The sequence below is a fragment of the Triticum urartu genome, chromosome 2 (assembly GCF_003073215.2).
Source record: "Triticum urartu cultivar G1812 chromosome 2, Tu2.1, whole genome shotgun sequence".
Taxonomy (NCBI): Eukaryota; Viridiplantae; Streptophyta; class Magnoliopsida; order Poales; family Poaceae; genus Triticum; species Triticum urartu.
Window position 1 is genome coordinate 191,250,905 of NC_053023.1, and position 144,179 is coordinate 191,395,083.

General features: G+C 43.9%; 1 protein-coding gene across 1 annotated transcript; it reads left to right on the forward strand.

The window, feature by feature from the left end:
* The first annotated feature begins 121,204 nt into the window (after positions 1–121,204).
* LOC125536694 lies at positions 121,205–122,505 on the forward strand. Its single transcript, XM_048699938.1, has 2 exons — positions 121,205–121,891; positions 121,972–122,505. Exons 1-2 carry the CDS (start codon positions 121,460–121,462, stop codon positions 122,329–122,331), a joined length of 792 nt encoding a protein of 263 aa, XP_048555895.1. The 5' UTR covers positions 121,205–121,459; the 3' UTR covers positions 122,332–122,505.
* Positions 122,506–144,179: the final 21,674 nt, after the last annotated feature.

A 144,179-nucleotide genomic window follows, 5' to 3' on the forward strand; every position in this document is an offset into this window, starting at 1 on the left:
GCGAGAATGAATCCGATCCGAGTTCATCTTTTTTATGAACGGGATTTCAGACATCCTTTTGAAGGAAGTTTTGTATGGAGCATTGTGTTTTGTTCTCAAACACATCCTACTAAATTTAAAGTACTTTCCGATATGATCTTCATCATCGCGCCTGTGTCAAACCAGCCCGACAACATTGCTCTACGGTTGCCGACCTACGCTAGACACGTCGTCGCTTTGTTGAGCCGAGCTCAACTTCTTCAGATCATCAACTCTACGAGCCAAACAAGAGTTCGGCATCGCGAAGGATAAATCATCACCAACATCGTCGCCCCACAGACTACATGAAGCAGGCACACTGGCATCGCCGCACAGTCACTTCATCAAGACGGCATTGACCATGTCATGAGCTATGACATGCATCGGCATGGTCGCATTGTTGCTTCTTCAAGCCGATGTCCATCACGTCGACCTACTTCGACACCTCGGCTGGACCAGGCGCTCTGCTATTTCTTCATCAACCTACTCCGGAGACTTCGGCATCACCAGCCGACCAGTTTCGTTACGTTAGCTGGACCGGGGGCTTTGCCTCGGCGAGACAATCTTTGCCAGCATTGTGCTACCTCTTGAGCACTGCGTTGGTTTTCCCTTGAAGAGGAAAGGGTGATGTAGCAGAGCAGCGTAAGTATTTCCCTCAGTTTTTTAGAACCAAGGTATCAATCCAGTAGGAGGCCACGTACGAGTCCCTCGCACCTACACAAACAAATAACCTCCTCGCAACCAACGCGATAAAGGGGTTGTCAATCCCTTCACGGTCACCTACGAGAGTGAGATCTGATAGATATGATAAGATAATATTTTTGGTATTTTTATGATAAAGAGTAATAAAGATTCAAGTAAAATAAATGGCAAAACAAATAACTAAGTATTGGAAGATTAATATGATGGAAAATAGACCCCAGGGCCATAGATTTCACTAGTGGATTCTCTCGAGAGCATAAGTATTATGGTGGGTGAACAAATTACAGTTGAGCAATTGACAGAATTGAGCATAGTTATGAGAATATCTAGGTATGATCATGTATATAGGCATCACGTCTGAGACAAGTAGACCGACTCCTTCCTGCATCTACTACTATTACTCCACACATCGACCGCTATCTAGCATGCATCTACAGTATTAAGTTCAAGAGAACAGAGTAACACTTTAAGCAAGATGACATGATGTAGATGGATAAACTCATGCAATATGATATAAACCCCATCTTGTTATACTCGATGGCAACAATACAATACGTGCCTTGCTGCCCCTAATGTCACTGGGAAAGGACATCGCAAGATTGAACCCAAAGCTAAGCACTTCTCCCATTGCAAGAAAGATCAATCTAGTAGGCCAAACCAAACTGATAATTCGAAGAGACTTGCAAAGATAACCAATCATACATAAAAGAATTCAGAAAAGATTCAAATATTGTTCATAGATAAACTTGATCATAAACCCACAATTCTTCGATCTCAACAAACACACCGCAAAAGAAGATTACATCGAATAGATCTCCACAAGAGAGGGGGAGAACTTTGTATTGAGATTGAGGGAGTCCTGGATTAGGGGGTCTCCGGATAGCCGGACTATATACATTGGCCGGACTGTTAGACTATGAAGATACAAGATTGAAGACTTTGTCTCGTGTCCGGATGGGACTCTACTTGGCGTGGAAGGCAAGCTAGGCAATACGGATATGGATATCTCCTCCTTTGTAACTGACCTTGTGTAACCCTAACCCTCTCCGGTGTCTATATAAACCGAAGGGTTTTAGTCCGTAGGACAACAACCATAACATACAATCATACCATAGGCTAGCTTCTAGGGTTTAGCCTCTCTGATCTCGTGGTAGATCTACTCTTGTACTACCCATATCATCAATATCAATCAAGCAGGACGTAGGGTTTTACCTCCATCAAGAGGGCCCGAACCTGGGTAAAACATCATGTCCCCTGCCTCCTGTTACCATCCGGCCTAGACGCACAGTTCGGGACCCCCTACCCGAGATCCGCCGGTTTTGACACCGACATTGGTGCTTTCATTGAGAGTTCCGCTGTGCCGTCGCCATCAGGAAGGATGTTTAGTCCCGTCTTTAAAGACGTCACTGTTGCGGGGGGAGCTTTGGCTATCGTCCAAACTCTCCGGCTAGGTGATTTTCTTATGACCGCCTATTCGGCTGCTGCGCCGACGATGACTTCTCGGGTCATCGAAAGCAATCTTCACGTCAACTCGGAACTCGCCGAGCAGTTAGATCCAATGGAGCTCTCTTCCCTGAACGAGCTCTTGGATCGCATCGCCGCCCTGGGAGTCGCTACAGACTACAATCAGATTGGGCCTAAACCCGATCTGAGAGAGATCAACTCTCCCCAGGTCACCCATCACGTTGTAGTGGTGGAGGAACAATGCGGCAACCCTTCATCTATCTTAAGGACTAGCTATGTCCGGATTCCTGATCCCTCCAAGACGGATATCTGCGGAGGGGAGGACGTCACTCAAGGCCTGAACATAGAATCAGGCAGCAGGCTAGATTCATCGGAAAACATCCAAGAATCCAAAAGTCCGAGTTCGGAAACTCCTTGGCCCCTGAGTCTCAGATTGGGTGTGGATTCGGATTCAATTCCACCCACCCACCCAAACATACGCGATCTATCCCAAATTAGGCAAGAGCCCGAAGAAATAGTACACCATTACTAGGCCAGATTCCTCCTGGTCATGAACATGATAAAGGACTGCCGCGAGGAATACGCAATTTCATTCTTCTACAATAATTGCACGGACAAGGGAATCCTCAACGCCATAAGTCGCCGCGAAATCACACACTTTGCCGACTTGGCGTCCATAGTACGAAAGTACTATGCGATGGAAAGCGCCTGGAAAACCGAAATAAAATTTTGGGATAATCCGGCCCTGAATACAAACCCAGTCCGAAATAAAAGGGTGCATTATCACAATACACCTGGGTTAACTACCAAAAAGCAAAATCCCTCTACGGGGCAAGGAACCGTACTGGAGGGTTGGCTCAACGGACCCTGCAAAATTCATAGTACAGCGGATGTAATACCAACACACAGCCTTAGAGCATGTTGGATACTCCGGCAGGTGGCCAAAAGTGGTGAGGATCTACTCCTCCCAAATACCACAGAGCACCATCCCGTGGAAAACAATACAGTGTTAACGGTCGTTGAGACCTTCGCGTCAAATAATAGACGCAAGCGAGCACTCTACAGCATGGCCGAAATCTGCCACGTAGCAGAAATAAATCCTTGGAGTGACACGGCTATTACCTTCAATGCCAGTGACGAACCCAAATTCTGAACAGCCCGATCACCAGCCGCACTGGTCCTCAGTCCAATCGTGGATGGCTTTCGACTCACCAAGGTACTCATGGACGGCAGCGGATTAAACCTCATCTATGAGGAAACTCTTCAAAAGATGGAAATAGACTGGAGCCGCATCGAGAAAAGTAGCACAACCTTTAGAGGAATCATCCCAGTCGGGAAGCACGCTATGCTGGGAAAATCACATTGGATGTGGTATTCGGCACGCCGGATAATTACAGGTCCGAAGAAATTACATTCCAAGTGGCCCCATTCAGCAGCGGATACCATGCTCTACTAGGGCGGGAGGCGTTTACAATCTTCCAAGCCATACCCCATTATGGGTACATGCAGCTCAAAATGCCCGGGCCCAACGGAATCATCACTCTTGCTAGTGATCCGGACATAGCACTCCGCGCCAAAAATAAGACAGTCGCACTGGCCCTTGAGGCACTATCTGAAGCCCTAGCGACCGAGGAACTAACTGCGTTGCGCTTCACGGTGAATAGGGACGACGTGATACTCAATAAAAGATCCAATTCCACCTCCTTTAAACCAGCGGACGAAATAGTCAAATTCCAAGTCCATCCAATGGACCCTACAAAAACAGCTTCCATCGGGACACAATTAAACCCTGATGTCGACGCCGCACTGCGAGAGTTCCTACGCGAGAACTGGGATATTTTTGCCTGGCACCCTTCAGACATGCCAGGAATCCCACGCAGGCTGGCTGAGCACAGCCTAAATATCCTAAAAGGATTCAAGCCAGTCAAGCAAGCTCTTCGACGTTTCTCCGAACCTAAGAGACAAGCCATGGGAGAGGAACTAGCCAAGCTATTGGAGGCCGGATTCATAAAAGACATAAAACATCCGGACTGGCTAGCAAACCTGGTGATGGTACCAAAGAAGGAAAAATCCTGGCGCTTGTGCGTCGATTTTAAGGACCTTAACAAGGCCTGCCCAAAGGATCCCTTCCGCCTCCCCTGCATCGATCAAATCATCGATGCTACCGCAGGACACGATTCATTGTGTTTCCTCGACGCATACTCCGGCTACCATCAAATTAAAATGGCAAAGCCAGACCAAGCCGCAACGGCATTCATCACACCATACGGCCCATTCTGCTTCAACACAATGCCCTTCGGGCTCAAAAACGCCGGCGCAACATATCAGCGCGTGATTCAGACATGTCTGGCAAACCAGATCGGCAAAACAATGGAGGCATACGTAGATGACGTGGTCGTTAAAACCAAGCATGTCGAAACTCTAGTAGACGACTTGAGGCTCACATTCGACAACCTCCAAACATATGACATCAAGCTCAATCCGAAAAAAATGCGTTTTCGGCGTACCAGCCGGAAAGCTCCTGGGATTCATTGTCTCCATTAGAGGTATTGAAGCTAATCCGGCCAAAATCCGAGCGTTGTCACAGTTGGCTACCCCAACAGACCTCAAACAAATACAAAAATTGACTGGATGCATGGCGGCTCTAAGTCGCTTTATCTCCCGCTTGGGAGAAAAGGCATTACCCCTTTATCGCCTCCTCCGGCGCACCGAACACTTCGAGTGGACGGATGCCGCCACGGCCGGACTCAACGAAATAAAAGCCATATTGGCAACAAACCCAGTCCTGGCCGCGCCAAACATTGGCGAACCAATGCTACTGTACACTGCGGCAACTCATCAAGTAGTAAGCACGGTGCTCATCGTCGAGCGAGAAGTGGACGGACACAAATTACCCCTTCAAAAGCCGGTTTACTATGTGTCCACTGTCCTTACTCCATGTAAATCACGGTACCCGAATTATCAAAAGATAGCGTACAAGGTATTTATGGCATCCCGGAAGCTGTGACACTACTTTCAAGAGTGTTCGATAACGGTAGCCTCGGAAGTACCACTTAACGATGTTATAAACAACCGCGATGCGACGGGCCGGATTGCCAAATGGGCCATTGCGCTCCTCCCGTTCGACATAACTTACAAGCCACGGCGAGCTATTAAGTCGCAAGTTTTGGCTGACTTCGTCGCTGAGTGGACGGAAGCCGAACTCCCTAAAGAGTACGGCACATATTCAAACTGGATCATGCACTTCGACGGCTCCAAAATGTTGGCTGGTCTAGGGGCTGGCATCGTTTTAACATCCCCAACAGGAGATACCGTTCAATACGTACAACAGATAATGTATACGGGCTCCAACAACGCAGCCGAATATGAGGCCCTTCTACATGGTCTCCGGATGGAAGTATCCATGGGCATTCAACGCCTAGAGGTGCGCGGGGATTCGAACCTCGCGATATCCCAAATAAATGGGGACTTTGATGCCAAGGATCCGAAAATGGCAGCTTATCGCAATGCCGTCTTAAAAATGTCAGCTCGGTTCGAGGGGCTCGAATTTCACCATGTGGCTCGGGAAAACAATCAGGCGGCGGATATCCTCACCCGCATCGGCGCAAAACACGACGCGGTCCCTCCCAACATATTTCCGGAACGGCTCTTCAAGCCATCCGTAGCATGGGAAGGGGACACCGGTAACAACAGTCTGGACCCGGCCAAAATACCCAATACCGAACTCTCTGACACAATCGGAGGCTCCGCTACCGAAATAACACATTCACCCCATGAAATAATGGCCATTATTGCCCCATGGACAGAACCATTCCTGGCTTACCTAACTAGACAGGAACTTCCGGAGGACAAAAATGAGGCACGCTGCATAGTGCGGCGATCCAAGGCCTACAGGGTCCATGAGGGAGAATTGTACAAAAAAAAGCGCTACCGGAGTCCTTCAAAGGTGCATCTCCGAAGAGGAAGGGCGGAACCTTTTGGCATAAATTCACGCCAGACTCGGTGGTCATCACGCCGCTGCCCGAGCTCTTATAAGCAAGGCCTTCCGTACATGATTCTATTGGCCAACGACCCGGGCAGATGCACAGGACTTGGTCCAACGTTGTGCCGGTTGCCAGCTCTTTGCAAATCAAAGCCACATGCCACTCGCCACCCTCCAAACAATCCCCATTACATGGCCCTTCGCGGTCTGGTGGCTTGACATGGTTGGACCCCTTAAAGGGGGAACCCATAAGAAAAAATACTTATTGGTCATGGTGGATAAATTCACCAAATTGATAGAGGCTAAACCGGTTAAAACAGCCGAATCCGGACCGGTGATAGATTTCATATCTAGGGTTGTACACCATTACGACGTCCCCCATAGCATCATCGCTGATAACGGCACAAACTTCACGGCCGACGAGGTAAAACTCTGGTGCAGCAAAATGGGCATCAAGCTCAATTATGCTTCAGTATATCACCCACAAACCAACGGGCAAGTCGAACGAGCAAATCGTCTTATATTGAGCGGCATTAAACCCAGATTAGTGCGCTCCTTAACGGAATCTGACACGCACTGGGTAGAGGAGGTCGACTCCGTACTCTGGGGGCTGCGGACCACGCCGAACCGTAGTACCGGATATACACCGTTTTTATGGTGTACGGCGCAGAGGCAGTCCTGCCCTGTGACATAATTCATGACTCACCTCGAGTGCGCATGTAGGAAGAAAGAGAAGTCGAGCTCGATTGGCAGGACAGTCCGGACACCTTGGAGGAAGAGCGCGACGTAGCCAAAGCCCGTTCCGCATTTTACCAGCAACAGGCTCGCAGATACCAATGCAGAGAAGTACGGGCCAAAACTTATAACGTTGGCGAACTAGTTCTATGACTGCCGGATAAGAAAAAGAATAAGCTCGAGCCCAAATGGGAAGGTCCCTTCATTATCGACCAAGTTCTGACCGGTGGAGCGTACCGACTGCGGGATGCATGGACTAGTCGACTCGAGCCGAACCCATGGAACGCAGCTAGGCTTCGAAGATTCTACGCCTAGCACCGTACTCTATGTTAGTCCCCTACCTTTGTCCATTTTCTACATATGCATCATCTGTCTTGTTTCCCTTTCTTTCTTTTATTTCTCTAGGCTTTCAAGGGTCACCTTGTGCCTGACTCATACATTACAGATGCGTTAGCCGCACTCTTCATACCTGGGGGCTTCTTTCACAGAAGCTTAAATTATTTACCTGGGCCTCACGCCCAACACATGTGTTATACTTCTGCATGTACCTTTTTTCACCATTATATGCATCGATATGACTTAAGTTTTGGCCAAGCTGGGTTGTCTTGCTCTTGTATTTATGCCCTACGTTCCCGTTAATTCGGCTAGGGCATAAGGGGAGCACCTCTGCGATTGTTACCGCCGGGTCAGCCGGATGTGTACCTCAGACTGGGTGAAGCCAAAAGCTAGCGTTCTTAAGGGAATATTTGGTCGGTGAACAAAAGATGACTTTTATTTATTATCCATATCTGCCCCCAGATGCTTTTTCTGCGCTTCTTGTCGCAGTCCGGACATGCACTTTAGGGCATGCTTACCCAGGGAAAGGAACCCTTAACGGAACTATTCTCCCTGGAAGATGTTTCTTACTACCCATGTAATATAACATAACTAGTTGGGCACTTGTCTGATAAAGCACTAATGACCCCTACGCCTGGTCTCCATGCATGCCCCGGTTCTTACATAACCGAGAGGGTATTCGGACACACTCCGGACTGTCGAGTCCCGAGGTCGAAGCGAAAAGGTCCACCACGACAAACGATCTACAATCCGGCTAGAAGGCATTATACATGTAACTTACAAATTACATAGTCAATTTGACTGGTTGAATTCCTCTTCAATACCATCCAAAAGGCTGTCTAGTCTACAGCCCTGTTGGGAATACTTTGCGGCCAATTCTACTTGACCGTACACTAAGCTCACAGGGATCTCCTTCCCATCGGGCCCCATAGGTCCGACTTCGGCCATGTGGTTCGGGTCAGCCTTCATGTACTGTGTCTTCACCATTGCCCAGGCTTCCCTGGCGCCCTGACGGCAGGCCGATATCTTCCATAATTGGAAGCGCCGCCGCGCTCCCTTTAGATTTTTTGCAAGCTCTCCAAGGCCTTCGAGTATGGAGACGGATGGCCACAAGGCCTGGGCGACGCCTTGCATCACCTGCCGAACTCGTTCATGCAGCTGTGAGACCTCCGGAAGAAGGTCACCCGTTGAACCGGGCATTTCCTCGGCAGGACGACCTGTTAGCATACCTACAGACATAACTTTGTCAGCCAGCTTCCTCGCCGAACTCTCTTTCAAAGTTCGTTCAAGCACTTACTAAATATGCCGCGTCGAAGCCGCCGATTTTCCTTAACAGAGTCCAACAGTTGGGCGCGAACATCTTGTAGTTCCACGCCCAGTTTGGTGTTGGCATCTTGGAGATCATTTTTCTCCTGCCTCACCCTCGTAAGCACGTTCTCACCATCCTTCAGCTGGCGTTGGAGCTGTTGCTTATCCGGATTTACTCCAGTGTCATCTGCAATTTTATCGTCAGATCTGCATACACGTCGCATTCTATATGATACTTATCATTTGAAGGATATGTTACCAGAGGGGGTCTCTTTGGGCTCCCCTGCTGCGGCCAGTGCGGCCTGAAGTTGGGCTTTGCACTCTTCTAGCTCCTGGGACAGTTGAGTATTCTTTTCTGTAAGGACCTGCATAACAAATGATCCTTAAATCAGTTATCCTAACTGTTTCAAGTCTCAGGGGCTACTGATATATATATAATCACCAAATTTTCTCACCCATATGTCTTTTACATACTGCTCCGTGGCTCTAGCTAGACCATTTTGAGCGGCACGGAGGTGCGCGTCTCCCGAGTTGAAGGCATCCAATGCCTCTTGGGAGAAACAAGCGTCATGAAGAACAGTCCGGCGACGCCTGTGGTTCATGGCACTTTCCACCTCGGAATGGGTGGCTGACAGTTTATCCGCATCCTCTATCGGAGGAGCACCCAGCGCACTCCTCGTATTCGTTCCCGCCTCCGAATCCGGCCTTGGAGCCTGGCTTGTAGAGGCACGATTGGTAGCTCTCCAGGTATAGTCCGGCGAGCGCTCTTTTTCCTGAAAAGAAGGCATGGGCGTTAATATGTCTTTGAGAATAATGTCTTGCAATAAAGACAGCGCGCCGTACCGCTGCGCCGGTGTCTCAATCCGGACTGCGGGTCTTTTTAGCCTGCCTGGCCTCGCGGCCCCTTGTTGGCCAGTCGCCGCAGGCTCGGCCTTCTGCCTCGAGGACCTCCCCTGCAAAACACGGCTGTTATACGGCGATCAAAAACACGCAAGGATGGATCCCTTTTTGAAGTGCTGGGACTTCGGTCTCAGTCACCTGTGAGGATGGAACTAGCCCAGGGTAATCGGCCGTAATGGCCACCAAGGCATTATCATTGCTCGATTGGTAAAACACCCCATAGATCAGCTCCACAGATATGTCCGGATCCTCTTGGGAGGCCGGGTCGAGGGACCGTTCAGGGTCCTCGGGTTGTGGAGGGGGGTTGTTTATCTCCCTTACAGCCTGGCGCAGTTCCTGCGTAGAAATCGCTAGACTGAGTACTTAACTGCGGAAATATGAAACGGATGGGCGAGAAAAAGTCTCCGCTTACCCAGCTCAGAGGATTGTACATAGAAAATCCGCCCTGTGGGTTGACACGAAGGAATTCCTCCTCTTCTCCCTTGTACAAAGTGGATAAGATCTTTATTAGATCAGCAACCGATCCCGGCCCTTTACGGCCGTAGCGGGTGGCGTCATCCTCCCCGTTGAAGTCCCACATGGGGTGGCCTCTATACTGAAGCGGCTGCACCCCCCGCATGATACATATGTCCATGACCTCGATCATGGTCAATCCGGATCGAGCTAAAAAACTTATCCGGCTCATCAGGTAAAGAACGTCCCTGTCGTCTTCCTCCAGGGAGCTCCATGGACGCCAGCTCCGGCGCTTCTTCAAAGGGGCGTTGTCAAACTTAGGAAGGCCGATCCGAATAGGATCTGGGAGGGGGACGTCTTCTATATAAAACCATTCTGAAGGCCAGTCTTCGGACATCTTCTTTGGGGTTCCGGACAGGTATCCGGTCCCGGCAACACGCCACACTTCGGCTCCGCCCACTTGATATATTGACCCCTTCTGAGAACGGGGCACAAGGCAGAACAGCTTCTTCCACAGAACGAAATGAGCCTCACAGCCCAAAAACAACTCGCAAAGGGCTACGAATCCCGTGATATGCAACATGGAGGCAGGCGTAAGGTTGTGCAACTGGAGGCCGTAGAACTCCAGGAACCCCGGAGAAACAGATGAATTGGGAATCCGAGCCCTCTTACCAAATAAGGGACAAGGCATACCCGCTCTCCCTTGGAGGGATTGGGAAGGCTCTCCGCCATTATAGGTGGCGAGCCCGGCTCGGACCGGGACCAAGTACGCTGGGGGAAGAAATCCCTTGGTCTGAAGCATCACTAATTTGCTGTGCGGGACAGAACATCTCTCCCAATCTCCAGGCTTGGAGCTAGGGGAGCGAGAGGAGGAGCTGCGTCGACCGGCCATGATGGAATGGATCTCTGTCGAGCGCGCTCCGATGAAGGCTCGCCAAGGGAGGATGGTGTGACTTGGATCTGAATCCTCGTCTTTTTAATAGGAAGCTCATTCACACAGCTAGGGGGGTAAATGTAAAAACACCCTGGCTTTTCACATTCGCTTGACACGTGGAAAGTGCCCATTATTGGGCGTAGAAGCCAAGGAGTGCAACATTCACAAGAAGCCGGGCACTATTTCAAATAGGTACACGGATTTTTGGAGAGGAACCCGCCTTGCAATGCCGAAGACAATCTACGCGCCGGACTCATCGTCATTGAAGCCTGGTTCGGGGGCTACTGAGGGAGCCCTGGATTAGGGAGTGTCTGGATAGCCGGACTATAACCTTTGGCCGGACTGTTGGATTATGAAGATACAAGATTGAAGACTTCGTCCCATGTCCGGATGGGACTCTACTTGGCGTGGAAGGCAAGCTAGGAAATACGGATATGGATATCTCCTCCTTTGTAACCGACCTTGTGTAACCCTAACCCTCTCCGGTGCCTATATAAACCGAAGGGTTTTAGTCCGTAGCACAACAACCATAACATACAATCATACCATAGGCTAGCTTCTAGGGTTTAGCCTCTCTGATCTCGTGGTAGATCTACTCTTGTACTACCCATATCATCAATATTAATCAAGCAGGACGTAGGTTTTTACCTCCATCAAGAGGGCCCGAACCTGGGTAAAACATTGTGTCCCCTGCCTCCTATTACCATCCGGCCTAGACGCACAGTTCGGGACACCCTACCCGAGATCCGCCGGTATTGACACCGACAGAGATCCAAAAGAGAGAAGAAGCCATCTAGCTAATAACTATGGACCGGAAGGTCTGAAGTAAACTACTCACACTTCATCGGAGAGGCCATGGTGTTGATGTAGAAGCCCTCCGTGATCGATACCCCCTCCAGTGGAGCTCCAAAAAAGGCCCCAAGATGGGATCTCGTGGATACAGAAAGTTACGGCTGTGGAATTAGGGTTTTGGCTCCGTATCTGGTAGTTTGGGGGTACGTAGGTATATATAGGAGGAAGAAGTACGTCGGTGGAGCAACGTGGGCCCCATGAGGGTGGAGGGCGCGCCTGGGGGGTAGGCGCGCCCCCCTACCTCGTGCCTTCCTGGTTGATGTCTTGACGTAGGGTCCAAGTCCTCTGGATCACGTTTGTTCCAAAAATCACGTTCCCAAAGGTTTCATTCCGTTTGGACTCCGTTTGATATTATTTTTCTGCAAAACTCTGAAATAGGCAAAAAACAGCAATTCCGGGCTGGGCCTCCGGTTAATAGGTCAGTCCCAAAAATAATATAAAAGTGTATAATAAAGCCCAATAATGTCCAAAACAGGATATAATATAGCATGGAACAATCAAAAATTATAGATACGTTGGAGACGTATCACATCGTTGTGCCATCGCTTCATCACCCATCAGGCAATGGGTGTGCGGATCGAGTCAGTAACTTTTCTTCAGACTGCTACAACAAATAAACCAGGTGCTATTAATCGTAGCAATTTTTGTTTGTTTGGGTTTATCTTCTCCAAGGAATTATTACTCTGGTTTGTTCCATCATCTGTGCACAGGTCTATCAAATGGTGGCCGCATTAACGAGGTCGCGTGGTGGTTCGGTCAGTTTCCGAATATAGTTTGGCGAACTCCGCATCCGGAGCTCAGACCGACCTGTGAATTCGGCTTTGCCACGCCTTTACCGCATCATGTCGACGCCCTGCATCGACATTGACTTTGGCGCTAGGCCACATATCTTGAAATAAATTATTTTTGCAAAAAGCAATTACGCAAGGATTTTATATATATTTATATTATTCTTTTTGGACCACACTATTTTATGTGTGTAGGTGATGGACTTCGACTGCGTCACGCGGTCACTTCGGCAAGCCCACGTCATCGTCCCAATTGGCATAAATCGGCTCGCGTGATCATCTTGTTGGTTGAATTGCCATATCGACATATTCGGTTACCCCGAGGACTTCGGCATCATCAAGAGGGTCCTACCTCATCGGGTGTTTGGCGCATGGGTCATATTTCTTTTATTACTCACTTTGCATGAATTATTAATCATGCAGAATTTTTTTATTACTGTTATCTCCGGCTTGCACTATCTTCTGTGCACAGGTAAATGATCTGGATTGGGCAGCGCTGTCACCTCGGCTGGACCGGGGGCTTCATCGTCACTTCAGTAACCCACACCGGGGACTTCTATGTCACTCTACCGGCCTGCATTGGCCGAGCCGTGTCACTACCTTGGAGTGCCGAACTCCTTGCTCGGACACCTCGGGCTTGGAGACTGGGACCTCGGTCATGCCAAGCACTGCGAACCTTATCGGATCAGTCACAGATCAATGGGCGTCTTCGTCCCGCCACAAGCCCGAATGGTGTCATCAACACCGAGCACATTAACCAGCTAAGTCGCTTTCATGCTCAAAAACTTTCAGTCTTAAATTTTGTTCGGTTCGACCAAGCATCATACTTTTTGGCAAAAAGTTGTTTGTGAAAAATTCCTTGTCAAAACTTTGTTTGTGACACACAAATTCAAATACCCCATTTATTTAGGGGCTTCCTTTACAAAGCCTTTCCTCTTGCATATGATTATACTTGTATGGCTTCGTTCATTGTTCGTGTATTACGCCACAATATGCAACATGTTGACTTAAGTGTTTCGCTAGCTGGGTTGCCTGGCTCCTGTGCTTACCCCTATGTTCCCGATTGTTCGTCTAGGCGGTAAAGGGAACACCTCTGTGATTGTTACTACCGGGTCATCCGAGTTAGTACCTCAGACTGGGTGAAGCCGAAAGCTAGCGCTCTTATTGTTTTCAATCATGGTCGGCACACAACGGAACTCATGAGTACAAAAAATCTGTTGCACAAGTCTCATAGTAACAATGAGCAACTGAAGAAAGGTATCGGTGGGGGTACTATTTTCTTCGAAGATGCTTCTTACAGTTCGTCGGTAATATAGCATAAGTTCCCTGAGCGCGCTTTATCTGTTACAGCCTTATGGCCCGATTGCCTGGTTATCAGAACCATCGTCGATATTCTCGACAGGTGGAGTACATAACACTTTTCGGCCCTTGACTGAAGAGGGAGAAGCCGATAGTCGGTTAAGACGCGTTTAAAGTTTGGGTGAACACAGATATGATATAAGTACTTCGGTACATACAATCATTATACATAAAATTCTCTTACCCAAGTCACTTGGGGGCTCTTAAATTTTATATGAGTTGTTTTATAGTAAATGTGTTTTCTTTTTGGTCGTTGCAAAGTCTTTTTCTAAACTGACCTCGGATAAGTACTCCGCCTTTGGGATAAGGAGCTTGAAGCCGTAGGCGGACCCGCGTGAAGTATCGAGATAGGATGTGGCATGTTAAAGCACGACAGAAGCACAATTTTTTTTTCCAATTTTCGGATTGGCACCGAACACTTGATATTGTTCGAACGTCAAGTTTTTACGACATTTTTTGGTTTTCCAAGCTTATGGCACTTTTAAACTACTTGTGTGTTTCCAACATAAGTCTCGCAGTGCAACGCCGGACACCTTTAGAGATTCGGCAAAAACATTCTTGGATATTGCTATATATGCATCGGTTTCAAATTGTGTCTTCGGTCAAATAGTTGGGTTGCCCGGCTCCTGTGCTTGCCTCCTACGGCCCGCTTTGTTCGGCTAGGTGTGCAAAGGGAGAACCACTGTGATTGTGCTTCCAGCTCGCATGGTTAAGCACCTCAGTGGAGAAAGCCGAAAACTGACTGTCACAATAAGTGTAAACTGGTCAGCGATCCAATGACTATGTTAAATGATGGGTCGTTCATAACATTGGCCGAAGTGTTTACGGCTTGACCTCGGCTGTCGTCGGACACTAACCGGGGGCTCGTAGCTAGCTTCCCAAGTTTAAAGCTCCTATGACTAAGTGAAAGGTATAAAGCCCGCATATCTGATTGCCTTGTTTCCGCTAACACAACCGCCTTTGGGCACCGAGACGCCGGCTAAGGGTTGTCTTGTTATTGCGGAGACACCCTGCGTAGTATCTACAAAGGGGTAGAAGCTGACGATGGGCCACTTTCAACTGATAAACGGTCACAACGGAGTCAAAATAAACATATCATCGTCATTTGTATTTAATATACAAGGGCAGCCTTCCGTAATCATCGTTATAAAGCTATAAATATCCATCAATTTGACTTAAGATTTTTGCCAAGCTGGGTTGCTGGCTCCTGTGCTTACCCCTATGTTCACGATTGTTTGGCTAGGCGGTAAAGGGATCACCTCTGTGATTGTTACTACTGGGTCATATGAGTTAGTACCTCAGACTGGGTGAAGCCGAAAGCTAGCGATCTTAAAGGATCACATTGGTCGGCAACGACGGAAGTGAAAATTTTGGTTCATTAATAGCATAGAGTTCGGGGACTTTCCCCGAACTAAATCCTCAATATTTTGCTCCCACATTGATCGGAGGTGACGTTTCATGATCATGATAAGCATGACGACCCAAAGAAAGGAACCGATAGCGGGACTATTTTCCTTGGAAGATGTTTCTTGATATCACATCTCTCCGCGTACCTTTGTTTATCAAACCGTATGACCGGATTGCCTTGTTTGTCATAAATCTTTGCTCTCATGAAGGCTTTATAAAGAAGGACAAACACTCCCCGGCTGCTGGCCGAGGAGGTGGAAGTCGATGGTCGGTCAACAAAGTTTTGTACAATGCGGATCCGAGCATTAATGACGTAAAATACTTGGATACATAAGATCATAAATTGCGAAGTTGATTTATTGCAGCTCATCTTTTTAATACCAAGCGAGCAACTTACATAAAGCTCTCCTAAATAGCAAGTGGCATCGATTTCCTATCTATTAAGCCCCTTGGGGCCAACCTTGGCGAGCCCAGCTTTCGCTAGCTCTAGCTCCTTTAAGAGATCTTTATTCTCTTTTCGAGAAGTTTGTGTTAAACACAACAAAAAAATTCACACGGATATCGATCCTTAATTCGGCCACCCGTGCCCACATTAAGGCTCGGGGGCTACTGGGATTCGTGCTCATTATTTATAAATATTAAAGGGGCACATTGATCCCCTGATCTGGTGTTGCCACCCAACCAGTGTCTCAGGGGCTACTGCGTTGCCTGTTCAGTGCAGAAAATTCAAAGTGCTTAGTGTTTGGCTTGACCGAACTATGGGCAAACGCATCTTCAGAAAAAAATAGGTACCATCTGGACCTATCTAGAGTCAAGATGATATATTGCGGCAATTCCTCAAAACCCTCTCTCAAGGGCCCGTTCGACGATCACTATTATCTCTAATATATTACACTGCGTTTCTATTCCTACATATGCTGCCGAGCTAGGAGTTGATCCTCAGGCCAATGTCGCAAATCGACCTAAGTCTCAGGGGCTACCAGGATCAGCAGTTTAGGTTTTCCTTCAGGTGCACCTCGGGTTTAGACCGACACACACCTTGAGGGCTACTGGATATACATATATTGGCTATATATCTCGGCAGAGAGTAAATTGCACCAATCAAAAATATTCACAAAAATCAGCCCACTGTCGGGGTGGTGCACCACCTCGGAAGCAGTCCGGCATAAAGCTCGGGCGCCAGTGGCTAGCTCCATAGAGGGCATTTCCGGCATTAAGCTCGGCTGAATCCGTTCAATCTTTTAAAAGACCGAGGTAGTTTACGACACCTCGGATGCTGACCATCGTTGGAGCTCGGAAGTGGTCCGGCATAAAGCCTGGATTCAAATGGCTCGTTCAATAGAGAACTTTTTAGCGTTAAACTCGGATAACCTCCTTCAAACTTTTTCAAGCCAAGGTGATCTATGACACCTCAGATATAGTCTGGCGTTGGAGCTTGGATATAGTCTGGCATTGGTGCTTGGCTGCAAAAGATATCTCGAATGCAGTCCGGCGTTGGAGCTCGGATGCAAGAGGACAGCGTCGCATGGGAACAACCTCAAACCCGAGGTGTGGCATAAAAAATAATTCTAAGGCATTGATAAAGGCCAAGAACATAAAGGGGCTCCTTGGATACCCGATGTGTAAACCCTTAGGATTCATTTTGGCGATCCTCAAGATCGAAGATGCGAAGATTTGTTGAACCACTTTTCAAGACCGACGACCGAAGATGAAGAACAATTCGGAAGGATCGAGGAGCGTCCCCAACTTGAAGACCGGTTCAGGGGGCTACTGATGGTGTCCTAGACTAGGGGGTACTCACCACATCGTCTCCCGACCAGGTGGATCGGGCCGAGGACCCCCATGGCGGTTCACTCATGGGCCACTTCGGGAAGCCCATGCCACATACAAGGAGTATTCCACAAGACTTGGTGATCAAGACAAGGACTCCTCTCCACCAACGTATTCGGCTAGGACTCTTGTTATCTTGGGCCTCTAGTGCATTATATAAGCCAAGGCCAGGCTAGTCGATAGATTCATTATCATAACCATACAGGCTAGGCCTCTAGGGTTTTAGCCATTACGATCTCGTGGTAGATCAACTCTTGTAATACTCATATTCATCAAGATCAATCAAGCAGGACGTAGGGTATTACCTCCATAGAGAGGGCCCGCACCTAGGTAAAACATTGTGTCCCCTGGCCCCTGTTACCATCGACCTTAGACGCACAGTTCGGGACCCCCTACCCGAGATCCGCAAGTTTTTACACCGACACTCCCCTTTCCTACTCCTACTAGGAGGGGGAAAGGAAGGAGGAGAGGGAGAAGGAAAGGTCGGAGCCCCCCTTCCCTAGTCCAATTAGGACCAGAGGGGAGGGGGCGCGCGGCTTGCCCTGGCCGGCCCTCTCTCTCTCCACTAAGGCCCATGTGGCCCATTACTTCTCCCGGGGGGTTCTGGTAACCCTCCGGCACTCCGGTTTTCTCCAAAATCACCCGGAACACTTCCGGTATCCGAATATAGTCGTCCAATATATCAATCTTTATGTCTCGACCATTTAGAGACTCCTCGTAATGTCTGTGATCACATCCGGGACTCTGAACTACCTTCAGTACATCAAATCACATAAACTCATAATACCGATCGTCACCGAACGTTAAGCGTGCGGACCCTATGGGTTCGAGAACTATGTAGACATGACCGAGACACGTCTCTGGTCAATAACCAATAGCGGAACCTAGATGCTCATATTGGCTCCTACATATTCTACGAAGATCTTTATCGGTCAAACCGCATAACAACATGCGTTGTTTCCTTTGTCATCGGTATGTTACTTGCCCGAGATTCGATCGTCGGTATCTCAATACCTAGCTCAATCTCATTACCGGCAAGTCTCTTTACTCGTTCCTTAATGCATCATCCCGCAACTAACTCATTAGTCAAAATGCTTGCAAGGCTTATAGTGATGTGCATTACCGAGAGGGCCCAGAGATACCTCTCCGATACACGGAGTGACAAATCCTAATCTCGATCTATGCCAACTCAACAAACACCATCACAGACACCTGTAGAGCATCTTTATAATCACCCAGTTACGTTGTGACGTTTGATAGCACACAAGGTGTTCCTCCGGTATTCGGGAGTTGCATAATCTCATAGTCAGAGGAACATGTATAAGTCATGAAGAAGGCAGTAGCAACGAACTAAATGATCATTGTGCTAAGCTAACGGAATGGGTCAAGTCAATCACATCATTCTCCAATGATGTGACCCCGTTAATCAAATGACAACTCATGTCTATGGCTAGGAAACTTAACCATCTTTGATTCAATGAGCTAGTCAAGTACAGGCATACTAGTGACACTTAGTTTGTCTATGTATTCACACATGTACTAAGTTTCTGGTTAATACAATTCTAGCATGAATAATAAACATTTATCATGATATAAGGAAATAAATAATAACTTTATTATTGCCTCTAGGGCATATTTCCTTCAATATACGGACTGTGGTAACCTTGACCCTGCTATAGGTCGTAGGATCCATGGGCCTCCTACGGGCCGTCGCTAACTGGGCCTCCAACAGGACCGTAGATTTGGTGGGCCTCGGGCCATCAGATAAATGGGTCTACATGGGTCGTAAAGGGGCGTAATTGGTATCTACCCAGCACGGTAACGGGCCGTTAACAGGCCAGAGGACAGCAAAGAATTAATTCTCTCACAGGCATAACGGGTCGTTAATGGGCCGGAATATAGGACGGGCTGGAAACGACGCAATGGTTAACAGGCCACAAACGGGCCAACTCTGGCCACGGGCTGAATTTGGCCCATTAGGGGAACAGGCCAGTAACTGGCCAGAAGTAATTGAGGGCCGAAAAGGAGCTCAAGAACGTATGGGCCATTAGTAGGCCGAAACCTAACACGGGCTGGAAATGGCCCATGTGAATCATGGGCTGTTAACGGGTACAAAGAAATTTACTGTTCATTATGGGCAAGAGTCACCGTGGGCCTCTAAAGGGCCTAAAGATACGGAGGGCTGAAAGACGTTGTGGGCCATACATGGGCCGAAAGTGAAACGGTTTGGTGTTATATTCGACGGCCCACATGACGTTGTTGGGCCGATTTCGAGTAGGCCCTAACGGGCTGTGAGTTACCGGGCCGTAAAATGGGCTATTTGCGAAGAGACCGTTAACAGGCTTTACATGGCCAGCCCGCAAACTTTTCACCAAGTCAAACGGGCCAGCCTTTGTAATCTGAATGGGCCCGTGGTGGGCCGTCGCACGTGTCGACATATCATAGGTGCCTATCTGACCCACTAACGAGTTGACACGTGTTTCCTCCGGCCAATCAGAATTTTACATGTGGAAAATTCCCATTGGCCCAGGCTGTTAACGGGTTATCGGATCCAAAACTGGACCCGATAGCTTAATGGCGACCCGTTATAGTGGATTCCACGTGTCGGTCACCCTTGATGAAACCACTTCTGTGACGCGTGATTTATCGTCATGGAAGTGGACACTACCGTGATGATAATTTTGGTAATGTCATCGAACACTTCTACGACAACACAGGTATGACTATCTTGATTCTGTCATAAAATAGTCATGGATGTACATGCATGATCGAAAACGTGACCTACTGTGACAAACACGTATCATCACGGAAGTGTATTTTTTGTAGTGTAGGGTTTGAGATGAGATGGTGTTGTTGAAGATGTTCATGGAGATTGCCCTCCCAAAGATGGGAGAGCTGTTGGTGATGATGATGACGGTGATTTCCTCCTCCGGGAGGGAAGTTCCCCTGGCAGAATCTCTTCGCTGAAGGGAAAAAGTGCTCCTGCCCAAGTTCCTCCTCGAGAGGGCGGCGCTCCATCCCGAAATTCCTCTCCTTATTTTTTTTGAAGGTCAAAATGACTTATATACCAGAAGATGGGCAACGGAGTTGGGCCGAAGGGAGCACAACCCCCCAGTGCGCACCTAGGTGGGTTGTACACACCTGGTGGGCCCCCTCTGGTACTTATTGGCTCCAATATTCCTCATATGTTCCATAAAAAATCTCCATAAAGTTTTAGCTTGTTTGAAGTTGTGCAGAATAGGTGGCCTGACGTAGCTTTTCCAGGTCCAGATTTCCAGCTGCCGGAATTCTCCCTCTTTGTGTGTACCTTGCATATTATGAGAGAAAAGGCATTAGAATTACTCCAAAAAGCATTATTATGCATAAAAACATCATAAATAATAGTAGGAAAACATGATGCAGAATGGACATATCAGTAGGTATAGTGGTTGTTTTGAGGAAGGTATATGGTGGGTGTACGGTACCGGCGAAAGTTGCGCGGTACTAGAGAGGCTAGCAATGGTGGAAGGGTGAGAGTGAATATAATCCATGGACTCAACATTAGTCATAAAGAACTCACATACTTATTGCAAAAATCTATTAGTCATCGAAACAAAGTACTACACGCATGCTCCTAGGGGTATAGATTGGTAGGAAAAGACCATCGCTCGTCCCCGACCGCCATTCATAAGGAAGACAATCATGCTCCGACTTCATCACATAACAAAATTCACTAGCATGACTCTAATATCACCATCCTCATATGTCAAAACAATCATAAGGAATCAAACTTCTCATAGTATTCAATGCACTATATATGAAAGTTTTTATTATATCCCTCTTGGATGCCTATCATATTATGACTAAATTCATACCCAAAGCAAATTACCACGCTGTTTAGAGAGACTCTCAAAATAATATAAGTGAAGCATTAGAGTTCAACCATTTCTATAAAATAAAACCGCCGCCGTGCTCTAAAAATATATAAGTGAAGCACTAGAGAAAAATTGCCTAACTCAAAAGATATAAGTGAAGCACACAGAGTATTCTAATAAATCACGATTCATTTGTGTCCCTCATAAAAGGTGTGTACATCAAGGATGATTGTGGCAAACTAAAAAGTAAAGACTCATATCATACAAGACGCTCCAAGCAAAACACATATCATGTGGTGAATAAAAATATAGCCTCAGGTAAAGTTACCGATAGACGAAGACGAAAGAGGGGATGCTTTCCAGGGAAACCCCAAGCTTAGGCTCTTGGTTGTCCTTAAATATTACCTTGGGGTGCCTTGGGCATCCCCAAGCTTAGGCTCTTTCAACTCCTTATTCCATAGTCCATCAAATCTTTACACAAAACTTGAAAACTTCACAACACAAAACTCAATAGAAAGTCTCATGAGACCCATTGGTATAAGAGAATAAATCACCACTTAGTTATTGTTGTGAACTCATTCTTTATTTACATTGGTGTAATATCTATTCTATTCCAACTTATCCATGGTTTCTACCCCCCTATAGAACCCATAGATTCATCAAAATAAGCAAACAACACAAACAAAACAAAATTTGTCAAAAACAGAACAGTGTTTAGCAATCTGTAACTCTCGAATACTTCTGTAACTCCAAAAATTCTGAAAATTTAGGAAAACCTGGGAAATTTGTATATTAATCTTTTGCAAAAATAATCAGTATTTTATCACGCTTCTGTTAAAAAATGAGAATTATTTTCTTGGGCGCAAAAGTTTTTTGTTTTCCAGCAAGTTCAAATCAACTATCACCGTAAGCCATCCCAAAGGTCTTACTTGGCACACACACTAATTAAAACACAAAAACACATATAACCAGAGGCTAGATGAATTATTTATTGAAAACAGGACCAAAAAGTAAGAACAAAAATAAAATCGGGTTGCCTCCCGACAAGCGCTATCGTTTAACGCCTTTAGCTAGGCACAAAAACATAGATCTAGGTATTGTCACCTTCCCCCTTTTGGTAGTAAAGAGAAAAATTCTAGTCCAGAGTATTTATCTTTTTATTTTGTGAAAGCACATGGCCATTAATAGCAGAGCAAAGATTATGCACACTTCAAAAATTTGCATCTAAACTAGCCTTCATCTCTTTGATTATTTCATTTTGATAAAAGCACATAAGAGTAGTTGATTCAATACTTTCACCTTTGGAGTGCCCAAATATGGTTTTCATCTTTCCATAAGTATCAAAGGCATATCCTCCAAGAAAACCATTTTCAAATATAGAATCCAAAACTTGTTTAAGAGAAAGAGGCAAACCAACATAAAAGCTTCTCAAGTATATCTCAATATGATATTGAGGCACATGGCTAGCTTGAATCCTAAATAGTCTATCCCAAGCATCTTTCAAAGATTCATCGAGCAAATAACGAAAGATTTTGGGATCATCTTCATCAAAATTGTTTAAATTTTCCTTAACAACCTCGGAAGGTCTTTTTGTAGCATCATTATTTATGAGCTTAGAAAGGATGGAGGGGCTATCCAAGAGTCGACCACAGTGATAGAAAGATGGACTCGGGAAAACAAGAGAATGGCGAGAGAAAAGGAAATCTTTGCGAAAATCGTTTTAGGAGTGGCGGAGAGGAAAACGAGAGGGAAATGGCAAATAATGTAATGCAAGAGATGATAGTTTATGATGGGTACTTGGTACGCTTGATGTAGATCTCCTCGGCAACGTTACCAAAAATTGGCAAGTAGACAGGATACTAATCTTGACTTGGCATAGATCTCCCCGGTAATGGCGCCAGAAATTCTTCCTGCTACTTCTTGAGCTTGCGTTGGTTTTACCCTTGAAGAGGAAAGGGTGATGCAGCACAGTAGAGATAAGTATTTCCCTCAGTTAAGAACCAAGGTATCAATCTGGTAGGACAATAACGCGCAAATCACCAATACTTGCACACACAATAAAACACTTGCACCCAACGCGATAAATGGGTTGTCAATCCCTTCACGGTCACTTTGAAAGGTGAGATCTGATAGAGATAAATAAACTAAACAAAAGATAAAATATTTTTGGGTTTTTTTGTATTATAGATCTGAAAATAAAATATTGCAAGAATTGTAAACGGAAACTAATATGATGGAAAATAGACCTGGGGGCCAAAGGTTTCACTAGAGGCTTCTCTCATGAAGACAAATAATACGGTGGGTGAACAAATTACTGTCGAGCAATTGATAAAAAGTGCAAAGTTATGACGATATCCAAGGCAATGATTATGTAATATAGGCATCATGACTGTGTCAAGTAGACCGACTCCTGCCTGCATCTACTACTAGTACTCCACACATCGACCGACTCATGCCTACATCTAGAGTATTAAGTTCATAAAGGACAGAGTAACGCTTTAAGTAAGATGACATGATGTAAAGGAATAAACTAAAGCAATATGATGTAAACCCCATCTTTTTATCCTCGATGGCAACAATACAATATGTGCCTCGCTACCCCTACTTTGTCACTAGGTGAGGACACCGCAAGATTGAACCCAAAGCTAAGCACTTCTCCTGTTGCAAGAAAAACCAATCTAGTTGGCCAAGCCAAACCGATAGTTCGAAGAGAAATACAAAGATATCATATCATGCATATAAGAATTTAGAGAAGATTCAAAAAATATTCATAGATAATATGATCATAAATCCACAATTCATGGGATCTCAACAAACACACCGCAAAATAAGATTACATCCGGTAGATCCCCAAGAACATCGAGGAGAACATGGTATTGAGAATCAAAGAGAGAGAGAAGAAGCCATCTTGCTACTAGATATGGACCCGTAGGTCTGTGGTAAACTACTCACGCTTCTTTGGAAGTGCAATGGACTTGATGTAGAAGCCCTCCGTGATCGAATCCCCCTCGGACAGGATGCCAGAAAAGGCCCCACGATGGAATATCATGGGAACAGGAGGTTGCGGCGATGGGAAAGTGTTTTTGTGGATGCTTCTGGACGTTCGGGAATAAATGTGAATATATAGGAGGAAGAACTAGGTCAGGAGGGTCACGAGGGGCCACAAGGTAAGGGGCGCCCCTCCCCCCTCCCTAGGGTGCGCCCTCCACCCTTGCCGCCACCTCATGCCTCTTTTGACTTGCACTCCAAGTCTCGTGGGTGTCTTTTGGTCCAAGAAAAATCATCACGAAAGTTTTATTCCGTTTGGACTCTGTTTGATATTTCTTTTCCGCGAAGCTAAAAATAAGAAAAAAATGAACTGGCACTGGGCTCTAGGTTAATAGGTTGGTCCCAAAAATAATATAAAATAGCATATGAATGCATATAAAACATCCAAAACAGATAGTATAATAGCATGGAACAATCAAAAATTATAGACATGTTGGAGATGTATCACTTCTTTTTGTGAATCTTTTGCTACTCATGTTGATCTCCCTAAGGAGAAGTGGTTTAAATATCATCCTCCCATTGGAGTAAAAATAGTGAAACCTATTAAAGCTGAAGAAGAAGCTATTACTTATAATGTTGTTCCAGTTCTTCCTACTGCTTACATTGAGAAACCACCTTTTCCTGTTAGGATAAAAGAACATGCTAAAGCTTCAGCTGTGGTTCGAAAGAGTTATATAAGAACACCTACACCCACTGAAAAAAGTAAAGTTGAACCTAATGTTGCTATGGTTAAACATCTCTTGGTTGATAATATCGATGGGCATGTTATTTATTTCTATGATGAAGCTACTAGAATTGCTAAACCGGATGAAAAAGATAAACATAGAGCTGTTGTTGGCATGCATGTTGTCTCTATTAAAATAGGATATCATTGTTATCATGGCTTATGTGATGTGGGTGCTAGTATGAGTGCTATCCCGTTTACTATATATCAAGAAATTATGAATGATATTGCACCTGCTGAGATAGAAGATATTGATGTTACTATTAATCTTGCTAATAGAGACACTATTACACCACTTGGGATTGTTAGAGATGTTGAAGTCTTGTGGGGGGAAATAAAATACCATACCGATTTTCTAGTTCTTGGTTCCCCACAAGATGATTTTTTTCCCATTATATTTGGTAGACCTTTCTTGAATACGGTGAATGCTAAAATTGATTGCAGTAAAGAAACAGTCAGTGTTAATTTTGGTGATGTATCTCATGAGTTTAATTTCTCCAAATTCCGTAGACAACCATGTGATAAAGAATCACCTAGTAAGGATGAAATTATTGTTCTTGCTTCTATTGTCGTTCCTCCTACTGATCCATTAGAACAATATTTGATAGACCATGAAAATAACATGTTTATGAATGAACGAAATGAAATAGATGAAATATTCTTTAAATAAATGCCTATTTTGAAACACAATTTACCTATTGAAACTCTTTGAGATCCTCTACCACCCAAGACTGATCCTGTGTTCGATCTTAAACAATTACCTCATACTCTAAAATATAATTATCTTGGTGAAAAGAAGATATATCCTGTTATTATTAGTGCTAACCTTTCGAAACATGAAGAAAAGAGATTATTGAAAACTCTGAGGATGCACCATGCCGCTATTGGATACACTCTTGATGATCTTAAGGGCATTAGTCCCACTCTATGTCAGCATAAAATTAATATGGAGCCTGATGCTAAACACGTTGTTGATCAACAACGATGATTAAATCCTAAGATGAAGGAAGTGGTAAAAATGAAATATTAAAGCTCCTGGAAGCAGGTATAATCTATCCCACAGCTGGTAGTAGATGGGTAAGACATGTTCCTTGTGTCCCTAAAAAGGGAGGTATTACTATTGTTCCAAATGATAAAAATGAATTGATTCCAGAAAGAATTATTACAGGTTATAGAATGGTAATTGATTTTAGAAAATTAAACAAAGCTTCTAGGAAAGATCATTATCCTCTACCTTTCATTGATCAAATGCTAGAAATACTATCAAAACATACACATTTTTTGTTTTCTAGATGGATACTCTGGTTTTTCCCAAATACCTGTGTCATAAGAGGATCAAGAAAAAACCACTTTTACATGCCCTTTTGGTACTTTTGCTTATAGATGTATGCCTTTTGGTTTATGTAATGCACCTCTACCTTTCAAAAATGTATGACTGCTATATTCTCTGACTTTTGTGAAAAGATTGTTGAGGTTTCCATGCATGATTTTTCTGTTTACGGAACTTCTTTTGATGATTGCTTAAGCAACCTTGATTGAGTTTTGCAGAGATGTGAAGAAACTAATCTTGTCTTGAATTGGGAGAAGTGCCACTTTATGGTTAACAAAGGTATTGTCTTGGGGCATAAAATCTCCGAAAGAGGTGTTGAAGTGGATAAAGCTAAAGTAGATGCTATTGAAAAAATGTCGTGTCCTAAAGATATCAAAGGTATAAGAAGCTTCCTTGGTCATGTTGGTTTCTATAGGAGATTTATTAAAGACTTGTCTAAAATTTCTAGGCCTCTCACTAATCTTTTGCAAAAATATGTTCCATTTGTTTTTTATGATGATTGTTTAGAAGCCTTCGAAATACTTAAGAAGGCCTTAATTTCTACATCTATTGTTCAACCACCTGAATGGAACCTACCCTTTGAAATTATGTGTGATGCTAGTGATTATGCTGTTGGTGTTGTTCTAGGACAAAGAGTTGATAAGAAATTAAATGCCATCCATTATGCTAGTAAAACTCTAGAGAGTGCCCAAAGAAATTATGCTACTACTGGAAAAGAATTTTTAGCAGTTGTGTTTGCTTGTGATAAATTCAGATCTTATATTGTTGATTCTAAAGTAATTGTTCACACTGATCATGCTGCTATTAAATACCTTATGGAAAAAGAAAGATACTAAACCTAGACTTATTAGGTGGGTTCTTTTGCTACAAGAATTTGATTTGCATATTACTGATATGAAGGGAGCTGAAACCCCGTAGCACATAACTTGTCTAGGTTAGAAAATACTCTTGATGACCCACTACCTATTAATGATAGCTTCCCTAATGAACAACTAACTGTCATAAATGCTTCCCGTAGTACTTCATGGTATGCTGAATATGCTAATTACATTGTTTCTAAATTTATACCACTCAGTTTCACATACGAACAAAAGAAAAGGTTTTTCTATGATTTAAGACATTACGTTTGGCATGAACCACACCTTTATAAAGAAGGAGTAGATGGCGTTATTAGACATTGTGTACCTGAGCATGAACAGGAACAAATCCTATGCAAGTGTCACTCCGAGGCTTACGGAGGACACCATGCTGGAGACCGAACTACACACAACGTATTACAATCTGGTTTTTATTGGCCTACTGTTTTCAAGGACGCTCGTAACTTTGTCTTGTCTTTTGATGAATGTCAAAGAATTGGTAATATTAGTAGACGTCGAGAAATGCCTATGAGTTATTGACTTGTTATTGAACCATTTGATGTTTGGGGTTTTCATTATATGGGGCCTTTTCCATTCTCTAATGGGTATACTCATATTTTAGTTGTTGTTGACTACATTACTAAGTAGATAGAAGATATTCCAACTAGTAGTGCTGATCATAACACCTCTATTAAAATGCTTAAAGAAGTTATTTTCTTGAGGTTTGGACTCCCTAGATATTTAATGACTGATGGCGGTTCACACTTTATTCATGGTGCTTTTTGTAAATTGCTTTCTAAATATGATGTTAACCATAGAATTGCATCACCTTATCATCCTCAGTCTAGTGGTCAAGTAGAATTAAGTAACAGAGAAATAAAATTGATCTTGCAAAAGGTTGTTAATAGATCTAGAAAGAATTGGTCTAAGAGACTTGATGATGCATTATGGGCTTATAGAACTGCTTATAAAAATCATATGGGTATGTCTCCATATAAAATGGTTTATGGAAAAGCATGTCACTTACCTCTCGAATTAGAACACAAGGCTTATTGGGCAATTAAACAGCTCAACTATGATTTCAAACTTGCTGGTGAAAAGAGGTTATTTGACATTAGCTCACTTGATGAATGGAGAGCCCAAGCCTATGAAAATGCCAAGTTGTTTGAAGAAAAAGTTAAAATATGGCATGACAAAAGAATACAAAAGCGGGAATTTAATGTAGGTGACCAATTCTTGCTATACAACTCTCGTTTAAGATTTTTCGTACGAAAATTCTCTCTAAATGGGAAGGTCCTTACATTATCAAGGAAGTTTATCGTTTTGGTGCCATCAAGATCAACAATGTCGAAGGCAATTGTAACGCCCTCGATGCGGCTATATCTCCCACGTGTCGAGGTACGACTTAGAGGCATAACCGCATTGAAAGCAATGTCGCAAGTCAGGAAATCATCACACATCCCATGCATATAAATAATATAAAGGGGAGGTACATAGTTGGCTTACACTCGCCACGTCACATCAAAGTACATAAATAACATCCATCATACAAATCACTCATGGCCCGACTACGGTGCCAAAATAGAAAAGACTCCCAACATGCGACAAGGCCCTGAATCGATAACCCCTACTAGGCACCACTACTGATCATCGGGAAAGGAAACATAATAACGCTGAGAGCCCTCGTCGAACTCCCACTTGAGCTCGTACTCGTCACCTGGAGCGGAATCACCTGGACCTGCATCTGGAATTATAGTATCTGTGAGCCACAGGGACTCAGTAGTCTCGCACCCTCGCGATCAAAACTATTTAAGCTTATAGGAAGGATAAGGCAAGTATATGTGGAGCTGCAGCAAGCGACTAGCATATGTGGTGGCTAACTTATCCGCAAAAGAGAGCGAGAAGAGGAGGCAAGGCGCGAGCGAGAAACTAGAGGAACAACCTGCGCAAGCATTACTCCAAAACCGTGTCCACTTCCCGGACTCCTCCGAGAAGAGGCCATCACAGCAACACACGCAGTTGATTCGTTTTAATTAATTAAGGTTTAAGTTATCTACAACCGGACATTAACAAATTCCCATCTGCCCATAACCGCGGGCACGGCTTTCGAAAGTTCAATCCCTGCAGGGGAGTCCCAACTTAGCCCATGACAAGCTCTCACGGTCAACGAAGGAATAGACCTCCACCCGAGACACACCGATCAGACTCGGTAACCCGGTACGACAAGACAATTCGACAGGTTAAAACAAGACCAGCAACATCGCCCGAATGTGCCGACAAATCCCGATAGGAGCTGCACATATCTCTTTCTCAGGGCACACTCAGATGAGCGCTCCATACAACTAAAACCAAACCTCGAGTTTCCCCGAGGGGGCGCTGCACAGGACTCTAGTTTGGACCAACACTCAGAGGAGCACTGGCCCGGGGGGGTTAAAATAAGATGACCCTTGAGTCTGCAGAACCCAAGGGAAAGGAAAAGGCTAGGTGGCAAACGGTAAGAACAATGTTGGGCATTGCTGGAAAAGCTTTAATCAAGGCGAACTATCAAGGGGTTCCCATTATAACCCAACCGCGTAAGGAACGCAAAATCCGGGAACATAACACCGATATGACGGAAACTAGGGCGGCAAGAGTGGAACAAAACACTAGGCGAGAGGCCGAGCCTTCCACCCTTTACCAAGTATATAGATGCATTAAGATAACACGGCAATGTAATGATATCCCAACAAGTAAATAAATGATCCAACAAGGAACGGCCTCCAAACTTCACCTGCAACTAGCAACGCTATAAGAGGGGCTGAGCAAAGCGGTAACATAGCCAATCAACGGTTTGCTAGGACATGGTGGGTTAGAGGTTCAACATGGCAATTGGGAGGCTGACAAGCAAAAGGTAGGCATCGTAGCATTGGCATAGCAAGAGCGAGCAAACTAGCATAGCAAAGATAGTAGTGATTTCGAGGGTATGATCATCTTGCCTGCACAGTTGTCAAAGTTGACTGGATCCTCACAAGCAAACTCAACGGGCTCCTCGGTAGCGAACTCGTCTCCCGGCTCTACCCAACAAGACAAACAAGCAACAAGGATACAATCAACCACGTGCAAGACCAAGCAATATGATGAAATGATGATATGCTATGCGGGATGCGATGCGGGATGCAAAATGCAAGATATGACAGGAAATGCATGAACCTGGCCTCAACATGGAATTCCAAGGGTTCCACTGGATAGAGGGGATGAAATTTCTTGAAAACGATATAAAGATCATTGGAATCGGAGCTACGGTTTGGAAATGGCGAGCGTTTTACGAAACGAACCAATCTGCGATATACAGCAAGTAGGCTCCTAAATGCAACAAAATTAACATGCTACAGCCACCAAACATGAAAACAAAATACATGGCAGTGATTTACACAAGATGGTTAACAAAACACTAGCACTGAGCCATAGGCAAATTCATCCATTAAGAGGTTCAAACAAGCATGGCAAAAATGAATATGCAAAACAGATTCCAGACTTAGTGAAATTAACACAAGCCTGAAATTTCAGATCACGAAGCCCTCTTCGGAGCAGCAAAACAACATGATAGATGACCTGAACATGACAAGTAAGAACATGGCATGGAGCTACTCAACAAGCTTAACAAAACACCCAAAGTGACCTGGGGCCAAAAGGGTTCACAAAATACTCTACCGAGCTCACGAACATAGCTCGAACACAATCAGTTTTCAGACTTAGTGAAAACTGAGACATGCAGAAATTTAATTCACGAAGGCATGTAAACGAGCTCGATGTACTCACTACGGTGCAAGTCATGGCAAGGAAAGCATATAACCAGTAAGAAGGCACAATATGCTAGCTACGCATGGCAAGAACAAAGGCATAGCATACATGGAACACTAACGGTAGCATCGGCAAAATCGCAAACAAGTTGACGATCTGCCCAGATTAACAACGAAGCAAAAGTTCAGCTCGATTGAGTCAACCTAGAGCACTCCAAATATGCAAACAAAGACATGGGTGGATAGAGCATAACATAAATATCAAAACTCTCTTACTGATCATCCTCAAAAGAGGCACGGATCACTAGGAAACAAGCTGGACATATAGCATCATGAACTAAAATACCCAGACTTAGTGAAAATCACTAAGTCCCTGAAATCTGCAATCTCAGGTACCTCCCTTCGCAAGCTTGCACAAGACAACACACACATCCTAAAAATGCATGGGTGGCACCTCTGGAAAGAAGACAAAATGCTTAACAATTCATCCCAAAGGGGCACAGGCATATCATGCACGAATTAAACATGGCAAAAATGACAAAAGTGCATGATGAACTAACGGATCTGCAATTTAACTCACGAAGCCTCCTTCTAACAGCATTTTGGGCATCAAGATGAACTCAAATGCAAATGATGCAATGGAAAAAAACGATGTACACGTCGAGACGAAGATTTTGATATATTATATGTCCAAAACGGAGCTACGGATACAGAGATACGAGCAGTCAAACATAGCACGAAAAATTAGGGTTGGAGGGGAAAAGTCAACCGAAACGACCCAGATCCAGATGTGGCGCGGTTTACGGAGTTCGCCGGAAACACTGTAGCCGCTCGCCGGAGTTGCGCCGGAGAGGCCCAGGAGCTCGCCGGAGCTCGGGGAAGAGGCCGGGGAGGTCGGGGTCGCCGGATCCGGCACTCCCGCGGCCGGATCTGGCCGGAGACGCGGCGAGGAGGCGGCGGCCGGTCGGAGGTCGGCGGCCGGAGCGCGGCGGCGGTGGGGCGCCGGCGACGCAGGTGGCGGTGGCCCGGCGACGAGGGAGAAGAAGCGGGGCGCGGCGGAGGTCAGTGGCCCGGTCGGGCGAGGAGGCGGGCTCCCCGCGGGCTCGGGCGGGCCGGCGCGGCGGCGGCGATGTGGGCGCCCGCCCGGGACACGTGGCGCGGCGGTGTTGGCTGAGGCGGGCGGCGGACGATGTCCGGCCGGGGCGGACACGTCCGTCGGCGGAGGTTTCTGACGGGGGATGTTTTTTTTAGGAGGAGGACGGGGAGGAAGACGAGATCCGAAATGGGGGGGTGTTTAAATAGGCATAAGTGGAGCTAGGAGAGTCCAAATGAGGTGCGGTTTTCGCCCACGCGATCGTGATCGAACGCTCTAGGACATGGAGCAGAGTTTGGTGAGTTTTGGGACAAATTTGGGGGGTGTTGGGCTGCAACACACATGAGGCCTTTTCGGTCCCTCGGTTAACCGTTGGAGTATCAAACGAAGTCCAAATGATACGAAACTTGACAGGCGGTCTACCGGTAGTAAACCAAGGCCGCATGACAAGTCTCGGTCCAATCCGGAAATGTTTAATCCCCACACACGAAAGAAAGGTAGAAATGACCACCGGAGGAGAACGAAGCGCCGGAATGCAAAACGGACAACGAGGAAAAAGCTCGAATGCATGAGATGAACACGTATGTAAATGCAATGCACATGATGACATGATATGAGATGCATGAAAAAGAAAACAACACACGGAGACAAAACCCGAACCCGAGGAAATAAATATAACTTAACGCCGGAAACGGCAAGAGTTGGAGTACAAATTGGGAAAGTTATATCTGGGGCGTTACAGCAATAACCCAAAGGTGGTGAATGGTAAAAGAATCAAACAATATATCTCATGTACTCCCATAAATGTTGAAACTAATATTATCCATACCATAACACCGGAGGAGTACATAAAGGAAACTTTCTAGCACGCTCCAGAACTCTAAAAAGGAATAGATATGTGATACGGTAAGTAAACCGACTCCAAAAGTTTTCCAAAGGAAATTTTACTCCATTTTGGAATATTTAAAAATTAGGAAAATAAGAAGTAGTCTGAATAGTGCACGAGGAGGTGACAAGCCTTGGGGACGCGCCCTACCCCCTAGGCGCGCCTCCCTAGCTTGTGGCCACCCCGTGTGCCCTGCGGACTCTGTTTTCTCCCAAAATACTTGCTTTGCATGGTAAAAAATCATTATATAATCTCCCGAAGGTTTTGACCACCGTATCACGACAATATCCTCTGTTCTTATTTCGAGCTATTTCTGCAGCAGATTCAGAGTAAGATGTCTTCACAAGAGTAGGTCGGGGAGAGTCGTGTCTCTCACCCAACACCAGATCTAAGAGAATACATCGAAGCTAATCCCTTTGGGTGGTCAAGGGAGGAAGAGATGGAAGCTGACCTGAAAAGAGTGGATGCCATGGAAGAGGATCAATAAGTCACCTCTCTCCCTCAACCTAATGGCGGGCATGAATAATTCACGAGCTCAGTCCTTCCGGATTTGGTCAAACCTCCCAGTGCTAAATTTATCTCTTACAATACCTTGAAAAGAGTGTTTCTTTTTCTTCCATGGCCAGGATGCATCCATGGATGGACGATGCTCTAACTCTCACAGGCAAACTCCACAAGAAAATTATGGATCTCAAGCAGCAAGATTATAAGCTCGAAGAAGAGAATCGCATCCTGAAGGGAATTATTGCCAAGAATATTGCACCACTACCTCCGAAGAAGGAGACTTGAGTACATGGGTATGGGCACTCCCCTTGGCTAGTGCCAAGCTTGGGGGAGATGCCCCGTTATTGTATCACCATCACATCTTTATCTTTATCGTTTATCTTAGTTTGATCATTATGGTTATATATTGATCTAGTAGAATAAAAGTTTTAGTATGATCTAGTCCTTCAATTTTGCTTTTTGATCTATCTATGTAATCGAGTGTGAGAGTTATATAATTAGTTTTGAGTTGAGGGCTTTGCTTTCTTGCCTTGATCTTGGAAAAGAAAGAGAATAAAAGAAATAAAAATATTATATATAATCTTATGGAAGGTGATGACTTCACATATAAGAAGTATGTCACATGAAATTTGTTGACAATTGACAAACATAGTTTTGGTCATTTTTGCAATTAATAGGAAGTAATAAAGAAAGAGAGGTCTCACATATAACTACAATATCTTGGGAATCTTTTGAGATTGTGAGCACTCATTAAAATATTATATGCTAATAAGTTGATGTTGGAGAAGGAAGACAACATAATGTGTCATGTTCCCTTATATCCGAGTAGAAGTTATATTGTCATGGATCCTCCAACATGTTGAGCTTGATTCTCATCCTATGCTAGACAAATCTTTTGCACCAACTAGAGATACAACTTGTGCATCCAAAAACCATTATCCCAGTTTTGCCATGAGAATCCACTATATCTACCTATGGATTGAGTAAGATCCTTCAAGTAAGTTGTCATTGGTGCAAGCAATAAAATTGCTCTCTAAATATGTATGATCTTTTAGTGTGAGGAAAATAATCTTTATAAGAACTTGTGATATGGAATAAATAAAAGCGACGAACTGCATAATAAAGTTTTCTATCACAAGTGGCAATATAAAGTGACGTTATTTTGCATTAAGATTTTGGGCATCCAACCATTAAAGCGCAAGACAACCTCTACTTCCCTATGCGGAGGGCCTATCTTTTACTTTTGCTTTCTATCTTTATACAAGAGTCAAGGTGATCTTCACCCATCCTTTTATGGTTTGTCTTTTTGCAAGAACTGTATGTTGGGGATGATCCAGATATATATCCACTCGGATGTAGGAGATCATAAAGTTATTGTTGACATTACCCTTGAGGTAAATGGTTGGGAGGCGAAACTATAAGCCCCTATCTTTATATGTGTCTTATTGAAGCTTTGATCTCATAAGTATCGCATGAGTGTTAGCAATTATGAAAGGTTAAATGATGGTTGTGTATGTGAACTTGCTACATAAAAGCTCTTACATTTACTATGTCCGATGTTATCATAAATTGCAATTGCCTCAATGACAGAGATGATAGTTTGTTAGTTTTCAATAAAGTTCTTTGGTCTATACTTTACCTTGTGAATGATTGTCACTTTAGCATAAGAATTTATATGATAATATGTTGCTATTGTAAAGATGATCATGACGCCCTCATGTTCGTATTTTATTTTATCAACACCTCTATCTCTAAGCATGTGGTCATGATTATCGATTTTGGCTTTCGCTTGAGGACAAGTGAGGTCTAAGCTTGGGGGAGTTGATACGTCCAATTTGCATCATGCTTTTATGTTGATATTTATTGCATTATGGGTTGTTATGGCACATTACGGTACAATACTTATGCATTTTATCTCTTATTTTACAATATTTACATGAACAGGTGGGCAATCGTGAGCCATCGTGACAAGCAAACCAACAGACGGGCAAACAAGAGACGGGCAAAAAGAGGCAAATAGAGAAAGAGAAGGAGGAAGAAGAGAGAGGGCGAATAAAACGGCAAGGGTGAAGTGGGGGAGAGGAAAACGAGAGGCAAATGGCAAATAATGTAATGCGGGAGATAAGGGTTTGTGATGGGTACTTGGTATGTTGACTTTTGCGTAGACTCCCCGGCAACGGCGCCAAAAATCCTTCTTGCTACCTCTTGAGCATTGCGTTGGTTTTCCCTTGAAGAGGAAAGGGTGATGCAGCAAAGTAGCGTAAGTATTTCCCTCAGTTTTTGAGAACCAAGGTATCAATCCAGTAGGAGGCCACACACGAGTCCCTCGCACCTACACAAACAAATAAAATCCTCACAACCAACGCAATAAAGGGGTTGTCAATCCCTTCACGGTCACTCATGAAAGTGAGATCTGATAGATATGATAAGATAATATTTTTGGTATTTTTATGATAAGGATGCAAAGTAAACAAAGCAAAATAAACGGAAAAGGAAATAGCTTGGAGATTAATATGATGGAAAATAGACACGAGGGCCATAGGTTTCACTAGTGGCTTCTCTCGAGAGCATAAGTATTACGGTGGGTAAACAAATTACTGTTGAGCAATTGACAGAATTGAGCATAGTTATGAGAATATCTAGGTATGATCATGTATATAGGCATCACGTCCGAGACAAGTAGACCGACTCCTGCCTGCATCTAATACTATTACTCCACACATCGACCGCTATCCAGCATGCATCTAGAGTATTAAGTTCAAAAGAACAGAGTAACGCTTTAAGCAAGATGACATGATGTAGAGGGATAAACTCATGCAATATGATATAAACCCCATCTTGTTATCCTCGATGGCAACAATACAATACGTGCCTTGCTGCCCCTACTGTCACTGGGAAAGGACACTGCAAGATTGAACCCAAAGCTAAGAACTTCTCCCATTGCAAGAAAGATCAATATAGTAGGCCAAACCAAACTGATAATTCGAAGAGACTTGCAAAGATAACCAATCATACATAAAAGAATTCAGAGAAGATTCAAATATTGTTCATAGATAAACTTGATCATAAACCCACAATTCATCGGTCTCAACAAATACACCGCAAAAGAAGATTACATCGAATATATCTCCACAAGAGAGGGGGAGAACTTTGTATTGGGATCCAAAAAGAGAGAAGAAGCCATCTAGCTAATAACCATGGACCCGAAGGTCTGAAGTAAACTACTCACACTTCATCGGAGAGGCTATGGTGTTGATGTAGAAGCCCTCCGTGATCGATGCTTCCTCCGGTGGAGCTCCAGAAAAGGCCCCAAGATGGGATCTCACGAATACAGAAAGTTACGGTGGTGGAATTAGGGTTTTGGCTCCATATCTGGTAGTTTGGGGGTATGTAGGTATATATAGGAGGAAGAAGTACGTCGGTGGAGCAACATGGGCCCCACGAGGGTGGAGGGCATGTCTGGGGGGTAGGCGCGCCCCCCTACCTCGTGCCTTCCTGGTTGCTTTCTTGACTTAGGGTCCAAGTCCTCTGGATCACGTTCGTTCCGAAAATCACGTTCCTGAAGGTTTCATTCTGTTTGGACTCCGTTTGATATTCATTTTCTATGAAACTCTGAAATAGGCAAAAAAAACAGCAATTCTAGATTGGGCCTCCGGTTAATAGGTTAGTCCCAAAAAATAATATAAAAGTGTATAATAAAGCCCAATAATGTCCAAAACAGGATATAATATAGCATGGAACAATCAAAAATTATAGATACGTTGGAGACGTATCAAGCATCCCCAAGCTTAATTCCTGCTCGTCCTCGAGTAGGTAAATGATAAAAACAGAATTTTTGATGTGGAATGCTACTTGGCATAATTTCAATGTAATTCTCTTAATTGTGGTATGAATTTTCAGATCCGAAAGATTCAAGATAAAAGTTCAATATTGACATAGAAATAATAATAGTTCAAGCATACTAACTAAGCAATTATGTCTTCTCAAAATAACATGGCCAAAGAAAGTTATCCCTACAAAATCATATAGTCTGGCTATGTTCCATCTTCACCACATAAAGTATTTAAATCATGCACAACCCCATGACAAGCCAAGCAATTGTTTCATCCTTTTGGTGTTCTCAAACTTTTTCAATCTTCACGCAATACATGAGCGTGAGCCATGGACATAGCACTATATGTGGAATAGAATGTTGGTTGTGGAGAAGACAAAGAAGGAGAAGATAGTCTCACATCAACTAGACGTATCAATTGGCTATGGCGATGCCCATTAATATATATCAATGTGAGTGAGTAGGGATTGCCATGCAACGGATGCACTAGAGCTATAAGTATATGAAAGCTCAACAAAAGAAACTAAGTGGGTGAGCATCCAACTCGCTTGCTCACGAAGACCTGGGGCATTTTCAGGAAGCCCATCATTGGAATATACAAGCCAAGTTCTATAATGAAAAAAATCCCACTAGTATATGAAAGTGATAACATAGGAGACTCTCTATCATGAAGATCATGGTGCTACTTTGAAGCACAAGTGTGGTAAAAGGATAGTAGAATTGTCCCTTCTCTCTTTTTCTCTCATTTTTTTATTGGGGCCTTTTCTCTTTCTTTTTATGGCCTCTCTTTTTTTTAGTCCGGAGTCTCATCCCGACTTGTGGGGGAATCATAGTCTCCATCATCCTTTCCTCACTTGGGACAATGCTCTAAAAATGATGATCATCACACTTTTATTTACTTATAACTCAACAATTACAACTCAATACTTAGAACAAAATATGACTCTATGTGAATGCCTCCGGCGGTGTACCGGGATGTGCAATGAATCAAGAGTGACGTGTATGAAAGAATTATGAACGGTGGCTTTGCCACAAATACAATGTCAACTACATGATTATGCAAAGCAATATGACAATGATGGAGCGTGTCATAATAAACGGAACGGTGGTAAGTTGCATGGCAATATATCTCGGAATGGCTATGGAAATGCCATGATAGGTAGGTATGGTGGCTGTTTTGAGGAAGGTATATGGTGGGTGTATGATACCGGCAAAAGGTGCGCGGTATTAGAGAGGCTAGCAATGGTGGAAGGAAGAAAGTGCGTATGATCCATGGACCCAACATTAGTCATAAAGAACTCATATACTTATTGCAAAAATCTATTAGTTATCGAAGCAAAGTATTATGTGCATGCTCCTAGGGGAATAGATTGGTAGGAAAAGACCATCGCTCGTCCCCGACCGCCACTCATAAGGAAGACAATCAATAAATAAATCATGCTCCGACTTCATCACATAACGGTTCACCATGCGTGCATGCTACGGGAATCACAAACTTCAACACAAGTATTTCTCAAATTTATAACTACTCAACTAGCATGAATCTAACATCACCATCTCCATATCTCAAAACAATTATCAAGTATCAAACTTCTCATAGTGTTCAACACACTCTTAAGAAAAAATAATATTCATATTGAATGCCTAACATAATTAAAGAAAATTACCACGCTGGTTTGTAGGACTCTCAAAATAATCTAAGTGAAGCATGAGATAACAATAGTTTCTATAAAACAAATCCACCACCATGCCCTAAAAGATATAAGTGAAGCACTAGAGCAAAAACTATATAACTCAAAAGATATAAGTGAAGAACATAGAGTATTCTAACAGTTTCCGAATCATGTGTGTCTCTCTCAAAAGGTGTGTACAGCAAGGATGATTGTGGAAAACTAACAAATAAAGACTCAAATAATACAAGACGCTCCAAGCAAAACACATATCATGTGGTGAATAAAAATATAGCTCCAAGTAAAGTTACCGATGGAAGTAGACGAAAGAGGGGATGCCTTCCAGGGCATCCCCAAGCTTGGGCTTTTAGGTGTCCTTAGATTATCTTGGGGTGCCATGGGCATCCCCAAGCTTAGGCTCTTGCCACTCCTTGTTCCATAATCCATCAAATATTTTACCCAAAACTTGAAAACTTCACAACACAAAACTTAAAGTAGAAAATATCGTGAGCTCCGTTAGCGAAAGAAAACAAAACACCACTTCAAGGTACTTGATGACCCACAAGTATAGGGGATCTATCGTTGTCCTTTCGATAAGTAAGAGTGTCGAACCCAACGAGGAGCAGAAGGAAATTATAAGCGGTTTTCAGTAAGGTATTCCCTGCAAGCACTGAAATAATAGGTAACAGATAGTTCTGTGATAGGATAATTTGTAACGAGTAACAAGTAACAAAAGTAAATAAAGTGCAGCAAGGTGGCCCAATCCTTTTTGTAGCAAAGGACAAGCCTGGACAAACTCTTATATGATGTAAAGCGCTCCCGAGGACACATGGGAATATCGTCAAGCTAGTTTTCATCACGTTCATATGATTCGCGTTCGGTACTTTGATAATTTGGTATGTGGGTGGACCAGTGCTTGGGTGCTGCCCTTACTTGGACAAGCATCCCACTTATGATTAACCTCTATTGCAAGCATCCGCAACTACAACAAAAGTATTAAGCTAAACCTAACCATAGCATGAAACATGTGGATCCAAATCAGCCCCTTACGAAGCAACGCATAAACTAGGGTTTAAGCTTCTGTCACTCTAGCAACCCATCATCTACTTATTACTTCCCAATGCCTTCCTCTAGGCCCAAATAATGGTGAAGTGTCATGTAGTCGAAGTTCACATAACACCACTAGAGGAGAGACAACATACATCTCATCAAAATATCGAACGAATACCAAATTCACATGACTGCTAATAGCAAGACTTCTCCCATGTCCTCAGGAATAAACGTAACTACTCACAAAGCATATTCATGTTCATAATCAGAGGGGTATTAATATGCATATAGGATCTGAACATATGATCTTCCACCAAATAAACCAACTAGCATCAACTACAAGAAGTAATTAACACTACTAGCAACCCACAGGTACCAATCCCAGACTTGGAGGCAAGAATTGGATACAAGAGATGAACTAGGGTTTTGAGAGGAGATTGTGCTGGTGAAGATGTTGATGGAGATTGCCCTCTCCCAATGAGAGGAGCGTTGGTGATGACGATGGTGATGATTTCCCCCTCCCGGAGGGAAGTATCCCCAGCAGAACAGCTCCGCCAGAGCCCTAGATTGGTTCCGCCAAGGTTCCGCCTCGTGGGGGTGGAGTCTCGTCCAGAAAGATGGCTTATGATTTGTTTTCCTCATCGAAAGACTCCATATAGAAGAAGATGGCCATCGGAGGGCCACCAGGGGGCCCACGAGGTAGGGGCGCGCCTAGGGGGTAGGGCGCGCCCCCCACCCTCGTAGGTAGGGTCCATTCCTCTCATCAACCTGTCTGTAGCACTCATAGCTACAGCTCTAACTCGATTATTTCCTAATAATTGTTGTACCTCACAAGTCACATTAATTTGCTTATCGGCAGTGTCTCTACTCTGGACTACCAAAGCGTTATAAATATAAGGTAACTTGCCTGGGGGAAAGCAGGAAATTCTTTGTCCTTGAATCAATGTATTCAGGAAGAACAGGTTGTTCCGGCTAGATACCGTCAATAATTCTTGACTATTGCATGGGAACAGATTCAGCCTTTCTTATCCTTTCAGGGCCTATCCGAAAGAGAATCCAGTACCTCTTGGTCCTGAATATCAGAATAGGACGAACGAACCGGCCTCCGCGGATATCTTTGCTTCGGAACAAAACCCTGCAATCAAATAGATTGTCCCAAGGGCGCCATATTATAGGAGCCCAAGTTATGCTATTGAAAATTCGTTCCTCTAGCAGTTCCGGTTTGAGCATTCCGTTCCCTTTTTCAAACTCCACTTCTTTTCATATAGCAATCCCTGATCAAAGAGAGAACAATATCCATTTCAAAACATTTCTAACAGATTCCTTAGTTCTCCGTTCAGTTATTTCTATACGAAATAACAAATTCATTCTAATAATACTAAAAAAATAGTGGGTTCCATCGTTTCTATGGTTCCCTTTTAAACAGGTCGTTGTGCCTGGGCTGTGATGGCTCTCAGCCACATGGATAGTTCAATGTGCTCATCAGCGCCTGCGCCTGGCGTAACAGCTCCTGGTGCAACAACAAGTACTAGCTTAACGTGGGGAGGCGGCGAGTTAGTAGCACTAGGTGGCAAAGTGGCTTTGTTACCTATTCCATTAGGAACCGTAGATTTTTTAGTCGGAGAGCTATCTCTCGAGCACAGGTTGAGGTTCGTCCTCAATGGGAAAATGGAGCACCTAACAACGCATCTTCACAGACCAAGAACTACGAGATCACCCCTTTCATTCTGGGGTGACGGAGGGATACCCAATAAGCATAAGCATTAGCTCTCCCTGAAAAGGAGGTGATCCAGCCGCACCTTCCAGTACGGCTACCTTGTTATGACTTCACTCCAGTCGCAAGCCTAGCCTTAGGCATCCCCCTCCTTACGGTTAAGGGTAATGACTTCAAACATGGGTTGAGAGCGGGAGTTGAACTCTAGGAGGTCGAATCCCCCCTTGTTCCTTAGTAGCTCAGTGGTAGAGTGGTTGGCTGTTAACTGACTGGTCATAGGTTCGAATCCTACTTGGGGAGATTTTATTCATTCTTTAACGTAAGAATTTTATGGCCCCTTGGTGAACTTCTTGTGCTCAGTATTTTTTATATATTCTGAAAACGTCTTCCGTGAAGTTTCAGGAATTTTGGAGCTGTGTAGAATAGGTCTCTAATATTTGCTCCTTTTCCAGCCCAGAATCCCAGCTACCGGCATTCTCTCTCTTTATGTAAACCTTGTAAAATAAGAGAGAATAGGCATAAGTATTGTGACATAATGTGTAATAACAGCCGATAATGCAATAAATATCGATATAAAAGCATGATGCAAAATGGACATATCAACTCCCCCAAGCTTAGACCTCGCTTGTCCTCAAGCGAAAGCCGAAATCAAAAAATATGTCCACATGTTTAGAGATAGAGGTGTCGATAAAAATAAAATACGGACATGAGGGCATCATGATCATTCTTAGAACAACAACTTATATAATTATTGTCATATGATCTCTTATGCTAGAGTAATAATTCAATCACAATTTCAAGTATGAATCATAAACTTCATTGGCAACTAACAAACTATAGTCTCAGTCATTGGAGCAATTGCAATTTATCATAACATAGGAAAGAGTCAACATAAGAGCTTTTTAGCAAGTCCACATACTCAACTATCATATAGTCTTTCACAATTGCTAACACTCACGCAATACTTATGGGTATGGAGTTTTAATCGGACACAGAGAAAGATAGGGGCTTATAGTTTTGCCTCCCAACGTTTTACCTCAAGGGTAATGTCAACAATAATAATTCATGAAAAATCGCATCCAATTAGCCATATATATCAGGATCTTTCCAACATGTTGTGCTTGCCAAAAGATAAAATGTAAAAAGGAAGGGTGAAGATCACCATGACTCTTATGTAAGGTAGGAGATAAAAGTGAAAGATAGGCCCTTCGCAGAGGGAAGAAAAGGTTCTCATGCACTTTTATGGTTGGATGCACAAAATCTTAATGCGAAAGAACGTCACTTTATATTGCCACTTGTGATATGGACCTTTATTATGCAGTCCGTCGCTTTTATTTCTTCCATATCACACGATCGTATAAAGTTTATTTTCTCCCACACTAATAAGTCATACATATTTAGAGAGCAATTTTTATTGCTTGCACCGATGACAACTTACTTGAAGGATCTTATTCAATCCATAGGTAGGTATGGTGGACTCTCATGGCAAAACTGGTTCAAGGGTGTTTGGAAGAACAAGTAGTATCTCTACTTGGTGCAAAGAATTTGGCTAGCATGAGCATGAGGGGGAAAGGCAAGCTCAATCATGTTGGATGATCCAAGACAATATAATTTATCTTAGATGCAAGAAAACATAACCCATTACGTTGTCTTCCTTGTCCAATGTCAACTCTTTAGCATGTCATATTTTAATGAGTGCTCACAATCATAAAAGATGTCCAAGATAGTATATTTATATGTAAAGACCTCTCCTTCTTTATTACTTCCTATTAATTGCAACGATGACCAAAACTATGTTTGTCAACTCTCAACAACTTTTGTTCATCATACTCTTTCTATGTGAGCTCATTACTCTCCATAAGATCCATATGATCTCTTTGTTTATTTTTATTCTTTTATTCACTCAAGATCATGGCAAAATAATCAAGCCCTTGACTCAACACTAATCTTTATTATATATAGCTCACGGACTCGATTACATAGAAGGATCATAAAGCAAAACTCACAACTAGATCATACTAAAAGCTTTTATTCTACTAGATCAAGATATTACCAAAAGGATCGAACTAAGAAAACGGTAAAGATAAAAGTGATGGTGATACGATACCGGGGCACTCCCCCAAGCTTGGCAGTTGCCTAGGGGAGTGCCCATACCAGATACTCAATTCTTCTTTGTTGGTGAAGAAGGTGATGGTTTTGTTGATGGGGTAGGCTTGTCGTCCTTCTTCCAAGGCATAGGTTCACCATCATAGAAGGATGATCAAGTCTCCTGAAACCTCAAATCTGCAACCAAACTCATCCTCTTGAATCTATATTCATACTCACAGTTTTGATTTCGCAGGTCATAGATCTCGGCTTGGAGGTGCTCGATTTTCTCATGAAGCTTGAAGATGCCCTCCCCAATGTCCTTGACGTCCAGCTTGTGGTTGTTGGTGAACTTTGTGATCATAATGTGATTGGAATCGAGCCCACGCTCCACCATCTCCTAACACTTGTAAACTTCTTGCTCCAATGCCTCGAGCCTTGCCTCCGTGCTTCCGGTCTTCCTTGGTCCCTCAACATCGCGGATGTGCAACAACACCTCACGCATCTCAATGGTTTGAGGGTGTTGCAGCACTTCCGCGAGGTAGGGGTTGATGACCTTCTCGAAGAACTGGTCCTTGGGGGGCACTTGAAGATGACATGATGACCTGGATCTGTCAGAAAACAGCTCGAAACAAAGACAGGTGATTTTTGCGTGATACGGGAACCAAAACCTCCGGGGGATTATATAATGAATTTTTACTAACCAAAATATGTGTTGTGTAAGAAAACGGAGTCCGGAGAGCACACGAGGTGCCCACGAGGTAGGGGCGCGCCCAGGGGGTAGGGCAAGCCCTCCACCCTCATGGAGCCCTCGTGTCCTTCCCGGACTGCTTCTTATTTTTCTATTTTTCTAAATATTCCAAAATGGAAGAAAATTGCCATTAGAACTATTTTGGAGTCGGTTTACTTACGTACCACATACATATTCCTTTTCGGAGTCTGAAACGTTCCAGAAAGTGTCCCTTATGTATTCCTCCGGGGTTACGGTTTCAATAACATTAGTTTCAACATTTATAGGATTACCTGAGATATAATGTTTAATTCTTTGACCGTTCACCACCTTCGGATTTGTGCCTTTGAAGTTGTTGATTTTTATGGCACCAGAACGGTAGTCCTCCTCGATAACGTAAGGACCTTCCCATTTAGAGAGAAGTTTTCCTGCAAAAAATCTTAAACGAGAGTTGTATAGCAATACATAATCACCTACATTAAACTCACGGTTTTGTATCCTTTTGTCATGCCATCTTTTAACTTTTTCTTTCAATAATTTGGCATTTTCGTAGGCTTGGGTTCTCCATTCATCAAGTGAGCTAATATCAAATCACCTCTTCTCACCGGCAAGTTTGAAATCATAATTGATCTCTTTAATAGCCCAATAAGCCTTATGTTCTAGTTCGAGAGGTAAGTGACATGCTTTTCCATAAACCATTTTATACCGAGACATACCCATAGGATTTTTATATGCAGTTCTATAGGCCCATAATGCATCAAGTTTCTTGGACCAATTCTTTCTAGATCTATTAACAGTCTTTTGCAAAATTAATTTGAGTTCTCTATTACTCAATTCTACTTGACCACTAAACTGCGGGTGATAAGGAGATGCAATTCTATGATTAACATCATATTTAGCAAGCATTTTGTGGAAAGCACTATGAATAAAATGTGAACCACCATCAGTCATTAAATATCTAGGGACTTCAAACCTTGGAAAAATAACTTCTTTAAGCATCTTAATGGAGGTGTTATGATCAACACTACTAGTTGGAATAGCTTCTACCCACTTAGTAATGTAATCAACAGCAACTAAAATATGTGTATATCCATTAGAGGCAGGAAAATGTCCCATATAATCAAAGCCCCAAACATCAAATGGTTCAATAACAAGTGAATAATTCATAGGAATTTCTTGACGTCTACTAATATTACCAATTCTTTGACATTCATCACAAGACAAGACAAACTTGCGGGCATCCTTGAAGAGAGTAGGCCAATAAAAACCGGATTGCAATACCTTGTGTGCAGTTCAATCTCCAGCATGGTGTCCTCCATAAGCCTCGGAGTGACACTTGCGTCGGATCTGTTCTTGTTCATGCTCAGGTACACAACATCTAATAACACCATCTACTCCTTCTTTATAAAGGTGTGGGTCATCCCAAAATTAATGTCTCAAATCATAGAAGAACTTTTTCTTTTGCTGGTATGTGAAACTAGGTGGTATAAATTTAGCAACAATATAATTAGCATAATCAGCATACCATGGAGCAGTGTGAGAAGCATTTATGACATTTAATTGTTCATCAGGAAAGCTATCATCAATAGGTAGTGGGTCATTAAGAACATTTTCTAACCTAGACAAGTTGTCTGCAACGGGGTTCTCAGCTCCCTTTCTATCAATGATATGCAAATCAAATTCTTGTAGCAAGAGAATCCATCTAATAATTCTAGGTTTAGCATCCTTCTTTTCCATAAGATATTTAATAGCAGCATGATCCGTGTGAATAGTTACTTTAGAATCAACAATATAAGGTCTAAACTTATCACAAGCAAATACAACTGCTAAGAATTCGTTTTCAGTAGTAGCATAATTTCTTTAAGCATTGTCTAGAGTTTTACTAGCATATTGAATAACATTTAATTTCTTATCAACTCTTTGCCCTAGAATAGCACCTACAGCATAATCACTAGCATCACACATAATTTCAAAAGGTAAATTCCAATCAGGTGGCTGAACAATAGGTGCAGAGATCAATGCTTTCTTAAGTATTTCAAATGCTTCTACACAATCATCATAAAAAACAAATGGTATATCTTTTGTAATAGATTAGTCAGAGGCCGAGAAATTTTTGAGAAGTCCTTAATGAACCTCCTATAAAAACTGGCGTGACCAAGGAAACTTCTTATACCTTTGATGTCCTTGGGACATGGCATCTTTTCAATAGCATCAACCTTAGCTTTATCAACTTCAATACCTCTTTCAGAAACTTTATGCCCCAAGACAATACCTTCATTAACCATAAAGTGGCACTTTTCCCAATTCAAAACAAGATTAGTTTCTTCACATCTCTACAAAACTCGATCAAGGTTGCTTAAGCAATCATCAAAAGAGGATCCATAGATGGAAAAATCATCCATGAAAACCTCACAAATCTTTTCACAAAAGTCAGAGAATATAGCCATCATGCATCTTTGAAAGGTAGCAGGTGCATTACATAAACCAAAAGGCATACATCTATAAGCAAAAGTATCGAAACGGCAAGTAAAAGTAGTCTTTGATTGATCATTGGCTGACATGGGTATTTGAGAGAAACCAGAATAACCATCTAGAAAGCAAAAATGTGTATGTTTGGATAATCTTTCTAGCATTTGATCGATAAAAGGTAAGGGGTAATGATCTTTTTTACTAGCTTTATTTAATTTTCGGAAATCAATTACCATCCTATAACTTGTAATAGTTCTTTGCAGGAGCAACTCATCTTTATCATTAGGAACGACAGTAATACCTCCCTTCTTAGGGACGCAATGGACGGGACTTACCCACTGACTATCAGCAACGGGATAAATTATACCTGCCTCAAGAAGCTTTAGTATTTCCTTCCTTACCATTTCCTTCATCTTAGGATTCAGCCGTCGTTGATGATCACGAACTGGTTTGGCATCTTCCTCTAAATTTATTTTGTGTTGACACAGAGTGGGACTAATGCCCTTAAGATCATCAAGAGTATATCCAATAGCAGCACGATGCTTCTTCAGATTTTTCAATAATCTCTCTTCTTCATGCTTTGAAAGGTTAGCACTAATGATAACAGGATATATCTTTTTCTCATCAAGATAAGCATATTTAAGAGTACCAGGTAACGGTTTAAGCTCAAACGCGGGATCACCCTTGGGTGGAGGAGGATCCCCTAGGATTTCAACAGGCAAATTGTGTTTCAGGATGGGTTCTTGTTTAAAGAATACTTCATCTATTTCCCTTCTTTCATTCATAAACATATCATTTTCATGGTCTAGCAAATATTGTTCTAAAGGATCACTGGGACGCACGGCAATAGAAGCAAGACCAATAATTTCATCTTTACTAGGCAATTCCTCTTCACGGTGTTGTCTATGAAATTTAGAGAAATTAAATTCATGAGACATATCACCTAAACCAATAGTAACCACATCCTTTTTGCAATCTATCCTAGCATTAATAGTGTTCAAGAAGGGTCTACCGAATATAATGGGACAAAAGCTATCTTGTGGGGAGCCAAGAACAAGAAAATCAGCAGGATATTTAGTTTTCCCACACAAGACTTCAACATCTCTAACAATTCACATTGTTGAAATAGTATCTCTATTGGCAAGTTTAGTTGTGACATCAATATCTTCTAACTCAACAGGTGCAATATCATGCATAATTTCTCTGTATAAGTCAATGGGTATTGCACTAGCACTAGCACCCATATCACATAAGCCATGATAACAATGATATCCTATTTTAACAGAAATAACAGGCATGCCTACCAAAGATCTAGGTTTATCTTTAGCACAAGGTTTAGCAATTCTAGCAGTTTCATCACAGAAATAAATAGCATGCCCATCAATATTATCAGATAAGAGATCTTTAACAATAGCAATATTAGGTTCAACTTTAACTTGCTCAGGAGGTGTATAAGTTCTAGTATTGCTTTTACGAACCACAATTGAACCTTTAGCATGATCTTTTATCCTAACAGGAAAAGGTGGTTTCTCAACATAAGCAGTAGGAACAATAGGATCATTATAAGTGATAGTCTTTTCTTCAACTTTAATAGGTGTAGCTACTTTTACTTCTATGGGAGGATGATATTTAAACCACTTATCCCTAGGGAGATCAACATGAGTAGCAAAAGATTCACAGAAAGAAGCTACTATCTCAGAGTCAAGTCCATATTTACTGCTAAATTTACGGAAAACATCAGTATCCATAAAAGATTTAACACCATCAAACTTAGGTGTCATACCTGACTCCTTACCTTTGTCGAGGTCCCAATCTTCAGAGTTGCGTTTAATTCTTTCCAGTAAATCCCATTTGAATTTAATAGTCTTCGTCATAAAAGAGCCAGCACAAGAAGTATCGAGCATGGTGCGATTGTTATCAGAAAGCCGAGCATATAAATTTTGAACAATCATTTCTCTTGAGAGCTCATGATTGGGGCATGAATATAACATTGATTTAAGCCTCCCCCAAGCTTGAGCGATGCTTTCTCCTTCGCAAGGCCAGAAATTATATATATAATTGCGATCACGATGAACAAGATGCATAGGATAAAACTTCTAATGAAATTCCAATTTCAATTGTTTGTAGTTCCATGACCCCGTATCATCACATAGCCTATACCATTTCAATGCATCTCCCTTCAAAGATAAAGGGAAGACCTTCTTTTCAATAACATCTCCGGGCACACCTGCAAGCTTAAATAATCCACAAACTTCATCCACATATATTAGTTGCTCATCAGGATGCTTTGTTCCATCTCCTGCAAAAGGAATAGCTAGCAGTTTTTCATACCCGAAGGAATTTCGAAGCAGACATTTTCATTTTTAGTAGGTTCAGTAGGTTGAGGAGCAACTCTTCGCTCTATTGGTTGGGGTGAAGATACCCCGAACAAGCTCCTCAGAGGATTACTTTCCATAGTAACAAGTGACAGTAAATTTCAGCACACTATATAAATTTTTCCTTACCAAGTTCCACCTACCAAAGGCGCTTCACTCCCCGGCAACGGTGCCAAAAAAGAGTCTTGATGACCCACAAGTATAGGGGATCTATCGTAGTCCTTTCGATAAGTAAGAGTGTCGAGGAGCAGAAGGAAATGATAAGCGGTTTTCAGTAAGGTATTCTCTACAAGCACTGAAATAATAGGTAACAGATAGTTTTGTGATAGGATAATTTGTAACGAGTAACAAGTAACAAAAGTAAATAAAGTGCAGCAAGGTGGACCAATCCTTTTTGTAGCAAAGGACAAGCCTGGACAAACTCTTATATGATGTAAAGCGCTCCCGAGGACACATGGGAATATCGTCAAGCTAGTTTTCATCACGTTCATATGATTCGCGTTCGGTACTTTGATAATTTGGTATGTGGGTGGACGGGTGCTTGGGTGCTGCCCTTACTTGGACAAGCATCCCACTTATGATTAACCTCTATTGCAAGCATCCGCAACTACAACAAAAGTATTAAGGTAAACCTAACCATAGCATGAAACATGTGGATCCAAATCAGCCCCTTATGAAAGGGATAGAAACTTCTAACTCAAGTTTTTCTTCATATGATTGCATTAAAGCATCAACGATATGTTTGGTAAAGGCTTTATTTTGACTATAAGCATGAGGAGAATTTAGCCGGGATTGCAACAAGGAAATACAATCTATCAAAGAGCTATTATCATAATTAAATTCTTTGAGATCCAAAATAGCGGGTTCATCGATATTTAAAGTTTTGACTTCTTCAATCCCACTTTTAACAATTTTAGCATCAAGATCTAAAGACTCCGAATTTTTGGAACGTCTTCTAGGTAAAGGTGGATCATATTCAGTCCCATCATTATCAAGATTCATATTGCAAAACAAAGGTTTAATAGGGAACACATCAATAACTTTTAGATCTTCATATTTATTATCATGGAAACTAGAAGAACGCGCTTTTATAAAGCAATCTTTCCTAGCACGCATCCTAGCGGTTCTTTCTTTGCACTCATCAATGGAAATTATCATGGCTTTGAGAGACTCATTGATATCATGCTTAGGTGGAATAGATCTAAGTTTCAAAGAATCAATATCAAGAGAAATTCTATCAACGTTCCTAGCCAACTCATCAATCTTAAGCAATTTTTCTTCAATCAAAGCATTGAAATTCTTTTGTGGAGTAATAAATTCTTTAATATTAGATTCAAAATCAGAGGGTATATTATTAAAAATTTCCATAAGAATTGTTGTAGGAATTACCATAATTATTAGAGGAATTACTAGGATACGGCCTAGGATTAAAGTTTCCTCTATACGCATTGTTAACAAAATTATTCCTACCAACAAAATTCACATCCATAGATTCATTAGTATTCTCAATCAAAGTAGACAAAGGCATATCATTAGGATCAGAAGAAACACTTTTATTAGCAAATAATTTCATAAGATCATCCATCTTTCCACTCAAAACATTAATTTCTTCTATCGCATGCACTTTCTTATTAGTAGATCTTTCAGTATGCCATTGAGAATAATTAACCATAATATTATCTAGGAGTTTAGTGGCTTCTCCTAAAGTGATTTCCATAAAATTTCCTCCGCGGCCAAATCTAAAAGATTTGTAGAAGCAAAATTCAATCCGGCATAAAAAATTGTATAATCATCCATAAATTTAAACCATGTGTAGGGAAATTACGTATCATTAATTTCATCCTCTCCCAAGCTTGTGTAACATGTTCATGATCAAGTTGATTAAAATTCATGATATCGTTTCTAAGAGAGATGATCTTAGCAGGAGGAAAATACTTGGAGATAAAAGCATCTTTCCACTTATTCCATGAATCAATACTACTTTTAGGCAAAGACGAAAACCAAGCTTTAGCACGATCTCTAAGCGAAAAAGGAAATAGCTTCAATTTAACAATATCGTTGTCCACATCTTTCTTCTTTTCATATCACATAAATCAACAAAGTTGTTTAGATGGGTAACGGCGTCTTCACTAGGAAGGCCGGAAAACGGATCTTTCATGACAAGATTCAGCAAAGCAGCATTAATTTCACAAGATTTAGCATCGGTAAGAGGAGCAATGGGAGTGCTAATAAAATAATTGTTGTTGGTATTAGTAAAGACATACAGTTTGGTATTATCTTGAGCCATCGTGACAAGCAAGCAATCCAACACACGAGCAAACAAGAGACGGGCAAAAAGAGGCAAATAGAGAAAGAGAAGGAGGAAGGAGAGAGAGGACGAATAAAACGGCAAGGGTGAAGTGGGGGAGAGGAAAACAAGAGGCAAATGGAAAATAATGTAATGCGGGAGATACGGGTTTGTGATGGGTACTTGGTATGTTGACTTTTGCGTAGACTCCCTGGCAACGGCACCAGAAATCCTTCTTGCTACCTCTTGAGCACTGCGTTTGTTTTCCCTTGAAGAGGAAAGGGTGATGCAGCAAAGTAGCGTAAGTATTTCCCTCAGTTTTTGAGAACCAAGGTATCAATCCAGTAGGAGGCCACACACGAGTCCCTCGCACCTACACCAACAAATAAAATCCTCGCAACCAACGCAATAAAGGGGTTGTCAATCCCTTCATGGTCACTCACGAAAGTGAGATCTGATAGATATGATAAGATACTATTTTTGGTATTTTTATGATAAGGATGCAAAGTAAATAAAGCAAAATAAACAGAAAAGGAAATAGCTTGGAGAATAATATGATGGAAAATAGACCCGGGGGGCATAGGTTTCACTAGTGGCTTCTCTCGAGAGCATAAGTATTACGGTGAGTAAACAAATTACTATTGAGCAATTGACAGAATTGAGTATAGTTATGAGAATATGTAGGTATGATCATGTATATAGGCATCATGTCTGAGACAAGTAGACCAACTCTTGCCTGCATCTACTACTATTACTCCACACACCGACCGCTATCCAGCATGCATCTAGAGTATTAAGTTCAAAAGAACAGAGTGACGCTTTAAGCTAGAAGACACGATGTAGAGGGATAAAATCATGCAATATGATATAAACCCCATCTTGTTATCATCGATGGCAACAATACAATACGTTCCTTGCTGACCCTACTGTCACTGGCAAAGGACACCGCAAGATTGAACCCAAAGCTAAGCACTTCTCCCATTGCAAGAAAGATCAATCTAGTAGGCCAAACCAAACTGATAATTCGAAGAGACTTGCAAAGATAACCAATCATACATAAAATAATTCAGAGAAGATTCAAATATTGTTCATAGATAAACTTGATCATAAACCCACAATTCATCGGTCTCAACAAACACACCGCAAAAGAAGATTACATCGAATAGATCTCCACAAGAGAGGGGGAGAACTTTGTATTGAGATCCAAAAAGAGAGAAGAAGCCATCTAGCTAATAACTATGGACCCGAAGGTCTGAAGTAAACTACTCACACTTCATCGGAGAGGCTATGCACTACAAAAAAAAGACACATCCGTGACATTTTGGGCCGAATGAAACTTTTTCTGTCATACATATGACACTTCTATGACGATAATTGTGACAAAACCCGGTATCATCGTAGATGTGGTGGGCTCCTACTTCTATGACAAGAAATCATGACAGAAAATGGGCTTTTCGTCCTGGGCGGGCCGGAGACGCAGTTGCATGACATTCTTTGGGCCGTCCATGACGGAAAAACCCGTGGTAGAAGCGAGGGCGAGGAATATTTCGGGGAGTTCACGGTTACGGTGGGAGATCATGGGCCGAGCGATGCGCGTTTCTCTCGTAGATGTACGTGTGTGTGTGTGCGAGGCGTTGGCTCTAACTGAACCCGAGCGAGGCGTTGGGCTCTAACTGAACCCAAGCGATTGCACTGCAGGTTACGCATTACAGAACCCGAGCGATCGATCGATGGCTGTTAACTGAACCCGATCGAGCGATTGCTTCGCTACTGCTGCTAACTGAAGCTGGTCGATTGGATGAACAGTGAGCGTTGCGGGGGGGTGGATGAACAGTGAGCGGTGGCATTTCCTCTGGATGAACAGGACCCCGTGGTGTGGAGGGCTGGATGAACAGTAGACGGTGGAGGGGTGCCCGTGGAGGGGTGGTTGAACAGGACCCCGTGGTGTGGAGGGCTGGATGAACAGTAGACGGTGGAGGGGTGGTTGAACAGTAGCCGGTGGAGTAGCGCACGGTGGAGGCTGAATTAACAGGACCCCGTCGAGGCTGGAGGAGGTCGATGGTAGCCCGTGGAGGCTGGAGGAGGTCTACGGTGGAGATGAACAGTATCCCGTGGAGTCCCGTTTTGCGGTATGCCACACCCCTCTCGATGAATAGGACCCCCGTTTCGACCGTAGGAGGTCCGTTTCGTCCGTTTTGTGGTACTCCACACCCCTCCCGATCAACAGGACCCCCGTTTCGACCATAGGAGGTCCGTTTCCTTCGTTTTGCGGTACGCCACACCCCTCCCGATCAACAGGACCCCCGTTTCGACCGTACGAGGTCCGTTTCCTTCGTTCTACGGTACGCCAGGCCTCGTTTCCATCGCCTGTTCCGTCCAAGCCCTCCCAACGAACACGGCCACGCTTTCCGTTCCGACCCAGCCGGTTGGCTCCCACGCATTTCGTTGCCTCCCGATGAACACGACGCATTCCGTTGCCTCCCCATGAACACGACGCATTCCGTTGCCTCCCCATGAACACGACGACGACGCTATTTCTCCGTTCCGACCCAGCCATGTACATGAGCCCTGCTGTACGTATGCATGAGTAGGCGTTTGAGACCCTGCCCTTATGTACACATACGTAGCCGTATTTTCTTTCTTGCACCTTGGCCGCTGTACGTACGTGTACATGCTACGTGCGCGCCTCTACTACGACATGTGTGCGCCTCTACTACGACACGTGTGCGCCTTTACATCGACCAGTATGTATGTACACGTTCGCGACCAGAATGACAACGCTACGTACACTTCGACCAGGTGGGTCCCGACTGTCGGGCACTTCCTTGCCTGCGAAGATGTAGCTGGTGGGTCCCAACAGTCAGGGGGCAAATCGTTTTGTTTTGTTTTTTTTGCCCGGACGCACTTCCTTGCATGTGAAGGTCTAGTCAATAAACGAGAGAATTGCACAAGAAGCGGCTGACAGCTGGGACCAAGCAGCTCGAGCAGTATTTGTGTTTTTGAGGTGTGAGCACTGCAGAGTTTTTCGATGTTTAGCCACCCACCGGCAACGAGACAGAGGACATCGCCGGCTCCGCCGAGGCCCCGCCCCGCTGCCAACGAGGCCGCGTCACACAGAAAACAGGGAAGAGTAGAACATGGTAGGTCACCGTCGCTCGGGTCCAAGTAAGGCCACCGCTGCTACCCTCCGGTTGAAGCCAAGCTAGGCGGGTTGACCATTAACGGACGGTTAGCTTCTTGGCGGCGACGTGGAGTCGGAGAGCTACACTGGAGAAGAACGCTGCTTCTACTTAACTGCTGGTGTAGTTGGCTGACTGACACATGGGCCCAACAGGCCACATGTCAGTTACACAATTGCACCTACGGTTAAGTCACTGAAGCTTCTGTTCGGCTCAACGGGACACATGTGGGTAGCTTCGGTTAATTAATTATACCTCCAGCGCACCCCTTTTTAGTTGAAGAATGTATGAAATGTAATGAAATCCGGCATGTTTATATGAAATCCGACCGTGTATGAATGAATTTATTTCGATTAGTTCGAATTCCTGTATCATTGGCATTGGATGAACATGCAAAACAATACGTACTAGCATTATTCCCAGGGTGATCACCTCGTTTGCAGCAGTTTCACATGTACTCCCTCCGGTCCTTTCTAGTCTGCATACAAGTTTTGTCTGCAGTCAAAGTATCTCTACTTTGACCAATCTTATACAAAAAAGTATGCACTTTCACAATGTGCGAAGTAAAAAGGAACAGAAGGAGTACAAAGAGTTTCAGCAGCTTTTTAGCGTTTCTGTACATTGCAATCAAACACACAGGCCTGGCAATTCATAGAGAACATTTAAAACAATCGATGATTATGCATCTCAGCGACTCACATGTCTGATGCAATATTTACTTCACAACTAAAGAATAAAGAAAAAAATTGATCGACGCTGCTGATAGCAAAGGGCGTCCCATTCGAAAATATCAAACGCATGTCTTGCTAAAATCAATGAGCAAAATTTGACAAGGTTGTCCCATTCCAAAATATCAAATGCCTATGATTGTGGAATGGGCAGGGTTTGCCATCAGTTCGGACATTGACATGGCACCTCGTGCTAAATAAACCAGCTGTTCTTTTTGTGTAGCTCCACCAAAATCAACCAAATTCACGCGTAGCTTGTATGATTTCGCCCTTATATGTTGCAACGCCTTGAACTTATCGGCACCTCCTTTCTTGTGGTGGAAATGAATGATTTGATGTATTCATGAACATTTTGTGCAGTTACCATTGAAATCAAGCTGAGCACCCCTGTTTGCACAAATACAAAAAAGTGATTAGTATAAAGCAAACTGTACTATGAATTGACAGTTTCAACAGGCACATGCATGGTCCATGTAGAGCACACTTTTAGAAAAATGGAACTCACCAGAAAGAATCCTAGAACAACATTGTACTCGCGCATCACAGCAAAAAAAATGGAGATTTGTCAGTCCTTCTGAGCTGAAGTTAGTTTGGTCTTGTGGGGAGTAATGTAACCATCCTTCAACTGCTCCTTCTGATGAGAAGATAGACAGGGCTTCTTCATCCTGGCATAATCGGAACTAGTCACTTCACGTACTCCATATTCTTCTTCAGAGGAATATGATCCTGTTGTGCAAAGACAAGAGGACTACTAAATGCTAGCATCCCTGTTTGCTCGAAAAAAAGGAAAGGAAATATTTAAAACACCACAGATGAAGCACTTCTCAAGGACAATACCACTTTTTCATGACAGTATCTAAACAGTAGCACAACACCAATAGAGATGACAAAGCTCAATCATATGGATGAAATCAGTGGGCGAGTACCAACCTTTGTCAGGAGGCTTATTGTGTAGAGCATACAGATGAAGCACTTCTCCGGAACCATCTGTTGCTATCTATGGTGGTGGCCATGCTTACTATATACTCCTCGATTAGTTTAATGTTTCCAACATCTTCTTGTGCAGTTCCACTAAAATATATGGTATCTTCAAAGAAGATCCATGTTTGCACAAGTAGATATAATTACATATTACATTAAGAGTGGCATCAAATCAGTGGAAAAACAATTGCTCGTTCCAGCCATAGCAATAAATTAAGATGCAAAACTATATCATTACTTGTGTCATCACAGTTCCAGTGCTTCATTACAGCACCGGGAGTTGATTTTTGTTTTTCATCCGCTTGTTCTTCCCCTTCATCACTTGGTTCAATAATAGACAAGCTTCGCCTTCAATGTAAGATTTGGTATGTCAATTAGGGAGCACAAGTATAGTACTAAACTTAATTTTCTGATGAAAGTGGCAAAATACAGGCCAGCAGTTGTGAAATATCCTTATCTTACCTCAATGGGATATTATGGTGCACATACAGATTGGAAGTCTTGTCTCCGTTTGTGCAGTTCACTAAAATCAAGCAACATTATCATACAAGTAGCACAACATATGAAAGCACACTGCAGAATCATGTGAAAGAAGGCTAGTACTGACCTCATGATGCGGAATTCAAACAACTCACAAGAAGAAGATCTGAACCAAATTCGCCTTAATGGATAGGAAGTAAGATCTCCTCTTGTGCAGTTCCACTAAGATCAAGCAATCAAGCATCGTTGTCGTTGTGACATTTTGGTTGAACTGCACAAAACACTCTTAAAACAAAAGTGTTTTGTGCAGTGCAACAAAAGGTCACAATGGCAACGAGGTGAAGTAGATAACCCTGTTTACACAGAGGTGCAAAGGAAACAATTAGTGGTCAATAACGGTGGACGACACAAAAGCCAACAAAAAGAAGCATCTACCTTATCTAAATGGGAAAGAAAGCAAGACAGTAGCATTTCTCAAACGGTGGCATTGATTAATATTAACATAGAGATTATAGTAATAATGAAATTTGTTAAACATGTAATTTTCTTTTAACTGTGGCATTGCATCAATTTTCCTGCGGCATTATTAGAGGGTATTTGTTTACAGGGACATTTTGCTGTAGAGACTAAAACAACTCCATGTCAGTCCCATCTAAACCAAACAGGAGGGACTTTTAAGGACTAAAAGTGGGCATTTGAGACAAAAGAAAGAAGACCCCGAGGGAGTCTTTTTGGGACTTTTTCCAACAGTCGCCCCTGCCACGCATCGCACCTTGTCTCTATTAGTTCATTACTAGGGGTAACATGGTCTTTTAGCATGTCATTTAATAACCTCTAGTCCATGTTTAGTCCCTGGAACCAAGCAGGTAGGGACTAGGGAATTTTTAACCAAACATGGCCTTAGATTAACAGCTAATGAGTTGCACGGGACAATGGGCGCACCAGCACCATGTGCATCTACCGATGTATTGTGGTCATGCACAGTCTGTTGCAACAAAGAACAAACAACCAAGGAGCATATTTGTGTTGGTCCCGGTTTTTTAATCTTTAGACACCTTTCCCTATGTGAGCACAGCAAATCTAGTCATGCTCAAACTCTACAGCCTTGTCCCTTCCTTTCCTTTTTGAACAAGTACTTTCGCCCCTTCCTTTCCTCTTTGAACCACGTCCTAGATTTATGCGATACAACTTTCCCCACAACTTTCCCCCATTCCTTTCCTCTTTGAACCACGTCCTAGATTCATGCTATACAACTTTGCCCCTTCATTTCCTCTTTGAACCACGTCCTAGATTCATGCTATATACAACTTTTCCCACTACTTTCCCCCACTCCTTTCCTCTATGAACCACGTCCTAGATTCATGGTATACCTGCAGCTAGAGCAATGCATGTGGAGTAAGTAAATTATACCTTAAGGTTCTTGGGGCGTGGTCCGGTGGGCGACGGGACGGCGGCAAAGAAGAAGGGGTCGGAGGCCCTCCCGCGCTGCCGCTGGGTGGAAAGTGAACAGTTGCGCCGGTAGTCCCTCGCTAACGGCGACAGCGTTAAGCCTCCTTCCCTTCCCGGCAGACGGATCCTGCCGGCTCTTTGAGAAGAAGTGAGGGGAGAGAGAGGCCAACGAAGTCTTGTTTAGATCTGGAGAGGGCGAGAGAGTGTGAAGAGAGCAACTACAAGCGCTGAGGCTCCAGCAGGAGAGGGCGAGAGAGGCTCAAGAAGCAACTACAAGCGCTGAGGCTCCAGCGTGTATATATATACTGGAGAGAGAGTGTGAAGCGTGCAAACCCTAGAAAACATTTTGACCAGTCAAAGAATCCTCCTGGCACAAATTATGCTCAAGTGTAGTTATCGAACCCGAGACCTCAAGTTTGATGAGCGAACAGGCTAACCAGCTACACAACCCTCCCGTTATGTTCAACGAGAGGGAAATAACATTTTATACATTCCTGCATTCGTGTGACAAGCATGCCGTGTTTTTTTGTGTGTGTGGAAGTCATTGGGATTTCAATCATAATCGTGTCATGTGGCTTTGGTGGTAAGACTATCCACGGTGGTGCAGAAATAATGCAGCCTTAGTCACCTTACCTCTCTCCACGTAGTACGTTGGTTCCCAGCAGTCAGAGGGTGAAACAAACAAATTAATAAGAAAAATTAAAAGCGCCAGCGGTGTTTCTTACCTCACACATCTCGCTACTACTCGGGAACACTGTCCAATTGATCCCTCTATTTGCTCACATACTATTTTAAGTGAATCCTTATTATAACATGCACACAAATTTTGGGCACTTGTATTCGACTTAAGTCAGTGTGCCACTGTATCTCGTATACTTACTACTCCCTCTGTCTAGGTGTAATAAGTCACGTTAGAAGGTGCAACGGGACCAAGGTGCGTGTGTGTGTGTGTGTGCTTAACAGCATGTGTGTGTTAGAGAGAGTGACAGATCGACCTACTCCTATAGAGAGATGTTGTGTAGTGTACGATTTTAGCCGCAAGAGTCGGTGCATCCTCTCGTTTCCGGGCGTGTCCAGTAGGGACATGCGGACAGCTGCCACGCCCGCTCCTGACCAGCCTGGCCCACCCAAAGCCCCTCCATCGCCCGCGCGTGCTTCCTGCCTAAAACGGTCAGCGCCGCTCCAAAGAACCGGTGTCGCATTCATGCCTGGGCAGAGCGAACGCGACCTCTCACTGGCGCAAGAGTGATGGTTGCTTCATCCGTCCAACTTACTGTTGGGTCTATGTGATTTGATGGCTCATTGGTCTTTATTACTGAGGTGGTAGGACTGTTGGATGTCCCACGCTTTCAGCGAAACGAGGTACTACTACTAGATTACAATTTACTCCATTCTTATAGCGGAGGCGTGCAAGAGCAGTGAAAACACACAGGCTCAGTGATTACATGGCCCACCTCACACTATCACCGTGCGACACCTAGCTCTTTACATAGTACTCCCTCCGTTCCTAAATATTACTAGATGAGTCCCCGCGCGTTGCCGTGGAATAGCAGTATATCTCTCTGCGCAAAATTATCGATTTCATAGAACTAAAAAAACTCTATAACCGCATGAAAAATGTGGTAGCCAAACTAAATAAACTCCCATCATCATTTAGATCATCCCACGTAAGGAAAAAAGATCAGCCAACTCCTACTGCATAATGGGATTATATATTTCTTTTTGACATGTTAATGGGACTTAAAAGCTCACTTGCATGCATGCTACCGATGCATGCTTGCATGCAGACATGTTGATGTGATTTAAAACCCACTCACATGCATGTGCCACGGTATTTCTGCATGCTTGCATGTGGTTTAGTGCGGAGCCTCTCAACGTCTAGATCGGACGGCTATTATGGACTGATTTACTTCATCTAACGGCTACATCAATTTTGATGATGTGGCTCAAGGAGAGGATAGAGAATTCCTAGTAGTGGGGGCTAGCTATTACTAGTAGTCTTTGTAGAGATTCCACTACATACGGAACAAAATGAATGAATCTACACTTAAAATGCATCTATATACATCCGCATGTGGTTCATGGTGAAATCTCTACAAAGACTTATATTTAGGAACGGGGGAGACGGCGTACTAAGCAAGCTTTTCCTTGTTCTGCGAGTTGACGGGACACATCAAAAGTACTCCAGTGTATAGAGCCTTGCCTCTAAGGTAGGCCCCACATGGTTTGCCTCTTTTTTTAACATAACACGTCAAGTCACAATTTGTTTGTTCACCCGTGGTAGACGATCCTCCCTCCACCAAGTGGACAACCAGTACACGTGCCAAATTACCACGTGGGCTGCCTTTTTCATACAGAAATGAGCTCCACCGTGTACCCGCGCGGGTGTGGTTGGGAAAGAGACGGGAGTACGTGTGTCGTGCATGCACCTCTTCTCTTCGTGCACGTCCCCCACCTACGTGGGTGTGTGTGAGAGATACAAACCGTGTTCGTGAGTGTTTTTTGTTTTGGGGTGGGGGTGGGGTGGGGGTTGATTTCATGAATTATTTGTGGGAATATGTGTAGATGACATCTCAAACAAAATTTTGCATGCAATGTGTGTGAAATGGAGGCCTATCCATCTCATACATAGATGGTCGGGCAATCCCCGAGAAGAGAGGGAGGGGTCATAGCTATCGATAGAGTCGAAGAGAGGATCAAGTGGGTGGGTATGAGATCGATGAATTGAGCCATCGAAATTGTGTGTGTGCAAGTCAAAGATATAGGGCGACTGGCCTACCGGAATGTTAGAGGGTACATGTCAAGTTTGTGTGTGGCAGGGAGACATGACTAGAGCGCTCGATCTATCGGTGTGTGTGGGGGTGGGGGAGGGGTAGGCAGAGGCCTAACTATAGAGGTGGAACGACTCGTATATGTGTTGAGAAGGAGAGACCCAACTATGTCTTGAGGGAGATCGGTCGACATCCATACATAACTGAAGGACGGGAAATATGATGGGACAGAGAGAGAGAGGAGAGAGGGAGGGAGGGAGAGGGAGGGAGAGGGGTAGAGTGTTGGATGGGTGATGGAGTTGCTTCTCAAAGATGATGGGCGAGGCCTACTAGACAAACTGAGGGTGGAACTGCAATGTTATCAATAAGAGTGGGGATGTGTTTCTGTGTGTGCCTGTGCGTGATAGATCTGTCGGGACGCATCCATGGATGATGAAGGGGAACCATGTGTTTGGTAAGCAAACCTAACTAGATCGGTAGATCAATTGTTGTTTGTCAAAGGAAGGGAGGGACACAACTAATGAGGTAGATCGATTGACATGTGGGTAAAAACGAGTTATAAGGACCTAGCTAGCTATATGTATAGCGAGAGATCGGTCGGTGTACGTCCATTTGTTAGAGGCAAATAAGGCCCAGCGAGACGGATAGACAGATAGAATGGAGCTAGGAGGTGGTGCGAGAGGCCCAACTACTAGCTAGATAGGGGGAGGAGTGTGCGGTTGTGAGATCGATGAAAAGAGGGGTGAGAGTTTACACGTGTGTCTGACCGTATGAGAGACACGAGGCAAGGACACATAAAGGAGGAGATGAAGGTGTGTGTGTGTGTATGTTGTAGGCAGGCATCGCTGGAGAGGTTTATCGATCGGTGTGTGTCGGAAAGGAGTTGTGGAGACTCTGGGAGAACGACCTAAAGAAAAAAAAATGAATGTGCCCGGTGGATAGAATGCTGAGGGAGGGGGAGGGCGAGGAGGGCGTGTGCATGCACGAGAGAAAGTTAGTGGTAGCTACAAAGGTTAGAGGATTGTGTGGGTGTAAGAGACTAACAAAGATCATAATTTGATATGAAAGCGGATTCATATATTTGAATAGGAGATCATAGTGTTTTAAACATTGCATGCATGAATATAGCGGTGATACACGTGCTGTGCACATGTTATACCATAATGTGATAATGCATGGCGTTTGCAACTCACAGCTAAATGCCGAACAATCTAAACCATACTATACATCAAACAATCTCACATTTTATTTGAATTTGTGATAATGTGTGGCGTTTGCAGCTTACAACTAAATATCGAACAATCTAAACAATACTATATATCGAACATTCCCACATTTTATTTGAATTTGTGGTAATGTGTGGTGTTTGCAACTCACATCTACATACTTGTAGGCGTAGGGGGCGGGGCACCATACATAATGTGATAAACACATTATACATATGAGACATGGTTTAGATTATGAAGATCTGGCTAGAGCTAGAAATGTAATGTGATTTGAAATCAAAATAAAGTGGATTCAAAAAATCTAGTTCGAGTTCATATAGTACACATAGTTCATATGTAACTCGAGACTAATCATATGGTGTGCTGTGAAGATAATACAGAAACGATGGTTTAACTTGACAATAATGATGATTGTAGATCTTATTAAAACAGAGAAACGAATTCAAATGCTTTGGCTTCACAACAATCATTACTGTATATCTTATTCAAATAGAGAAACGGATTCAAATTTAGTTCATATTGAAGCGGTAGTATATACGTTTGGAATGCACTAAAACGTTCATTTGAGTAGTAGGTTGCATGCATTATACACGTAGCGAAATATTTTAATTGAACATAACATGAATTCAAAGTTTTGAATGACATTTGTAGTGCGCATTGATTTGGTACAGTACACGTTAGGCTTGTTCGGAAATTTTCAACCCGCGCCTTGTTAGCCCGAAATATTTAAGATATATCTTTGTCTCGTTGTGCTCCGACAACTCCCTCCATCTAAACCCGCGCCTTGCTATTCCGAAATTACAATGCACGCGAAAACTCCCACCTCCTGTGAAATCCCGACACGCGAAATGCCCGTGGTACCCCTGAACCGAAAGAACCGCCTCAAATCGGTGGGGGTACTTTCGTAACTTACCCCACATTTCGGACAAGTGCATCCCTAAGCCATGGTTCCCCACTGCCATCCCATCCGCCCACCCATTCGTATACCGAGGCCGCGAAAACCTGCGACTAAACCCCACACCCTGCTCCATCCGCCACCCAGCCGGAGCCTCTTCCCCGACGACGTCGTCCACAGCAACACCTCGACGTCCCTCATCCACCGTACCAGATGAGGATCCATCGTCGATCTCATCGTCCCGCCGGTTCAGCCACCCCGTCCTCCACCTCCAAGGAGCTGCCCCGATGTTCCCCTCGTCTTTTGCGCCACCTCCATTCCCACACCGCTGTCTTCACCTGCACCACCGGAAGAGCATCATCATCACCGTTTCCTCGGATGAAGCTATGGCCTTACCGGCGCCACCAAAGAGGTTGTACACTAATCGCCGCATTTTCTTCTAGATTCGATCTCACGGTGCTGCCGGCGCTCGGTCCCGAGCCGACACAGCGCGGCTCCATCCACGGCGGCGTCGCCGGCCACTTCCTCCATGGCGTCGCTCCCTCGGCGGCGACGTCCACATCAGTAGGAGCTGCTGCTGCTTTAGCTGTCGCTATTGCTCCGGTGGTCCCCTGCCTGGTCTGCTCTTGCTATTGCTCGCGCTGCTGCTCTCGCTCTTGCTCTTGCTTGCGATGCTGCTCTGATTTAGCTACACTTCAGTCACTGAATCGACTTTTGGGTCAGTCGATTTTCAGGGGGTGGGGGGGGGGCTCGCCGGGGCGAAGGAAGAACCAGCTGCAGCGGGGTGGGGGCTCGCTGGAGAGGTACCCCACTATCTATCTTAGGGTTCAGGATGGGGGCGGTGTTCGCCGGCGGTGGCGGGGCGTTGGCGGGGCGGTGGCATGGGGATCACCGGAGAAAAAGCTCGGCACAGGAGGGGCCTAGAGGGATGGCCGGGGCGGCGGTGGACTGGCGGTGGGGAGTGTTTTAGGGGTGGGCGGGGCACCGCACCGCTGGCCGCACGAGGCGGAGGGCTGCTGTTTGGCCGGTGGTGGCTGGCGGCTCAAGGGGGTGGAGGTTGAAGATGAACCGCAGGCCCTTGATTTCGTATCCAACGGCTGCAAAATTGACTGACCAGAGATGAAAAAGTCAGTCAACCGACGTGTAGCCTCACCTTGCTAGTGCGTTCAGTTTCGACAGCAAAATTCAGTTTCGACAGTTAAGTTTAGTTTCAACAGTTAAGTTCAGTTTCGTTAGTTAAGTTCAGTTTCGACAGTTAAGTTCAGAGATGAGTGGCTGATGTATTTTACTCTAGCACTTTGTGGTTATGTATTTTACGTCATGTATTGGAGATGCTATTAGAATTCCACTCAGGTTAACGTTGTTCGTTGTCTCTCTTGTCCTGCTTCAGCCTCGGCATCGTACAACTCACCGGAGCTGCTCCAACGATGAAACCCTCCATCACAGCGGAGCAGTACCTCGGGCTCCATCTCCAGACGCCTAAGATCTTCTTCCCCTCCTCCGACAGCAAAGTCAGCCGGAGCATCCTCACCGGCCAACCCAATCACGCTGAGATCGACATGGCTTCGCCAAAGAGGTTGTACACTTGTTGCATCTCTTTTTTACTCTACATGTTATATATATTGTCCACTGAGCACACGGATTTGTTCCTTTAGTGTCTCCTTGAAAGAAAAAACGTAGGAATTTTAATTTTCACTTGTCCTCCTTTTCAAATTCCTATTCATGAAGCACAAGACTAAGAGATAATAGCATAATAGCATTATAACCGTACATTTTCTTGTGGTTTGACTTAATCTCACCATGCTTCTTTGCATCCTGTGATCTTCCAATTGTTGTGAATCAAACACCTAGATTTGCAAAAATCCTGTGTTTTTAAATTCTCTGTTTTGCACGTGCATTCCTATCCTATTCCTGTCTATTTCCTATCCCTGCATTATTGGAATCCTTCAATTCAAACGAGCCCTTACAGAACTACTTCTCTTACAGATAGTTGTCAAAGAAAACCTTGCATGGTTTGTCCCGCTCCTGCTGCGCCGTCGTCCACCCCAGCTCAGCTGCTCCAACGACAGAAGGGTCCAGCACAGCAGGGATCCGGCCTCCAGACTGTCTTTCGCCGCCTCAAATCTTCTTCCCCGCTGCTGGCAGCCATGAAAACTGCATTACCATCATCAACCGAGCAGATGACCTCGAGGACTACACGGGTCCGCAAGAGAGGTCGCACTCTTTCGTGTCTGCTTACGTTATGCATCGCTTAATATTACATGCTACTTTATCGTCCTGTTCACCGATTAGACTCTGAGTCAGCTCCAAACTAATGGTCAAACTTGAGTTTTTAAATGGTTGTGAGGTACATATCGGGGCCGCTATCAATAGTATTTATCTACTATCTTGTTAGTCTCCGGTGTCTACTATGAGTTTCATGTTGGGTGAGAAAAACAGTAAAGAAGCCATTATCTGTATTTTTTAACTGAAGCCATTATCTGCCTGCTATTATTGGTTTTGGGTCTATCCACAGGTTGCTACCATCACTCTGGATTTCTGCATGCACTCCTTACATAATCTCACTATGTTTTATTCCTATGCATGACAGTTATTGTAAACAATGGAACTGAACATGTAGAGCAAAAGATATGAGCCTTGCGTGGCAATAAAATTTCATGCAGACGTCGCTCCATGGTAGGCGCAAAGGCAGCCCCCCTCCACGCATTTCGGATTGTAATCGAGAGGAAGATATCTATTCTGAGGGGGATTCAGAAGGAGAAGATAACTCCTATTTACCCCCTGAGGTGTTCGCTCTAACTTGGCATGCTGATGTTGGTTATATCATGCATATGGTGTCTTGCATTGCTTACTTTATACATCAAATATGTCATCTGCTTAGTTTAGACATCCTTTGTGCGAATGCCATATGTTTAGTTTATTCATCGTTTATGTGAATTATGCAACGCCATCTTGTTTAGCCAGGCATCATATATGTGAATTTTGCAATGCCATCCTGCTTAGCCAGTCATCTTACATGTAAATTATATCAGGCATCCTTTTTTTCGTTACATATTACATTTTTCAACAATGTTAGTACATTCAACTGCTCTTCGTGTGCATCAGCCATTTGACACGGTGATGGCAAATTCTGGAGTGAAAACAAGGTCTTCAGAGCAGACTATGCTATCTGACGAAGCGCATATCTCGCTGGTTACGGATAGCTCCTCTGAGGAGGATTCAGAGACAGATGACCAGTCATATCCCCCCCCCCCGAGGTGTATGCTCTAACTTGGCAGGGTTATGTTGCTCATATCATGCGTATGGTGTCTCGCATTGCTATGTCATTTGATTAGTTTAGACATGCTTTGTGTGAATGCCACCTGTTCAGTGTCTAATTACCATATATGTGAATTATGCATTGCCATGTTGTTGCAAGACATTATATATGTGAATTATACAATGCTATCTTGTTGCAAAGGCATTATATATGTGAATTAGGCAATGCCATGTTGTTTAGCCAATCATCATGTATGTGAATTATATCATGCTATCATTTTTTTGTATTACGTGTTCCATTTGTTGACAACGTTTGTATATTCTACTACTCTTCCTGTGCATCAGCCATTTGAAGCGGTGATGGAAGTATCTGGAGTGAAAATAAGGTATTCAGAGCAGACAATGCTACCTGCTGAAGCAGACATCTTGCTGGTTACAGAGAGCTCATCAGAGGAGGATTCAGAGACTGGTGACCAGTCCTATTTCCCCCCTGAGGTCTATGCTCAAACTTGGCAGGGTTATATTACCCATGTCATGCATGTTGTCTTGCATTGCTTAGTTTTTACATCATATATGCATTGCCATCTGCTTACTTGCTTACCATATAAATCATATATTTGAATTATATCATGCCATCATGTTTACATAGTACATACACATCATCTATCTGAATTATGGCATGGCAACCCATTTAATAAAGACATCATATAGTTATATCATCTCATCCTGTTTAGTGTTTACAGTCATCATTTTTTGAATTATGGCATTCTATCCGTGAATGTATGTGAATTATGGCATGCCAACCTATTTAATAAACACATTATATAGTTATGTCATGTCATCCTATTTACATAGTCTCATATTTTGAACTATGTCTTTCCATCTTTTTTAGTTAGCCGTCATAATGTGAAATTGTGTCATGCTATCCTGTTTAGTTAGCCATCATATATGTGAAATTGTGTCATGCTATCCTGTTTGGTTAGACAACATAAATATGAATTATTTCATGCCCTCTTTTATTCCCCACTATCCATTGCACTTGTCTATCATACAATGTCTATACTTTCAATTACTTTTCTTGTTTATCAGCCATTTGAATTGGAGAGCGTGATGGCAGTATCTAAGGGAGTAACAACACGGTCTTCAGAAAAGATGGCGCTACCAGTTGATGCACATAGAACCACGGTTGTACTTGCCCAAGGACCAGATCCACCACACATAACCCAGACTCTCGCAGATTGTACCCCTACCCAGTTGGACAGAGAACCAGCTACACCCCTTCTAACCCCAACCCTGGCAGATAGTAACCCAGTTCCAGTTGACACAGCACCGTCTCCACCACAGAGCACCCAAACACGAGCAGTTAGTAAGGGAACTGCAGTGCCCAAAGCACGAGGACCACCACTCCGAATCCCAACTCAACGCTTAAAGGAGAAAAGATTTGTTCTCAGGTCAGGTTCTGTAGCTATGGTTCATACTCCTTTGCTCTTGCATTACTGTATTTACTCATACCAACTATTTTCAAAATTGAAGGATGGAATTGAAACTCCAATGGCGCAACAGGTATGTTTTAAACCTGTTTCTTTAACTGGTTTGTTGTTGTAACCTGCTCTATGTTGATTTCAGTTTCAATTGAATAAATAGTTATGTTCTCATGTCATGCACATTACAAGTGTTGTTATTGCTCTATAGTTACCCACACTTATATTCTGTCTATTCTGCTTTGTCTTGAACAAATATTATTTGAACTGTGTCTCTATCTTGATTTGGCAACAAAAACTAGAATAATATAGACCATAAAGTGACCATGGTACATAGATATATGTTTGTTTCATGCTGTTATCCTGTCCACTTTACTACTGAACTCATTTACCAAAATGAGTTTCATATACAACATGGTAAACATGTGATGCGTCTGCTTGTTTCTCTTTTAGAATGCGGACAAAATATTGGAGAACAGTACCGCGTTATCCAATGGTAAAGGAAGTAATGCAGATAAGGTTCAAGATAGTGAGACATCCCTGTTGGTCTCCAAGTAAGCTGATAAAAACTATCTTGACGACAGTGAGGGAACCCAAAAGTCCTGTCTTGATGTAGTGTTCGAGTTACTGGCCACTACTGCTGGCACAAGCTCTTCGAACTCGCTGCCTGAATCAGTTCATCTTCTTGAGTCTCAACTTCAAGTTGAAAGACATCGATCAGATGTACTGCGACAGGAAGCTGAAGGACTGAGAAAGTCCCTGCAGAATTCAGATGCATATTTTCTGGTGCAATAGCAAGCGCTGGAGGATTTAAGCACGAAACAAGAGAAAGTTAATAAGCTTGCTAAGAACCTTGCCAGCATTATGGGTACCCAGGATATTGTTTCTTGAGATCTTCTGAAGTGGTTTCAGTTCTGGATTTGTTTTGCTGCGGTGTTTATTTGCGCCGGTCGCCAACTTTGACAACCAGTGTATATGATATGCTACTTTGTTCCCTATATTTGCACTGGTGGCGAACTTTGATGCCCAGTGGATGTAATATGTGTAATAGCCGTGATAGCCTAGCATTAGTTGCTTGCTTATTTATTTCCTTGTTGTCTTGTTTATTTGTTTACTTGTAGTCATTGCAGTTCTTTTTCCGCGGTTAGCTAGTGGCTGCAATAACCTATTTTTTAAAACTAGGCCACAATAACCATGGGCTAATATTTACCGTAGTGACACTGGGCCTCCTACTGGCCGTAGAAACAGTGGGCCTTCTACGGGCCGTAGAAACAATGGGCCTTCTACGGGCCGTAGAAACAATGGGCCTTCTGCGGGCCGTATCATCAATGGGCCTTATACGGGCCGTATGATTGATTGGCTAAACATGGGCCAAACAGACCGCATTATGGCCATAAACGGGCTAGAGTTGGAATCGTCCGTTCATGGGCCAACCATAATGGGCCATCGTTAATAGGTCGTATTTGATGATGCTATGAAAATGGCCCAATGTATTAACGGACCACAAACGGTCCGACTGTAACCACGGGCTGAATTTGGCCCACAAGCAGAAAATGACAGTAACGGGCCGTAAGTAAACGAATGCTGGAAATGAGCCCAAGAATAAATGGGCTCTGAGAAGGACGAAAGATAACATGGGCTGGAAACGGCCCAATGGAATAACGGGCCGATAATGGGTATAAAGTGATACACTGTTCATTACGGGCCAGTTTCACCATGGGCCATTAATGGGTGTAAAGTGATACACTGTTCATTACGGGCCAGTTTCACCATGGGTCGTTAATAGGCCAAGAGTTACATAGGGCCTCATATGGGCCGAAAGACGTCATGGGCCATACATGGGCCAGAAGTGAAAACGGGCTGGAATCATATTGGGTGGCCCAGATGACGCTACTGGGCCTAATTCGGATAGGGCGTAATGGGCCTTGGGTTAGCGGGCTGTAAATGGGCTATATGCGAACAGGCCGTTAACAGGCTTTACATGGGCCGGCCCACCACCTTTTGACCAAGTCAAACGGGCCGGCCTTTTCATAGGAATGGGCCTCTGTTGGGTCGTGCCACGTGTCGACGTATCATAGGCATCTTATGTCCAATGAGTGGATGACATATATCCCAACGATGAGCCGACACGTGTTTCCTCCAGCCAATGATGATTTTACACGTGGAAAATCCCCATTGGTCGGGGCTGTTAATGGGTTATCGGATCCAAAACCCGACCCGATAGCTTAACGGCGTTCCGTTACGGTGGATGCCACGTGTCGGTCACTCTTGACGAAAGCACTTCTGTGACGCGGGATTTATCGTCTTGGAAGTGGACACTTCTGTGATGATAATTTTGGTAATGTCATGGAACACTTCTACGACACCACAGGTATGACTATCTTGATTCTGTCATAAAATCGTCATGGATGTACATGCATGACAGAAAATGCGACCTACTGTGACAAACATGTATCATCACGGCAGTGTATTTTTTTGTAGTGATGGTGTTGATGTAGAAGCCCTCCGTGATCGATGCCCCCTCCGGCGGAGCTCCAGAAAAGGCCCCAAGATGGGATCTCACGGATACAGGAAGTTACGGCGGTGGAATTAGGGTTTTGGCTCCGTATCTGGTAGTTTGGGGGTACGTAGGTATATATAGGAGGAGGAAGTACGTCGGTGGAGCATCATGGGCCCCATGAGGGTGGTGGGCGCGCCTGGGGGGTAGGCGCGCCCCCTACCTCGTGCCTTCCTGGTTGCTTTCTTGATGTAGGGTCCAAGTCCTCTGGATCACATTCGTTCCAAAAATCATGTTCCCGAAGGTTTCATTCCGTTTGGACTCCGTTTGATATTCTTTTTCTGCGAAACTCTGAAATAGGCAAAAAAACAATTCTGGGCTGGGCCTCCGGTTAATAGGTTAGTCCCAAAAATAATATAAAAGTGTATAATAAAGCCCAATAATGTCCAAAACAGGAAATAATATAGCATGCAACAATCAAAAATTGTAGATATGTTGGAGACGTATCATGGTGTTATGTGAACATCGACTATATAACACTTCACCTTGATTTGGGCCTAGGGGAAGGCATTAAGAAGTAATAAGTAGATGATGGGTTGCTAGAGTGACAGAAGCTTAAACCCTAGTTTACGCGTTGCTTCATAAGGGGCTGATTTGGATCCACATGTTTCATGCTATGGTTAGATTTATCTTAATTCTTCTTTCGTAGTTGCGGATGCTTGCGAGAGGTGTTTATCATAATTGGGAGGCTTGTCCAAGTAAGGATGGCACCCAAGCACCGGTCCACCCACATATCAAATTATCAAAGTAACGAATGTGAATCATATGAGCATGGTGAAAACTAACTTGACGGTAATTCCCATGTGTCCTCGGAGCGCTTTGCTTTATATAAGAGTTCGTCCAGGCTTATCCTTTGCTACAAAAAGGATTAAGCCACCTTGGTGCACCGTTGTTACACTTGATACTTGTTACCTGTTACGAATTATCTTATCACAAAACTATTTGTTACCGATAATTTCAGTGCCTGCAGAAAATACCTTGTTGAAAACCGCTTGTCATTTCCTTCTGCTCCTCGTTGGGTTCGACATGCTTACTTTATCAAAAGGACTATGATTGATCCCCCTATACTTATGGGTCATCAGCGCTCTAGCTAAAGTTGACTCTTCTTCAGTCCTCTTTTCATCAAGTTTAACATTACTAAACAAGGAATCAATAGAAGAAACACTAATCATTTTAAGATCTTGATCATTACTACGAAAGCAACAGGTAGAAAACACTCTTTCTAAAAAATTCTCTTTTAGCTCTAAGCATAGCGGTACACTTCTTACTGTCATCCATAAAAACATATAAAGCTTTAATTGATTCATTAAAATCAACCTTGGGTGGGAAAAAAATTAATCTTGAGATTTTCTACATCATGCAAAATTCTATCAATGCTTCTAGACATATCATCAAGTTTACTCAATTTTCCTCTATCATAGTATTAAAAACTTTTTGAGCATTCATAAACTCTTTAATATTATTCTCAAGATCAGATGGATTATTGTAAGATGAATTACCATAGGAATTGCCATAATTATTAGAGGAATTTCCAGGAAAAGGCCTAGGATTAAAATTACCTCTATAAGCATTGTCATTACAATTGTTCCGCGAGACAAAATTCACATCTACGGGATCACTGTTTTTCTCAATCAAAGTAGACAAATGCACATCATTAAAATCAATAGGAGCATTTTTGCTAGCAACCAATTTCATAAGAGCATCCACTTTTTCACTCAAAGTACTAATTTTTCAACTGAACTAACCTTTTTCCTAGTAGGTGCTCTTTCGGTATGCCATTGTGAATAATTTTCCATGATATTATCTAGAAATTTAGAAGGTTCACCCAAAGTAATTTCCATAAAAGTGCCTCCCGCGGCAAAACCCAAAATATTTCTAGAAAACAAAATTTAATCCCGCATAAAATTTTGTATAATCATCCATAGATTTAAACCATGAGTGGACAATTTATTAGCATCAATTTCATTCTTTCCCAAGATTATGTGACATGTTCATGCTCAATTTTCTTGAAATTCATTATTTGATTTCTAAGGAAAATAATTTTTGCGGGCGGAAAATACTTAGTAATAAAAGCATCTTCGCTCTTATCCCAAGAATCGATGCTATTATGAGGCAAAGAAGAAAAGCAATTGTTTGCATGACCCCTCAAAGAGAAAGAAAATAATTTCAAATTCATAATATCATTGTCCACATCTTTTTCTTTTGAATATCACACAATTCTATGAAAATGTTTGGATGGGACACGGCATCCTCATCAGGAGTACCGGAAAATTGCTCTTTCATAACAAGATTCAACAAAGCGGCATTAATATCATAAGACTCCGCACTAGTGGCGGGAGGAGCAATCAGAGTACTAATAAAATCATTATTATTAGTATTGAACAATCACACAATTTAGTATTTTCTTGAAACATCGTGACTATGCAAGCAAGACCACACGCAAACAGAAGATCGAATGAGAAAAGGGCAAACAAAAAGAAGGCAAATAAAAAGAAAAATATTTTTGTGATTTTCGCAAAACCGTTTTAGAAGTGGCGGAGATGAAAACGAGAGGCAAATGGAAAATAATATAAATTTCAAGGAGATGAGATTTGTGATTAGGAACCTGAGAGATGTTGATGATGTATCCCTAGCAACAGCGCCAGAAATTCTTCCTGATTGCTTGTATTTGTGTTGGTATTTCCCCGAAGAGGAGAGGATGATGCAGCACAGCAACGGTAAGTACTTCCCTCGGTTATGAAACCAAGGTTATCAATCCAGTAGGAGAACCAAGCAACACTCACTAATGGAAACAGAGAATTTGCCATCAGTTAGATCTTTGTCGTCTGCTAGCAGATGGCAAAGACCTTCTTTGTTGTCTGCTTCCAAAAAAGGAAGGCAAAGAACGGGCTGATGGCAAAGACCCTATTTGCTATCAGCCAAAGCTTTGACGTCCGCTAGATGACGGCAAAGATTCTTTGTCGTCCACTAGCTGATGACAAATAGGTGGGTAGGGCCCAGTGGAGGTCCAAACCCTGGCGGCCCACCAGCCCCACCTCTTTGTCGTCAGCTAGCGGACGACAAAGATTCAACTATGTAACGGCCGTTCCCCCACCTCCTCTCTCTCTCTCTCTCTGTTCTCTCTCTCTGTAACCCCCACCACGTGCCGCCCCCGAACCCCGCCGCGCACCCGACCGCACTCCGCCGCCCCCAACCGCCCCTCGTCCCCGACCACACGCCGCCCCGGCCTGCCTCCCACTTCCACCACGCCCCCATATAACAGTCCCTTAATATGCAGGGTTCATACTTTCACTAGTGCAAGTTCTCTCAACAATAATAACATAATTGGTTCATATAACAGTCCCTTAATATGCAACAAAGAGTCACTCCAAAGTCACTAATAGCGGAGAACAAACGAAGAGATTATTGTAGGGTATGAAACCACCTCAAAGTTATTCTTTCTGGTCGATCAATCCAAGAGTCTCTAGTAAAATAACACGAAGCTATTCTTTCCGTTTGATCTATCCTAGAGTTCATACTAGAATAACACCTTAAGACACAAATCAACCAAAACCCTAATGTCACCTTGATACTCCAATGTCACCTCAAGTATCCGTGGGTATGATTATACGATATGCATCACACAATCTTAGATTCATCTATTCAACCAACACAAAGAACTTCAAAAAGTGCCCCAAATTTTCTACCAGAGAGTCAAGACGAAAACGTGTGCCAACTCCTATGCATAAGTTCACGAGGTCACGGAACTCGCAAGTTGATCACCAAAACATACATCAAGTGGATCACGTGAATATCCCATTGTCACCACAGATAAGCACATGCAAGACATACATCAAGTGTTCTCAAATCCTTGAAGACTCAATCCAATAAGATAACTTCAAAGGGAAAACTCAATCCATTACAAGAGAGTAGAGGGGGAGAAACATCATAAGATCCAACTATAATAGAAAAGCTCGCGATACATCAAGATCGTGCCAAATCAAGAACACGAGAGAGAGAGAGGGAGAGAGAGAGAGAGGTCAAACACATAGCTACTGGTACATACCCTCAACCCCGAGGGTGAACTACTCCCTCCTCGACATGGACAGCGCCGGGATGATGAAGATGGCCACCGGAGGGGGATTCCCCCCCCCTCCGGCAGGGTCCCGGAACGGGTCTAGATTGGTTTTCGGTGGCTACGGAGGCTTGCGGCAGCGGAACTCCTGATCTAGGTTATTTTCTAGAGGTTTCTATATTTATAGGAATTTTTGGCGTCGGGAACAAGTCAGGGGGTCCCCGAGTCGTCCACGAGATAGGGCGTGCCCCCACCCTCATGAATGGCCCGGGACTCTTCTGGCCCAACTCTTTTACTCCAGGGGCTTCTTTTGGTCCATAAAAATTTATCAAAAATTGGCACGTCAATTGGACTCCGTTTGGTATTCCTTTTCTGTAAAACTCAAAAACAAGGGAAAACAGAAACTGGCACTAGGCTCTAGGTTAATAGGTTAGTCCCAAAAATCAAATAAAATAGCATATAAATGCATATAAAACATCCTATATGGATAATATAATAGCATGGAACAATCAAAAGTTATAGATACGTTGGAGACGTATCAAGCATCCCCAAGCTTAATTCCTCCTCGTCCTTGAGTAGGTAAACGATAAAAACAGAATTTTTGATGTGGAATACTAACTAACATAATTTTCCATGTAATTTTCTTTATTGTGGCATGAATATTCAGATCCGAAAGATTCAAGACAAAAGTTTAATATTGACATGAAAATAATAATACTTCAAGCATACTAACCAAGCAACTATGTCTTCTCAAAATAACATGGCCAAAGAAGGCTATCCCTACAAAATCATATAGTCTGGCTATGCTCTATCTTCATCACACAAAATAATTAAATCATGCACAACCCCGATGACAAGCCAAGCAATTGTTTCATACTTTTGATGTTCTCAAACTTTTTCAATCTTCACGCAATACACGAGCGTTAGCCATGGACATAGCACTATAGGTGAAATAGAATGGTGGTTGTGGAGAAGAGAAAAAGGAGAAGATAGTCTCACATCAACTAGGCGTATCAACGGGCTATGGAGATGCCCATCAATAGATATCAATGTGAGTGAGTAGGGATTTCCATGCAACTGATGCACTAGAGCTATAAGTGTATGAAAGCTCAAAAAGAAACTAAGTGAGTGTGCATCCAACTCGCTTGCTCACGAAGACCTAGGGAATTTTGAGGAAGCCCATCATTGGAATATACAAGCCGAGTTCTCTAATGAAAGATTCCCACTAGTATATGAAAGTGACAACATAGGAGACTCTCTATCATGAAGATCATGGTGCTACTTTCAAGCACAAGTGTGGTAAAAGGATAGTAGCATTTCCCCTTCTCTCTTTTTCTCTCATTTTTTGTTTTGTTTTTTTTGTTTTTTTGGGCCTTCTCTTTTTTTATGGTCACTTTTTCTCCTTTTTTTATTTTTTGTTTGGAGTCTCATCCCGACTTGTGGGGGAATCATAGTCTCCATCATCCTTTCCTCACAAGGGACAATGCTCTAATAATGATGGTCATCACACTCTTATTTACTTACAACTCAAGAATTACAACTCGATACTTAGAACAAAATATGACTCTATGTGAATGCCTCCGGCGGTGTACCAGGATGTATAATGAATCCAGAGTGACATGTATGAAAAATTATGAACGGTGGCTTTGCCACAAATACGATGTCAACTACATGATCATGCGAAGCAATATGACAATGATGGAGCGTGTCATAATAAACGGAATGGTGGAAAGTTGCATGGCATTATATCTCGGGATGGCTATGGAAATGCCATAATAGGTAGGTATGGTGGCTGTTTTGAGGAAGGTAAATGGTGAGTTTATGGTACGGCAAAAGTTGCGCGGTACTAGAGAGGCTAGCAATGGTGGAAGGGTGAGAGTGCGTATAATCCATGGACACAACATTAGTCATAAAGAACTCACATACTTATTACAAAAATCTATTAGTTATCAAAACAAAGTACTACGCGCATGATCCTAGGGGGATTGATTGGTAGGAAAAGACCATCGCTCGTCCCCGACCGCCACTCATAAGGAAGACAATCAAAAAATAAATCATGCTCCAACTTCATGACATAACGGTTCACCATACGTGCATGCTACGGGAATCACAAACCTTAACACAAGTATTTCTCAAATTCACAACTACTCAACTAGCATGACTCTAATATCACCATCTTCATATCTCAAATCAATCATAAGGAATCAAACTTCCCATAGTATTCAATGCACATTATATGAAAGTGTTTATTATACCCATCTTGGATGCCTATCATATTAGGACTAATTTCATAACCAAAGCAAATTACCATGCTGTTCTAAAAGACACTCAAAATAATATAAGTGAAGCATGAGAGATCAATAATTTCTATAAAATAAAACCACCGCCATGCTCTAAAAGGATATAAGTGAAGCACTAGAGCAAATTACAAACTACTCTGAAAGATATAAGTGAAGATCAATGACTAGTCGAATAATTATGCAACTATGTGAAGACTCTCAAATATTTAAGAATTTCAGATCTTGGTATATTATTCAAACAGCAAGCAAAACAAAATAAAATAAAATGACGCTCCAAGCAAAACACGTATCATGTGGTGAATAAAAATATAGCTCCAAGTAAAGTTACCGATGAACGAAGATGAAAGAGGGGATGCCATCCGGGGCATCCCCAAGATTAGGCTCTTGGTTGTCCTTGAATATTACCTTGGGGTACCTTGGTCATCCCCAATCTTAGGCTCTTGCCACTTCTTATCCCATAGTCCATCGAATCTTTACCCAAAACAAGAAAACTTCACGACACAAAACTTAACAGAAAACTCGTAAGCTCCGTTGGTATAAGAAAATAAATCACCACTTAGGTACTGTTGTGAACTCATTCTAAATTCATATTGGTGTAATATCTAATATATTCCAACTTCTCTATGGTTCATACACTCCGATACTACTCATAGATTCATCAAAATAAGCAAACAACACATAGAAAACAGAATCTGTCAAAAACAAAATAGTCTATAGCAATCTGGAGGTTTCGAATACTTCTGTAACTCCAAAAATTATGATAAATTAAGAAGACCTAAATAATTTGTATATTGATCTACTACAGTTGGAATTGGTATTTTATAACTCTCTGGTAAAAAATGAAAATTATTCTCGTGAGCGCATACTTTCTGTTTTTATCAGCAAGATCAAAAAACAATCACCCAAGAAGATTGTAAAGGATTTACTTGGCACAAACACTAATTAAAGCATAAAAACACAATCATAACAGAGGATAGATGATTTATTTATTACTAAAAACAGGAACAAAATCAAGGAACAAAAATGAAGTTGGGTTGACTCCCAACAAGTGCTATCGTTTAACGCCCCTAGCTAGGCATGATGATTTCAATGATGCTCACATAAAAGATAAGAATTGAAACATAAAGAGAGCATCATGAAGAATATGACTAGCACATTTAAGTCTAAACAAATTCCTATGCATAGAGATTTTGTGAGCAAAAAACTTGTGGGAACAAGAATTAACTTGCATAGGAAGGTAAAACAAGGATAAGTTCAAGATTTTAAGCACGTAGAGAGGAAACTTGATATTATTGCAATTTCTACAAGCATATATTCCTCACTCATAATAATTTTCATTAGCATCATGAATGAATTCAACAATATAACCATCACATAAAGCATTCTTTTCATGATCTACAGGCATAGAAATTTTACTACTCTCCACATAAGCAAAATTCTTCTCATTCGGAATAGTGGGAGTATCATAAGAAACTCGAATACTATAAATTGTTTCCACATTAAAAGAGTAATGTTCAAAAAAGGGTAATAATAATCATGAAAAGTTGTATAAATATAATCATCACTACTTTTTATAGCATAAGTGTCATCACAATAATCATCATAAGTAGCAACTTTGTTCTCATCATAATCAATTGAAACCTCTTCCAAGATAGTGGAATCATTACTAAATAAAGTCATGACCTCTCCAAATCCACTTTTATAATTGTCAAAATAAGATTCAACACCCTCCAAAATAGTGGGATCATTACTTCCCAAAGTCGACACTCTTCCAAACTCACTTTCATCAATATAACCATCATAAATAGGAGGCATGCTATCATCATAGTAAATTTTCATATCAAAACTTGGGAGGTTAAATATATCATCTTCATGAAACATAGAATCCCCAAGCTTGGGACAAACATTAATTGCAGCAAATAAAATTTCAAACATGTCATTCTCATCAAACATAGCATCCCCAAGCTTGGGCCTTTTCATATCATAAGCATAATCACTCTCATCATTAATAGTATGGATAGCACCAATAGTATAGCAATTATCATCATCACAATGAGTAATAGGAGCAGCATCATTTGGGAGGGATATCTTTTTACCTTTGCTTCTCCGTCTTTTCTTTCTCTTCTTCACATCATGTGTGGGTTTAATCCTCTTTTTGGAACTCCTTATTAATGAGATCGGTTGAATAGAAGGCTCCTCCTCGTTACCTGATTCATCATAAGAAATAATAGGACGATATTGGGAAGTCTCTTCCCTTTCATTAGTATTCTCTTCATCTTCTATTTGTTTTCTTGTCTTTATGTAATTGGCAATATAAGGATTTTCAATGCAATTCACCACACAATACATATAAATTTCCTCTAAATCAAAATCAAGAACTTTATCAAGGACAAATTATGGAAGATCCTCAGTTATACGTTTCATTTCTTCATAACCCACAAGCAAACTAAGTTCATTATGATGTGCAAAGGAAATCAAGTCATCACAATTTTTGGACATGATTTGATCATTAAACAATTTGCATTGGATATTTAAATGACCACGTTCATTGCAAAGTTCACAAGGATGGCTAAGAAAATTTAAATTTTCAGCACAAACATCTATCCTTTCTTGCAACCATTTAGTTTCTAAATACTTATGCCTGTTGCAAAATCTATCTTCCTATTTGGTGTGTACTTGCAAACTCTATGCACTGCATAAAAATTGACATGCTTATAAGAGACATTTTCATCATGACTAGTGCAATCATCATTAGTACTATGGATATTCAAAGAGTTTGTACTAACAACATTGCAATAATGCTCATCATTCAAAGATTTAGTGCCAAACATTTTAATGCATTCTTCTTCTAGCATTTTGGCACAATTATCGGAATCCTTATTTTCACGAAAGATATTAAAAAGATGAAGCATATGAGGCACCCTCAATTCCATTTTTTTGTAGTTTTCTTTTATAGACTAAACAAGTGATAAAACAAGAAACTAAAAGATTCGATTGCAAGATCTAAAGATATACCTTCAAGCGCTAACCTCCCCGGCAACGGCGCCAGAAAAGAGCTTGATGTCTACTGCACAACCTTCTTCTTGTAGACGTTGTTGGGCCTCCAAGTGCAGAGGTTTGTAGGATAGTAGCAAATTTCCCTCAAGTGGATGACCTAAGGTTTATCAATCCGTGGGAGGTGTAGGATGAAGATGGTCTCTCTCAAACAACCCTGCAACCAAATAGAAAGGAGTCTCTTGTGTCCCCAACACACCCAGTACAATGGTAAATTGTATAGGTGCACTAGTTCGGCGAAAAGATGGTGATACAAGTGCAATATGGATGATAGATAAAGTTTTTGGTAATCTGAAAATATAAAAACAGCAAGGTAACTAATGATAAAAGTGAGCGAAAACGGTATTGCAATGTGTTGAAACAAGGCCTAGGGTTCATACTTTCACTAGTGCAAGTTCTCTCAACAATAATAACATAATTGGTTCATATAACAGTCCCTTAATATGCAACAAAGAGTCACTCCAAAGTCACTAATAGCGGAGAACAAACGAAGAGATTATTGTAGGGTATGAAACCACCTCAAAGTTATTCTTTCTGGTCGATCAATCCAAGAGTCTCTAGTAAAATAACACGAAGCTATTCTTTCCGTTTGATCTATCCTAGAGTTCATACTAGAATAACACCTTAAGACACAAATCAACCAAAACCCTAATGTCACCTTGATACTCCAATGTCACCTCAAGTATCTGTGGGTATGATTATACGATATGCATCACACTATCTCAGATTCATCTATTCAACCAACACAAAGAACTTCAAAGAGTGCCCCAAATTTTCTACCGAAGAGTCAAGACGAAAACGTGTGCCAACCCCGATGCATAAGTTCACGAGGTCACGGACCTCGCAAGTTGATCACCAAAACATACATCAAGTGGATCATGCGAATATGCCATTGTCACCATAGATAAGCACATGCAAGACATACATCAAGTGTTCTCAAATCCTTAAAGACTCAATCCGATAAGATAACTTCAAAGGGAAAACTCAATCCATTACAAGAGACTAGAGGGGGACAAACATCATAAGATCCAACTATAATAGCAAAGCTCGCGATACATCAAGATCATGCCGAATCAAGAACACGAGAGAGAGAGAGAGAGAGAGAGAGAGATCAAACACATAGCTACTGGTACATACCCTCAGCCCCGAGGGTGAACTACTCCCTCCTCGACATGGAGAGTGTCGGGATGATGAAGGTGGCCACCGGGGAGGGATTCCCCCCCCCCTCTGGCAGGGTGCCGAAACGGGTATAGATTGGTTTTCGGTGGCTACAGAGGCTTGCGGCGGTGGAACTCCCAATCTAGGTTATTTTCTGGAGGTTTCTATATTTATAGGAATTTTTGGTGTCGGGAACAAGTCAAGGGGGTCCCCGTGTTGTCCACGAGATAGAGCGGCACGCCTGGGGGGTAGGGCACGCCCCCCACCCTCGTGGACGGCCCGGGACTCTTCTGGCCCAACTCTTTTACTCCGGGGGCTTCTTTTGGTCCATAAAAAATCATCAAAATTTGGCACGTTAATTGGACCTCGTTTGGTATTCGTTTTCTGTAAAACTCAAAAACAAGGGGAAAACAGTAACTGGCACTGGGCTCTAGGTTAAGAGGTTAGTCCCAAAAATCATATAAAATAGCATATAAAACATCCTAGATGGATAATATAATAGCATGGAACAATCAAAAATTATAGATGCATTGGAGACATATCAAACACCGCTCCCCCCTGATGCCCCACCACCGGAACTGTCCGACCCCCCCCCCCCCCACCGCCCCGGTCCCCCTGCCTCCCCGACCAGCCGGTGTTGGCCTCCTCCACCTCCCCCACTCCGGTGAGCCCCCTCCCCCTCTTTTTTTCAGTTTAGTTTATAGTTTAGATTTAGTTTAGGTTTTTTTGTTTTTTAGGTTTAGATTTAGATTTAGTTTAGTTTAGTTTAATTTGAGTTTAGTTTAGTTTAGATTTAGGTTGGTTTAGGTTTAGTTTAGGGTTTTTTTCTTCTGTTTTTTAGGTTTAGGTTTATATTTAGTTTAGTTTAGGTTTAGTTAAGAAGAAAGAAGAAGAAGAAGAAGAAGAAGAAGAAGAAGAAGAAGAAGAAGAAGAGGCGGAATCCGAAGAAGAGGAGGTTAGGAGTGCGTCGGCACCGATGGAACAGGGTCGAGGTTAGGGGTGCGTCGGCGCCGATGGAACTGGGTCGAGAATCGCCGGTCGCCAAGGGATCGAGGGTCGGGGCAGAGGGTCGAGGATCGAGGGGCGAGGGGTCGAGGGTCTAGGGGTCAATGGTCGAGGATCTTCCTGTCCGAGTGCTGACCGACTGGTGTCAAAGCTTAAGACGAGGACGTCTCGAAGCTAAAGGTCATGAGACTGGGTGAACTGCTTCCATCCGTGCGCGAAGAACGGATGGAAGCAGTTCGCCCGTGCTGATGACCTCCAGCTCGGGCACGTCTGCATCTTAAGCTATGACAACAGCCGCACCATGCTCACGGTGATGGTGTTCGACAAGACCACCGAGGGGGCGAGGGGTCGATGGTCGAGGATCTTCCGGTTCGAGTGCTCATCGACTAGTGTCGTAGCTTAGGGCGAGGACGTCTCCAAGCTAAAGGTCATGATACTGCGTCAACTGCTTCCATCCGTGCACGAAGAACGGATGGAAGCAGTGTGCCTGCGCTGATGACCTTCTGCTCGGGCACGTCTGCATCTTAAGCTACGACAACAACTACACCACGCTCAAAGTGAAGGTGTTCGACATGACCACTGTCGGTGTCAAAACCGGCGGATCTCGGGTAGGGGGTCCTGAACTGTGCGTCTAAGGTGGATGGTAACAGGAGGCGGGGGACACAATGTTTACCCAGGTTCGGGCCCTCTCGATGGAGGTAATACCCTACTTCCTGCTTAATTTATCTTGATGATAAGAGTTTTATAAGAGTTGATCTACCACGAGATCGGAGAGGCTAAACCCTAGAAGCTAGCCTATGGTATGATTGTTGTTGTCCTACGGACTAAACCCTTCGGTTTATATAGACACCGGAGGGGCTAGGGTTACATAGAGTTGGTTACAAGGGAGGAGATCTACATATCTGAATTGCCAAGCTTGCCTTCCACGCAAAGGAGAGTCCCATCCGGATACGGGACGAAGTCTTCAATCTTGTATCTTCATAGTCCAACAGTCCGGGCAAAGTATATAGTTCGGCTGTCCGAGGACCCCCTAATCCAGGACTCCCTCAGTAGCTCCTGAACCGGGCTTCAATGACGATGAGTACGGCGCGCAGATTGTCGTCGACATTGCAAGGCGGGTTCTCCTCCAAATCCTGAGTACCTGTCATAACGAGTTGTGTTCAGCCTCCCATGAATGTTGCACTCCTCGGCTTCTGTGCCTTAATAATGGCTATCTTCCACGTGTTGAGCGAATGCGAGAGGTTGGGGTATTTTTACATTTACCACCCTAACGAGGTAGATGAATCGTCTATTTAAATAGTTTGGGATCTTCACATCTAGATCACACCACCTTCCCGCAGTCAGTATCCATCGGAGCGTGCCTAGAAAAATCCATCCCATCATGGCCGGCCACCGCAGCTCCTCCTCTCGCCCTCGTGGCCCTAAGCCAGGTAGTTGGGAGAAGTGTTCTATTCCCCATAGCCAACTAGTAGAGCTGCAGACCCAAGGGTTTCTCCCTCCTGCATACATGGTCCCCGTCCGAGCCGAACTAGCCATTTATAATGGCGGGGAGCAAGCGGAAAGCTTTCCTAGCCCATCCACGGGGGAGCGGGTATTCCTCGTCCCTTATTTATTGAGGGGACTAGGATTTCCAATCCATCCATTCCTCCGTGGGCTCCTGGAGTTTTATGGCCTCCAGCTGCATAACTTTACTCCCGCCTCCATATTACACATCGCAGGCTACGTTGCCCTTTGTGAGCTGTTTCTGGGCTGCGAAGCTCATTTCGAGCTATGGCAGAGGCTATTCTGTCTCGTGCCCCATACACAGAAGGGGTTGATATTTCAAGTGGGCGGAGCCAAAATATGGCGCATCGCCGGGACCGGATACCTGTCTGGTACTCCGAAGAAGACATCCGAAGACTGGCCTTTGGAGTGGTTTTATATGGAGGATGTTCCCCTCCCAGACCCTATTCAGATGGGCCTTCCTGAGTTCAACAACGCCCCTTTGAAGAAACGTCGTTGCTGGTGCCCTCAGAGCCCCCAGGAGGAAGATAACAGAGAAGTCCTTTACCTGATGAGCCGGATAAAGACACTGGCCGAATCAGGACTGACAATAATCGAGGTTATGTCAATATGTATAATGCGGGGGGTGCAGCCACTTCAATATCGGGGACAACCCATGTGGCACTTCAATGGAGAAGACGATGCCACCCGTTGCGGCCGTAAAGGTCCGGACACCGCCGCCGCTCTGGCGACAATACTGTCCGATTTATATAAGGGGGAGGAATAGGAGTTCATCCGTATTAAGCCACGGGATGGATTCTCCATGTACAACCCCCCAAACTGGGTGAGCTGCTGGTTTTTACTCCAAACCTTCCTGCTTTCTTTGTCATAAATATTTACCTTGCTATTTCATAGCAGGAACTACGAAGAGCTGTGAGGGAGATTCACAGCCCATCTCCGCAGCCAGAGGACCCTGATCGGGCCCTCGATCCCGGACTCGAAGAAGATCCGGACATATTCGTGGAGCTCATTGACGGGACATTTTATCAGTTAAGCTGCGACGGTGCCTTGGTGGCCATCACCACCGATTATCCTGGACTGCTCCCTGCATCGCATGTAAGTAAAACCAGAGTCCCAACTTCCGAGAAGGATCCCCTTTTTCGCACTTCACCCACCGCACACATATGGTGTCTTGCAGGGAAGGCCCTCGGGACGCCATGTCGAACCCGCAGTGACTCACCAACGAGGGGCACCGAAACCGGGTAGGCTTAAAAGGAAGGCGGTCAGGACTAAGATGCCGTCGCAGAGGTATGAAAAAGAACCCTGCTCCGTGGTTATTGTCTTTAAAATATAATAACGCCCATGGTTAAAACTAGGAAAAACGCTCGTCGGACCGCATCCGGAGAGCCTACCGGCCATGCTTCCACCAGCCGGGCTCCAGAGCCAGACTTGGAGGCAGATGCTAATGTGGGGACAACACCAGATATTCCTCCTACCAAGGATGCGGATAGGCTGTCCGCTACAAATTCTGAAGTGGAGAGTGCCATGAAGCACAGGCGTCGCCGGGCCGTACTCCGCGACCCCAGTTTTTTTGAAGAGGCGTTTGATGCCTTCAACTCAGTGGACGCGTACATCCGAGCTGCTCAAAATGGTCTTGCTAGAGCCACAGACCAGTATGTAAAGGATATACGGGTGAGGAAATCTGATAATTATATATATACCAGTAGCCCCTAAGACTTGAAACAATTAGCACAACTGATTTAAGGATCATTATTTGCATAGGTTCTTACTGAGAAGAATACCCAGTTGTCTCAAGAGCTGGAGGAGTGCAAAGCCCAGCTACGGGCCGCAGTTGCCAAAATGGAGGAGTCCAAGAAGGGCCCATCTGGTAACACTTGCTCCTATCAAAAAGAACGAGATATACCAGTTAATATTTGGTTTGCATGCTAATCTAATCAATAGATTCTGCAGATGATCCCAGAGTGAATCCGGAGGAGCAACATGCCCAACGACAGCTGAAGGCTGGCGAGCGCGTGCTTACACAAGTTAGGCGGGAGAAAAATGATCTCCAATATGCCAATACCCGGCTGGATGTTGAACTGAAAGATGTTCGGGCCTAGCTGGCTGACTCCGTAAAGGAGAATAAAAGGCTTCGATGCGGCATTTTCAGTAAGTGCTTGAGCGAACTTCTATAGAGTTCGGCGAAGAAACCAGCTAACGGAGCTATATCTGTAGGTATGCTGACGGGCCGTCCCGAAGAGGAGATGCCCGGGTCTACGGGAGATCTTCTGCCAGAGCTCTCACAACTGCACGAACAAGTTTGGCAGGTGATGCAGGACCTTGCCCAGGCCTTGTGGCCCTCCGCCTCCCTGCCAGGAGGCATGGGGGAGCTTGTAGATATACTCAAGGGAGCGCGGTGGCGCTTCCAATTATGGAAGATATCTGCGTGTAGACAAGGTGCAAGGGAAGCCTGGGCCATGGTGAAGTCTCGTTATACTAAGGCTGACCCAAACCATATGGCCGAGGTCGGACCTGTAGGGCCTGACGGGAAAGAGATCCCCGTCAGCTTGGTGTATGACCAGGTGAAATTAGCCGCAAAGTATTCCCAACAGGATTGTAGGCTAGACAGCATGTTGGATGGTATAGAAGAAGAATTTAGTCAGTCTAAGTGACTGTGTAATTCGTGTGACATATATTGTCCCTAGCCAGATTGTAAATCACTTGTCATGGCGGACCTTTTCGCTTCGACCTCCAGACCCGATAGTCCGGAGTGTATCCGAATACCCGCTCAGTTATGTAAAAAAATGGGGTACACGTGGAAACCAGGCGTAGGGGTCATAAGTGCTTGAACAGACAAGTACCCAACTAGTTATGTTATATTACATGGATAGTAAGAAACATCTTACATGGAGAATAGTTCCGTTAAGGGTTCCTTTCCCTGGGTACACATGCATTAATGTGCATGTCCGACCTGTGACAAGAGAGGCGGGATATAAACATCTGGGGTATGTATTCTAATAAGTAAAAAAGTCATCATTTGTTCGCCGACCGAATATTCCCTTAAGAACGCTAGCTTTTGGCTTCACCCAGTCTTAGGTACACGTCTGGCTGACCCGACAGTAACAATCCCAGAGGTGCTCCCCTTATGCCCTAGCCGAATTAACGGGAACGTAGGGCATAAACACAAGAGCCAGGCAACCCATCTTGGCCAAAAATTAAGTCATATCGATGCATATAATGGCAAAGAAAAGGTTCATGTGTAAAAATAACACATGTGTGGCAGGCATAGAGCCCGGATCATAATTATATTAAGCTTCTGTATAAGAAGCCCCCAGGTATAATGAGAGCGCTTAGCGCGTGCAAATTGTGCAATCAAGACACAGTTTAACCTTTGAAGGCTGCGAAGAAAAGGAAGAAAGACAGAAAAATATAGATAACGAATATATATAAAAAATTGACGGAGGTAAGGAGACGAGCACGGAGTCCGGCGCTAGGCATAGAACCTTCGGAGTCTGGCCGCGTTCCATGGGTTTGGCTCGAGTCGATTTTCCGATGCATCCCGCAGACGGTACGCTCCACCGGTCAGAACTTTGTCAATAACAAAGGGACCTTCCCATTTGGGTTTGAGCTTGTCCTTTTTCTTCTCTGGTAGGCGTAGAACGAGTTCGCCAACATTATAAGTTTTGGCCTGTACTTCTCTACTTTGATATCGTCGAGCCTGTTGTTGATAGAATGCGGATCGGGCTTTTGCCACATCACGCTCCTCCTCTAGGGCGTCCAAACTGTCCTGCCGATCTAGCTCGGCTTCCTTCTCTTCGTACATGCGCACGCGAGGTGAGTCATGAATGATGTCGCAGGGTAGTATCGCCTCTGCACCGTACACCATAAAGAAAGATGTGTATCCGGTAGTGCGATTTGGCGTGGTCCGCAGCCCCCATAGCACGGAGTCGAGCTCCTTGACCCAGTGCGTATCTGATTCCTTCAAGGACCGCACTAGTCTGGGTTTAATGCCGCTCATTATAAGACCATTTTCTCATTCGACTTGACCGTTAATTTGAGGGTGATAGACGGATGCATAATCGAGCTTAATGCCCATGTTGCCGCACCAAGTTTTTACCTCATCGGTTGTGAAGTTCGAGCCGTTATCAGTGATGATACTGTGGGGGACACCGTAAGGGTGTACAACCCCGGATATGAAATCTATCACTGGTCCGGATTTGGCCATTTTAACTGGTTTGGCCTGTATCCATTTGGTGAATTTATCCACCATGACCAATAGGTACTTTTTCTTATGGCTTCCTCCTTTAAGGGTTCCGACCATATCAAGCCCCCAGACCGTGAAGGTCCAAGTAATGGGGATTGTTTGTAGAGCGGTAGGTGGCATATGGCTTTGGTTTGCAAAGAGCTGGCAACCGATGCAATGTTGAATGAGGTCCTGTGCGTCTGCTCGAGCTGTCGGCTAGTAGAAACATGTACGGAAGGCCTTACTTACAAGGGCCCGAGCTGCGGTGTGATGGCCGCCGAGTCCAGCATGAATTTCTGCCAAAAGTTGTCGTCCTTCCTCCTCGGAGATGCGTACTCCAGTAGGGCTTTTCTTATAAAACTCTCCCTCGTGGACCTTGTAGGCTTTAGACCGCCGCACAATGCAACGTGCCTCATTTTGGTCCTCAGGGAGTTCTTGCCTATTTAGGTACGCCAAGAAGGGTTCTATCCACGGGGCAATGACGGCCATAATCACATGGGCCGAAGGTGTTCTCTCGGTGGCGGAGCCTTCGATTACGTCAGAGTGTTCGGGGTCTGCTGTTGTGGCCGGATCCGGACTATTATTGCCGGTCTCGCCTTCCCACACCACGGATGGCTTGAACAACATTTCCAGGAAGATATTAGGTGGGACAGGGTCGCGCTTAGTGCCGATTCGGGCGAGGATATCTGCCGCTTGATTGTTTTCTCGGACCACATGGTGGAATTCGAGGCCCTCGAATCGAGCTGACATTTTGAGGACAGCATTGCGATAAGCCGCCATTTTTGGGTCCTTGGCATCAAAATCCATTTATTTGAGATATTGCGAGGTTCGAATCCCCATGCACTTCTAGGCGTTGAATGCCCATGGAGACTGCCATCCGGAGACCATGCAACAGGGCCTCATATTCGGCTGCGTTGTTGGAGTATGTGTATAATATTTGGAGTACGTATTGGACTGTATCTCCGGTTGGGGATGTTAGGACGATGCCTGCTCCCAGACCCGCCAGCATTTTAGAGTCGTCGAAGTGCATGATCCAATTGGAGTACGCGCCGTATTCTTAAGGGAGTTCGGCTTCTGTCCATTCGGCGACGAAGTCGGCAAGTACTTGTGACTTAATGGCTCGCCGTGGTTTGTATGATATGTCGAACGGGAGGAGATCAATAGCCCATTTAGCAATCCGGCCCGTGGCATCGCGGTTGTTTATAATGTCGTTGAGTGGAACCTCGGAGACCACCGTAATTGAACACTCTTGAAAGTAGTGTCATAGTTTTCAGGATGCCATGAAGACCGCGTATGCTATCTTTTGATAATGTGGGTACCGGGGTTTGCATGGAGTGAGGACAGTAGATACGTAGTATACCGGCTTTTGAAGTGGGAACTTATGTCCGACCATTTCTCGTTCGACGACAAGCACTGCGCTTACCACCTGGTGTGTTGCCGCTATATATAACAGCATTGGTTCGCCGATATTTGGCGCGGCCAAGATTGGGTTGCTGGCCAAGGCAGCTTTTAATTCTTCCAATCCGGCCGTAGCCGTGTCTGTCCACTCGAAGTGTTCGGTGTGCCGAAGAAGGCGATAAAGAGGTAATGCCCTTTCTCCTAATCGGGAGATAAAGCGGCTTAAGGCAGCCACGCATCTAGTTAATTTCTGGATTTGCTTGAGGTTTGTTGGGATAGCCAACTGTGATAGAGCTTGGATTTTAGCCGGATTCGCTTCAATTCCTCTGTTGGAAACGATGAAGCCCAAGAGCTTTCCGGCGGGTACGCCAAAAAAACATTTTTCCGGATTGAGCTTAATGTCATATGTTCGGAGATTGTCGAACGTGAGCCTCAAGTCGTCTATCAAAGATTCAACGTGTCTGGTTTTAATTACCACATTGTCTACGCATGCCTCCACTGTTTTGCCGATTTGTGCTTCCAGGCATGTCTGAATCATGCGTTGATAGGTCGCACCGGCGTTTTTGAGCCCGAAAGGCATGGTGTTGAAATAGAAGGGGCCGTATGGAGTAATGAATGTCGTTGCGGCTTCATCGGGCTCCGCCGTCTTGATTTGATGGTATCCGGAGTATGCGTCGAGGAAACACAACGAGTCTTGTCCCGCGGTAGCATCAATAATTTGATCGATGCGGGGGGGAGGGATCCTTGGGGCAAGCCTTGTTAAGGTCCTTAAAATCGACACATAGGCGCTAGGATTTGTCCTTCTTTGGTACCATCACCAGGTTTGCTAGCCAGTCCGGATGTTTTATTTCTCTAATGAATCCGGCCTTGAGTAACTTGGCTAGTTCTTCTCCCATGGCTTGTCGCTTGGGTTCGGAGAAACACCGAAGAGTTTGCTTGACCGGCTTGTATTCCTTTAGAATGTTTAGGCTATGCTCGGCCAGCCTGCATGGGATGCCTGGCATATCTAAAGGATGCCAGGCGAAGATGTCCCAATTCTCGCAAAGAACACCCGCAGTGCGGCTTCTGTTGTGGGGTTCAGCTGTGCCCCGATTGATGCTGTTTTTGTAGGGTCCGTTGGGTGGACCTGGAATTTGACTATTCCGTTCACTGGTTTAAAAGAGGTGGACTTGGGTCTTTTGTCGAGTATCACGTAGTCCCTGTCCACTGTAGAGCACAGCGCAGTTAGTTCTTCAGCCGCGAGGGCTTCGGATAATGCTTCGAGGGCCAGTGCAGCGGTTTTATTTTCGGCGCGGAGTGCTATGTCCGGATCACTAGCTACAGTGATGATTCCCTTGGGCCCGGGCATCTTGAGCTTCATGTACCCGTAATGGGGTATAGCTTGGAAGATCGTGAATGCTTCTTGCCCTAGAAGGGCGTGGTATCCGCTACTAAATAGGGCCACTTGGAATGTGATTTCTTCGGACCTGTAATTATCCGGCGTGCCGAATACCACATCTAGTGTGATTTTTCCCGCACATCGTGCCTCCCGACTAGGGATGATTCCTCTGAAGGTCGTGCTTCTTTGCTCAATGCGGCTCTTGTCTATTTCCATTTTTTCTAAGAGTCTCCTCATGATGAGGTTTAATCCGCTGCCACCGTCCATGAGTACTTTAGTAAGTCGGAAGCCGTCCACAATTGGACTAAGGACCAAAGCGGCTGGAGCTCGGGCTGTGCGGAATTGAGGTTCGTCACTGGCATTGAAGGTTATGGCCGTGTCGTTCCATGGATTTATCGCTGCGACGTGGCAGACTTCGGCGAGGCTGCGAAGTGACCGCTTGCGCCTATTGTTTGAGGCGAAAGTCTCAAAGACTATCAGTACTGTGTTGTTATTTTCCGCGGGAGATCCTCGCCGCTCCTGGCCACCTGCCGGAGTATCCAACATGCTCTAAGGCTGTGTGTTGGCATGGTATCCGATGTACTGTGAATTTTGCATGGCCCACTGAGCCATCCCTCCAATATGGTTCCGCGCCCTGTAGTGGGTTTTGGCTTCTTTGTAATTGGATTGGGTGACTTATGAGGGTACACCCTTTTAGTTCGAACAGAGGGTTTAGTTAGAGCCGGAGGATCCCAGAATTCTTTTTGTGATTTCCAAGTGCTTTCCATCGCACAGAACTTCCGTACTATGGACGCCAAGTCAGCGAAGTGTGTTATATCACGGCGACTTATGGCGTTGAGGATTCCCTTGTCCGTGCAATTTTTGCAAAACAATGAAATTGTGTCTTCCTCGCGACAGTCCTTCGCCTTACTTATTGCAAGGAGGAATCTGGCCCAATAGTGATGTACTGTCTCTTGGGGCTCTTGTCTAATATGGGAAAGATCACTTATGTGAGGGTGGGTGGGTAGATTTAAGTCCAAACCCTGGCCCGGTCTGAGACCCAAAGGAGTTTCCGAGCTTGGTAGTTCGGGCTCTGGGACGTTGCCAAACGGTACTAGCCCGCAATTCGATTCCAGGTTCGAAGCTTGGGCCATGTCCTCCCGTAGACGGGTATCCGGCTCGGAGAGCTCGGGAATCCAGACATAGTTTGTCCTCAAAATAGAGGAAGAATAGCTGCATCGCTCCTCCACCACCGCTATCCGATGGGTAACCGACGGAGAGTTAATCTCCCTTTGGTCGGGTTTAAGCCCGATCCGATCATAGTCTGTAGTGACTCCCAAGGCCGCGATGCAATCCAAGAGCTCATTCAAAGAAGATAGTTCCATTGGATCCATCTGCTCGGTGAATCCCAAGCCGACAAGGAGGCTGTTTTTGATGACCCGAGAAGTCATCGTTGGCCTGACGGCCGACGGGGCGGTCACGACGAAGCCGCCTAATCGAAGAGTTTGGCCTACAGCCAGGGCTCCCATAGAGGTAACGTTGTCCGTGACAACAAGGCGAGCCATCAGGCCTTATCATGACGGCACAGTGAACTCTCAATGAAAGCACCACTGTCGGTGTCAAAACCGGCGGATCTCGGGTAGGGGGTCCCGAACTGTGCGTCTAAGGCGGATGGTAACAGGAGGCGGGAGACACAATGTTTACCCAGGTTCGGGCCCTCTCGATGGAGGTAATACCCTACTTCCTGCTTGATTGATCTTGATGATATGAGTATTACAAGAGTTGATCTACCACAAGATCGGAGAGGCTAAACCCTAGAAGCTAGCCTATGGTATGATTGTTGTTGTCCTACGTACTAAACCCTCCGGTTTATATAGACATCGGAGGGGCTAGGGTTACATAGAGTCGGCTACAAGGGAGGAGATCTACATATCCGAATTGCCAAGCTTGCCTTCCACGCAAAGGAGAGTCCCATCCGGATACGGGACGAAGTCTTCAATCTTGTATCTTCATAGTCCAACAGTCCGGCCAAAGTAAATAGTCCGGCTGTCCGAGGACCCCCTAATCCAGGACTCCCTCAACCACCGAGGGGGCAAGAGGTCAATGGTCGAGGAACTTCCGGTCTGCGTGATGACCGACTGGTGTCGTAGCTTAAGACGAGGACGTCCCCAAGCTGAAGGTCATGAGACTGGGTGAACTGCTTCCATCTGTGTGCGAAGAACGGATGGTAGCAGTTCGCTCGCGCTGATGACCTTCAGCTCGGGCACGTCTGCATCTAAGCTACGACAACATCCGCACCATGCTCACAGTGAAGGTGTTCGACAAGACCACCGAGGGGGCGAGGGGGCGAGGGTCTAGGGGTCGATGGTCGAGGATCTTTCGGTCTGAGTGCTGACCGACTGGTGTCGTAGCATAAGACGAGGATGTCCCCGAGCTGAAGGTCATGAGACCGGGTGAACTGCTTCCATCCGTGCGCGAAGAACGGATGGAAGCAGTTCGCCCGCACTAATGACTTTCAGCTTAGGCACGGCTGCATCTTAAGCTATGACAACAGCCGCACCATGCTCACAGTGAAGGTGTTCGACAGGACCACCGAGGGGGCAAGGGGTCGTGGGTCTAGGGGTCAATGGTCGAGGATCTTCCGGTCCGAGTGATAACCGACTGGTGTCGTAGCTTAAGACAAGGACGTCCCCGAGCTGAAGGTCAAGAGACTAGGTGAACTGCTTCCATCCGTGCATGAAGAACGGATGGAAGGAGTTCGCCCGCGCTGATGACCTTCAGCTCGGGCACATCTGCATCTTAAGCTATGACAACAGCCGCACCATGCTCATAGTCAAGGTGTTCGACAAGACCGCCAAGGGGTCGAGGGTCGAAGATTGCCGAGGGGTCAGGGGTCGAGGGTCACCAAGGGGTTGAAACTTGAAACACCCAAACTGACTCATGAGTTAATATACATTTTATTATTCATGTCGGTATTCAAATTTTTTATGGTGTACTAATTCTGTTTACTCTTCTATCATGAGAGGTGTTGAAAGATGGTGGGCGCTGGTCCTCAGTGTGATGGGAGTGGTACTTCCATTCCACTCATACCTCTCCGGAGATCGTTGTACGAGGGTATGGCTTCACCGGTGGGTGCTTCTTCATCGGCGTCGTTGCCCACCGGGAGAGGAGGTCAAGGAGGGAGGAAGAGAGGAGGTTGGGGAGGATGTGGCCGCGGGAGAGGTAGGCAGGCTCCTACGCCTTCCTCGCCGCCGCCCCCAGCTGAGTCACCCGAGCACATGACTGCTAGGGGGGCACGTCTGAGGAGGAGGCTACGCGGACTCCGGTCCACGAGCCTCGGTCGACGGGCCTTCGCCCCCTTCCTCTTCGGCCCATGATACTTTAGGCCAGGACGCATGGGCCCACGTGACTCCACCCCAGGCTACATCCCAGGAGACGGCCGATGGGGTACCTGGCAAGATCCGCCTGAGGGGTCGAGTGGCCATGCTGATGGTGGCGGGCATCAGATTTCTGACAGCAGCGAGGACGAGGTGGTTGAGGGGGACACCGTCTACCAGCGTGCTAGTACATGGTCCCGACCGTGCCGGCGACCCATGAGCAGAGGTGGTTGATTTGGCCTGATGGTACGAGGTAAGTGCCTTTACTCTTTCTGTACCTTTTGCCATCATGTTTTTCCAAAATATCTAATGTGTTGGCCTTGTCATACTACAGGGGTTGGGACGACCATCAGGATGTCCGCAGGCCCAACCAAGTCTTTGGTGTGATTTACCAGCAAAACTTCCCGCGGTGGGTCACGTTGCCCGGTGAGGGTCAGCTTCCATAGCTAGGATTGACCTGGGAGCACTACTTGGCTGCCCCGGCCCCGCCAGAGGAGATCATCGACGGTGTCTTGTACCACACAAAGGCCGACATGGTGATCAGAACATTTTGGGTAATTTCTCATTCACACAATTAAAATTTTTTGAATAAGCTTAGTTATTGTACTAATCAATGTTGTCTCATTTGATTGCATACCTTCTACAGGTGTGAGGAGGGATACGAGGAGGCCTGTGCAGGGGTTATCGATGCCGAGTGCAGGCGCCTACTACAAAACTTACACCACGAGGCTCGGGTGCATGCTGTTTGAGACTACTTCGCCTCGCGTGGTGTTTGGAAGCCCAAGAAGAAGTGCCACAGAAAGTTTCTGAAGAAGGACGCGTACATGAAGGTAATTGCCTATATTCTTAAGGCCTTGTTCTTACTTCTTAGTTCCATTGATTTGATTCGTAGGCATAGCGCTCAAGTTTCTCCTTACTGACTTAGGTGCCCCCGAGATGGTGTACTAATAAGATGGATTGTTGGGAGGCATTGGTGGATGAGTGGTGCTCAGACGCATGGCGGGCCGTGCACAAAGGTGCAAAGGACAAGCGTTCCCAAATGAGAGGTGTGCCGCACCATCAAGGCAGCACCAACTTATATCAATACGGGCGGAACTGGGTGTAACACCCTCGATGCGACTATAACTCCCACGTGTCGAGGCACGACTTAGAGGCATAATTGCATTGAAGGCATATGTCGCAAGTTAGGCAATCTTCACAAACATCCCATGTAATATAATTAATAAAAGGGGAGATAACATAGTTGGCTTACACTCGCCACGTCAATCAAGTACATAAATAACATTACATCATTCAAACACTCATGGCCCGACTACGGCGCCAAAATAAAAGATAACCCAACATGCGACACGGTCCCGATCACCCCCAACTGGGCACCACTACTGATCATCAGGAAAGGAAACATAGTAACGTTGAGAGTCCTCGTCGAACTCCCACTTGAGCTCCAGCACGTCACCTGGAGCGGAATCATCAGGCCCTGCATCTGGTGTAATAGTAATCTGTGAGCCACAGGGACTCAGCAATCTCGCACCCTCGCGATCAAGACTATTTAAGCTTATAGGTAAGGCAAGGTAAAGTATATGTGGAGCTGCAGCAAGCGACTAGCATATATGGTGGCTATCCTGTTCGCAAAAGAGAGCAAGAAGAGGAGGCAAAGCGCGAGCAAGAAACTAGAGAGCAACCTGCGCAAACATTACTCCAAGACCGTGTCCACTTCCCGGACTCCGCCGAGAAGAGGCCATCACGGTAACACACTCAATTGATTCATTTTAATTAAGTTAAGGTTCAAGTTATCTACAACCGGACATTAACAAATTCCCATCTGCCCATAACCGCGGGCACGGCTTTCGAAAGTTCAAATCCCTGCAGGGGAGTCCCAACTTAGCCCATGACAAGCTCTCACGGTCAACGAAGGAATAGACCTCCTCCCGAGACGTTCCGATCAGACTCGGTACCTCAGTTCTTCAAGACACTTCGACAAGTTAAAACAAGACCAGCAACACCACCCAGATGTGCCGACAAATCCCGATAGGAGCTGCACATATCTCGTTCTCAGGGCACACCGGATGAGCAAGACGTCGGGTAGGCCAGCCCAGAGTTGCCCCTGGTAGCCCCAGACATCGCTTGGTTGGACCAACACTCAGAGGAGCACTGGCCCGGGGGGGCTAAAATAAGATGACCCTCGGGCTCCAGAAACCCAAGGGAAAAGAGGCTAGGTGGCAAATGGTAAAAATAAGGTTGGGCATTGCTGGAAAAGCTTTAATCAAGGCGAACTATCAAGGGGTTCCCATTATAACCCAACCGCATAAGGCACGCAAAATCCGGGAACATAACACCGATATGACGGAAACTAGGGCGGCAAGAGTGGAACAAAACACTAGGCGAGAGGCCGATCCTTCCACCCTTTACCAAGTATATAGATGCATTAAGATAACAAGATAATATAATGATATCCCAACAAGTAAAAGATGTTCCAACAAGGAACGGCCTCCAATCTTCGCCTACAACTAGCAACGCTATAAGAGGGGCTGAGCAAAGCGGTAACATAGCCAATCAACGGTTTGCTAGGACATGGTGGGTTAGAGGTTTGACATGGCAATTTGGGAGGCTTTAAAGCAAGTGGTAGGCATCGTAGCATTGGCATAGCAAAAGAGCGAGCATCTAGCAAAGCAAAGATAGTAGTGATTTCGAGGGTATGATCATCTTGCTTGCAAAGTGGTCAGAGTTGACTGGATCCTTGAAAGCAAACTCAATAGGCTCCTCGTTAGCGAACTCGTATCCTGAATCTATCCAAACAAGACAAACAAGCAAACGGAACACAATCAACCACGTGCAAAGCTCAAACAATATGATGCAAAGATGGTATGCTATGCGGGATGCGATGCGGGATGCATATGCAAGATTTGACAAGGGATGCATGAACCTGGACTCAACTTGGGAATCCAAGTGTGCCACTGGAAAGATGAGATGAAAACACTTGAAAACGATATAAAGAACGCTGGAATCGGAGTTACGGTTTGGAAATGGCAAGCGATTCAAATATGACACCGGTCTGTGATTACAGCAAGTAGCCATCTAAATACAATGAGATGAACAAGCTACAGCACCCAAACATGGCAACAAAATACATGGCAGGGATGCATTCATGAAGCTTAACAAAAGTATAGCACTGAGCTACAGCCAATTCATCCATTAACAGGTTCAAACAAGCATGGCAAAAATGCATATGGTAAACAGATTTCAGACTTAGTGAAATTAACACTTGTCTGGAATTTCAGATCAGGTAGCACACTTCGGAGCAACAAAACTACATGCTACAGGACCTGAACATGGAAAAGTAAAGCATGGCATGGAGATACTCAAAGAGCTTAACAAAAGTCCCTTAGTGACCTTGAGCCAAAAAGGATCAGAAAATACAATTGCAAGCATGTGAACATGACAAAAACATAATCAGTTTTCAGACTTGGTGAAAACTGGCACATGCTGAAAACAGATCTTAAGTAGGCATGTTTACGAGCTCGATGCACTCACTACGGAGTAAGTCATGATAATCTAAGCATACACCCATCAAGAATACACAAAATGCAAGCTAGACATGGCAAGAACAATAGCATAGCATGCACGGATCAACTACAACATCATCGGCAAAATCGCTAACAAGTAGACAATTTGCCTAGATTCATAAAGTAGCAAAACTAGAGCTCGATTGACTCAAGCTAGGGTGCTCTATAAATGCAAACAAAGACATGGATTGATAGAGCACTACAATATTAACAAAACATCCTTATTGATCATCCTCAAAAGAGGCACGGATCACTAGGAAACAACATGAACATATGGCCATACGAGATAAACAGCTCAAGGACTTAGTGGAAATGCTAAGTCCCTGAAATCAGCATTACCAAGTGCCTCACTTTGCAAGCTTGTGCTAGTCACCACACACATCACAAAAAAACATGGGTTGCACCTCTGGAAAGATGGCAAAACCCTTAACAAAACATATGTAGAACTCATGGGCATATCATGCACACAATAATCATGGCAAAAATGACAAATCTCTAAATGGAGTAGCAGATCTGACAGTTATCTCAAGTAGCACTCTTCTAACAGCATTTCAGGCGTCAAAATGAACTCAAATGAAAATGATGCAATGGAATGAAATGATGTACTCTCTGAGATGAACATTTTGATATGCTATATGCCAAAAACGGAGTTACGGGTGAGGAGTTATAGCACGATGAACAGGAGCATATGGATCTGAGATCTGAGGACTTAGAAAAAAACCACCTCGCGGATCTAGGGTTCGGTGGCACGCGGCCCGAGGTGGGGCCGGATCTCGCCGGAGTAGACGGAGGTGGCCGGATCGGGCGGGATCCGCCGGATCCAGACCGGGGCGGCGCGGCGGCGAGGACTTGGGGCTCCGGGCGTGGCGGGCGGCGGCTTGGCAACGGAGGCGGTGGTCGCCGGCGAGGAGACGGGCGGCGGCCGGCCGGGCGACGTGCGGTGGAGCGGCGCCTCAAGGCGGCGGGGGTCGGGCGCGGGGCCTCCCGCGGGGAGTGGCGGCGCGGAGACGAGCCGCGGGGGCCGGCCTCGGGCCCCGGCGGGCCTGGTGGCGGGGACGGCGGGCGCGCCAGCGGGGCGGCGACACGTGGCGGCGGCGGGGCAAGTCAGACACGTCCGGCCCGAATCGGACGTGTCCGGCGGCGAGAGGTGGAAGACGACTAGGGTTTCGGGAGAGGAAGAAAGAGAATTTCGGAGGGGTCTTTAAATAGGCATAGGAGGAGCTAGGAGAGTCCAAATGAGGTGCGGTTTTAGGCCACGCGATCGTGATCGAACGCTCTAGATGATGGAGAGGGTTTAGGTGGGTTTTGGGCCAACTTGGAGGGGTGTTGGGCTGCAACACACACGAGGCCTTTTTGGTCCCTCGGTTAACCGTTGGAGTATCTAACGAAGTCCAAATGGTACGAAACTTGATAGGCGGTCTACCGGTAGTAAACCAAGGCTGCTTGGCAAGTCTCGGTCCAATCCGGAAATGTTTAATCCCCACACATGAAAGAAAGGTAGAAATGACCACCGGAGGAGAACAAAGCGCCGGAATGCAAAACGGACGACGGGGAAAATTCTCGAATGCATGAGATGCACACGTATGCAAACGCAATGCACATGACGACATGATATGAGATGCATGACAACTATAACAACACACGGAGACAAAAACCCGAACCCGAGAAAATAAAATAACTTAACGCCGGAAACGGCAAGAGTTGGAGTACAAATTGGGAAAGTTACATCCGGGGTGTTACACTGGGTATGTGGTTTGCTTCATAATTCATGAAATTCATTCTGTCATGCTAGCTTGAGCCCTTTAATTACTTATACTATGTTCCTCTCTTTTAGGCGGGATACAATATGGCACCGGTGCCAGAGGTGTTCGACCTCTATGCCATGGCCCACACTGCCCTGTTCAAGAAGGCTAAGGCATTCTTTGCGTCTGACCTCGATCATCTAGAGAACTTCACCAACATCTCCTCCCACAACAAGCTCGTGAAGTACAGAGATGAGGGGAAGGCGAGGAAAAGGGAGGACTTTAACCCGAGCGGGCCGTTTGATCCGGAGCTGGTGATGATATCTGGTGGCGGGAGGTCCCATGGCTCGATAGCCATTGGAGATGGACTTATCTGTTGTCCTCGCACTCTCCGGGAGATCAAGGTGCGCCAAACGAGCTCAGATCCTGAGATAAGGCCTCGTCCACGGCCGATCGAGCTCGCCTTCCAGGTTAGTTATACATGGATTTCTTTCAAGCATTACATTATGTGTGCAGCCATCGATGATTACAATGCTAACGAGGAGTGGTGTTGCAGGCTTCTCTTTAGACTGAGAGAGATGGAACCTATGCGCTTCTGGTGGAGAGGGAGCTGGAGTTGGAGGAGAAGACGATAGGGTTGATGGAGGAGGAGAGGGCACGGAATGACATGCAGAACCGGGCCATGTACGAGCTCCTCGTGGTAAGTTTCTTCTTCATATTAGCCAAATCAAGCATGTAATGTTCATTTCATTACTAACTAGTATGACTAACCCGTGAAAACCAAATGTGCAGTCTGTGTGCCAGAAGGCCGGTCAGACCCCTCCGCCGATGCCAGAGATTGCTCCAGGGACCACAGTGAGTTTAATTTGAATGGTTACCAGTTACTAGTATTAACATTTGAGTGTCGTCATATTAACAAGACATTGCAAATGGTCTTTGGTGCAGCGTGCCTCCAGACAAGCATCGCATGATCCTTCTCCAGGTGGTGGCCCCTCCACGAGCCATGACGGTGCTTCACCTCTGTGATGACGGTAAGTTTTCTCTAGTGTTTTCCTTACCAAATGTATAAAGACCTAGATTTAGCTTTATTTCCTCCAAAATGCTTACCATAATGACCTAGACTTAGCTTATATTCCTCCAAAAATGACATAATTAGCTTACTTAGCTCCAAATTGATCTATACTTAGCTTTGTTTCCTCCGAAATGACCTAAGTTAGCTCTAATATGCTAACTTATCTCTAATATGCTTAGCTACCTAGGTTTGCTCAACAATGACATACACTTAGCTTACTTATGTAAAAAAATGGCATAATTAGCTTACTTAGGTTTGAAATGGCATAACAACCTTGGTAACCTCATATATGTCATATAGTTAGCTTATTTTCCTCAAAAATGACATAATAAGCCTAATTAGCTCCAAAATGATCAGTTTTACCTAAATTAGCTCGAAAATGACCTAAGTTAGCTCTAATATGCTTAGTTGCCTAGGTTAGCTCAATACAGACCTATACTTAGCTTACTTATGTCAAAAATGGCATAATATGCTTAGTTAACTCAAAAATGGCATGATTAGCTAGGTTAGCTCCAAAATGACCCATTTTACCTAGGTTAGCTCCAATATGATCCATTTTACCTAGGTTAGCTCTAAAATGACCAAGTTTACCTAGGTTAGCTCTAATATGATCCGTTTTACCTAGGTTAGCTCCAAAATGACCAAGTTTACCTAGGTTAGCTCCAATATGATCCATTTTAGCTAGGCTAGCTCCAAAATGATCCATTTTACCTACATTAGCTAAAAATGGCATAAATACTTATGTTAGCACGAAAATGACATACACTTACCTTTTTTCCTCCAAATTTACATAATAAGCTTAGTTAGCTCAAAAATGGCATAATTAACTATGTAAGCTCTAAGATGACACAAATAAGGAATAAGAAGAAGAAAAACAAGGAAGAGGGGAAAAAGAAAGAATGGAAGAAGAAAGAGAAGAAAAAGAAAGAATAAAAGAAGAAGAATGAGAAGGAAAAGGGTAAAAACCTTCTTCTTCTTCTAGTCTTCCAATCTTCTTCTTCTCCAAAATGACCTAAGTTAGCTCTAATATGCTTAGTTACCTAGGTTAGCTCAATAATGACCTATACTAAGCTGCTTTATATCAAAAATGGCATAATATGCTTAGTTCACTCAAAAATGGCATAATTAGCTAGGCTAGCTCCATTTTACCTAAGTATGCTTACTTCTTCTTCTTCTTGTTGTTCTTCTTTATTTTCTTCTTCTTCTAATCTTCTTATTCTAACTTTGCTATTTCCCATTTTGTAGATTTCATTCACTTGACGAAAGCTTGCATTGATGGAGTGCTTCTTATCCCTTTCTCTATTTCTTTTGTATCGTGGAACTATGCATGTATCGTTGGATGAAACTATTGTAATATATATGGTTGGATGCCTATATGTTGAACTTTCTATGTATGATGGAACTATGCATGTATGATGAACTTATGTGTTGGATATCTTATATGTTTGCTCTGTAATTGCCCAGTGAAATATATCATCTATTTGCTTTGAAAATGCTTGGATATAAGAAAAAATAGAAAAAAAAAGAGGCAATGCAGCCTCTTTGCCGTCTGCCACTGATGTCAAAGGGTTCTTTGCCGTCCGCCACTGACGGCAAAGAGGCCACGTGGCAGCAACCTGGGAGCTGACCATTTAGTGACGGCAAAGGGGAGGGAATGTTTGTCGTCCGCTGGCGGACGGCGAAGGCTGTCGTTAGCCACCTGATGTGGCTAACGCCTATTAGTTCCCGTTTATTTTCGTTGTCGTCCGCCACTGACGGCAAAGATTCTTTGTCGTCCGCTTTGATGAAGCATTCGGCAAAGAACCTCTTTACCGTAGCCCTCTTTGCCGGACATCTTTGCCGTCGATGGCGGTCGGCAAAGTGTTTTGTCGTTCGCTTTTGGTGCCTTTGCCGTTTGCCATGGCAGACGACAAATAAGCTGATTCTTGTAGTGACTGTAAATGGTGTCTGCACACAAAGAACAAATACTTGCAACCCAACGCGTAAGAGGGGTTGTCAATCCCTCCTCGGTATTGAGATAGATAAAATTGTAGTAGATTGGATAAATAGATCTTGCAAAAATACAAAATAAAATAAATAAAGAAAAAGTGCATCAAGGTATTTTTGGGTTTTTGGAATAATAGATCTGAAAATGATATGATAAAAGATAGACCCGGGGGCATAGATTTCTCTAGTGGCTTCTCTCGAGAAAATAGCATAAGATGGGTAAACAAGTTACTATTGCGCAATTGATAGAAGAGCAACTAATTATGACGATATCCAAGGAAAAGATTAGTAGACCGACTCATGCATGCATGTACTACTATTATTCCAAACATCGACCGCTATCCAACATGCATCTAGTGTATTAAGTTCATGGCGAAACGGAGTAATGCAATAAGAACGATGACATGATGTAGACAATATCTTTTTATCCTTAATGGCAACGATCCATGCGTGCCTCGCTGCCCCTTCTGTCAATGGTGAGGACACCGCGAGATCGAACCCATCACAAAGCACCTCTTCCCATTGCAAGAAAAATCAATCTATTTGGCCAAACCAAACCAAAGTTTCGGAGAAGAAATACGAGTCTATAACAATCATGCATATAAGAGATCAGAGAAGACTCAAATAATATTCATAGATAGATCTGATCATAAACTTGCAATTCATCGGATCCCAACAAACACAACGCAAAAAGTCATCACATCAAATAGATCTCCAAGAACATCGAGTAGAACATTGTATTGAGAATCAAAAAGAGAGAAGAAGCCATCTAGCTAATGCCTACGGACCCGTAGGTCTATGGTGAACTACTCACACATCATCAGAGGAGCACCAATGAGGATGATGAACCCCTCAATGATAATGTTCCCCTCGGGCAGGGTGCCGGAATAGGGCTCTAGATTGGATCTCATGGTTCTGGAACTTACGGCGGCTGGAATTTGATACATCTCCATCGTATCTATAATTTTTGATTGTTCCATGCCAATATTATACAACTTTCATATACTTTTGGCAACTTTTTATACTATTTTTGGGGACTAACATATTGATTCAGTGCCCAGTGCTAGTTCCTGTTTGTTGCATGTTTTTTGTTTCGCAGAAAATCCATATCAAACAGAGTCCAAACGGGATAAAAACTGATGGAGATTTTTTTTGGAATATATGTGATTTTTGGGAAGAAGAATCAACGCGAGACGATGCCCGAGGGGGCCACGAGGCAGGGGGCACGCCCTATGCCCTCGTGGCCACCCCATAAGGCGGTTGGTGCCCTTCTTTCGCCGCAAGAAAGCCAATATCTGGATAGAAATCGTGTTAAAATTTCAGCCCAATCGGAGTTACGGATCTCCGGGAATATAAGAAACGGTGAAAGGCCAGAATCAAAAGCGTAGAAACAGAGAGAGACAGATCCAATCTCGGAGGGGCTCTCGCCCCTCTGCCGCCATGGAGGCCATGGACCAGAGGGGAAACCCTTATCCCATCTCGGGAGAAGGTCAAGGAAGAAGAAGAAGAAGGGGGGCCCTCTCCCCCTCTCTCCCGGTGGCGCCGGAATGTCGTCGGGGCCATCATCGTGTGACGGCGATCTACACCAACACCTCCGTCATCTTCACCAACATATCCATCACCTTCCCCCATCTATATATAGCGGTCCACTCTCCCGCAACCCGCTGTACCCTCTACTTGAACATGGTGCTTTATGCTTCATATTATTATCCAATGATGTGTTGCCATCCTATGATGTCTGAGTAGATTTTCGTTGTCCTATCGGTAATTGGTGAATTTCTATGATTGGTATAATTTGCTTATGGTTATGTTGCTGTCCTTTGGTGCCCATCATATGAGCGTGCGCATGGATCACACCATGGGGTTAGTTGTATGTTGATAGGACTATGTATTGGAGGGCAAGAGTGACAGAAGCTTCAACCTAGCATAGAAATTAATGCATACAGGATTGAAGGGGGACAAATATATCTTAATGCTATGGTTGGGTTTTACCTTAATGAACATTAGTAGTTTCGGATGCTTGCTAATAGTTCCAATCATAAGTGCATAGAATTCCAAGTCAGGGATGACATGCTAGCAGTGGCCTCTCCCACATAAAACTTGCTATCGGTCTAGTAACGTAGTCAATTGCTTAGGGACAATTTCGCAACTCCTACCACCACTTTTCTACACTCGCTATGCTAACTTTATTGCTTATTTACCTAAAACATCCCCTAGTTTATATTTACATGCTCTTTATTATCTTGCAAACCTATCCCGTTACACCTACAAAGTACTTCTAGTTTCATACTTGTTCTAGGTAAAGAGAACGTTAAGCGTGCATAGAGTTGTATCGGTGGTCGATAGAACTTGAGGGAATATTTGTTCTACCTTTAGATCCTATTTTGGTTCAACACTCTTACTTATCGAAAGAGGCTACAATTGATCCCCTATACTTTTGGGTTATCAAGACCTTTTTCTTGCGCCGTTGCCGGGGAACAATAGCGTGGGGTGAATATTCTCGTGTGTGCTTGTTTGCTTTATCACTAAGTGGATTTTATTTGCTTTTCTAAGTTATTCTCTAACTTTAGTTATGGATATGGAACGCGAAATACAAAAAAAATAGTTGTACCTACTACACCAATGGTTTAAGAACCACTCAAAATCTATCACACTCCTGAAGCTTTTTACTTGGATCATCTTCGATCCCTATGTGCTCGTGCTGAAACCCCAACTAGCTTAGTTGAGGGCAAATCTTTAGATGAGCATGCTTTTTATGTGCGACACCGCTTATCTCAAAAAGGGAAAGTTTTACTGGGTCAAATTCATCGTTTGCAATGCTATGCTTGGAATTTATGTGAGATATATGATTTTACTTGTTCTGAAGACCCTAAGAAACACCTTCCCTACCAATGTGAGTTTGATGACAATGGAATTGTATCTTCATATGTTAAGGGTGTTTATAATTACTATGATGTTCAACAAATTGAAGAATTTGTTGCTTTTAAGGGTGCTTATGAAATTGCTTCTTTGATTGGGAAGTATGATGCTACTCTTTACAAATCTGAAAATTTTGCCATACTTAAATATTGTTATGATAATTATGCTTATAATGCCTATGTTAAACCATATATTGAGGACTCCTCCGCTGTCCAAGAAGAGATTAATATTTTGCAGGAGTCTATGGAATAAGGAATTGATGAAACTGTGGGCTCATTGGATGAAAAAGATGATGAGGAGAGCGAAGAACAAAAGGAGGAAGAATGGATTAGCTACCCGTGCCCACCTTATAATGAGAGTAAATCTTCAACTCATACATTGTTTAATTTCCCTTCGAATTTACCGAAGGATGAATGCTATGATGATTGTTATGATCCCGTTGATTCTTTTGAAATATCCCTTTTTGATGATGCTTGCTATGCTTGTGGCCAAGATGCCAATATGAATTATGCTTATGGAGATGAACTTGCTATAGTTCCTTATATTAAACATGAAATTTTTGCTATTGCACTTACGCATGATAGTCCTATTATCTTTCTGAATTCTCTCGACCACACTATATCGGAGAAGTTTGCCCTTATTAAGGATTATATTGATGGGTTGCATTTTACCGTTGCACATAATAATTTTGATGAATATAATATGCATGTGCTTTCTGGTCCTACTTGCAATTATTATGAGAGAGGAACTACGTCTCCGCCTCTCCATGTTTCCAATATGATAAAATTGCAAGAAATTGTTTATACTATGCGTTGGCCTTTACTATGTGTGCATGAATTGTTCTTTTATGACATGTCAATGCATAGGAAGAGAGTTAGACTTCGTTGTTGCATGATATATGTTAATTTGTGCTCACTACTAAATCACAAATCATTGTTAATTAAAATTGGCTTTGATATACCTTGGGTTCCGGGTGGATCCATTACCTGAGCACTATATGCCTAGCTTAATGACTTTAAAGAAAGCGCTGCCAGGGAGACAACCCGGAAGTTTTAGAGAGTCATTTATTTCTGTTGTGTGCTTTTATAAAGTTTAAAAACAAAAATAATGTGCCAAGATTTGGCTTTAGGATGTTTACATTGCTTGTTGGTTTGTGCGGTGCAAAACAGAAACTTTGGCTGTAGTGCGTGATTTTACATTTTTTACTGGAACGTCAAATGGTTCTGAAACTTTTTGCACTGTCTTCCTATACAAATTGTTTATTTTACTAATTTTGTCAGAATTTTTGGAGTATCATAAGTGTGGTGAATGTTCAGATTACTACAGACTGTCCTGTTTAAGACAGATTCTGTTTTTGATGCATTGTTTGCTTGTTTTGATGAGACTATCGATTTCTATCCATGGATTAAGCCATGGAAAAGTTATATTACAGTAGATACAATTCAAAAACAAAATATGAATTGGTTTTCAACATTATTTAGAGTAGTGATTGGCTTTATTATACTAACGGATCTTACCGAGCTTTCTGTTGAGTTTTGTGTGGATGAAGTGATCAAAGATCGAGGAGGTCTAGATATGAGGAGAAGGAGGAGAGGCATGAGCTCAAGATTGGGGACACCCAAGGCACCCCAAGTAAATATTTAAGGATACTCAAGCGTCTAAGCTTGGGGGTGCCCGGAAGGCATCCCGTCTTTCTTCAACAAGTATCGGTATGTTTTAGGATTCATTTCGTTCATGCGATATGTGCAAATCTTGGAGCGTCTTTTGCATTTAGGTTTCACTTTTCTTTGATGCACCATGCTGGTATGAGATAGTCCATAGTTGATTTATAGAATTATCTTTGCACTTCACTTATATCTTTTGAGTATGGCTTTATAGAATGCTTCATGTGCTTCACTTATATCATTTGAAGTTTGGATTGCCTGTTCCTCTTCACATAGAAAACCGCCATTTGTAGAATGCTCTTTTCCTTCACTTATATTTGTTAGAGCGTGGGCATATCTTTTGTAGAAATAATTAAACTCTCTTGCTTCACTTATATCTATTTAGAGAGATGACAGGAATTGGTCATTCACATGGTTAGTCATTAAATCCTACATAAAACTTGTAGATCACTGAATATGATATGTTTGATTCCTTGCAATAGTTTTGCGATATAAAGATGGTGATATTAGAGTCATGATAGTGGGTAGTTGTGGATTGTAGAAATACTTGTGTTGATGTTTGTGATTCCCGTAGCATGCACGTATGGTCAATCGTTATGTAACGAAGTTGGAGCATGAGGTATTTATTGATTGTATTCCCTATGAGTGGCGGTCGGGGACGGGCGATGGTCTTTTCCTACCAATCTATCCCCCTAGGAGCATGCGCGTAGTACTTTGTTTCGATGACTAATAGATTTTTACAATAAGTATGTGAGTTCTTTATGACTAATGTTGAGTCCATGGATTATACGCACTCTCACCCTTCCATCATTGCTAGCCTCTTTGGTACCATGCATTGCCCTTAGAGAGTTGGTGAAAAATTTGCCGGTGCATCCAAAACCCGTGATACGATACGCTCTATCACACATAAGCCTCCTTATATCTTCCTCAAAACATCCACCATACCTACCTATCATGGCATTTCCATAGCCATTCCGAGATATATTGCCATGCAACTTCCATCATCATATACATGACTTGAGCATCATTGTCATATTGCTTTGCATGATAGTAAGATAGCTAGCATGATGTTTTCATGGCTTGTCCGTTTTTTGATGTCATTGATATGCTAGATCATTGCACATCCCGGTACACCGCCAGAGGCATTCATATAGAGTCGTATCTTTGTTCTAGTATCGAGTTGTAATATTGACTTGTAAGTAAATAAAAGTGTGATGATCATCATTATTAGAACATTGTCCCATGTGAGGTTATCAAAATAAAAGTGGCCAAAGAAGCCCCAAAAAAGAGAGAGGCCAAAGAAGCCTAAAAAAGAGAAAAAAATAAAAAAAAATGAGTGAAAAGAGAGAAGGGACAATGTTACTATCCTTTTACCACACTTGTGCTTCAGAGTAGCACCATGTTCTTCATATAGAGAGTCTCTTGAGTTATCACTTTCATATACTAGTGGGAATTTTCATTATAGAACTTGGCTTGTATATTCCAACGATGGGCTTCCTCAAATGCCCTAGGTCTTCATGAGCAAGCAAGTTGGATGCACACCCACTTAGTTTCAGTTTGAGCTTTCATACACTTATAGCTCTTAGAGCATCCTTTGCATGGCAATCCCTACTCCTCGCATTGACATCAATTGATGGGCATCTCCATATCCCATTGATTAGCCACATCGATGTGAGACTTTCTCCTTTTTGTCTTCTCCACACAACCTCCACCATCATATTCTATTCCACCTATAGTATTATGTACATGGCTCACGCTCATGTATTGCGTGAAAGTTGAAAAGGTTTGAGAATGTCAAAAGTATGAAACAATTGGTTGGCTTGTCATTAGGGTTGTGCATGATTTGAATATTTTGTGTGGTGAAGATGGAGCATAGCCAGACCATATGATTTTGTAGCGATAGCTTTCTTTGGCCATGTTATTTTGGAAAGACATGATTGCTTTATTAGTATGCTTGAAGTATTATTGTATTAATGTCAAAAGATAGACTATTGCTTTGAATCACTCATGTCTTAATATTCATGCCATGATTAGATTACATGATCGAGATTATGCTAGGTAGCATTACACATCAAAAATTATCTTTTTTTATCATTTACATACTCGAGGACGAGCAGGAATTAAGCTTGGGGATGCTGATACGTCTCCGTCGTATCTATAATTTTTGATTGTTCCATGCCAATATTATACAACTTTCATATACTTTTGGAAACTTTTTATACTATTTTGGGGGACTAACATATTGATCCAGTACCCAGTGCCAGTTCCTATTTATTGCGTGTTTTTTGTTTCGCAGAAAATCCATATCAAACGGAGTCCAAACGGGATAAAAACTGACGGAGTTTTTTTTGGAATATATGTGATTTTCGGGAAGAAGAATCAACGCGATACGATTCCCAAGGGGGCCACGAGGCAGGGGGCGCGCCCCAAGGGGTTAGGCGTGCCATGGGCCCTCGTGGCCACCCCGTAAGGCGGTTGGTGCCCTTCTTTCGCCGCAAGAAAGCCAATATCCGGATATAAATCGTGTTAAAATTTCAGCCCAATAGCAGTTACGGATCTCCGGGAATATAAGAAACGGTGAAAGGCCAGGATCAAAAGCGTAGAAACAGATAGACAGAGAGATAGATCCAATCTCGGAGGGGCTCTCGCCCCTCCGCCGCCATGGAGGCCATGTACTAGAGGGGAAACCCTTCTCCCATCTAGGGAGAAGGTCAAGGAAGAAGAATAAGAAGGGGGCCCTCTCCCCCTCTCTCCCGGTGGCGCCGGAACGCCACCGGGGCCATCATCGTGTGACGGCGATCTACACCAACACCTCCATCATCTTCACCAACATCTCCATCACCTTCCCCATCTATCTACAGCAGTCCACTCTCCCGCAACCCGCTGTACCCTCTACTTGAACATGGTGCTTTATGCTTCATATTATTATCCAATGATTTGTTGCCATCCTATGATGTCTGAGTAGATTTTCGTTGTCCTGTCAGTAATTGGTGAATTGCTACGATTGGTTTAATTTGCTTGTGGTTATGTTGTTGTCCTTTGGTGCCCATCATATGAGCGCGCGCGTGGATCACACCATAGGGTTAGTTGTATGTTGATAGGACTATGTATTGGAGGGCAATAGTGACAGAAGCTTCAACCTAGCAAGAAATTGATGCATACGGGATTGAAGGGGGACCAATATATCTTAATGCTATGGTTGGGTTTTACCTTAATGAACGTTAGTAGTTGCAGATGCTTGCTAATGGTTCCAATCATAAGTGCATAGAATTCCAAGTCAGGGATGACATGCTAGCAGTGGCCTCTCCCACATAAAACTTGCTATCGGTCTAGTAATGTAGTCAATTGCTTAGGGACAATTTCGCAACTCCTACCACCACTTTTCCACACTCGCTATACTAAATTTATTGCTTCTTTACCTAAAGCAGCCCCTAGTTTTTATTTACGTGCTCTTTATTATCTTGCAAACCTATCCTGTTACACCTACAAAGTACTTCTAGTTTCATACTTGTTCTAGGTAAAGCGAACGTTAAGCGTGCGTAGAGTTGTATCGGTGGTCGATAGAACTTTAGGGAATATTTGTTCTACCTTTAGCTCCTCATTGGGTTCGACACTCTTACTTATCGAAAGAGGCTACAATTGATCCCCTATACTTGTGGTTTATCAGAATTGTGTTTTGTCGACTCCCCTAGGGTTTCTGTAACATTTGGGTATTTATAGAGTTGAGAGGCGGTGGAAAGGACTCCCGTGGGCCCCACCATCCACCTAGGCACTCCAAGGGCCTCTGGCGCGCCCTGGTGGGTCGTGGGCCCCACAGGCCTCCCATCTGTACTTCATTGGCTCCCAAGCTTTCTTTTGGCCAGAAAAAAATCTCCAAAAAAATTTGTGGCATTTGGACTTTGTTTGTACTGATATTCTGTGAAGTAAAAAACAGCAACTCGCACTTGGCACTATGTCAATAGGTTAGTCCCAAAAATTGATATAAAGTTGCTATAAAATGAATGTAAAACATTCAAAAATGATAATATTGAAGGAAATATGCCCTAGAGGCAATAATAAAGTTGTTATTTTATATTTCCTTATATCATGATAAATGTTTATTTTTCATGCTAGACTTATATTAACCGGAAACTTGATACATGTGTGGATACATAGACAAAACACCGTGTCCCTAGTAAGCCTCTACTAGACTAGCCCGTTAATCAAATATGGTTAAGTTTCCTAACCATATACATGTGCTATTATTTGATGAACGGGGTCACATCATTAGGAGAATGATGTGATGGACAAGACCCATCCGTTAGCTTAGCATATTGATCATTCAGTTTTGTTGCTATTGCTTTCTTCATGTCAAATACATATTCCTTCGACTATGAGATTATGCAACCCCTGGATACCGGAGGAATGCCCTGTGTGCTATCAAACGTCACAATGTAACTGGGTGATTATAAAGATGCTCTACAGGTATCTCCGAAGGTCTTTGTTGGGTTGGCATAGATCAAGATTAGGATTTGTCACTTCGAGTATCAGAGAGGTATCTCTGGGCCCTCTCGGTAATGCACATCATAAGAAGCCTTGCATGCAAAGTGGCTAATGAGTTAGTTACAAGATGATGTATTACGGAACGAGTAAAGAGACTTGCCGGTAACGAGATTGGACTAGGTATGAAGATACCGACGATCGAATCTCGGGCAATTAACATACCGATGACAAAGGGAATAACATATGTTATCATAACGGTTCGACCGATAAAGATCTTCATAGAATATGTAGGAGCCAATATGAGCATCCAGGTTCCACTGTTGGTTATTGGCCGGAGAGGTGTCTCGGTCATGTCTACATAGTTCTCGAACCCGTAGGGTCCGCATGCTTAACGTTCGATGATGATTTTGTATTATATGAGTTATTTGATTTGGTGACCGAATGTTGTTCGGAGTCCTAGATGAGATCATGGACATGACGAGGAGTCTCGAAATGGTTGAGAGGTAAATATTTAAATATAGGAAGATAGTATTCGGACACCGGAAGTGTTCCAGAGGGTATTGGGTACATATTGGGTCGCCGAAAGGGGTTCCGGGCACCCCAGGCAAAAGATATGGGCCTAATGGGCCAAGAGGGGAAACGCATGAGCCAGCACGGGCTGTTGCGCCCCCCATATGGGCCGCACCAGGAGGAGAAGGAAGGGGAGGGATTCGGCCTCCCCCTTCCTTCCCTCCTCCATCCTCCTTCCTTACCCCTCCGGAAAACATGGTAACGGGGGCCGAATTGGACTAGGCCCCCAAGTACGATTCTCCTACTTGGGGCGCCCCAAGGCTGTCCCCCTCCCCCTCCCCCTCCCACCTATATATACGTGGGGAGGGGGCGCCTAAAACACACAACAACATCTGTTAGTCATGTGCGGCGCCCAACCCCTCCATAGATTACACCATCGGTCATATTCTCGCGGTGCTTAGGCAAAGCCCTGCGCGGATCACTTCACCATCACCGTCACCACGCCGTCATGCTGATGGAACTCATATACTTCCTCGACACTCTACTGGATAAAGAGTTCAAGGGACGCCATCGAGCTGAACGTGTGCCGAACTCGGAGGTGTTGTACGTTCGGTGTTTGATCGGTCGGAACGAGAAGAAGTTCGACTACATCAACTGCGTTGTCAAATGCTTCCACTTTCGGTATACGAGGGTACGTAGACACACTCTCCCCCACTCGTTGATATGCATTGATACGTCTCCAACGTATCTATAATTTTTTATTGTTCCATGCTGTTATATTATCTATTTTGGATGTTTAATGGGCTTTAATATACCTTTTTATATTATTTTTGGGACTAACCTACTAACCAAAGGCCCAATGCAAATTGTTGTTTTTGCCTATTTCAATGTTTCGCAGAAAAGGAATATCAAACGGAATCCAAACGAAATGAAACCTTCGGGAGTGTTATTTTTGGAACAAACGTGATCCAGGAGACTTGGAGTGGACGTCAAGAAAGAAGCGACGAGGCCACGAGGCAGGAGGGCACGCCTAAGGGAGTAGGCGTGCCCCCCACCCTCGTGGGCCCCTCGCAGCTCCACCGACGTACTTCTTCCTCCTATATATACCCATATACCCCGAAAACATCCAGGAGCACCACGAAACCCTATTTCCACCGCCGCAACCTTCTGTACTCGTGAGATCCCATCTTGGGGCCTTTTCCGGTGCTCCGCTGGAGGGGGAATCGATCACGGCGGGCTTCTACATCAACACCATAGCCTCTCCGATGATGTGTGAGTAGTTTACCCCAAACCTTCGGGTCCATAGTTATTAGCTAGATGGCTTCTTCTCTCTCTCTCTGGATCTCAATACAAAGTTCTCCTCGATTCTCTTGGATATCTATTCGATGTAATTCTTTTTGCGGTGTGTTTGTCAAGATCCGATGAATTGTGGGTTTATGATTAAGATTATCTATGAACAATATTTGATTCTTCTCTGAATTCTTTTATGCATGATTCAAATATCTTTGCAAGTCTCTTCTAATTATCAGTTTGGTTTGGCCTACTAGATTGATCTTTCTTGCAATGGGAGAAGTGCTTAGCATTGGGTTCAATCTTGCGGTGTCCTTTCCCAGTGATAGTAGGGGCAGCAAGGCATGTATTGTATTGTTGCCATCGAGGATAAAAAGATGGGGTTTATACCATATTGCTTGAGTTTATCCCTCTACATCATGTCATCTTGCCTAATGCGTTACTCTGTTCTTATGAACTTAATACTCTAGATGCATGCTGGATAGCGGTCGATGTGTGGAGTAATAGTAGTAGATGCAGAATCATTTTGGTCTACTTGTCGCGGACGTGATGCATATATACATTATCATGCCTAGATATTCTCATAATTATTTGCTTTTCTATCAATTGCTCGATAGTATTTTGTTCACCCACCGTAGAATTTGCTATCTTGAGAGAAGCCACTAGTGAAACCTATGGCCCCCAGGTCTATTCTCCATTATATTAATCTCCCATCAACTAGTTATTTCTGGTGCCGTTTATTTTGCTATCTTTATTTTCCAAACTATACAACAAAAATACCAAAAATATTTATCTTATTATCTCTATCAGATCTCACTTTCGTAAGTGATCGTGAAGGGATTGACAACCCCTTTATCGTGTTGGTTGCAAGGTTCTTGTTTTTTTGTGCAGGTACGAGGGACTTGCGTGTAATCTCCTACTGGATTGATACCTTGGTTCTCAAAAACTGAGGGAAATACTTACGCTACTTTGTTGCATCACCCTTTCCTCTTCAAGGTAAAACCAATGCATGCTAATCTTCCAGATAAGATAGTGATTGACATAGTTCTCTAGTCACCATCACCAAGCTACTAGAACTTCGTGATGAACTATAATATGAAATGGATGACAAAAATGATTCCCGAGCTCTTCGCGATGCTGAAATCGGCGAAGGTAGAAATCAAGAAAGAGCATCAAGTGTTGATGGTTAATAAGACCACTAGTTTCAAGAAAAAGGGCAAGGGAAAGAAATGGAACTTCAAGAAGAATGGCAAGCAAGTTGCCACTCCCATGAAGAAGCCCAAAGCTAGACCCAAGCCTGCAACTGAGTGTTTCTACTGCAAAGGGACTGGTCACTGAAAGCGGAACTGCCCCAAGTATTTTTGGCGGATAAGAAGGATGACAAAGTGAACAAAGGTATATTTGATATACATGTTATTGATGTGTACCTTACTAATGCTCGTAGTAGCGCCTGGGTATTTGATACCGGTTCGGTTGCTCATATTTGTAACTCGAAACATGGGCTACGGATTAAATGAAGATTGGCTAAGGAGGAGGTGATGATGTGCGTCAGGAATGGTTCCAATGTCGATGTGATCGCCGTCGGCATGCTACCTCTACATCTACCTTCGGGATTAGTTTCGGACCTGAATAATTGTTATTTGGTGCCAGCATTGAGCATGAACATTATATCTGGATCTTCTTTAATGCGAGATGGTTATTCATTTAAATCAGAGAATAATGGTTGTTCTATTTATATGAGTAATATCTTTTATGGTCATGCACCCTTGAAGAGTGGTCTGTTTTTGTTGAATCTCGATTGTGGTGATACACATATTCATAATATTGATACCAATAGATGAAAAGTTGATAATGATAGTGCAACATATTTGTGGCACTGCCGTTCAGGTCATATTGGTGTAAAGCGCATGAGGAAACTCTATGCAGATGGGCTTTTGGAATCACTTGATTATGAATCATTTGATACTTGCGAACCATGCCTCATGGGCAAGATGACTAAAACTTCATTCTCCGAAACAATGGAGCGAGCCAATGACTTATTGGAAATAATACATATTGATGTATGCGGTCCAATGAGTGTTGAGGCACGCGGCGGGTATTGTTATTTTCTAACCTTCACAGATGATTTCAGCAGATATGGGTATATCTACTTAATGAAATACAAGTCTGAAACATTTGAAAAGTTCAAAGAATTTTAGAGTGAAGTGGAGAATCATCGTAACAAGAAAATAAAGTTTCTATGATCTGATCACGGAGGAGAATATTTGAGTTACGAGTTTAGCCTTCATTTAAAATAATGTGGAATAGTTTCACAACTCACGCCACCTGGAACACCATAGCGTAATGGTGTGTCTCAACATCGTAGCTGTACTTTATTAGATATGGTGCGATCTATAATGTCTCTTACCGATTTGTCACTATCATTTTGGGGTTATGCATTAGAGACAGCTGCATTCACGTTAAATAGGGCACCGTCTAAATCCGCTGAGACGACACCGTATGAACTGTGGTTTGGCAAGAAACCTAAGCTGTCATTTCTTAAAGTTTGGGGTTGCAACACTTATGTCAAAAGCTTCAGTCTGATAAGCTCGAACCCAAATCAGGGAAGTGCGTCTTCATAGGATACCTTAAGGAATCAACTAGGTACACCTTCTACCACAGATCCGAAGGCAAGATCTTTATTGCCAAGAATGGATCCTTTCTAGAGAAGGAGTTTCTCTCGAAAGAAATGAGTGGGGGGAAGTAGAACTTGATGAGTTAGTTGTACCTTCTCTCGAATTGGAGAGTAGCACATCAGAGAAATACGTTCTAGTGATGCCTACAACAACAAGAGAGGAAGCTAATGATGATCAGGTGATGATCATGAAACTTCGGATCAAGTTACTACTGGACCTCGTAGGTCGAGCAGAGCACGTTCCGCACCAGAGTGGTAAGGTAATCCTGTCCTGGAAGTCATGTTACTAGACCATGACGAACCTAAAAAACTATGAAGAAGCAATGATGAGCCCAGATTCTGACAAATGGCTTGAGGCCATGAAATCTAAGATAGGATCCATGTATGAGAACAAAGTATGGACTTTGGTGGACTTGCCCGATGATCGGCAAGCCATAGAGAATAAATGGATCTTCAAGAAGGAGATTGACGTTGATGGTAATGTTACTATCTACAAAGCTCGACTTGTCACAAAAAGGTTTTTGACAAGTTCAAGGTGTTGACTATGATGAGATTTTCTCACTCTTAGCGATGCTTAAATCTGTCTGAATCATGTTAGCAATTGCCGCATTTTATGAAATCTGGCAAATGGATGTCAAAACTGCATTCCTTAATGGATTTCTTAAAGAAGAGTTGTATATGATGCAACCAAAAGTTTTTGTCGATCCTAACGGTGCTAACAAAGTGTGCAAACTCCAACGATCCATCTATGGACTGGTGCAAGCATCTCGAAGTTGGAATATACGCTTTGATAAGGTGATCAAAGCATATGGTTTTATACAGACTTATGATGAAGCCTGTATTTACAAGAAAGTGAGTGGGAGCTCTGTAGCATTTCTAATATTATATGTGGATGACATATTGCTGATGGAAATGATATAGAATTTCTGGATAGCATAAAATTATACTTGAATAAGAATTTTTCAATGGATGACCTTGGTGAATCTGCTTACATATTGGGCATCAAGATCTATAGAGATACATCAAGACGCTTGAGAAGATTTTCAATGAATACATACCTTGACAAGATTTTGAAGGAGTTCAAAATGGATCAGTCAAAGAAGGACTTCTAGCCTGTATTGTAAGGTGTGAAGTTGAGTAAGACTCAAAACCTGACCATGGCAGAAGATAAAGAGAGAATGAAAGTCATTCCCTATGCCTCAGCCATAGGTTCTATAAAGTATGTCATGCTGTGTACCAAACCTGTTGTGTACCTTGCCATGATTTTGGCAAGGGGTACAATAGTGATCCAGGAGTAGATCACTGGACAGCGATTAAAATCATCCTTAGGTACCTAAAAAGGACTAAGGAAATGATTCTCGGTAATGAGGTGATAAAGAGTTCGTCGTAAAGAGTTACATCGATGCAAACTTTGACACTGATCTACATGACTCTAGGTCTCAATCTAGATATGTGTTGAACATGGGAGCAATTAGCTAGAGTAGCTCCATGCAGAGCATTGTAGACATAAAAATTTGCAAAATACATACGGATCTGAATGTGGCAGGCCCGTTGACTAAACTTCTCTCACAAGCAAAATATGATCACACCTTAGTACTCTTTGAGTGTTAATCACATAACGATGTGAACTAGATTATTGACTCTAGTAAACCCTTTGGGTGTTGGTCACATGGCGATGTGAACTATGGGTATTGGTCACATGGCGATGTGAACTATGGGTGTTAACCACATAAAGATGCGAACTATTGGTGTTAAATCATATGGCGATGTGAACAAGATTATTGACTCTAGTGCAAGAGGGAGACTGAAGGAAATATGCCCTAGAGGCAATAATAAAGTTACTATTTTTTATTTCCTTATATCATGATAAATGTTTATGATTCATGCTAGAATTGTATTAATCAGAAACTTGATACATGTGTGGATACATAGACAAAACACCGTTCCCTAGTAAGCCTCTACTAGACTAGCTCGTTAATCAAAGATGGTTAAGTTTCCTAACCATAGACGTGTGTTGTCATTTGATGAATGGGATCACATCATTAGGAGAATGATGTGATGGACAAGACCCATCCGTTAGCTTAGCATATTGATCGTTCAGTTTTATTGCTATTGCTTTCTTCATGTCAAATACATATTCCTTCGACTATGAGATTATGCAACTCCCGGATACCGGAGGAATACCTTGTGTGCTATCAAACGTCACAATGTAACTGGGTGATTATAAAGATGCTCTACAGGTATCTCCGAAGGTGTTTGTTGGGTTGGCATAGATCGAGATTAGGATTTGTCACTCCGAGTATCGGAGAGGTATCTCTGGGCCCTCTCGGTAATGCACATCATAAGAAGCCTTGCAAGCAAAGTGACTAATGAGTTAGTTACATAATGATGTATTATGGAATGAGTAAAGAGACCTGTCGGTAACGATATTGAACTAGGTATGAAGATACTGACGATCGAATCTCGGGCAAGTAACACACCGATGACAAAGGGAATAACGTATGTTGTCATAACGGTTCGATCGATAAAGATCTTCGTAGAATATGTAGGAGCCAATATGAGCATCCAGGTTCCGCTGTTAGTTATTGACTGGAGAGGTGTCCCAGTCATGTCTACATAGTTCTCAAACCCGTAGGGTCCGCACGCTTAACGTTCGATGACGATTTTGTATTATATGAGTTATGTGATTTGGTGAACGGATGTTGTTCAGAGTCCCGGATGAGATCACGGACATGACGAGGAGTCTCGAAATGATCGAGAGGTAAAGATTTATATATAGGACGATAGTATTCGGACACGGAAAGTGTTCCGGAGGGTATCGGGTACACATCGGGTCACTGGAAGGGGTTCCGGGCATCCCCGACAAAAGATATGGGCCTAATGGGCCAAGAGGGGAAACGCAGCAGCCAGTAGGGGCTGTTGCGCCCCCCATATGGGCCGCACTAGAGGAGAAGGAAAGAGGGGAAGAGAGAAGGAAGGGGAGGGATTCGGTCTCCCCCTTCCTTCCCTCCTCCTTCCTCCTTCCTTTCCCCTCCGAAAACATGGTAAGGGGGGCAAATTGGACTAGGCCCCCAAGTAGGATTCCTCCTACTTGGGGTGCCCCAAGGTTGTCCCCCTCCCCCTTCCCCTCCCACCTATATATACGTGTGGAGGGGACGCCTAGAACACACAACAACATCTGTTAGCCATGTGCGGCGCCCCCCTCCATAGATTACACCCTCGGTCATATTCTCGCGGTGCTTAGGCGAAGCCCTGCGCGGATCACTTCACCATCACCGTCACCACGTCGTCGTACTGACGGAACTCATCTATTTCCTCGACACTTTGCTGAATCAAGAGTTCGAGAGATGTCATCGAGCTGAACGTGTACAGAACTCAGAGGTGTCGTACGTTCGGTGCTTGATCGGTCAGAACGAGAAGAAGTTCGACTACATCAACCGCGTTGTCAAACGATTCCGCTTTCGGTCTACGAGGGTACGTAGACACACTCTCCCCCTCTCATTGCTATGCATGTCCTAGATAGATCTTGCGTGAGCGTAGCAAAACTTTTGAAATTGCATACTTCGTTTACCAACAAATATAACAACATGGAACAAACAAAAATTATAGATTCATTGGAGACGTATCTGAATACCAGCACTAACATGGAAAATTTTCAGATAAGTAAGGTAGAATGTGGACTTCACCTGCCTCCTCTTAAAGTGCAAACCAGTAAACTTATCCATCCATAATTAACTTAGGAAATTTCCTAAATATGGTTTTTAGATTGTTGAAAAATTAGGCAAGTTAATGAGTAATTCCAACAAATAATTCATGACTAAAACAGGAAGTAGCATGCATGTATCAAACATCCTAGACATACCAACATGAACATCATCATCGAACATGCAACATCAACCACAGTAAGAGATTGGATCAGATTAGGCGCACGTACTGACCGTTTGAAGGTGCCTCCGTTGCTGCTCGTACGATGTTGACGATGTTAGTGATGACTTGATGCAAATGGCGTTGAAGACGATGATGAGTAGCACCGCCTGACTTGGAAGGAAGACATCCCATGGTGATAGACGATGAGCAGTCGTGCAAAGCGCTTGCCAAAAACCTTATTCACCTTCACCTGGTGCAGGATCACAAGAGCGAGAGATTTCAGAGACCTGCTCTCCTGCTCGCCATTGCACGCCGGCGTTCGGGATGGAGTAGACTACAACAGCAACGCAAGTGGAGAGAGGAGACAAAACCCTAACTCGATTTTTGGTGTGTCCTTGGCCGTAGCCGGTAAGCGCTATATATAGTAGGACATAGTGGTTCGGGCGATGTACTGCAAGCACACCATCAAGATGTTCAAAGACAGTCGTTTTGCAGGGGCTTCAATATTTTTCTTGCGAGACTCGGGGACTTCAATATAGTTGTCTTTTTAATCTGTGTGTTGCTGGTTTGGTCATTTATTTTATGGAAAAGTCATATATTATACTCCCTCTGTAAACAAATATAAAAAATTAATGATCTAAACGCTTTTATATTTCTTTACGAAAGGAGTAGTCAATTAAAAAATGAGTTAAGAGATTATAACTCAAAGCCCAAGCTCTGCGGAATTCCCCATTAATGGGGTCACAACAGGCAGACGGTACATGTCAGGTACACCGACAGAGGCGACCACTGATCTGGTAGAACGTCGCATGCGCCGTCAGGTGCACGGCCGCGCTCCCCACCGGCACCGTGAGCGAAGGCTGATCCCAGATCTCGGGAGGCGACGTGCAGGTAGAGGGGTTCCGTCCATGGGGCAAAAGCCAAGCGTTCAATTCTGCGATATCAAACGCCGGCACACAGGAACTACAGAGACTGTGGATTAGACTCCACTGTGACACACCAACCATTTCGAAAGGAAAAGAAAACTGCGACACACCATGGACGGCAAACAGCTAGGTCGGCGTGTTCCGACACTCGTTTGCCTTAAACAAATTACACCCCGGGCAGCCGCTGCGCGCGTACGCGGACCCAACCACTCGCCGATGGACGACACCCGTTCTCACTTTTCAGCGAACCAGAAGCTCGTGACTCTCCACTTGGCTGCGGCAAAACACACCGGACGAAGCAAAGGATCCACAGTTTAGAACAGGGGAGCATATGCAGGTTCGGTCATCTTTTCGCATCGCAAAGGAAGATAGATGCATGTGGAGCAAAGTAGCGCACAAAAAGAAGATGCATGTGGAGCAAAGTGGTGCTACCGTGTCACCCATAAGAAATTTAGAAAAGGAAAAGGTTTTGATATAAAAGAAATAAGAGTCTGTCTATGACACATCTAGATGTGACATAATTATATCACATCTAAGTTTGATGTCCACTCTGTTTGTGGTCTATTTTTTTGTCCTAGTTTTTTTTATTTTTTGTTGCTGCATTATATACTTATAAGAGATTAGATATGACATCTTCAAAAAACATCTAGATGTGAATTAGACAAACTGAAAAAATAATGGAGAGGCTGTGGGCAGGCAGGCAGGCAGGCGCACCGCACACATGGGCGGAGGAGGCCGACAGATCGCAACGTAGCGCCGGGAAGGGGAGCTGCGTGCTGTCCCAGGCTGGTATCCCGTTGCCGTCGCCACGTTCCCTCGCTTTCACCCACCTAAGTGCCCAGCCACCACTCTACTTACCTCGCCCGGCACACGCAAACGCGCGCCTCCATCGGCCTGCCACTCGCAGTCGCTTCCCTTTCCCACCACGTTGACACCTCTTCCGCTCCGGGAAGGAGGCAGGCACGTAGACGTAGCGATGGCGCCGCGTTTCCTGGCGTGCTTCGGCAGGGGCGGCGCGACGGCCTCGGCGCCGGAGCCTGTGGAGGACCTGGCCCCGGGCCCGGTGCTGGTGGAGCTCTTCTCCTCGCAGGGGTGCGCGGCGTCGCCTGAGGCGGACGCCCTGGTGGCGCGGCTGGCGCAGGAGTCCTCCGAGACCGGCGGCGGCGAGCGAGCGATGGTGGTGCTGGGGTTCCACGTGGACTACTGGGACTACCGCGGGTGGAAGGACCCCTTCGCGGCCAGCGCCTGGACCGTGCGGCAGAAGGCGTACGTGGAGGCGCTCCGGCTGGACACGCTCTTCACGCCGCAGGTCGTCGTGCAGGGCCGCGCGGACTGCGTCGGCACCGAGCAGGACAAGCTCGCCCAGGCCGTCCGCGACGCGCCCCGCTACCCCTCGCCCGCCATGAAGGTACGCACGCACGCATGCTGCATGCACCCACCACCTTAAGAATTGTTGACGGTGCTCTGAACCGTGTGCGTGCTCTGCAGGTGAAGTTCCAGCGGCCGAACCCGAGCACGCTGCAGGCGTCCTTCACGGGCGCGCTCCACTCCCGCGTGGACGGCGGCGGGAGCGTGCTGGTGGCGCTGTACGAGAGCGGCGTGGTCACCGACTGCGGCCGCGGCGAGAACAAGGGCAAGTCGCTGCTCAACGACCACGTGGTGCGCCGGCTGGAGAAGGTGGCCGCCGTGCGCGACGGCGCGTCCGCCAGGAAGGCCGTGTCCGGGTCCGTCCAGTTCCCGCTGTGGGACGACTTCCGCGCCACCAAGTGCGGCCTCGTCCTCTTCGTGCAGAACTCGGCGCTGCAGGTGCTCGGCGTCCAGCACTTCGACCTGCCCGACAACGTCTGATCGAGTGGCGGGCACCAACTTGCGGAGAGCGCAGGGGCCAGACGACCAGGGGAGCGTTGCACAAGTATTCTTTGTAGAGTTTGATTTGATTGGCGTGCTGCGTTGTTGTAATAGCACTTTGTAAGAGCACTCGTGTGATCGATTACTGGAACAATGGTTGTATCTTCTTGAATAGACCAAGATAGTACAGTAGTCTAAGGAACATGCACAAATGCGAATAACAGAGAAATCGAAGTTACACTAAGGTGCCTCTGAGAACCTAAAATCATTAAATGTACCCAAATGATAACGCCCACGCGGGTGTCATATTTGCACATCGCAATTGAAAGAAACCACCACATTTGGGGCTTCTCTTGCAAAAAACAACCTGGTCGCTAATCTTTTGCAAAAGCCACCGCGCATTCAGTAAAAGTTTTGCAGATTGCACTGAACCTGCCATTTGGCGCGGTTGAGGGCGTTTACAACACGTGGGGCCCAATTTGGGTGACGTGTCCTAACGGACGCGCGGACGGCGCCGTTTGGTCCAAACCGACGCGGTCTGGTCGCGCCGGACAGACCGACCGCCCGCACCCGACCAGACCAGGCCTCTCCCTCCAGCTCCAATCCATGGCGACGACGAAACCTGGCGGCGTGGACGGCGGCGGCGGAGTTGCTGCCGGTGGGGATGCTCCGGGCGGCGGTGCTGGAGATCCACCAGAGTTATGCGGGAGCTCCAATCCCTCGAGCGCGCTGCCTCTTCCCCAACCGTTGTCGCCGCCGAAGTCGTTGGAATACGCGACGGCTACTGCGTTCGCCCAGACGGTGAAGGCCAATCCGACGGGCAGCCAACATTTTGCCTCCTCCTTCGGCGATGTGGAGTAAGTCATCCTCCTCCTTCTTTGTCATTTCCCGGATTGGCATTCTAGGGTTAGGGTTCTAGGGTTAGTTAGTGTTCTTGGGTAAGTGTAGTACGGTTAAGGTTCTAGGGTTAGGGTTCTAGCATTAGGGTTAGTGTTATATGATATCCTCTCTGTCACATGATTGGTGGTCTCACAGAAATTAATTTTAGCATGAGTAATTTGACAGAAATCCTATCTGTCTGTTGTTTGATCAAATACTGGTCTTCACCAACTTTAGTATTGTAAATTGAATTAGAAATTTCTGTTGCCACCAATTTTAACACTGTTAACTGATTTTTTTTCAACTTATTAATAGGGCTATGAACTGACCCATTTAACACCAATCTGACCTCTTAACAATAATTTTAACATTGTTAAATGAATTATTTCATCTTATTCTTATACCTGTTAACTGACCTACTTAACAACAAAATTAAATGAATTTTATCTGAATTTGTAGCTTGGATGATGAAGAATGGGAAGTGAGGTTCCATTTCCTAGACAGAGATAACTTGGAAAGAACAATATGTTTATCAAACATAACCTTCTGGAATCTCATTGCCCTAATAGAGGTAGAAGGCTATAGTTCAAGGGATTTTATGTATTATGTTAGAGATCCAGGAGTTGGGGTGTCAGGAATGGAAGAATTAACTGATGATGACAAGGTGGAAGAAATGTTGGATCACATAGCTAGTAAAGGAAAGAATGTTGTTAGCATTATAGTTATGAGAAGTGATGCACCTAGACCAGTTGATTTGAACATTGGTTATGCTTATGAAGAGCAGGTTTCTTTGTTAGAAATAGGTGTACCAGTTGTCTATGAGGTAGAAAATTCAGGAGTTCTTTTCGCTAGTCCAGTGAAACCCCAACCACAACCAGTCCAAGTAATGAACACACAGGAGAGCACTTGTTTGTTGAAGCAAAAGGGCCCAAGTGAACCTGAGTTTGCTTTGGACAATGGTAATGAGAGGCATGAGTATTTCATGCAGACAGACCAAGAGCAAGAGCACATTGAGCAGATGATGGAGCAGAAAAGAAATGAAGAAATTCAGAGGTACGGGAGTAATAAGATACAAAGAGAGAAGTACAATGCAGCAAAAAGAAAACTCCCACAGCTGCTTGCTGAGGAGTTCACTGATAGTGAAAGTGAGGATGAAGATCTAGAAGATGAGGACATATTGGCTAGGTTGGAGGCAATGAAGAGGCATAGGGATGGTCCACTATATCACTTTGAAGGAGACACTGATGTAGAAGAGCTATATGGACCAGAGGAGGAGGAGGAGGAGAATGAAGGAAGAGTTGAAGAGGAAGGACAGGAGGAGCCACTAGATGAGGGCTTGAGAGGAGGAAGCAGTGTAGGAGGAAGCAGTGCAGGAGGTAGCAGCAGCACAGGAGGAAGTAAGAGGAGGGTGAAGGGGCCAACAACAAGATCCCATGCAAGTTTGGATCAAATCATAGAGCAAGACTGGGCACCTTCATTTGATGAGGAGAGCAACCCAGGTGACCTAAGTTAGGAAGAGAATGATTGGGCTCAGCTTACACCATTTAAGCTACCAAATGGTAGGAAGAGCATAGCCAAAAAGAATAAAGTTAGGGTTTGGTATGATGAGAAGAGGGAAAACCCACAAGAACAATTTGTCAAGAAACTTTGTTTCCTAGATGTGCAACAGTTCAGAAGGGCACTGCTTACATTTCACATCTCACAAAACAGGAACTACTCATTTCATAGGAATTGCTCAGATAGAGTTATCGTAGTTTGCAGTACAGATGACTGTCCTTTTTTCATTGCTGCTTCCAAAATTGCACATGAGAAGACATTTTGCATAAAGAAAATGAACTTGTACCACAATTGTCCTATTGTTGGAGAGAGCACCAAAGTGACTGCTAGGTGGTTGGCACATGAGTGTGAGCAACAGTTAAGGTCTGACATAAACACACCTGTCCAGGCAATAATGGACAATTTGAAGAAAAACATGGAATTGAAGTGTCCATTCACATGGCCTACAGGGCAAGGAAAGCAGCTAAGGAAGTTGTCCAGGGAGATCAGAGGGCACAATACACTAGGATAAGGGATTACCTCCAAGCTGTGCTAGATACCAATCCTGGAAGTAGATGCATTGTTACAACAAAGTATCTGAAGACTCATCCTAGTATAAACCCTAGATTTCATGGCTTGTTCATGTGCCTCAATGCTTGCAAAGAGGGCTTCCTAAATGGTTGCAGACCCTTCATAGGTACTTGCATAATTATTTTCCCAACATCTTTCCCATTGCATTTGGTTATGTTTGGTACTAATGTGTTCTGTTTGGTTTTAGGTGTTGATGATTGCTTTGTTAAGTTGACAACAGGGCAACAAATATTGGCTGCAACTGGAAGAGATGGTAATAACAACATCTTTCCCATTGCATTTGCAATTGTTGACAAGGAAGACACTGCTAGCTGGTCCTGGTTTCTAACCCAGCTCAAGTATGCTCTTGGTGGTGAGTCAGGGAAGTATGGCAACTACACTATCATATCTGATAGACAAAAGGTACCTCACACATCATCATTCTTATATTTACTGAAGTTTTACCATGCTTAGTACTATCAAATTGTTTGTTGTTATACTATATTTTGAACACTAGTTATTTAAACAGGGCCTTCTTAAAGCCATAAACAATGTCTTCCCAAATTGCCCTCAAAGATACTGCCTTAGACATATTTATCAGAACTTTCAAACAGCTGGCTTTAGAGGTGAAGAGTTAAAGAAGTATATGGATCAGGCTAGTTATTCATATACTGAGCATGGTTTTGATCAAGCAGTGGAAGGCATGAAAAGAGAGTGTGAGGAAGCTTGGAAATGGCTTAGAAAGATACCCAAGCATACATGGGCTAGACATGCCATGGACAAAAATTGTAAAACTAATTTGGTTGTTAACAATATTAGTGAAGTTTTCAACAAAATGATACTTGATGTGAGAGGGAAACCAATTAAAACCATGGTTGGTGGCATCAGAACTAAATTGCTAGTTAAGTTCAATGCAAACAGGACCAAGACTGAGACAGCCAAGTGGAAGATATGCCCAACATATGCTGAAAAGCTAGAAGAAGCAAAACACCATGCTAGATACTGTCAATCCATCAAAGCAGGACCTGATCTATACCAGGTTAGCAGTGGAGAAAGCACATATGCAGTAAAGCTGCAAGTGCACACATGTGGGTGTAGCAAATGGGACATGACTGGTGTTCCTTGCAAGCATGGTGTTTCTGCAATTAACAAGGCAAAACTTCATCCAGAAGATTTTGTTAGTGATTTCTTCAAGAAACCAATGTACCAAGAAGCCTACATTCCAATTGTGTATCCTGTGCCTGGGCCTGACCTATGGCCAAATACTGGGACCCCTGACATAGAACCACCGGTTTTGAGAGACAAGCCAGGAAAGAAGCAGACTAAGAGGAGAAGGAATCGGTTTGAGAAGCCAGCTCCCAAGGATACATTAAGGATGGCAACAATAACCTGCAGCAATCGCAACTTGACAGGTCATAGGTACACTAGCTGCCACAAAAATCTGAAGCCAGCCCTAGCCAGGAGAAGGAACCAACACCAGGTTAAATCTTGTGTATATATGTTGTCACTGCATGTTAAATCTTGTGTATATTTAATACTATGTTCTAATCTATCTATATGTTGTCACTGCAGGAAAACAGGAGAGTTGATGCACCAATGGCAGCTCCATCTGCTCCACCAGCAGCAACGGCAAGAGCTCCTGCTGCAACCAGTGCAACACCAAGGACAGCTCCAGCTACAACTAGGGCTGCAACTAGGGCTGCATCTTGTTCTCAAGGCAGCAAGAAGTGATGTCATGTTGAAATATGTTTAATTCAGCCTGTTTTGGCTAGTTTGTGCTAAAGAATATTAAGAATTTCATGTTGAAACCAGTCAGTTCTAGTCCAAGTGGTGGACTATGTAATGTACCTAATGGTTGTGATGCACTATGGTACTCTGGTTATGATGATATGATGATGAACTTATTAGTTATGATGTTTTCAAGAAGTTTTCGTTCTCTTGTTGTGATGATGATCATAGTTTCATAGTTGATAGGATGATGATCTTAGTTTTCATGGTGTTGATATGTTGGTGATCACAGTTTTCATAGTTCACATGATGTTGATCATAGTCGACAAAACCCTAAATGGATCCACTTGGGCATTTAGGGTGCCTCGGCGTCGACAAAACCCTAAATGGGTCCACTTTGGGCATTTAGGGTGCCTCAGCGTCGACAAAACCCTAAATGGTAGCACTTGGGCATTTTTGGTGCCTCGACGTCAACAAAACCCTAAATGGATCCACTTGGGCATTTAGGGTGCCTTGGCGTCGACAAAACCCTAAATGGGTCCACTTTGGGCATTTAGGGTGCCTCGGCGTCGACAAAACCCTAAATCGATCCACTTGGGCATTTAGGGTGCCTCGGTGTCGACAAAGCCCTAAATGGTAACACTTGGGCATTTTTGGTGCCTCGGCGTCGACAAAACCCTAAATGGATCCACTTGGGCATTTAAGGTGCCTCAGCGTCGAAAAAACCCTAAATGGGTCCACTTTGGGCATTTAGGGTGCCTCGGCATCGACAAAACCCTAAATGGTAGCACTTGGGCATTTTTGGTGCCTTGATACGTCTCCAACGTATCTATAATTTTTTATTGCTCCATGCTATATTACCTACTATTTTGGACTATAATGGGCTTTATTTTCCACTTTTATATTATTTTTAGGACTAACCTATTAACCGGAGGCCTAGCCCAGAATTGCTGTTTTTTGCCTATTTCAGTGTTTCGGATAAACAGAATATCAAACGGAGTCCAAACGGAATAAAATCTTCGAAAACGTGATTTTCTCACCGAACGTGATCCAGGAGACTTGGACCCTACTACAAGGGATCAAAGAGGTGGTCACGAGGGTGGGGGGCGCCCCCCCCCCTAGGGCGCGCCCCCTGCCTCGTGGGCCCCTCAGTGCTCCACCGACATACTCCTTCCTCCTATATATACACACGTACCCCCAAACGATCAGAACAGGAGTCAAAAACCTAATTCCACCGCCGCAACTTTCTGTATCCAGGAGATCCCATCTTGGGGCCTGTTTCGGAGCTCCGCCGAAAGAGGGCCGTCATCACGGAGGGCTTCTACATCATCCTAGCCCCTCCGATGAAGTGTGAGTAGTTTACCTCAGACCTTCGGGTCCATAGTTAGTAGCTAGATGGCTTCTTCTCTCTCTTTGAATCTCAATACAAAGTTCTCCCCCTCTCTTGTGGAGATCTATTCGATGTAATCTTCTTTTTGCGGTGTGTTTGTTGAGACCGATGAATTGTGGGTTTATGATCAAGTCTATCTATGAATAATATTTGAATCTTCTCTAAATTCTTTTATGCATGATTGGTTATATTTGCAAGTCTCTTTGAATTATCCGTTTGGTTTGGCCAACTAGATTGGTAGTTCTTGCCATGGGAGAAGTGCTTAGCTTTGGGTTCGATCTTGCGGTGTCCTTACCCAGTGACAGAAGGGGCAGCAAGGCACGTATTGTATCGTTGCCATCGAGGATAACAAGATGGGGTTTATTTCATATTGCATGAATTTATCTCTCTACATCATGTCATCTTGCTTAAGGCGTTACTCTGTTTTTAACTTAATACTCTAGATGCATGCTGGATAGCGGTCGATGAGTGGAGTAATAGTAGTAGATGCAGAATCGTTTCGATCTACTTGTCACGGACGTGATGCCTATATACATGATCATGCCTAGATATTCTCATAATTATGCACAATTCTATCAATTTCTCAACAGTAATTTGTTCACCCACCGTAGAATACTTATGCTCTTGAGAGAAGCCACTAGTGAAACCTATGGCCCCCGGGTCTATTCTCATCATATCAATCTCCATCACTTTTATATTGTTTTGCTATTTACTTTGCTTTTACTTTTTACTTTGCATCCTTATATCAAAAATACCAAAAATATTCTATCTATCACATCTCACTCTCGTAAGTGACTGTGAAGGGCTTGACAACCCCTAATCGTGTTGGTTGCGAGTAGCTATCGCTTTGTGCAGGTACGAGGGACTTGAGCGTGGGCTCCTACTGGATTGATACCTTGGTTCTCAAAAACTAAGGGAAATACTTACGCTACTCTGTTGCATCATCCCTTCCTCTTCGGGGAAAACCAACGCAAGCTCAAGACGTAGCAAGAAGGATTTCTGGCGCCGTTGCCGAGGAGTCTACGCAAAAGTCAATATACCAAGTACCCATCACAATCCCTATCTCTCGCATTACATTATTTGCCATTTGCCTCTCGTTTTCCTCTCCCCCCAATTCACCCTTGCCGTTTTATTCGCCCTCTCTCTCTCCCTATCCTCCCTCTCTGTTTGCCTTTTTGTTTGCTTGTGTGTCAGTTTGTTTGCCTGCTTGTCGTTATGTCTGAAACTAGGGAAGTTATCGCCAATTTGGGCGATAACAATATCATGGAAAATTCTGATAGTCCTGCTAAAGAACCTACCATCTTTCATACAAAAAAAATTCCGTGTTGGTAGTGGTAATATTATTGGAAAAGGAGTTATTCAAGATTTCTTTACTTGTGCTTGTGCTTTACCTTCTATGCGTAGTTCTATCCTTCACAGAATTAGTAGTCTTGCGGACTCTATTTCCATGCTTGTAGTTGAACTTGAAAGACAATTCATGCACATGCATCCTTCTATACAAAGGATTTTTCTGGAATTTTCTAATATTGAGCATTCTTCTGTTAAGCGTGCCGCTACTATCTTTTTGGCTCATGAGTTTAGATTCATAATAAGAAAAGCCAAAGAAATATTTACGCATTATAGGGTGGACGCTTGCCGTCCTCCCATAGAGGCTATCCTCTTTGATCAAGAAGAAATAATGCGTTTTCAATCCCTAGATTATGTTGCTTTCAATGAAAATCTTAGAAGAAAGGTTCCTACCAATGTTTTAGTTGATAGAATTTCTGATCTTAATGATGATTTGGCTATTCAAAATAATGAACTAGGATATTCTCTTGAATATAGGCTCACAAAGTTCTGTCAAAAGAATGCTTATAATGATGAATTGGTGGTGCATTATGAAGGACCAAAGGAGGAACCTATACCTCCCAAGGTTGATCTTCGGGACTTTTGTCCCGTTAAATTTAATCCTTTTGATTACTTTTGCTTGCCTCAAAGAAAACTTGCTGCCGAACATAGAGAATATGAAATGAGTTTCACCAATCTATCTTATTACTATGGCAATACCTAGATCTATTCTTGCTCGTTATGCCTAGCTAGGGGCGTTAAACGATAGCGCTTGTTGGGAGGCAACCCAATTTTATTTTTATTCCTTGATTTTTGCTCCTGTTTAGTAATAAATAAATTATTTAGCCTCTGTTTTGGTTGTGTTTTTTGTGTTTAGTTAGTGTTTGTGCCAAGTAGAACCGTTGGGAAGACTTGGGGAAAGTCTTGTTGAACTTGCTGTAAAAAACAGAAACTTTAGCGCTCACGAGAACTGCTGTCATTTTTATTTGTAGAGTGTTACTTAGTTAATTCTTTTTGGAGATGATTAATAGATAAATTCCTCACGTCCAGAAATTTATTTTAGAATTTTTGGGATTCCAGATCTTGCGCTAGCTACAGATTACTACAGACTGTTCTGTTTTTGACAGATTCTGTTTTTCGTGTGTTGTTTGCTTATTTTGATGAATCTATGGCTAGTAAAATAGTTTATAATCCATAGAGAAGTTGGAATACAGTAGGTTTAACACCAATATAAATAAATAATGAGTTCATTACAGTAACTTGAAGTGGTCTTTTGTTTTCTTTCGCTAACGGAGCTCACGAGTTTTCTATTTTGAGTTTTGTGTTGTGAAGTTTTCAAGTTTTGGGTAAGAATTTGATGGATTATGGAACAAGGAGTGGCAAGAGCCTAAGCTTGGAGATGCCCATGGCACCCCCAAGATAATCCAAGGACACCAAAAAGTCAAAGCTTGGGGATGCCCCGGAAGGCATCCCCTCTTTCGTCCACTTCCATAGGTAATTTACTTGGAGCTATATTTTTATTCACCAACATGATATGAGTTTTGCTTGGAGCGTCTTGTATTATTTGTGCCATTGTTTGTTAGTATGCCACAATCATCCTTGCTGTACACACCTTTTAAGAGAGCCATACATGAATTAAAATTTGATAGAATACTCTATGTGCTTCACTTATATCTTTTGAGCTAGATAATTTTGCTCTATGTGCTTCACTTATATCCTTTGAGCTAGATAATTTTTCTCTATGTGATTCACTTATATCCTTTGAGCTAGATAATTTTTCTCTATGTGCTTCACTTATATCCTTTTGGGCGTTATAATTTTGCTCTATGTGCTTCACTTAGATCTTTTAGAGCACGGTGGTGGATTCGTTTTGAAGAAACTATTGATCTCTCATGCTTCACTTAAATTAATTTGAGAGTCTCTTATTAGCATGGTAATTTGCCTAATAATAATATGCTTGGTATTCAAGATTTGTGAAACTTTCTTTTGAGTGTGTTGAATACTAAGAAAAGATTGAAGCATGATAATTGTTTTGAGATATGGAGGTGATAATATTGAAGTCATGCTAGTTGAGTAGTTGTGAATTTAAAGAATACTTGTGTTGAAGTTTGTGATTCCCGTAGCATGCACGTATGGTGAACCGTTATGTGATGAAGTCGAAGCATGATTTATTTATTGATTGTCTTCCTTATGAGTGGCGGTCGGGGACGAGCGATGGTCTTTTCCTACCAATCTATCCCCCTAGGAGCATGCACGTAATACTTTGCTTTGATAACTTCTAAATTTTTTGCAATAATGAATTCATTATGACTAATGTTGAGTCCATGGATTATACGCACTCTCACCCTTCCACCCTTGCTAGCCTCTCTAATACCGCACACCTTTCGCCGATATCATACACCTACCATATACCTTCCTCAAAACAGCCACCATACCTACCTATTATGGCATTTCCATAGCCATTCCGAGATATATTGCCATGCAACTTTCCACCATCTAGTTCATCATGACACATCCATCATTGTCATATTGCTTAGCATGATCATGTAGTTGACATAGTATTTGTGGCAAAGCCACTGTTCATAATTCTTTCATACTTGTCACTCCTGATTCATTGCATATCCCGGTACACCACCGGAGGCATTCATATAGAGTCATACTTTGTTTTAGTATCGAGTTGTAATCATGGAGTTGTAAATAAATAGAAGTGTGATGATCATCATTCAATAGAGCATTGTCCCAAAAAAGGCCAAAGAAAAAAAGGCCCAAAAAAATATAAATAGATAAAAAAGGGGCAATGCTACTATCCTTTTTTCCACACTTGTGCTTCAAAGTAGCACCATGATATAGCAAGTCTTATATATTGTGCTTCAAAGTAGCACCATGTTCTTCATATAGAGAGTCTCATATGTTGTCACTTTCATATACTAGTGGGAATTTTACGTTATAGAACTTGGCTTGTATATTCCAATGATGGGCTTCCTCAAATTGCCCTAGGTCTTTGTGAGCAAGCAAGTTGGATGCACACCCACTAGTTTCTTTTGTTGAGCTTTCATACATTTATAGCTCTAGTGCATCCGTTGCATGGCAATCCCTACTCACTCACATTGATATCTATTGATGGGCATCTCCATAGCCCGTTGATACGCCTAGTTGATGTGAGACTATCTTCTCCTTTTGTCTTCTCCACAACCACCATTCTATTCCACCTATAGTGCTATATCCACGGCTCACGCTCATGTATTGCGTGAAGATTGAAAAAGTTTTGAAAAAGTTAGAGTATGAAACAATTGCTTGGCTTGTCATCGGGGTTGTGCATGATTTAAATCCTTTGTGTGGGGAAGATGGAGCATAGCCAGATTATATGATTTTGTAGGGATAACTTTCTTTGGCCATGTTATTTTGAGAAGACATAATTGCTTTGTTAGTATGCTTGAAGTATTATTATTTTCTACGTCAATATAAACTTTTGTCTTGAATCTTTCTAATCTGAATATTCATACCACAATTAAGAAGATTTGCATTGAAATTATGCCAAGTAGCACTCCGCATCAAAAATTCTCTTTTTATTATTTACCTACTCGAGGACGAGCAGAAATTAAGCTTGGGGATGTCTGATACGTCTCCAATGTATCTATAATTTTTGATTGCTCCATGCTATATTACCTACTGTTTTGGACTATATTGGGCTTTAATTTCCACTTTTATATTATTTTTAGGACTAACCTATTAACCGGAGGCCCAGCCCAGAATTGTTGTTTTTTGCCTATTTTAGTGTTTCGGATAAACAGAATATCAAACGGAGTCCAAACGGAATAAAATCTTCGGAAACGTGATTTTCTCACCGAACGTGATCCAGGAGACTTGGACCCTACTGCAAGGGATCAAAGAGGTGGTCACGAGGGTGGGGGGCGCCCCCCACCCTAGGGCGCGCCCCCTGCCTCGTGGGCCCCTCAGTGCTCCACCGACGTAATCCTTCCTCCTATATATACACACGTACCCCCAAACGATCAGAACAGGAGCCAAAAACCTAATTCCACCGCCGCAACTTTCTGTATCTAGGAGATCCCATCTTGGGGCCTGTTCCGAAGCTCCGCCGGAAGAGGGCCGTCATCACGGAGGGCTTCTACATCATCCTAGCCCCTCTGATGAAAAGTGTGAGTAGTTTACCTCAGACCTTCGGGTCCATAGTTAGTAGCTAGATGGCTTCTTCTCTCTCTTTGAATCTCAATACAAAGTTCTCCCCCTCTCTTGTGGAGATCTATTCGATGTAATCTTCTTTTTGCGGTGTGTTTGTTGAGACCGATGAATTGTGGGTTTATGATCAAGTCTATCTATGAATAATATTTGAATCTTCTCTGAATTCTTTTATGCATGATTGGTTATCTTTGCAAGTCTCTTCGAATTATCCGTTTGGTTTGGCCAACTAGATTGGTAGTTCTTGCCATGGGAGAAGTGCTTAGCTTTGGGTTCGATCTTGCGGTGTCCTTACCCAGTGACAGAAGGGGCAGCAAGGCACGTATTGTATCGTTGCCATCGAGGATAACAAGATGGGGTTTATTTCATATTGCATGAATTTATCTCTCTACATCATGTCATCTTGCTTAAGGCGTTACTCTGTTTTTAACTTAATACTCTAGATGCATGCTGGATAGCGGTCGATGAGTGGAGTAATAGTAGTAGATGCAGAATCGTTTCGATCTACTTGTCACGGACGTGATGCCTATATACATGATCATGCCTAGATATTCTCATAATTATGCACAATTCTATCAATTGCTCAACAGTAATTTGTTCACCCACCGTAGAATACTTATGCTCTTGAGAGAAGCCACTAGTGAAACCTATGGCCCCCGGGTCTATTCTCATCATATCAATCTCCATCACTTTTATATTGTTTTGCTATTTACTTTGCTTTACTTTTTACTTTGCATCCTTATATCAAAAATACCAAAAATATTCTATCTATTAGATCTGACTCTCGTAAGTGACCGTGAAGGGCTTGACAACCCCTAATCGTGTTGGTTCCGAGTAGCTATCGCTTTGTGCAGGTACGAGGGACTTGAGCGTGGGCTCCTACTGGATTGATACCCTGGTTCTCAAAAACTGAGGGAAATACTTACGCTACTCTGCTGCATCATCCCTTCCTCTTCGGGGAAAACCAACGCAAGCTCAAGACGTAGCATGCCTCAGCGTCGACAAAACCCTAAATGGATCTACTTGGGCATTTAGGGTGCCTCAGCGTCGACAAAACCCTAATGGGTCCACTTTGGGCATTTAGGGTGCCTCGGCGTCGACAAAACCCTAAATCGATCCACTTGGGCATTTAGGGTGCCTCGGCGTCGACAAAACCCTAAATGGGTCCACTTTGGGCATATAGGGTGCCTCGGCGTCGACAAAACCCTAAATCGATCAACTTGGGAATTTAGGGTGACTCGGCGTCGACAAAACCCTAAATGGTAGCACTTGGGCATTTTAGAAAACCAAAAAAAATTGTTCAAATCGAGCAAATGTTGAACCAAAAAAAATTAGAAGTTACTGACATATTAATTTTAGAAAACCAAAAAAAATGCACAAAAAATTTAGAAGTTACTGACATATTAATTTTAGAAAACCAAAAAAATTGCAAAAAAATAGTCTGGCCTGGGGCTCGAACCCAGGACCAGTGGGTAGTAACCATGTGTTCAATACCAATGGGATAGTGCTAGTGATCTTGTTTGAGTAGCATCCGCAATTATACTTATATTTAGTTAGGCACGCACTGTGTTGATAGTGCGTTGAGGCCGTCAGCGTGGTGGACGTGCATTTAGTATAACTCATCGTTTCGGTTTCTCAGCCTTTAATACGTGTCCACCCACCGCTCTCTCCGATCACTCGCCCACTCGCCGCCCGCACCGCCCACTCCTCTTCCCCCTCTCTCCTATCGAAACCACCGCCAACAACCACCGCAGTTGGACATCGAAGAGCTCACCGGCAACAACAAGGAGCTGCGCGCGCAGTACAGGGAGATCGCGTGCTAGTTCCCCAGTCCGGTGATGCTGAGGAACCATGCACGCGGCCTGGTGAAGGTAATGACACCTGCCGAAAGGCAACGTGCCTTCCCTGCTGGTCGCACTATCCCGCTGGTGACCATTCTCCTGTGGGCGATGCGCGAGGTGCAGCGCTCCCCCGACCCCAGGCAGCGTGCACGTTGGTGGATGTACTGCTCATCCACCACGCCGTCGGCCGCCGCGGATGACATCACCGACGCCGTCCTCGCTCCCCCAGCCCCCATCAACAACGCCTACTGGGAGAGGCGCAATCCATGGGTCCTCGGGCCAGACGACGACTCTGACGCCGAGTCCTCTGACGACTACGACGCTGACGCGTCTGACTACTACTCCTCTGACGACGAGGTGGGCGAGGTCTTCGTACTCTCCTCCGACTCCTCCGATGATGAGCCTGATGTGTAGCTCCTGGCACCCGTCCTCGACGCTGTGGAGGGGCAGAAGAACATCCCAATTGAAGTGGATAAGCTGCCGGAGGTCTCTAACAACCCAGAGCTCGTCGTCGTGAATCAAGAAGAGGAGGGCGGCGGTGAAGATGTGGTGGAGCCAGTGCCGACCAAGAAGAAGAGGGCGGAGGTGAACAACAATGGCGTGCGACGCTCCCAACGCCTGAATATGCTGAAGAAGGAGGAGTGACATGTTGTCTTCAGTTTTGTCAATAGAAGAAAAAGTTCAGTTTCGTCAGTATGTTAGTATGCCTGTTCTATCTATGTCAGTTCTATCTATGTCAGACTATCTATGCAGGTAATATCTATGTATGCCAGCAGTATGAACTTGCTATCTATGTTCACTATCTACTTGCTATGTACTTGCTATCTATATTAAGTTCTGCTTGCTATGTACTTGCTATGTACTTGCTATCTATGTTCAGTTATGATTGTTATCTACTTGCTGTCAGTGTTATCATTTCCAAGTATGTCACTGCTGTCATCACAAACTGAACTTAATTAAACTTGATAATTGAAACTGATAATTCATGACAAACAACATACAATCCAAGGTTCATTGCTACAGAAATAGTAGAGTTCACCACAATAAAGCTTAACACATTACAAACTTTCCTCCATAGCTACTACAAAAGACATCATTGACACACATGGTCAGGCAACAACACAACTTAGTCCTCATCACAAATAGCCTTAATCTGGTTAAGCTTCCTCTTGTTGCTATCACCTGTTGTCTTGAGATCAACAATGCAGGAAGCAAGAGTACTCTTCTCCATGGTCAACTTCTCCTTTAGTTTCATCAGCTCAGCAATGCAACAATCCAGCTTATCCTTCTCTTTCTTCAGGTCACCATAGCAAATATCCAAAGTCCTCTTATCAGAGATCAACTTTACCTTCTCTTTAAGATGGTTGAACTTCAAATTCCTAATGACAGTGGCTTGAGCTACATGAATTTGCTTTAACTGGTCAACAACAGCCTTCAATTTTTTGATCTCAGCGTCCTTTGTCATGCTGCTTTCCACACTCACTGAAATGTTCTCAGCATCATTCTTCTGGTTTACCTCAGGCTGGCTATCCTTATAATCCAGGAGGTTGTTCACATCTTCAACAAGCTTCTCATATGTCTCCTGCAACTCTTTTTTTTGCTGTGTCAGATTGTGTACAGTGCATGAATGCTCCAGGCATGCCATCCTGTTATTATGCTGGCTATCCTCATACATAAGCCACAGCTTATGAATAGCCTTCTACAGATGCTCTGGCCAATGCTCATCTACCCACTGCACTAATCCACAATTTGCAACACCCTACAACAGAAAAAGTCAGTTCAAAATTACAGACATTACTTACAAATTCAGTTAAATAGCTGATTCAGAATCAGATTCATTTAATGGTGACTAATTATGAAAACTACAACTAAGAACAGTACCTATGAACCCTAGAACTAAATTCAGTAACTATGAACCATACAACTAAATTCAGTAACTATGAACCCTATAACATGAACAGTAACTATGAACCCTAGAACATGAACAGTAACTATGAACCCTAGAACATGAATAGTACCTACAAACCCTAGAACAAGAATTGGAATGCTGCAAAGACACAACTTGAAACTTACTTCAGTGGCACAGGCAATGAACCTCCTCACAGTGCTTATCCCCTCAAATGCAACATACTTCCTCCCTGGATTCCCATGCTCACAAATCACATTCAAGTCGTCAGCAAGACCCTCAAACGACGGCTCATCAATTGTAGCTAGGATCTGAGAAATCAAACAAAAACTTGTTCAAATCGAGCAAATGTTGAACCCTAGAAACCATATAACACAAATGAGCAATAGAAGGTTCTGACCTTGACAGGGGAGTCGTCGGAGGAGATGTACTGCGCGACGGAGCCCTTAGTGCTCTCGTTGTCGCTCCAGGACACCATGGAGGCCGGCGGCCGGCGGCGACCGAAGAGGAGAGGAGCAAGAGGGAGGGGAGCGAGCGAGCGTGAGAGCAGAGAGAGCGAGCGAGATGTGGTCGGGCATGGGCGGTCTGTCTCTCGCGACCCGAACGCGTCGGTCTTAAGGTAACGGCGCCGTCCGCGCGTCCGTTAGGACACGTCACCCAAATTGGGCCCCACCTATCGGAAACGCCCTCAACCGCGCCAAATGGCAGGTTCAGTGCAATCTGCAAAACTTTTACTGAAGCTTTTGCAAAAGATTAGCGACTGGGTTGTTTTCTGTAAGAGAAGCCCCAAATGTGGTGGTTTCTTGCAATTCACTCCGCACACGCCTTAATCCACGTTAATTCTGTTTTGCACGAATCCTAAAGAAATCTGTTAAAATCTGAGTGCCACGTGGGCATCATCGTGTGTGTGGGCGTGGAGAGTTCGCCCACACGCCCTGCAGCACACGGCTTGCCAGCTGCGCTGTGTGGGCGAAATAGTTTATGCCCACACAATCACCATGTAGTCCACACGCGTGTGAGCGAACTGCTTTTTGCCCACACGACGCTCGTACGTTGTTGGATGGCAACTACAATTGTGCATACGTGGCAACTAGGTAAACACACATGGCAACTATGATTCGTTGTTAGACGGCAACTGCAGTTGCACGTACGTGCCAACCAGATAAACACACATGACAACTGTGATTAACCATACATGTCAACTATGGTTGGAAAACACGCGACAACTAGGTAAACACACATGGCAACTACTGTTTGACCATATGTGGCAAGTAGTTAATCACACATGACAATTATGGTTTGATTACATGCGACAACTACCATAAATTAGACATGGCAACTATAGTTAACCAAAACAGAGAGAGTTGACATGCTTTTACAGCTACATTTGCCATCCCGGATAACTACATCTGTCGTCCCGAATGACAACTAAATCGTCATCCCGCGGGTACCTAACGTAGCTGCACCAGGACGTGTGGCCATATTTGCTTCGTGCCACGCGCGCGGGGTGGGGATGTGTAGTACTTATTGGACGTGTGGCATGAAGTAACTGCGCCCACACGTGTGAGCAATTCTAATATTCGCCCACACATAACCCATGTGGGCTGCCTTCTGCCACGCCACACATGGTGTGTGTGCAAATGTCTAATATGCCACACGTATGGGCGTTATCAGAACCCTAAATGTAACAACACAAAAGGAAGAGTAGAAAGACCCACAAATATAAATACACTACTTCTATGGTGTAAGACGTGATAATCATGTCAAAACGGGACACGACCAACCAATTTTGGGGTATAATTATTCCCAATCTTCATTAAGTCCACAAGTCCTAAGTGGCATCTACATGGAAAAATATAGTTGATACAAGTTTAAAAGGTTCTAGCAATAAGTCAAAGAGAGATGCAAAAACTAAAGACAAATAGTCCAAAGCCAAAGGAAGAACGCCCAAGAGGAAGAGGGTTGAGTGGGCTACTAAATCATGTATAATGCTTTACTCCCTATTCCTAGTCTATCATGGAAAAATAACCAAAATTTACTTCAAAAAAGCTACCATAACCAACAACACTCTTTATCATTTGTCAACAGAGCTCTTGCCTATTTACCCCCCTAGGAGAGCCGTCATTCTATCCTTAAGTAAATACAAAAAGGGGAAAAGAAGTATAGAGATCTTCGTGAAGTCTCGCACCCCTAGAGTCGTGAATGGATATGGATATCGTACTTTACAAACATTAGCTTCTCTAGCTTTATCAATTGGCCTTCATATAAAGCCATAGTACGCGACTCATTAACATTATATGTCACAAAAACTAATCAAAGAGACCCACTCACCTAGCTTCTTTTAGTGTTTGCTTAACCGATTATCTTTAGTTTTATAGTTATCTTCCGTGATTGACTGTAAAATAAACATTGAGTAGAACAGTTCAACAATCACATATTGAGGCTACAATAACAATGAAAGTTTTACTATGCTTCTCCACCAGGTTGTCCTAGCTAAACACACACACACACACACAAAATTTCCTTAGCCAGTAGTAAAAATTTACTAGTAATGTGATTTGGTTCATGGGCTGTTTCTAGAGTGGATGATGTGGGTGTCTCTCGGTGGCTACTGGAGTTGTTGCTCTACGTCGTATTAACCTGGGAGCAGCTTTGGGGCGTTGTCTGCCCAAAGGTGTCATGGTTTTTTAGCCTGCTAGACTAGAAATAGAGCCGTGAGAGGCCACTTTCTCAGTGTTCTTCATCCAACACGAAATCACATTCTGTTGGGGAACGTAGTAATTTAAAAAAATCCTACGCACACGCAGGATCATGGTGATGCACAGCAACGAGAGGGGAGAGTGTCGTCCACGTACCCTCGTAGACTGTTAAGCGGAAGCGTTATGACAACGTGGTTGATGTAGTCGTACGTCTTCACGATCGACCGATCCTCAGCATCGAACGTACGGCACCTCCGCGTTCAGCACACGTTCAGCTCGGTGACATCCCGCAAACTCACGATCCAGTAGAGCTCAGGGAAGAGTTTCGTTATCACGACGGCGTGGTGACGATGTTGATGAAGCTACCACAGCAGGGCTTCGCCTAAACACCGCTACAATATGACCGAGGTGGATTATGGTGGAGGGGGGACCGCACACGACTTGAGAGATCTCAATGATCAACTTGTGTGTCTAGAGGTGCCCCCTGCCCCCGTATATAAAGGAGCAAGGGGGAGAGGCGGCCGGCCAGGAGGAGGCGCGCCAGGAGGAGTCCTACTCCCACCGGGAGTAAGACTCCCTCCTTTCCTAGTTGGAATAGGAGGAGGGAGAGAGGAAGGAAAGGGGACGTCGCCCCCCCCCCCCTCCTTGTCCAATTTGGACTAGAGGGAGAGGGGGCGCGCGGCCTGCCCTGGCAGCCCCTCCTCTCTTCCACTAAGGCCCATCATGGCCCATTAAACCCCCGAGGGGGTTCCGGTAACCCCCGGTACTCCCGTAAAATCCCGATTTCACCCAGAACACTTCCGATATCCAAATATAGGCTTCCAATATATAAATCTTTATGTCTCGAGCATTTCGAGAATCCTCGTCATTTCTGTGATCAAATCCGGGACTCCGAACTACCTTCGGTACATCAAAACATATAAACTCATAAAACTGATCGTCACAGAACTTTAAGCGTGTGGACCCTACGGGTTCGAGAACTATGTGGACATGACCGAGACACGTCTCCGGTCAATAACCAATAGCGGAACCTGGATGCTCATATTGGTTCCTACATATTCTACGAAGATCTTTATCGGTCAAACCGCACAACACTATATGTTGTTCTATTTGTCATCGGTATGTTACTTGCTCGAGATTCGATCATCGGTATCCAATACATAGTTCAATCTCGTTACCGGCAAGTCTCTTTACTCGTTCCGTAATACATCATCCTGTAACTAACTCATTAGTTATCATGCTTGCAAGGCTTATAGTGATGTGTATTACCGAGAGGGCCCAGAGATACCTCTCTGACAATCGGAGTGACAAATCCTAATCTTGATCTATGCCAACTCAACAAGTACCATTGGAAACACCTATGGAGCACCTTTATGATCACCCAGTTACGTTGTGACGTTTGGTAGCACACAAAGTGTTCCTGCGGTATTCGGGAGTTGCATAATCTCATAGTCATAAGAACATGTATAAGTCATGAAGAAAGCAATAGCAGTAAACAAACGATCAAGTGCTAAGCTAACGGAATGGGTCAAGTCAATCACATCATTCTCCTAATGATGTGATCACATTGATCAAATAACAACTCATGTCAATGGTTAGGAAACTTAACCATCTTTGATCAATGAGCTAGTCAAGTAGAGGCATACTAGTGACACTATGTTTGTCTATGTATTCACACATGTATTATGTTTCCGGTTAATACAATTCTAGCATGAATAATAAACATTTATCATGAAATAAGGAAATAAATAATAACTTTATTATTGCCTCTAGGGAACATTTCCTTCAGTCTCCCACTTGCACTAGAGTCAATAATCTAGATTACACAGTAATGATTTTAACACCCGTGGAGCCTTGGTGCTGATCATGTTTTGCTCGTGGAAGAGGCTTAGTAAACGGCTCTGCAACATTCAGATCCATATGTATCTTGCAAATCTCTATGTCTCCTACCTGGACTTGATCCCGGATGGAGTTGAAGCGTCTCTTGATGTGCTTGGTTCTCTTGTGAAATCTGGATTCCTTTGCCAAGGCAATTGCACCAGTATTGTCACAAAATATTTTCATTGGACCCGATGCACTAGGTATGACACCTAGATCGGATATGAACTCCTTCATCCAGACTCCTTCATTTGCTGCTTCCGAAGCAGCAATGTACTCCGCTTCACATGTAGATCCTGCCACGACGCTCTGTTTGGAACTGCTCCAACTGACAGCTCCACCGTTTAATATAAACACGTATCTGGTTTGCGATTTAGAATCGTCCAGATCAGTGTCAAAGCTTGCATCAACGTAACAATTTACGATGAGCTCTTTGTCACCTCCATAAACGAGAAACATATCATTGGTCCCTTTCAGGTACTTCAGGATGTTCTTGACCGCTGTCCAGTGATCCACTCCTGGATTACTTTGGTACCTCCCTACTAGGCTAATAGCAAGGCACACATCAGGTCTGGTACACAGCATTGCATACATGATAGAGCCTATGGCTGAAGCATAGGGAACACTTTTCATTTTCTCTCTATCTTCTGCAGTGGTCGGACATTGAGTCTTACTCAACTTCACACCTTGTAACACAGGCAAGAACCCTTTCTTAGCTTGATCCATTTTGAAATTCTTCAAAACTTTATCAAGGTATGTGCTTTGTGAAAGTCCAATTAAGCGTCTTGATCTATCTCTATAGATCTTGATGCCCAATATATAAGCAGCTTCACCGAGGTCTTTCATTGAAAAACTCTTATTCAAGTATCCTTTTATGTTATCCAGAAATTCTATATCATTTCCAATCAGCAATATGTCATCCACATATAATATTAGAAATGCTACAGAGCTCCCACTCACTTTCTTGTAAATACAGGCTTCTCCAAAAGTCTGTATAAAACCATATGCTTTGATCACACTATCAAAACGTTTATTCCAACTCCGAGAGGCTTGCACCAGTCCATAAATGGATCGCTGGAGCTTGCACACTTTGTTAGCTCCCTTTGGATCAATAAAACCTTCAGGTTGCATCATATACAACTCTTCTTCCATAAATCCATTCAGAAATGCAGTCTTTACATCCATTTGCCAAATTTCATAATCATAAAACGCGGCAATTGCTAACATGATTCAGACGGACTTAAGCATCGCTACAGGTGAGAAGGTCTCATCGTAGTGAACTCCTTGAACTTGTCAAAAACCTTTTGCAACAAGTTGAGCTTTGTAGATAGTAACATTACCGTCAACGTTTGTCTTCTTCTTGAAGATCAATTTATTCTCGATGGCTTGCCAATCATTGGCATGTCAACCAAAGTCTACACTTTGTTCTCATACATGGATCCCATCTCAGATTTCATGGCTTCAAGCCATTTTGCGGAATCTGGGCTCATCATCGCTTCCTCATAGTTCGTACGTTCGTCATGGTCAAGTAACATGACCTCCAGAACTGGATTACCGTACCACTCTAGTGCGGATCTTGTTCTAGTTGACCTATGAGGTTTGGTAGAAACTTGATCTGAAGTTACATGATCAGCATCATTAGCTTCCTCACTAATTGGTGTAGGAGTCACAGAAACAGATTTCTGTGATGAGCTACTTTCCAATAAGGGAGCAGGTACAGTTACCTCATCAAGTTCTACTTTCCTCCCACTCACTTCTTTCGAGAGAAACTCCTTTTCTAGAAAGGATCCATTCTTAGCAACGAATATCTTGCCTTCGGATCTGTGATAGAAGGTGTACCCAATAGTTTCCTTTGGGTATCCTATGAAGACACATTTCTCCGATTTGGGTTCGAGCTT

Excerpts from the sequence above, each read along its gene's own strand:
- LOC125536694 (XM_048699938.1), top strand. The coding sequence starts at position 121,460 with ATGGCGCCGCGTTTCCTGGCGTGCTTCGGCAGGGGCGGCGCGACGGCC. Across the intron at positions 121,892-121,971 it reads ACCCCTCGCCCGCCATGAAG|GTGAAGTTCCAGCGGCCGAA; the intron begins GTACGCACGCAC and ends CGTGCTCTGCAG.